This window comes from Panicum virgatum, chromosome 3K, assembly GCF_016808335.1.
Source record: "Panicum virgatum strain AP13 chromosome 3K, P.virgatum_v5, whole genome shotgun sequence".
Taxonomy (NCBI): Eukaryota; Viridiplantae; Streptophyta; class Magnoliopsida; order Poales; family Poaceae; genus Panicum; species Panicum virgatum.
In genome coordinates, this window is record NC_053138.1 from 42,557,426 (window position 1) to 42,689,011 (window position 131,586).

At 45.6% G+C, this 131,586-nt stretch overlaps 5 protein-coding genes and 1 long non-coding RNA gene across 25 annotated transcripts in view; 5 read left to right on the forward strand and 1 right to left on the reverse strand.

Annotated features, from left to right (window-relative positions):
- Nucleotides 1-919, forward strand: part of LOC120700927 (probable metal-nicotianamine transporter YSL3) — a 16,190-nt gene extending 15,271 nt beyond the window's left edge. Inside the window, exon 6 of the mRNA XM_039985124.1 lies at nt 1-919. This exon is cut by the window's left edge and continues 203 nt beyond it. Coding sequence (XP_039841058.1) covers nt 1-919 — 919 coding nt within the window.
- Nucleotides 920-8,681: 7,762 nt separating this feature from the next.
- LOC120699219 lies at nt 8,682-14,166 on the forward strand. Of its 13 annotated transcripts, none has more exons than XR_005685310.1 (5): nt 8,682-9,539; nt 9,751-9,828; nt 9,929-11,298; nt 11,404-11,559; nt 13,805-14,166. It is a non-coding gene; the product is annotated as an uncharacterized LOC120699219 (long non-coding RNA). The 13 variants fall into 13 exon arrangements; XR_005685309.1 differs by lacking the exon at nt 13,805-14,166 and adding an exon at nt 13,178-13,263; XR_005685311.1 differs by lacking the exon at nt 13,805-14,166 and adding an exon at nt 11,960-13,158.
- Nucleotides 14,167-19,182: 5,016 nt separating this feature from the next.
- Nucleotides 19,183-21,196, forward strand: LOC120700928 (zinc finger BED domain-containing protein RICESLEEPER 3-like). Its single transcript, XM_039985125.1, has 3 exons — nt 19,183-19,447; nt 19,688-20,076; nt 20,240-21,196. Exons 1-3 carry the CDS (start codon nt 19,183-19,185, stop codon nt 21,194-21,196), a joined length of 1,611 nt encoding a protein of 536 aa, XP_039841059.1.
- A 17,861-nt stretch (nt 21,197-39,057) lies between these two features.
- On the forward strand, nt 39,058-59,387 carry LOC120699223. Of its 6 annotated transcripts, none has more exons than XM_039983133.1 (8): nt 39,058-40,086; nt 41,459-41,600; nt 42,169-42,282; nt 42,407-42,500; nt 47,048-54,492; nt 55,557-55,657; nt 55,918-56,147; nt 56,227-56,797. In XM_039983133.1, the coding sequence occupies exon 1, from the start codon at nt 39,134-39,136 to the stop codon at nt 40,043-40,045; it is 912 nt and encodes a 303-aa protein (XP_039839067.1). In that variant the 5' UTR covers nt 39,058-39,133; the 3' UTR covers nt 40,046-40,086; nt 41,459-41,600; nt 42,169-42,282; nt 42,407-42,500; nt 47,048-54,492; nt 55,557-55,657; nt 55,918-56,147; nt 56,227-56,797. The 6 variants fall into 6 exon arrangements, with proteins under 6 accessions (XP_039839067.1, XP_039839066.1, XP_039839070.1 ...); XM_039983132.1 differs by lacking the exon at nt 41,459-41,600 and having other exon boundaries at nt 55,918-55,989; nt 56,128-56,147; XM_039983136.1 differs by lacking the exons at nt 41,459-41,600; nt 56,227-56,797 and adding an exon at nt 59,069-59,387 and having other exon boundaries at nt 55,918-55,989.
- LOC120699222 (laccase-25-like) lies at nt 47,278-65,121 on the forward strand. Its single transcript, XM_039983130.1, has 5 exons — nt 47,278-47,373; nt 62,748-62,902; nt 63,137-63,516; nt 63,610-64,575; nt 64,668-65,121. The coding sequence occupies exons 2-5, from the start codon at nt 62,787-62,789 to the stop codon at nt 64,796-64,798; spliced, it is 1,593 nt and encodes a 530-aa protein (XP_039839064.1). The 5' UTR covers nt 47,278-47,373; nt 62,748-62,786; the 3' UTR covers nt 64,799-65,121.
- Nucleotides 57,541-62,406, reverse strand: LOC120699221 (protein FAR1-RELATED SEQUENCE 5-like). Of its 3 annotated transcripts, none has more exons than XM_039983126.1 (13): nt 62,065-62,406; nt 61,561-61,780; nt 61,394-61,488; nt 60,788-61,299; nt 60,324-60,706; nt 60,092-60,209; nt 59,612-59,957; nt 59,235-59,502; nt 58,787-59,125; nt 58,639-58,698; nt 58,473-58,550; nt 58,311-58,370; nt 57,541-58,234 (listed from the first exon to the last, which is right to left on the reverse strand). In XM_039983126.1, the coding sequence occupies exons 2-10, from the start codon at nt 61,610-61,612 to the stop codon at nt 58,688-58,690; spliced, it is 2,124 nt and encodes a 707-aa protein (XP_039839060.1). In that variant the 5' UTR covers nt 61,613-61,780; nt 62,065-62,406; the 3' UTR covers nt 57,541-58,234; nt 58,311-58,370; nt 58,473-58,550; nt 58,639-58,687. The 3 variants fall into 3 exon arrangements, with proteins under 3 accessions (XP_039839060.1, XP_039839062.1, XP_039839061.1); XM_039983128.1 differs by having other exon boundaries at nt 61,561-61,783; XM_039983127.1 differs by having other exon boundaries at nt 61,561-61,825.
- Nucleotides 65,122-131,586: the final 66,465 nt, after the last annotated feature.

Consider the following 131,586-nt stretch of genomic DNA (forward strand, 5'->3'; position numbering starts at 1 on the left):
ACCAGTGGTCGGATATATTGGATGTGCCATAATTTGTTCAGTCGCTATCCCTTGGATCTTCCATCATGTTACGTTCTATCACATGGCCTTACTGTTTGTCATTCTTCCTATTTTTACCTTCTGCAATACATACGGAACGGGACTCACAGATTGGTCAGTTGCACAAACATATGCAAGGTTTCTGCTCTTCATCATAGCAGCACTGATTGCAAAACCGGGTGCGATTATCGCTAGCCTCGCAGTATGTGGCGTGGCTGTGGCAGCTCTTAATGTTTCCTCACAGGCCATGCAAGACCTCAAGACTGGTTATATGACTCTGACTAATCCAAGAGCTGTAGTTGCTGGCCATATCTATGGTGTGCTAATTGGTTCTATCATTAACCCATGCATCTTTCTTGCATTCGAGGCAAATGCTAAAAATTCTGCTCCCATTGGTTCGAAGGATTCAGAGTACCCATGTCCCTCCGCATCAATCTATCGTGCCATTGGACTACTTGGTAAAAGAGGATTGGACCAGCTCCCGGATCACTGCATCACCTTTTGTTTGTTTACATTCTTGATAACACTTGCTGTCGAAACACTTAGATTAGTGTCCCAGAAAAATGATTGGAAACTACAAAATTTTATCCCTTGCATCACAGCAATAGCACTACCATACCTGACCGGACCTTACTACAGCATAGATATGACCCTAGGTAGTGTCCTGTTAATCATTTGGGATAAAATGAACAGAAAAAGTGCAGAATTATTGTCGTCAGCAGTAGCAGCAGGCTTAATATGTGGGGATGGAATATGGGCTCTGCCATCATCAATACTCAGCATCTTCAATGTACATCCACCAGTTTGCATGAAGTTTCTTGCGAGTGGACAACAAGTGCATATTGTCGACTCATTTGTAAATACATTAGAAACGCATTGAAAGACATGCATGACAGCTATATACAAATGTAAATTAACAGAGACCCTTGGAATTAATTGTGAAAGATGCATGCAGTTAGACTTTCCAGGTGACAGAACTAGTGGGAATTTATTCTTTTTTCGTCATAAAACAGAATCAGTTCTACATTGAAAGCAATATCATCATCAATGGATTCAGTTCAGTGATGGATTTTTTTTTTGCGAAACATAGTTTATACGTAGACATTACAAACACACATGCACACTCACACTAAGGACGCAAAAAAAGAAACATATATGACACTTGGTAACAACGAAACCAATTTCATCATAAATTCATCACCAAAGTTAATTTCCTGTACACATTGGAAATTTAACTCATCCCTACCATCCAAATTAATTTATCCCTTCAATACTATCGATTCTTATATTTTCATCCCTTGCCTACAAGAACTATGATGCCATTAAAATTAAGGATGGAAGCGGATCGGATTCGCATGGAGTCGGATTTAGATAGCACATTTTACCGCATTTTAAATTGAATACGGATACAGTTTCGAATATTCTTGAATACAAATACAAAATGGATATCTCAGATTCAGATAATAAAATAACGTTTAGTATTTTCTTTATTGGTAGTTTTAGAATACAAGATTGTTATACAAGTACAAACTAAAGTACAACAACATAATAAAATAGCTTAGTCAAAATAGCTTATCTATCAATAAATATCTATCTATATACTATAAAGATCCAAAATAATTGAAAATTTTTCTCACCTGTATTGGGCCCGCCGTACCTCTTACACTGGACCCACTTGTCAAGATGGAGGGAGGTAGAAGAAGGGGTAGACCTATAAGGACAGTATTAGTGGGAGTTTGATGGGCACAGTTACATAGACTGAGAACTAGGTAACTGTGCTAGATGAGTTTCATGGTGATGAAACTCTCCTCATATCTCATGAAATTCTCCTCACATCCCATGAAACTCTATCCTTCTCTCTCTGTCATGTCAGCAAAAATGATAGTATTTAATGTCATAAAACTCTATGATACTCTCATTGAGACTGGCTAAAAAACTACGAGTTCAAGAGTGTTTGTGCCCAAAACTCGTGTTTTTTCTCGCCGCTCCGCACTTACCCACCCACGTACCCACCCATACTTCCACGCGCGCACCTATTGACCGACACTTCACCCAGATACATGCCCATTGACTGGACCGGCTCCCATCCTCCCACGCTCCACCTCACTGCTCCGCACTTCCCCACCATCGCCGTCGCCCGGTGTTTCGGCCGGAGCCGCTCACGCTGCCCCACCCTCGCCGTCGCCCAGTCTAGTGGCGTGGCTCCGCGGTATTGACCGCCCATGCCGCTCGCGCTGCAGGTCCTGGCCACCTGTGCCGCTCGCGCTACTCCCACCCCCGATGGCCCTACCCCAGATGGCGCTCGCTGCTGCCATGGCCTCCTCTCTCCCGCTCCCGCCGAGCCCCCTCCCGCCGCCCGTCCACCTCCCGCTCCCTGCCGAGCTCATGCCATGGCGCCGTTCTGCTCCCACCACCGCGGCTGCAAGATCAATCGCTGATGTCGCGGCAGATGGAGGTGTAGAGTAGAAGGAAGGCTGTGGTGAGTACGCCGCCGAGGAGCGATCTGTGCTGCCGTGGCGTGGGGGGCAGTATGGTTGTGCAGTGGCTCGGCTGCGTGGTGGCGACGCGGGGGGACGGGACGCAGACATGGCGCGTTGGGGCGTAGGGACGGTGGGGCTGCCGCGGCATGATGTGGGATGCCTGGGGTTGATGCGGTGAGAAGATAAAACATCGCAATGGTTAAAGTCTCCTCCTCTACGCTCCTCTCTCCGTGCTTCACGAGAGCAACAGGGACGCGTGTCCTTCATTGTGGCTTTGGACACTTTACAAAAAAGTCCTCCAATATTTTACAAATCGCAACTAAACCCAGCACGTATGGTTTGCACATTAACTACGTTCATATATTTTTTTACTTAGAACCTCCATCTAATACTTATTTCGATACAAAGAAGAGAAAATTCAATATTCTTATTGATTTTGAAAAAAGACCCGACACACTTTTTGTTTTCCCCCTCCCGCAGACGCAAACCCTAGGTCCCTCACCCCGGTTCTCCGCTGCTGCCCTCTCTCTCTCTCCCCCCCCCCCCTCTCTGCCTCCCCGCACAGGCTGCCACCTCCCCCTCTCCTTCTCCCTCTCCGTGTGCCTCCATCGCCCCTTTCCTCCGCCGCTCCTCCTGCTCTCTACCGCCGCCGCCCGCTCCCGCGGGATCCATGCCATCCCACTCCTGAACGCGCCGCCTCCTCTCTCTCTCTCTACACTGGCAGCGCCTCCTCTCTTCTTCTCTCTCAGCATCTTCTTCCTGGAGGCGCCCCTCACCCCTCGAGCCTGCTCGCAGCACTGCCGGCAACGGCTGCACGCGGGAGATAGAGGCACGGCCGCTAGCGGCGGCGGCGTCCATGCGAGGAGGAGGAGCAGCGCGGGCGCAGGAGCAGGCGCTGCGCGGTGTGGCCATCTCACCCCTCATCTTGATTTTGACATCTTAATTTTGAGAGTTCAATAGTGAAAAACTAGGTCCAAATCGAGCTCTCTCTGTCTCTTTTAATTTCTTCCCCTCGACTCCCACATGTAAAAGCTCCATCCGGCCATCCATCTGTGGCAGCAATGGCCGATGCTCCCAGGCATCCACGGAGTTGTCCAGCCAGCGCCTCGATGGAGATTATTGCCAGGTACGCTCTCCTTTCTACCGGCGGCCGTCCACCTGCTCGAGCTGCTGGTGCGCGCCATGCCTTCCTGCTCCGGCGATGTATGGCCGCTTCCCGATGCGGGCCCCAAAAGACCAACCGCAATGTCGCGTCCCCTCCCTCCCGAGCCACCTGCGCCGCCACCTGCCCCCGAGCTCCAAAAGACCAGCCGCGCTGTCGCGTCCCCTCCCTCCCCAACCAGCATGCGCTGCCCACCAAGAGATCGGTAGGAGCTGACAAAGGAATTAATTTTGCTACTGCGTTGGGCTGGTCCGCATAGGGAGATGGAACAGCGAGGGGAATCAATTTTGCTACTATGTGATCGATTTTGCTGCTATGTGCTCGATTTTGCGTGTGACAGGGAGATTGGTGGTGCGGTTTTGATGCTGCTGCTTTTGCTGCAGCGGTTCTTGCCGTTGGAATGGGAGCAAAGATCCGATATTGATCATTTACTTTACATTTCCTTATCAATGTGCCATTTATTTTCTTTAATATTATGTACTTTAATTTGTATGAACTTTAGTTTGACGCCTATCATGGGTTTATACTGCCTTATGCAGCATCTGCTACAATGCTGATAGATGGGCAGAACATGTATCATTGCTCATTCCCAGTGGCATGGTTTGATCCTGCGGAAGTTACCTTATCTTTATGATTCATCAAGGAGGGGTCACGATGTTGTCAAATCTATATATTTTTTTATATGAAATGGTCAGTTTTTTGGCAAATCATATAAATTGTTTTTTTGGAGTTTCACAAAGTGTGGTTTTGTGAGGCTTTCCTAATATATTTTGTTCTGCTTCTGCAAGTGACTCTCAATCTATTTGGAACATCAATAGTCTAAGAGGCAAGTCTGTCAAACACTACACTCTTGCAACAGGTTTTGCTTGTGCAAAGGTAATTATTCCTGGAATGGACATTATAACTCAATAAGCCAACTGTACTATTGCTTCTTCTTATGTTATTTGGTGTGATATCAACTAACGGTATGTGCTTTTAAGCGTGCCATGTTAAGCTGAAATAGTACATTTATCAGTATTTTTATTGTAGCTTATCAAGTAAGTCATGATCCATGGTATGTAGTTTGGCAATTTTACCCATTTGTAGAAAACTACATAGGTTTTGTTGGTAATTTGTTTAAGATTATGTCCTTTGCTTCAGGTTTTTGATTGCAGACTCGCTATGGTTATCTTGTTGCAGGGGTCTCCGCTTGATCAGAAGCCAGAAAAATGCTGTTGCCATGATTAAACTCCTTTACAAGTTTTGCTACAGGATTGCTGAAATACTGGAATAGACACCAGCAGTATATTCAAACTTGTTTCTGGATAAAATTTGGTTATTTCCTTACTCTGAACATCCTGCTGCATCTATGCTGGCTGTGTTGTTCCAGCTCATACTATTTTTGACATTTTGAATGTTAAAATGTGATCCAAAATATGCACTCATATTTTGTGCTACAAAAAATTCTGTAGCCAGTTTTTTACTTATAAAAACCTTGAAATGACATGTTAACCTGATGGAATATTTATGGTTGGATGTAGCATTTGCCTGATCAGAAGAAACCATTTGAGAAGGATGAACCCCGCTGCAGGGTGCTCATGTTTTTTGGGGCTTGCAACCATTTGTTAAGAAACCATTTATGGATTTAGTGTTTTTGAGTTTTTCTTTTGATTCTGTTGTTTACTCCATCCATGGTTTTTGGGGCTTACAATGTCATATGTGCCTTGTGGGGTCAATATGTCGTGGTCTGTTTATAAAGAAAAGATTATTTTGGTGCCAACCATATTATTTTGAGCACTTTTAGTGGTATGATTATTCCGTGATTGGTCTTAAGTTCAAAAATTGTGATTCTCTTTGATGGGTTGCCTTTTTCCTCAGATAGAAACAGGAGGCTTAGTAGTTTGGACAAAAGGAGACATACATTTTGTTTACAGAGGAAGCAATTATCAGCAAAACACAAAGCATAGTTACTATTTTTGTGAGTGATGTTCAAAATATGAAGCACAATGTTTTTACAACCCTACTTGAATATGGTAACTTCTTCAAAGTGCTAACCAATGCTAATGGCAAAGCAGATGATGCTTTATTACAAGAAAAGTATCAAAGCATTTGTGGTCAGAAGGATGAAGAACCTGTCAAGAGAACTCTCTACGAGAGAGAAGTCAACAGATTATTAGATAGACAAATTGGGTCCTCAATTTGTTGATTGGTGTTGAAACCCATAAGGAAAATTGTTTCGTGCCAGAAAAGGGTCTTATTGAATTCATCTTATACTATGTATATAGTTTATCATTTTTATTGCCTTATGGTTGCTTGCATTTGATTCTTCAAATAGTAGGGCGCGCATCGCGCGCCGAATGTTCTAGTCAGATGAATATCTGATCTCTTGTGATCCATAAGTTGAGGATAGACGGGGAATTGACTATTGCATCGTCTCATAACACATCAAGAGGCTATGTCGATTTTACTCATCGTTATCCGAACAAGCAACATGATTCATTCAAGGCAAGCCAAAATCTGAATCCTGGGTCAGCACCAGAGCTCAACCGAACTAGTCAGAGTGATCTCGAAAGAAAGAAAAAAATTCGTTTTCTATTGGCAAAGTGGCCATAAACCAGGTATCAGGGTTGAAAGATGACAGTGGCGCAATCTTGTATGCCAAACATACTTATTACTTATCATGACAAACAACCAAATCAACACGCTCCTGTTATCCGCAAAAAATTGTAAGATATGTCTAACCTCCACTTAGACTTTTTAGTGTGTATAGAAGTCACGTGAGTGTCATGTGCGTCTATGCTAGTTTTATTAAATAAATACATAAAAATAGAACTACAAATAAAAATGTATTTCAATAAATATATAAACATTTACAAATAAAAATTATAAAAGTAATTTCATAGATAAATAGATAAAATAAGAATATTTAATAGTAAATTTAATCTTCTTACATCTTTATTATAAAAAATTATAATATGGGTTATGGGAAATGAATAGAATTTTTTAAATAGTTCCAACAAAAATGGATTTGGACATCGTCGAATACAGTGTGGAATTGGGTAGAGAAAATTAATGAAAATTAGATTAAGATGTATTCACTTTGCTACAATATTAAATTCAAATACAGTTATGAATATCCATATTGATATTTAAATGAATACAAATATCGGACAATTCAGATACACGTTCCTTCGCTAGCTAAAATCGTATCTATCTTTCACTGTTTTCACCGATTTTACCCCTCCTATCTTTTAGCCAAATGTGACATTCCAAATTTTTAAAATGCTAAGCAAGAAATCTTAACACACCATTAACACGAAATACCAAGTAAAATTGAAATAAATGCATTTTTAAGCAAGCATGTGTATGTATGCGTGTATGCAAATGAAGACCCTCCCCAGTTTAGTATTTAGTAGTGGTACTACCAAATCTCCAGCCGTGGTAAGCCACGTATGTCCCGGCAGAAGGTCATCGAATAAATTTTCTCGAATCAATGCTTATGCCGCAGAATGTACGAATATCTCGAATGCCTGTAAACAAAATATAAATATGAATGAATGCTGGTAAAATTAAATATCGTCGTCTGCTCTTCATCTGTTTGAATAAAGCTAGAGAAGTATCCATCCAAGGAAGCGCACTCCAAGCCTGAAGCCGCATCCGTCCAAGGAAGTGCAAGCCAGGCATTTCCGCAACTCTGTGGCATGTGAGGCAATCAAGCCCATGCCTGCGGGGATTAGGACGACACTGCTGGAAGCACTCCCGGCCGTGTCTATAAAAGACGGTGCTCTACTGCAAGCATGAAGGCATCGGGAAAAAGAAGGATCGGAGGAAGAGAGCGAGAGTAGCTAGTAGGAGAGAGTTCCAGTTCCTGTTCTCCAATATAATACATAGCCCAGAGAGTGTGTCCACTATAACATAGCCGAGTTGAGATGAGCCTCCTCTGTTCTTCCCAGTCCTTGGGGCTTCCCGAAAAAGAAAGCCGTATGTAAACCCGCTCGTGTCTTAATGGAGTAGTTCCCTTCTGTTACCCCTATGTCTGCCGGCCATGTCTGTGCGTGGTGTGAGCGCTGCGCTAGGGACAGATAAAGAATTCATACGGATTCTTTATTCGGCTTGATTAAGGTGAGTATTGTATTTGGCGTGATTATGGGATATATAAAGTATTCGGCGGCAGATATAATATTCTGCGTATGAATTTAGCTCCATATGAATTCGTTCTTATATCAGGATCTTCTTCTCGGGCTGGCGAGGCCAACATGGCTGCCGGGCTGCTTGTGCTCTCTGTTTGTAAAAGTCATACTCGGTACTCACCGCACTTCTCGAACGCTCCTGGGCCATAAAGGCTCAGCGCCTCTACGCTCCCGGACATCTACGGACACGGCCGACACGGCGCGGGATCCTGCCGTCTCCCCACGCAGTTCCACCCGAAGGGAACACTTCTCCGCGGACACCGGCTCTCAAACTAGCCGCACACGGGCACACAAAAGAGCCATCAAATACGGAGGTTTCTCCTATAGAGTTCCTAGCGCAGGCGCTCACACCACGCACGGACATGGCCGGCAGACACATGAGTAACAGAAAGGGAGCTACTCCATTAAGACACGAGCGGACTTACATACAGTTTTCGCTTTCAGGAAGCCCCAAGAACTGGGAAGAATAGAGGAGGCTCACCTCAACTCAACTATGTTATAATGGACACACTCTATGGGTAATATCCACTGTGCCAGCGCCCCCCGGCCGTTCTGACTGCAGCCCCAAAACAGGGATCGTGATTGGAAAAGTCGAATTTTAATCGGAAAAGGTGCTGCCCTGGTTGAGAGTGAATATTTTTCTAACCGGAAAAGGTGAACAAACGATCGCTAGAAAGTAGGAACAAGTTCTAGCGACTAAAATTCAGGACCCTGGGTACTGGTACTGAATAAGTACGCGAGCCTCCAAACCCGACCCGAACTCCGCGCCTCCCCGCACCCCCATCTGGCCATCTGGTTTTTCTCCCCTCACCCTCCGTCCGTCTGGTTTTTTTACCTCGCCAGCTCCTGATAGATTTCCAATTTCTCGCGCTTTCCCGTGCCGCACGCCGCACCGGCCAGCTGCACTGCGCCGTCATATCCCCTGCTACCCCAGGGAGGCCCGGCCCTGCCCTGCCGGCTCCCGTGCCGCCCGGCGAGGCCCTGCGCCGCCGGCTCCCGCTCCTTCCCATCGAGGCCCTGCGCCGCCGGCTCCCGCGCCTTCCCATCGAGGCCCTGCGCCGCCGGCTCCCGCGCAAGCACGGCTAGGCCCTGCTCCGCCGGCTCCCGCGCCGACCCGGCAAGGACCTGCGCCGTCGGCTCCCATCCCGCTCCAGCAAGCTGCTGCCTGTAGACGTCCGCGCCGGCCGCCGTTTCAAAGGTACTCCCGCGTACTTCCCCTGCCGAGACCCTACGCCACCGGCGACCCTCCTGTCGACGCGGCTGACGAGCTGCAGTAGTCCACGCTTGGTGCCGTTGCCCCCCAACCCCCTCCCGCCGTCCCGGTGATAGTTTCCCACCGCTGCGCCGCGTCCTCGACTCACCCGCCTCCGGTCGTCCTGGAGAGACCCTGCGCGGATGGAGCCTTCTGGTCCGCCTGTCTCCCATTCACTGCTTTCTTTGATTCCTTATGTGCTTTGTGAAGATGTATTTCGATTTCCTACATTTCAATTTATGCAGTGATCTCATGTCTTTGCTAACTGATCTAGCCTTTAGGTTAGTTTTATGAATTCATGCTGTCAGTATCTATCGTCATATGTTTCGTATATTGAAATTCATTCCCAGGTTATAGTTCCGTGTATATGCAGATTCGCTGCCCTCACACACTGAAGATGTTCAGCGTGGTTCGCCGCAGGACTACTCAACTAGAAGGTCATATGCGCAACAAATTTTTTTTTTTTGAATTGTCAATGAAGTTCTTAAATATGTGCCCTCCATATGTTGGCCTGGCACATCAATTCCAAAACTTGATTGATTGAGTTTGTAAATAAACTACCAAAACCATAGTATCCTTACTGAGCTGTAGCCACTTTTACTACTCCTCTCACTCATGAATATGCTCTTTTTAATTTTTTTTCACTAGGGTGGACACTGGACAAAGGTTGGTGGATATGATGCCTATTAATCCCAAGATTGTTGTGTTTGAGAGCACACAAGAGAGGTCGGTGCATCTAATCAATTTGTCTGTCACTTGTTTGTTGCTCCTCAGTAATTGATCTGTGCCACAGACTTCTATTTGTATTTTCTTGTTATCATTTTAGGTTTGAGGTTCCTCTCCGACCCGATATGTGTGGTCCTCTCCGGTGGCCTTGGGTCGTCTGTCCAAGCTGCTTGTCGTAAGACCAACGAATCTGTCTATCCTGCTGTTGATGGTGTCCACTGGAAGAAGAAGCTGGGGTCCTCACATCGTTATTCAAAGGAAAAGAACAAGTCACCCGGCAATTCTAGGCAATTAACCGATTATTTCGATACCCGTGAAGGCACAGAGGTATTGATGCAACAATTAATTGAATTTTCATGTTACAAATATACACACACTATTTGTGCGCATAGATATTCACTTATTCCTTGGTGGGTGCACCAACTCATTGACTGTATGTAAATAGGTTTTATGAATTTTTTCCCTCATGTAATCTGATCCCATAGTCTCTGCCCAGAATAACGTGTATCATGTAGCAGCAATATATCTCCTGTTTCACTCTTTTACATAGTTCATAAAATCTCAAGTGTTTCGTGCATCTGTACTGCTTTCTTGGTGTAAAATCTCAATTTGGTATGGCAGTGAATTGTTAGATGAAGGTAGGAGTCTGATAACAATAGTTGTGGACCTATGTAGAAGGTTGTTAAATCTTAATGTGTTTCATGCAGCTGTACTGCTTTCTCATGGCTTAAAATATTCTCATGCCATTTTCAAACTATCTATTGAACTCAATGCATTTCTACCCTTGCTCGGTTCCTCCAATATCAAAACAGTGTGCAAAGCCATCTCAAAGTTTGAACATTAGGTGCAACCTTCGTGACGTCATTTTCACTATTCAACCGCTGAACCATGACCAGTATGCGGCCATCGAAGCTCTAGGCTTTGGTCACCTCCTCAGGATGCAGATTGATGCTGTGGAGAGCAGTGATTTGCTTACCTGGATCATGGATAGGGTCAGCCCAGTTGACATGATAATACGCATTGGTCCAGGCAAGGTGTTTCCAATTACACCTTCAATAATCCACATGGTTTTTGGTTTGCCAACAGGAGGTTCCACCTTCCAATCTTTTTCTCGAGCGGAAGTTGTTCAGTTTTGCAAGCAGCTGATTAGTGAACTAAATGAGGAGTGTATCTCTGATGACGATCTGATCCACATATCCAATTTGTAGGAGGAGATACTAAAGGGCCAGGTGGACTCGCTTTTCATGATATGCTTCTTTATGATTGTTTTTCAATGGACTGTTGTTCCCAACTAGCAGCTCTGACATTGATTTAAGCAACATCAGCAAGGCTATGCAACCTGAATTTCTCAGTGCAGTTGACCTGTCCCAGTCTGTATTCAATGATCTTTAGGCCTCAGTTTGTAGATGCCATGGGAGGAATAAGGAACAATTCACGCAGACAATATATGGCTGCGCTGTATTTTTAATTGTATGTTTCCTCTATCTTGTATCCTCTCATGTTTTCAGATTACTTCATTTGTCTCCTGTGTTAATAGAGTAATGGTGTTCCCTAGTTTGTTTGACTCCTTCACAGGTGCTATACTTGGACAACCTTCACCACTCCCTCTCCCCCTCTGACTGGGTATCCACCCCTCAAGTCAGGTTCTACAACAATGCCACGATACATGGTCTGACCATTGCAGACAGGGTTCAGGGAAGAGATGGATCCAAGACTTATGGTTCCATAATGGTTAGTTCATTTAGTGCACCCTCATCTTTTACCAAACTTTTTCCCTGTTTTGATATTAGCTCATTGTGGTCAGACCATGTCTGGAACTAGGCAATTTGAGTAAACTAGTTTGAGTCTTATCAATTGTGACATTGTGGATAATTATTACATGGTGTATTTGTGAATTATTGGTTGATCTGACTGAGAGACTCTTGTTCATATAAATATTCAGAAAGCTTGTGATAGCTGAATACTGTGCAATATTCATTTTTTTTTTGTTCCTAAGAAACTATTCCTTCCCTGCAAGGCTGCAAGTTACTTCTTTTAGGTGAAGAAAGTTTAGGGATGCAGGTGAAGGATCTATTTATGTGGTTGACTAGGGCCTTGTCATTGCAATATTCAATTTTTTTTTGCAATTTAGGCCCTGTTTGTTTCCGCTTTTCTGGAAGTCGCTTCTCGGAGAATCAAGATTCTGAGATAAGCTAGCTGTCTGGAGAATCGGCTGTCTGAATAAGCTGGGTGTTTGGCAATCCTGATATTTTGAGTCAATTCTCTGAGTTGAGTGGTAAAATGTCTGAAATACCCTTAAAGCTGATGATATCTCATTTTTTGCTGAATACAAGCAGAAGTCAATAGTACTTATATTTTTTATGTATCTTGACTAAATAATTATATTACAGTAATATCAAATATATTTGAAAGTTTTTTGAAACCAAAATATACTTTCAATTAAATATACATTTCCTTTTTTTCTACTAATCTTTATTGATTCTCTCCCTACTTTTTTCCTACTCTATCATCCTTATCTCTTCTCCAATCTTCCTCTCGTGGCTGGGTGGCCGCTGGCTCCACTACACTGCACCGAGTGCCAGGCTCAACGCCAGCTCCCGTGGCTAGGTGCGCGGGCCAAAGCGGCATCGGCCCGGCGCAGCAGCAGCAAGGGAGGGCGGCGGCACGGCAGCAGGGGCGGGCGGACGGCGGTGCAGCAGCAGGGAAGGGAGGGCGGCAGCGCTGCAGCAAGGGAGAGAGGGCGGCCGCACGGCAGCAGGGGCGGTCGGGGAGAGTGCTGCAGCAGGGAAGGGAGGGCGGCGGCGCTGCAGCAGGAGGAGCGGGGCGGCGGCGCAGGGGTCGGGGAGCTCCTGCGCCCGCTGGCCGCCTCCGCCCGCGGTCGGCGCGGCAGCAGGGGGTGGGCGGCGTCGGGGAGAGAGACGAAGGGCAGCAACGAAAAAAGCCCATCGCTTACCAGCGAAGCGAGCTCGGGGACGCGTTGGTGGGAATCGTGATTCACGTTGTCTCCATGATTTCCACGGAAGCGGCGTTCCAAACAATCGGATTTTAATCGAGGCGTTTGGGTGGGTTTCTTGCTTTTCTCCACCGAGAATCCGCTTATAAGCGGAAACAAACAGGGCCTTATTCTGCTGTCATGGAATTTAATTTCACATGGCAGAAACATGTCCCTTCATATTTATGTTTGCTGGGGTAATCACTTCCAGCTCCTACTTTCCCGCTTGCGATCGTAAGCCTAAGAAACATATCCCTTCATGTTTTTAGCATTGGTCAGCCAATATGTTCAAACGACGATTGAGTTTTGTTACTAAATTTGAGTTTGGTTCTATTTAATCTTTGTACTGACAAGCAGCAGTACTAAGGAGGTGATGAGAACAACACTTTAAGAGAAGGAACTGTTTACCTTTGGTTGATTGGGAGCACAATATCCTGACTCCGGCAAGCTCATCGTTCCCCATCCTTGCACCTTCACCTAAATAAATTGAATTCCATGACACCAGGATAAATTGAGAAGTATATTTTCTGTGAGGGATTACTAAACTTAATACTGCTAGTAACATGTAGTTCCTAGAAATATACTTCTGTAGTATTGTTCTTGGGTTATGGGCTCATATTTTTGTCATGTGCATGGTGCTGATATCAACACATTATAGATAATCAGAGGCAGATCAGCAGATGGGTATAAATAATTCATGGTTGCTGTAGTTATAGTGGATTTTGTAATCTTTCTCACATATGCTAGGTATGCTTTGAAAGTCTGAAGCTAGAAATTACTGGGTCCATATAGTACCGCGTGCGTTTAGAAAATTAAGTTGTGACAATACTTTTTATTCACTATCCCCATAAATTCTAATTTTTGACTCGTCATCCTATTTGAGGATCTTACTACTTAATGTCATGTTTTGAACTGTTGCAACACCAGCATATGATGTCTAGTCTAACTGTGTCACTGTGTTTCCTTGATCCCTCGTGAATTCAGCTTCTCAAGAGTTTGTCCACCTAGATGTTGATGCCTAGAGGAATTTGATAGCAAGACTTCTGACGACAACATCACAGTTCATCTTTTCATATATTGTATGTACCGCTGCTTCAGATACAATAAAAAGAGAACTGGCTGCGCACCTTTTGTTCAGATAGTTTCAGAAAACTCAGGAACTCCTGTTTTTGGTAGTAAGATTGGCGCTTGTGCTGATCCGAAGGAGTTTGAATTGTTCTTTTGATTCAGAACATACAAATTGGTGAAACCATTACGTGGAAGTAGTGTTGCAATGATTTTGCTCATCGGTAACATTAGTTGTAGTTACCACCATTCTGTTTGGTGATACATATTGGTGTTTACTCTGCACCTTGCCCCTGACCAGTGTCAACGTTTACTGTATCCAATACCAGAGTTCATTTTTTTCAGAAATCAAAAGTAATACTGCTTTGGCTACAAAGAGATGAGAATCGGCCGTACTTCTTTTCTATGATAGCTTCAGGAGACTCGGCAAGTCCTGTTTTTACTAGTAGGTTTGATGTGCTGTGTTGACCTGATGCGGTTTGAATTGCCCCTATGAGTTTCAGAGCTTGAAAAAAAAATCTAAAAGCATTATGTAGAAATAATGTTTGAGCCATTTTGCATAGCACCAGTGATTGTACTAACGATCTTCATTGGGTCATAACCGAAAGAAGGCATTAGTGCATACTACCTATTCTGCTAAAAAGTATGTAGAAATCTATCTTGATCAAGTAATTCGTCTCCATGGCGTAGCCAAGACAATCATATCTGATCGAGGAGCACAATTTGTTGCACGTTTCTAGGAACAGTTACAAGATTCTTTTGGAACTAAGTTGATTCGTAGCTATGCATATCATCCTCAAACGGATGGATAAACCGAAAGGGTAAACCAAATCTTTGAGGATATGCTCAGAGCATGTGTCATACAATATGATAAGAATTGGGATAAATGTCTGGCCTTAGCAGAGTTTTCTTACAACAACAATTATCAGTCTAGTTTGAAGATGGCACCATTCGAAGCATTATATGGTCGAAGATGTCGGACTCCATTGAGTCGGTCCCAAACTGGAGAACGCAAAATCTTTGGACCCGACTTAGTAAATGAGGCGGAGAACAAAGTGAAAACTATCCAAGCAAATCTCAAGGCAGCTCAATCTCGACAGAAGAGTTATGCAGATAAGAGGAGAAAGCCATTGCAATTTAAAGTTGGGGATCACGTATATCTATGAGTATCTCCAACAAAAGGTGTTCAACGATTCGGCTTAAAGGGAAAATTAGCACCTCGCTACATTGGACCCTTTGAGATCCTTGAAATTTGTGGACCAGTGGCTTACTGACTTCGCCTTCCTTCTCGGTTAGCAGCTGTCCATGATGTTTTTCACATCTCTCAGCTCAAGAAATGTGTTAGAGTTCCTGAGGAAGTTGTTGAACAACAAGACTTGGAAATAGAGTCAGATTTATCATATGTGGAGCATCCAATGAAAATTCTCGACACTAAGGAAAGAAGTACCAAAAGAGTAAAGGTTAAAATGTACAAGATCCAATGGAACAATCATACCGAGGAAGAAGCTACCTGGGAAACAGAACACTATCTTCAACAAAACTTTCCCGACTTCCTTAGAACGAATCCAGGTACCTAACACCCCAGTCCACTTCTACTCTGGAATCTCGGGACGAGATTCTTTTTAGGGGGAAGGCTGTGACACTTCAGGTATCTACTATGATAGAACATAGAATAATATGTGCATTTGTGTGTTTATCTTTGTTTGCTAGTTAAAAATTTTCAGTACAAATTAAGGGCATATGTGTAATTATACAAAATTACTAGCCCCTTTTTGCAAAAAGCTTTAACTTAGAAAGTATTTTCAAATTTGTGAAGGGCTTTCTTGCAAATATGATAGCAATCATGATTTTGGCAGCTTTATTGCATTTTAGTCCAAAATTGTGATGAAATTGCTACCAAAAAGTAAATTTTCCTTATTTAAATCAAGTTCATTGGAAGTTTGAAAATATTTCAAAATCCTTTGATCTAATGAAAATTTGCACAACATGAAAGTTGTAGATCTTAAAAAACTAAACAACTTTTATTTTGGGCACTTTTTCATTTGAGCCCTAGATCAGCTACCCTGCACTTTTCTGTATTTGCAAAATAGCCCCTGCAGCCTTCTTCCTCCTCCAGCTCCACCGGAGCTTTGCTCCACCGCTGGTTCCCCGCCGTTGTTTCCCTAGCCCACCGGCCACCGCACCACTGTTTTGGTCACCTCCTAGCCTCCCTGCCACCCCCTGGCCCCACCTAGTGCCACGCGACCCCTTTCTCCCGCTGCCACACCGCCCAGAGCCTCGCCACCGGGTGTAACAACTCCGGCGAGCTCGAAACCGCGGCGCCAACCCTAGTTTCGCCTCCCCGAGCTGCCTCACCGCCTCCACGCGTCGCACACAAGGTTCTGCCGCTACCCACACTGCCTTTGCTGGCCTACAGCATGCACGCCACGCCGCCGTAGCCCGCCACCTCGCCGACCGTCGCGGATTCCACCTCCCCGCCGCCGGATTCCACCCCAGGCTCCTGGCGAGCTCATCACCTCCTCCTTGCCCTCATCTTCTCCATCTCCTGGGCTATAAATAGCCCGGCCGAGCCTCACTTCGACATCCCTCACCCACCGCTCCCCGCCATCACCGCCGGTGACCTCGGCTCGTCGTCAATCCATCACCACAACATTTCCCCGACCACCATAACCCCCTGGTCCACTCCACCTTGACCCTATGAAGCTCATCCACCCACTCCGCCCGCCAATCCCTCACCTGAATGCCGTTCATCTCCGCCGCCGCCTCTGGTGCCTTGCCGTCGACCCTTTTTCGGTCAATTCCCATGGTCCCGAAACCACCTAGAGGTAGCTCTTGAACTCCTCTCGCTCCCTGGCACCTCGGCCCTCGCCGCCGGCGACCCTTGCACCGGAAATCGGCCAACCCTATTCCTCCCCTGCCGCCAGCCATGGCAGAGGGCCCAATTGCTTTGATTTAAATAATCCTAGGGTCCTTTCTGCAAAAGATCCTTCTCCTTTTAATTCTTTTTCAGTGAACTTTGAAAAATCCTAGGAAATTGTAGAAAAATCAGAAAAATACCAAACTAATTTTTTTTTCTCCTTGTAAATGGCTCTACAAGTTTGATGTTGTGAAGTTTTGCTGAAACTTTGTGTTTTTAATTCTAAAAATAGGATTAGTTAATAGCCTTTAATGCCCCTTTTTAATTTTATCCAATGTTCAAAATTTTAGTTGCTTGTGAGCCTTGAGCCATATGCTCCTCAAAGCATGTCTAATTTTACAAAAAAAATTCTCTACTCATTAGTAAACTATAACCTTACTTTCAAAATTTCCTACCTATGTTTTAATTTGTGTCTATAAGAAATTAGTTTTGTAATTTCTTGTGGATTATTTTAAACCCCTTTTTCATGTTATTTTGTGGAGTTTTACCATATTTCTTTTTACTCTATAAACAATTGTCCAATAAAGTAAAAATTATTAAGATTAATCTTAATATTTATTTTATTGGATTATCACTCTTTAGTGAAGGAAAACTATACTCAAGCACTTCACTAATTTCCATTTATCGCATTTCATATAGAAACGACATCATTAGCCGACGGAACGTACGAGCTCATCCAGGATCCAGACGGAGATTTCTCTGAAGCTCAAATCAATACTGTTGAAATAACTGATGTCCCGAACTCCGATTCGGAAGAACCCCAACATACTGACTCTATAGACACTTCTACAGGCAAGCCCCAGTGCATAATCCTATTATTTCCAATTATACAACTTTTGTTATTTTTTACCTGTGCATTTAAGTTGTTGGAGTTGATTGAAAACCCTAGTTGCATAATCTTAGGAACCTACTGATTGAACACTAGATCTGAGTCCGAGTTAGATGCTACGCTAATAGGACCGGTAAAAGTCGAGTAATTGCCTGTCACTCGCAAGCTTATAGGAATTGATTGTTTACCTTCTGCAATCACTATAAGGATCATGGGCAGATTTGTTGAAGTGCGTCTATGTTGATGAACTTGATAAGGCCGCAGTGTGTGGTAGCGGTGGTTAAGCATTTGAAAGTACTAGCCATATGCCGTAAATATGGTACGCGATAAGCCTAGTAACTGATCGGCCCGGCAAGTCGACTTTACCCCATTCTCTTGTAGAGATAAGAAGTTATATATTATATGTTGCAACAATCCACGGCTACAGAGAGGGTCGGGCTCGCTATAACCAGGGAGAGTGGCCCTGTCCATGAACCGGAATGAAAGGCAAACGGTTGCTTTGGAGTGACTTGTCAGTGCTCTAAGCGTGTGTGTTAGGTTTACCCTTGCAAGGTTGGAAATTCGATTCAGAATCGTCCGTTTCTCGCGGAAATTGAGACTGCTTGATCCCTTTGCCACATAGAGTAAGAAGTGAAACTTTGATGATACTTAATTTTGTTGTATGCAAATATCCTCTACCATGTTTGTGTATATAGGTGCTTGCCTAGAATGGTTAATACAACTAGAATCTGAAAGCTAAAATTTGACCTTAAGAATCTACTCTTTATTGCTTTTCAGGAAAAAAAACTTCAGAGCCTTCACAAACCTTTCATGTCTAGTTAAAGGGCTATGTTATACCCTTAGACGGGTCAGTCTTGCTGAGTATTAGTATACTCAGACTTGCTTTTGATAATGTTTTCAGGAATGCTTTCCGATGACCAAAACACTAGTTCAACTTGGCCTAGTGGTTTACCTGCTGGCTGGTCAATGGAATGGGAACCATCTACCAGCTATGGTTCGAATGAATGATGTCGTGTTCGGGCTTATCATGACATCACCCCTACAATGTTTGTATATAGTTGTGTTTTACTTTCCACTGCAGGACCTCTTCTCTATAGTTTGTTTCTGGGAAACCTCTTTCTTTGAAATAAAACTGTAAAAGCTCAAGCTTCGGCTTGCTAGCCTCAAAACTCTGATGTAATTTATGTTCCTTATCTATGTGATGTAAAATATTGTGGAATTGTTGTATCTCTGACTCGCCTTCGTGCGGGATGTATACTTCTGTTACGATCCGATATCAAGTGGTTTCTTCGGGATATTACCCGACAGACCAATGATTATACCGATTAAGGTGCGTTTAGGTGTTTAGTGCACTCAAACTGGTGTAATTCAAACTGGTTCCGCCACAGTGGTGCAGGCAACGGTGCTGGCGCCGGCCATGATGCCGCGGCTCAACCCAAGCCGGTCATCGATGTCGAACTCGAGCCCTGTCCGACCCAGAGCACGGCTGGCAACAAGAGGAGGAGGAAGTCCACTTCTCCGGTCTGGGAACACTTTGAAGAGATCTTAGAGATGAGGAGAGGTAAGGAGGTAAGAGTCGGTGCAAAGTGTAAGCACTGCAAGAAACTCTACTATGGTCTTAGCTCTGGTGGCACTGGACACTTGACTAGGCACATTCCTAAATGTCCAGTGTTGAAAGGGCGCCATTCTAGTGGTGCTCAATCTTTGCTTCAGTTCAATTCTGATGGATCTGTTGCTAATTGGGAGTACAGTCCTGAGGTTGCTAGAGTTCAATTGGTTAGGCTTATTGCTAGACTTGATCTGCCTTTAGGATTTGGTGAGTCAGAAGCATTCGATGACTACATTACCACTGCTCACAATCCTAGGTTTACTCCTTGCTCTAGGCAAACTACAACTAGGGATCTAATTAAATACTTCACTGAACGTCGTGATAAACTTGTGGACACTTTAAAAACTATTTCATCTGTTGCTCTCACATCTGATATCTAGTCTGGTAATGCCAAGGAAGATTATTTGTCTGTTGTTGCTCATTTCATTAATTCTGATTGGCAATTAGAGAAAAGGATACTTGGCATGAGGTTAATCGATTGCTCACACAATGCTGAAAGTATTGTTGAACGTGTTGCTTGTGTTGCATCTGATTATGGCATATCTGATAAGATATTTTCTATTACTCTTGATAATGCATCTGCAAACACTAAAGCCATGGGACAATTAACTCCTTTGCTATCTGGTTATGTTGGTTCTTTACTGTTGCATCAGAGATGTGCTTGCCATATTATTAATCTGATAGTTATGTCTGGACTTGATTCATTCAAGGATATGTTGACTAACTTTAGAACTGCTATATCATTCTTGAATGCATCTAATCAACGCATTGCTGCCTACAAGAGTTATTGCATTGCTATGGGTGTTAGGCCTAGAAAATTTGATTTGGATATGGATGTTAGATGGAACTCAACTTATCTCATGCTTAAGCATTTAATCCCACATAGAGAGACATTTTCTGTGTGGATCACCACTAATTACCCTTTGAAGGATGGTGAGTCTCTGCTAACTAATAAGCATTGTGATATTGCTGAAAAAAATACTTTCTTTCCTTGAACAGTTTCATGATTCCACAGTTGTTCTATCTGGTGTTTATTATCCAACCTCTCCATTAATCTTGCATCATGGTTTTGAGATTGCTAGTCATTTGAATGAGTACCAGTTTGATAATGATCTAAGGTTTGTTGTTAACCCCATGAAAGATAAGTTTCTAGCCTACTGGTCTGATATACCTATGTTGTACTCCTTTGCATTTATTTTGGATCCAAGGGCTAAGATAAAGGGTTTTACCAGTGTGCTTAGACTACTATCTAGATTCAATGATATTGATTACTCCTCTTATTTAACTGAGGTAAGAGCTGAACTGTCTGAGATTTACAAAAAATATGAAACTAAGTTTGGTTCAATGAGAGTGCAGAGGCCTACTCAACCAGTCACTACTGGTAAGAAGAAGTATTCATGGGGTAAGATATTTGCTTATGATGACGGTAGGTCTGGTAACTTGAGTTCTGAATCTTTGGTTCATTCTATGCTTGGGTTTGGTTCTGGTGCTACTGGTTCTTGTTCTAGTGCTAGTGCTGCCTCTTTGTCCAGGAGAGGTTCATCTGCTAGTGCTTTACTCCAGGCAGCACAAGCAGGTTCATCTCTTGCTGGCTCTGAGCTAACTAGCTACCTTGACAGTGACACAGTTAACTTTTTTGATGAGGACTGGAGTGTTTTATCTTGGTGGCGAGATCACAAACTAACTTATCCTGTTTTATCCATCTTGGCTAAAGACATCTTCACTGTTCCTATTTCTACTATTAGTTCAGAGTCTGCTTTTAGCACCACTGGCAGGATCGTTGAGGAGCGACGTAGAAGCTTGGGATCTGACATGGCGGAGATGCTAGCACTCCTGAAAGACTGGGAGCAAGGCGATGCAAGGATGCAACACACCGTGGAAGACAAGGAGCTGGAGGCGGCATTTCAGGATCTGTTCCTTGATGACGACAACAATTCGGCTGGAGCTGGAGCATGATGATGAAGACAAGGAGCTGGAGTTGTGCCTGAGTGGCAGTGTAACCCATTTATGTACCCCTTGGAGGCTGTTCCAAGTTGAACTTTGGCTTGTAATGGACACTTAAGAACTTGAACTTTGAGCTGGTTGTACTCTTTTTTCCTTTGTAGGGTTTTCTCTCGAGGTGAGAGTTTTTCCCTACAAAGGTTTTTAATGAGGCAGCACTTAAAACAGCTCCAATAAATTTAACTCTCCTTTGAATTTTGTCGTTGTTTGCTGAATTTGAGAATCTATTGTAGTGTTGAATTGTCTTTGAATTTCTTTGATGAACTTGATCATGTTTGAAGAAGGTTCTCTGGTAAGCCGTGCTTGGATGGCACGGCGTGCCAGGGGCACGACACGACACGCCTATGGCCTCCAGGAGCCGTGCCCGGGCCTGGAGGTCAGCACGTGGGCTAGCACGGCATGGCACGGAATGCTGCCCGTGCCAAATGTGCCCGTGCCAGCCGTGTCGTGCCGTGCCGTGCGGCCCGTTTGGCAAGCTATATTCAGTACCTAGGGTACCCGATAGCAGAGTCCTATATTTTTATGCTCATCTTGTCATAAAAAACTTAGTATAAAAACACATTTATATTTTTGCTCCATACAAGTTTTTTAAAAGAGCTTTTTCAAATTCAAAATTTAAACAAATTAAATAAATAGGAGTTCAAATTTTAGTGGTAAGAAATTTAAATTATCTTTTAAACCATAACTCAAATAAGTTTTGGCCTGAAAATAATCTTGTAGAACTTTTCATTTTGGGCACCTTTCATATTCACATATTTTTAAGTTGCTATAAAGAAATTTGAGAAAATTTTGTGTTTGCAATCAGACTCTTGACTTTCTTTCATTTTTCCCCTTAGCCACTCACCTCTCCTACTCCCCCGTCGCCCAACCATGCCTACAGGCCGGCGCCACTCACCCCAACAGCCCAAACTGCTGTGGGTGCTAGCCTGATCCTGCCCCCTCCAAATCCCCTCTCCCTCCCCCTAGCGCGGTTGAGGCCGGCCGGCCGAGCCATGCATCGAGCCCCTACCACGTCCTGTCCCGTCCACCCTCCGAGCGTCAGCTCTCCCTTAGCTCGCCCCCCTCATCTCGCTGCTCGCCAGGTTTGTGAGGGGACAAGCCAGGGGAGCCTCCACCTGGGGTCGCCCAAAACCTGGTATATGTGTCCACGTGCATTTCAAGATGGAGTAGCCACCAAGTCTCCTGATTACCTTTCATATATGCATTTGGCGGGAATCGGTCTCCACTAGTATAAATAAGCCTCTCCAAATCTCTCAACACACACACACCCCATTTCACCAATCTCTCTAAGGTGGCTCTCTCTTGCTCTTAGCTTAGGTAGTGGAGCTAGGCTAGTTCTTCTTTAGCGAATCAAGTCGTCCTCAGAGTCGGCGAGTAATCCTTGGCTCTCCGTATGGCTTTGTATTCTAATTGTCAGCTTTCTATTCATAATATAGAGCTTTGCCATGGTTCGATGTTTATCAATCCATGCTTCGTTTATTCATGAGTTATGCTAAGGATATGGTTAGGCTATAAGGAACATGACCCAATTTAGACCATTATTTGTGATTTTGGTGATTGAGTAACAACATAATCAATGAGACTAACAGGTTTGTGAGATCATATTTGTAGGAGTTTTTAGGTCCCATGGATATAATTCAAAATGTCCAAACTACCGTCAAGACGCAAATGTTCAATCCACCGTCGAGATGACTAGTCCAATCAGTCGTAGAGGTGCAAAAGCATAGTTACAATCCAGAGATGGAATATATTTCAAGGATCCAAATGATTGCCGTGACGAATTGGACGAAAGATGCAGAGTCAGCTGCACCGATTAAACCGATGCCCCACCATCGGTGCATCCGATGGTTGCCGGATAAACCAACGCTCAAGTATCGGTGCAAATTTTAGGGCTAGAAGGGATCAAATGAAGACAGCTTTTAGGCACCGGTTTAACCGACGGATCAGAGACAGGCATCGGTACATTCAACATACTATTGTCTAGAGACGATGTCAAGTGCGCAGCAGCCAAGCCTTCAGCACCGGAAGAACTAATGCCCCATCGGAGCAAGTGTCGGTGCAATGACATCACCAAGGAATTATCAAGTGCAACGGCTACGAGAAGATCCTGTATCACCGGAAGAACCAACGCCCAAGCATCGGTTTAACCGATGGTCCTAGAAGTTGCTGCAGCTGTGTCAGAGATGCCAACGGCTAGAATCAGTCTGTGTATGACTGGAAGAACCGATGCCCTAGCACCAGAAGTTCCGATGCCCACGCAGAAAAGTGCCCAACGGATCCAAATGGCTAGTTCAAGTTTGAGGCCTATATATATGTGTTCCCCTTACCATTTCAAGATTGCTGGAGTTTCAAGACACCACACATACACCCAAGAACACCTCCAAGCCATCCAAGAGCTTAGTGATCAAATTTTTAGTCCTTAGCACAAACTTTGTGAGTGTTAGTGCTAGGTTAGCTCCTAAGTGAGTGAGAGAGCAATGTGTTATTGCATTGTGTTTTGGTTCTAGAGTGAACCATACTTGTATCTTGGTGCGCCGGCACCTTGGAGCATTGGTGGCTCGCCGGCACGTCATCGACCCTCCGGCTTGGTGTGGAGCGGCAACGACAACCTTGTACGGGTGACGTGGAGACCCCCCTCCTTTGTGGACAAGCTTCTTAGTGGAAAGCGGGATCAAGGTGACCGCGATTGTGTTCACGGAAGAGACTTAATTGCCAGGAAGCAATACTCTTCGTGAGTGCTTCAACAACGTGGATGTAGGGGCGCCTTTGTGGCGATCCGAACCATGAGATATATCCTCGTGTTGAGAGTTTGCTTCCTCTCATCCCTCCTATTTAAGTTTCTGCATTTCATATTGTAATGTGTGTGCCTTTACTTTCATAGAGTAGTATCTTGATAGGATTGGCTGTAGGTTGCTAAACTCTTTTGGGGTGAGGGTTTCATACTAGATGAACTGTAGTTGCACATCTAGATAGCATGCAATAATTCAATTTTAATGTACAAACTAGTTGGAGCCATAGGCTAAGTTTTTGAGTACCTAATTCACCCTCTTCTCCTCTTAGGCTAGAGCATCCGATCATTTTCATAGGCCAAATGATCCGGGTTTGGATATCGGTTTGTTGTGTTTTTGGAATTGCTCTATTATTTTACTTGTCCATTCGAAGGATGATAGACCCGGGAACGCTAGGGTAGTGACTTCATACACGGGCGTGGTGCTCGGGTATGTGGGATTTTTCGAATATGACCGTGCTCTATGGTGTGATTGGGGTAGACGACATGTGGTGATAGTCCTGTCCGTCCGTCGTAATAGCGGTGTTGGGATTAGTGCACTCCCCGACGTTCGCATTCGGTGTAGGAGTTCATGTAAAGATGTAACGAGACTAGATGTTCTCCAGTGCGGGGCATTCTCTCCGGTATCTCATTTTCTTGGTACTTGCAGTCGTAACTATGTGCTAACATAACCTTCGCTTTGCCCTAACCATGTGCCATCTGGGCCATCACCCAGCACACTCTGCTCAAACGGGCTGGCGGGAACGTCTCCCAGAGTCCACTGGCCTTCCGCTGCCTAGCGAGCGGCGCCCGGCCCTCGCCACCGCCGTGAGTCGCTTCCTGTTGGGGATCGCCTCCTCCCGAAGGTGGCGTGACATGAAGGAGTACCGAAGGTTCCCGAAGGTCGCCAAAGGTTATGCCGAAGCTTTAGCGAATATGACGAAGCATCAACCCGAAGGTTCTTCGAAGATGATGAAGCATCGAAGAGTTCGTCAAAGTTCGGCACCAGAAGATGTAATCCTGAGTCGCCGGGATGCTTCGGGAAGCGTGGAGGCGAAAAATGATGAAGGTGAAGTCCCTCAAAGCTTGTCGAAGGTCGTCGCTAAAGGTCGTCGAACATCACAGAACCCGGAGGTCCACACTCTCGAAGGTTATGACAAGAACCTTCGGGTGCGGTGGGCGACTCAAGAATGGCGAGCGATGAAGGCGGCGCCACACGAAGCTTGTCAAGGACCGCTACCGAAGGTTCCCAAGGGGCAAAAAACACGTGATCCGGGTAGGAGTATCCAAGTCGGACTGTCCAACCTAGGGAAATTACAAAATACCCCTGTTGTAACCTCTTGACCTTCGTGGGGACCGCAGGGGCATTTCTGGAAAGATGTAATAAGGTTGGGGTATAAATACCCCCTCCCACCCAACATTGTACGGGTTGGAACATTTTGTACTGGCTATAGTGCAATTTCTATTGTGCAATTCGTGCTCTAGTGTTCTAACCTTTGTTCGAAGAGTATTCACTCTGTCTGGTGATCGGTCCAAAGATCCCAACACTTCCCTCTGGCGCGAGGGAAAGGAAGGAACCATACCGGTGCTGGCAACGCGCGTCCGGATGGAGTCCGGGGCGGTGCACCATGGGTAAGCAAGCAAGCAAAGGCGATGGATTCCATCCATCGAGACAGAGCACTCTTTGTTGCAGATGAATGAAGTAGTAAATTAACCTGGTCTGCTCAGTTTTCTTCCGGGGACTGAAGCCACCCGTGTTCTTAGCTCGAAAATCACCTTACGATGGCTCCACAAAGAAAAAAACCACCAACCAGGGCGTTCCTAACCTCGAAGGTTCAAACCTTCACGAAGTCCCCATCGGACAATCTACTCCAATCGAACCAACTCCTGCCCAGCTGGCTGAGAAAGAAAAGCGTGTCCAAGCAGAACGTGCTATTCAGGCAAAAAGGCCGCGGCAACAGGCAAAAAAGCAGCAACAGCAGCAACAACAACAACCGAAACTGAAACACTAAACAACCTCTCCCAGCTCGAAGATGACCAGCTCGAACAAAACGCGCACCATGAGCTCAACCTTCAGCTTCGCGCACTAGAAATGAAGAAAGCTCATCTGGCCAGTCAACTGGCAACCAAAAAGAGAGCAGCCGAGCAAGCTCAGAGGCTAGCTGAAGCAAAACGCAGAGTTGCAGAAATGCAAGCAGAAGTCCAGAAAATGCAGGAAGAAGTTGGGCAACCACAAGAACCCCCAAACACCCACGAAGTTGCTGAACATTCCAGACATCATGAAGGTCAACATCTTCGCCTGACAACTCAAACATATCAAGATCAACATTTCCAACCAAGCCCTCCATTCGACCCAACATCACCGCTGTCAATTTCCTTGCAGCGAACATCCTGGCCATACGGCTACAAGCCAGTTCAACTCCCAAAATATGATGGATCAGTCGACCCCGCACAATTCATAATGACTTACGAAGCTACAATCGCCTCAGCCGGCGGAGATGATCCCATCATGGCAAAATCCTTTGTCATGGCATGCGAAGGTCCAGTCGCAAATTGGTACTCCTACATTCAACCCCTCTCAATTCAAAGTTGGATGCAGCTCAAGAAAAAACTCAAGCAAGACTTTCAAGTCTTCAAAAAATTATCCATCAACACCTTGCAACAATTCAGCTGCATACAGATGGACAGAGAGCCACTACCCGAATACCTTAGAGATTTGTGCAGAAAAAAGTGCAAACTCCAAACTTCTCTGAGAAAGACAGAATAGCAATATTCATCTAAGGTCTCCTCCCAAGCCAATTGGCATCCCACCTCGACAGAGAGCCTCCAAGAAGTCTATCAGAATTGTATGCGGAGGTAGAGAAATACGCAAAGTCTGAAGCAGACCACAAGCGTAGGGTCGAACAAAGAAAGTTAATGAGGCAACAGTTGAGGTGGCAACAAAATAATCAAACAAACACCAACCAGCAGAATCAGTACATACTCCCTGTTGAACCTTCGCAAGATATGGATCAACCAGAAGAATTCGATCCTTACATAATCCCACCACCCACACAATCCCCGAAGGAACATGACAACAGCAACTCCAAAGAACATCATCAAAGGGGCAGGTCCAACAGGGGCCGAGGGAAAGGAAGAGGCCGAGGCCGCGGACTTTCACAGGGCCCGCAGAAATTGTTCTGTCACTTATATGGGGAAGATGCTGGCCATAGAACTAATCAGTGTCCTAAAAAGAAAAGGACACTCGAAAGAATGGAAGCTGAAAAGAATGCCAAGCTCGTAGCGCATACCAGCTGGCCTGCCTAGCAAACACTGCAATTCCAACCTCCGCAACCAACTTTTAACCCTCCTTTCCAAACAATGCCAACTTTCGGCTATAACTCATATCCCATCAACTGGCAACCTCCCCCGCCCACAGCTCAAGCAACTCAAGAAGAGCTGCCCCCACCACCGCCAGGCCCCCCACTCAAGCAAGAAAACCAAACTAACCAAAATGCCCAGCCTGCAGCACTACCAACCTTCGGCAGGATAATGCCAATATCCGGAGGATCATCTCTAGAATTCGAGAACAAAAAACAAAGAAGAAACTACTTTCGACAAGTTCATTCCATCATGGTGGATGGACCCATTCAGAAAACGCAATGGTCTCACATGCCCATAGTGTTTTCTGAAGAAGATGTAAACCTGCTCAGCTTCCCCCACACAGATGCACTAGTTATCGAAGCCAATATACAAGGCTGGACAATCGGTAAAATTCTGGTTGACACGAGAAGCTCCGCAGACATCATCTTTTCAAGTACCTTCGACCGCATGAACATCGACCGTAACCTTCTGCAGCCAGTGGACATCCCGCTCAATGGCTTCGGGGGCAAACGAGTGAACGCCCTTGGAAAGATAACCCTTCCGGTATCCTTCGGAGATCTCTCAAACCCAAAGACCGAATCCATCACGTTCGATGTTGTGGAAATGAATTACCCATACAATGCAATCTTTGGCCGTGGCCTCATCAACAAATTTGAGGCAATCGTCCATCAGCTGTATCTGTGCATGAAAATGCCTGCAAACAAAGGAGTAATCACAGTCCGAGGCAACCAACAATTGGCCAGAGATATTGAGCGGGGTGTCGCTCCCGGACAAAGAAACGTCCATTTGGTCGAAGCTGACAAAAAACCCCGCCACTAAAAGAGCCAAAAAGGGACAAAGAAGAAACATTCCAACAAGAGTACAAAGTAAAAAAAGTACCACTTGACAAGTTCTTGCCGGACCGGCAAGTAACAATCAGCGCGGCCTTCGAGCCAGAAGAAGAGCGCGAACTCTTGGAGTTCCTAAACAAAAACAAGGATGTCTTCGCTTGGTCAGCAAATGACCTTCGCGGCGTCAGCCGAGACATCATAGAACACAAACTGGACATTGACCCAAAGATAAAGCCCAAAAAGCAGAAGCTTCGCAAGATGTCTAACGACAAAGTCGCAGCAGTTAAAGCAGAAGTCCAAAGACTTCTTGATGCGAAGGTCATAAGAGAAGTAAAGTATCCCACTTGGCTGGCCAACACTGTGCCAGTAAAAAAGAAAAATGGTAAATGGAGAATGTGCATAGATTTCACTGATCTAAACAAAGCCTGTCGAAAGGACGACTTCCCCTTACCAAGGATCGACTAAGTTGTCGACGATGCATCAAATAGTCAATTGATGTCACTCTTAGACTGCTTCTCCGGATACCATCAAATCTGGATGAAAAGAGAAGATGAAGAAAAAACCAGTTTCACAACCCCTTTCGGAACATACTGTTTCGTCAGGATGCCCGAAGGTTTGAAAAACGCTGGACAGTCATTCTCACGAATGTCCTCAAAAGTTCTGGGCCCTCAACTCAAAAAAAATGTGTTGACCTATGTTGATGACATAGTGGTCACTAGTGCAGAAAGAAAAAAACATGTGGCAGATCTGGCCGAAACCTTCGCGAACCTTCGGAAGGCAAACCTAAGTTTGAATCCTGAAAAATGCGTCTTTGGAATAGACAAAGGCAAAGTCCTCGGATGCCTTGTTTCAACAAAAGGCATAGAGGCAAACCCAGACATAGTCAGAGCACTTCAAAATATGGAAGAGCCACAATCTGTAAGAGATGTGCAGAAACTGACAGGCAGAATAGCAGCGCTGAACAGATTCATCCCTCGATCAGCAGACCGAAGCTCTTCATTCTTCAAAACTCTCCGAAGCTCCAGTAAGTTTGAGTGGGGAGAAGAACAGAAGAAAGCATTCAGAGAACTAAAGGACTACTTAGAAAACTTGACCAAGATGACCTCACCCAATCCCCAGGAAACTCTTCTGCTATATACGTCTGCTTCACAAACAGCCGTTAGTGCAGCCCTGGTGGTGGAAAGAACAATCGAAGGTCGGAAAAAACAACTGCCTATATACTTCGCTTCAGAGGCACTCTCCGGTTCAAAGTTATTCTATTCTGAGCTAGAGAAAATTGCCTATGCTGTTGTCATGGCATCAAGAAAATTGAGACACTACTTCGAATGTCATAAAATAGTAGCAATTACTGACCAACCACTGCATGACCTCTTTCATAACAGAGAAGCTTCTGCAAGAATAAGCAAGTGGGCTTCAGAACTTTCGGAGCACTACATTGACATCGAGAAAAGAACAGTCATTAAATCCCAGGTCCTGGCAGACTTCGTGGTGGATTGGACCTCGCCAACCTTCGATACAGAAGCACCAATTGAACCTTGGACAGTACATTGTGATGGTGCATGGTGTAACGAAGGAGTTGGCGTCGCGGCAATCATTCAGTCACCTTCGGGTACGAAGCTAAGATACGCCGCGCGCCTCGAATTTAGTGATCCAGACCCCTGCACAAACAACACCACAGAGTACGAAGCACTGCTGCTAGGCCTCAGGAAAATAAAGGCCTTGGGTCATCCAAACTTTGTCATCAAATCAGATTCAAAGGTCATCACCGACCATGTGGAAAAAGAGTCAGAAGCGAAGAAGCCAGAAATGAAAATGTACTTGGATGCAGTAAGAGCTATGGAGAAATATTTCAAAGGCTTCACCGCCATTCACATACCAAGGAGCCAGAACGAAGAAGCTGACAAGTTAGCAAAAGCTGCTACTCGCAAAGAACCACTACCTCTGGACATTTTTACGAGAAAATCACAAAACCTTCCACAAAACAAGAAAAAGCGAAACAAGTCAACGTCATAGCAAGCGAAGATTGGCGATCACCAATCATGGCATACCTTTGGGGACACTTCGAGCCTTCGGATGAAAAGGTAGGAAAAAGAATGTTCCAAAGGGCAAGAAGCTACACCTTGTACGAAGGTGAACTATACAAGTCTGGAGTGGTTGCCCCCTGGCTCAAGTGCATAACGACGACCGAAGGTCAGGAACTACTGAAGGAAATACATTCCGGAATTTGCGGATCTCACATTGGCATAAGACCTCTGGTCGCCAAAGCCTTCAGGAAAGGATTCTTTTGGCCATCTGCATTGAAAGATGCTGAGAAAATAGTCAAAACTTGCGAAGGATGCCAAATGATGGCACCCAAATCAAACATACCTTCGCAACCAATACAACTCATACCTCCGCGCGTGGCCATTCCAAAGATGGGCATGGACTTGGTCGGTCCACTACCAACAGCTCAAGGCAACTACAAATATGCTGTGGTTGCAGTAGAGTACTTCACAAAATGGATAGAGGCAAAACCACTAGTGAACATCACTTCCGAAGCAGTCAGAAAATTCTTCTGGCTAAACATAATCTGCAGGTTCGGAGTGCCAAAAGAACTAATCGTTGATAACGGGAAGCAATTCGATTCTCAACTGTTCAGAGAATTCTGCCACTCGGTAGGAACAAAGGTCATGTTTGCATCAGTGTATCACCCTCAGTCCAATGGTGCCGTGGAAAGAGCCAATGGCATAATTTTCAACGCCATCAAAAAATGCATGTTCGGTCTGAAAAAAGGAAAATGGGTAGACGAACTGCCGAAGGTCATCTGGTCCCATAACACAACTGAATGCAGAGCAACAAAATTTACCCCATTCAGATTGCTGTATGGAGCCGAAGCTATGAGCCCTGAAGAACTCAAACACAAAAGTGCCAGAGTTCTAAACAACATCAAACCTTCGATAGAAGCAGATCTCACAGAACTCGACATCTTTCAAGCTTCGGAAAATTTAGAAGCATACCAAGAAGAAACAAGGAAGTGGAAAAACAAAAAAGTAGCCAACAGAGAAATTGCCGAAGGAGGCTGGGTTCTAAGAAGAAAGCCAAACGCAGAAACCATCGGCAAGCTTCAATCCAAGTGGGATGGACCATACATTGTGTTATACTCCAACAGGCCAGGATCTTACCACTTGGCGGACATCGAAGGAAACGAGCTGCAGCATTCCTGGAATGCTGACAGTCTCAAAAAGTATCAGGTCTAGGGTAAAAGTTGTAAAAGGATGAGCGACAAGAAAGCAAGCTCATACCTTTGCGTCATTTTTCCTTTCATTTGAGTCTAGGACCGTACTCTTTTCCTCACAGAAGGGAACTCCAATTCGGAGGTGAGGTTTTTAATGAGGCGGTTCCTATGTATATTCCCCAAATTATATGAACAATTCCCTTCAGAAAAATGTCTCATGTCGAAGCAACCACAGGGTCGCAAACATCGATCTTCGCATTTGCACCAAGGCTGAAAATAATTAAGTCAGTACAACTCGTAACCGTAACGAGCTATACATACTTATCTTAAAGTGTATTCTATACACTAAGAAAGCCAAGGGGCTGTCGACTCGAAACACGAGTTGAAGCCAAGAAACCTTCGGCTAAAAATCAAAGTGTATTCTATACACTAAGAAAGCCAAGGGGCAGTCGACTCGAAACACGAGTCGAAGCCAAGAAACCTTCGGCTACAAATCAAAGTGTACGCTACAAAAAATGCCAAGGGGCTGTCGACTCGAAACACGAGTCGAAGCCAAGAAACCTTCGGCCAAAAACTAAAGTGTATGCTTTACACTAAGAAAGCCAAGGGGCTGTCGACTCGAAACACGAGTCGAAGCCAAGAAACCTTTGGCTAAAAATCAAAGTGTATGCTACACAATAAGAAAGCCAAGGGGCTGTCGACTCGAAACACGAATCGAAGCCAAGAAACCTTCGGCTAAAAACTAAAGTGTATGCTTTACACCAAGAAAGCCAAGGGGCTGTCGACTCGAAACACGAGTCGAAGCCAAGAAACCTTCGGCTAAAAATCAAAGTGCATAATAAACAAGCCAAGAAGCCTTCGGCCAAAACGAAGTACAAACTACCAAAGTCTTTAGAGCAAGACTGCAAGGGAGGGGGGAGACGCTCCCGCACAATATTGCAGCCTTCCTCCCAAAGACTTCGTCACTTCAAAACAATGAAACCCCGCAGAAACAAGAGCTTGGGAGGGGGGAGATGCTTTTGAAATAAAAAGCTCTTAACCCTCCGGAGATCTACAAAAGCCATCTCGAAGGATGGAACAGTTCCAGAACAAGAGCCACCACGAAGGATGGAACACATATAAACTAAAGCCATCTCGAAGGATGGAACAGTTCCAGAACAAAAGCCACCACGAAGGATGAAACAGATATAAGCTAAAGCCATCTCAAAGGATGAATCAGATCCAAAACAAAGTCAGGCATCCACGAATCCAAGTACTAAACGAGGCTACCATCAAACCACCTCAAGAATTCAGCGACACTAGCACCTGAATTAGCAAAACTAAAACGTTCCCAATCCGTCCCGCTCACGATAACACCTCCGCCATGGATACGCAGTGGTCGAGCGTAAAGAGCATGGTTGGCAGGCACGATTGCCTAATCAAGAAACAACGAGTGAGTAGCTATACAAGTCTGGATCTCTCCCCACCACACAAAAACCCCTAACCAAAGTTGTCGCGGCTCTAAACCTGAGAAGCATCACTCTCGGTTAGAGCCCCGGAGCTTCCGCCAGCCACGGACCCTCCCGCGATATCTTCAAGACGCGCACCCTCCTCCACAACATCCTTCGCGGCTTCGCGAGCACGCCTTACCTGCGAAGAAGGATCAAAACAGTCAATAGCATAATCAAGTTTGTTCAACAAGGGAAGGCAGAGTGTAAAAGGAAAAACAAACCTCCTCTAGTCTCCGTCGCGCAGCTTCCTGAACCACTTGACGACCAGAAAGCTTCCAAAATTTACGAAGGAAAGCCTTTTTAACAGGCTGAACCTTCGTAATCTCTTCCTCAAGCTCTGCATAATCTGGAAAGGCATAGTCCCGCACGCCAATTGTTTCCAGCTCTCGGTAACCTTCGCGAGCCAAAACAGCCATGACACTCTCACAAGTCATCACCGCAGTGTTGTTCAACACGCTGGCCAAAATCCGACCCAAGTCCTCAAACTCACCCAACAGCCAATCGAACAGCCCTGACGCGCCACATTCGGAGTCCTCCGGGAAAGACGAGGGCTCAGCACCGAAAGATGCCAAAGCCTTGCTGTATTCTTCGCGGATGGCGGCACTCTTGTTCAAGATGTCTTGCGAGGCGGATTCCCACATCACGCGGTCCTCCTCAACCTCCTTCTCAAGCTCTGAGATCTTGACATTTTTTCTCTCAACATCGTCTTTGAGCTGGCTAACCTCCGTTTAAAGGTCAACAACCTTCGCGGCATCTCTCTCTACCACACCACAAAGGTTCTCAAGAACACTTTCATCTAGACTCATTTTCTCCTGCATCTTTGAAATGGTCTCTTCCTGTTCAGACACTCTCCCCTTCAGGAGTCCATTCTCCGATGTCAAAGAACCGCGAAGGTTCTCCAAAGCCTTGTTCTCCTTCTCCAAAGTGCTAATCCGCTCCAACAGGCGAGCCTTTTCAGCAGAGTGAGCAAGAAAATTACGCTCATCCTTCCTCGCACTACCCACAACCGCGCGGCTGGCAAGCAAAGCCTGAAAAGAAAACAAGGTTTAAAACCAACAGCGCCATTCATAGAAAAATTAACAACACTCGTCACAAACCTTCGCGCACAATGACGCTGTGATTCGGCCAAGACTTCCGGTCCCGTAAATCCCTAAACCCTTCATAAAACCTACACAAGCCAAAACACATGACAAACCTACACAAAATACAAGGCCTAAAAAAAGACAAGGCCAGAGCGCCATACCCTCAGCATCAAAATTCTCAACATCCCCGGGGAGAGCTAGCTGGTCCCTCGATGCGACCCCAGCAGCCTCATCCTCCGAAGGTTCCAGCTCCAGCAAATCCCCGAGCTCCTTCATCACGCTTGCAACATCTCCTTGAAGGGGGAACCGAAGATAAGGGTCAATGTCAGGCCCTTGGAAAGCAAGGCGCCCAGAGATTGAGAAGGTACCTAGTTCAGAAAAACGATCTTTCGCTTCAACCAAGTGGACACCAGCCCCCGCGGTCCCTTGGGCCTTGTCGTCTTCGCCAACCTAAAAAGCAATTGAATCCTTCGGGGCCTCCATGAGATCATTCTTCCCGTCAGCACCCTGGGATCCTCCAGTGGGAATATCCTTCCCCCCATCCCTGTCATCATCCTTCTCTGGGGATAACTTCTCTTCAAGCAAGAGCCGGGGGCGGTGCTCCACAACTCTCTTAGGCTGAACCTTCGCGAGAACCGAAGGTGCCTCCTCGTCACTTTCCTCGTCCAGAAGATTCACAACGCGAAGGGAAGATTTACCCCCCCCCTTTGCACTGCCGTCAAGACAGCACCTACAGTATCTGGCTCTGCACGGAACGAACCAAATTGATCAAGATAAAGGTGAACCCTTTCACTAGTGCGCGAGCGCCAGGGAACGCTACTCTTCGTAGCGCGAAGCTCCCGCATAAAAGCATCGCTACCCAAATCCTCCCTAGCAATATGAAAAGAGTAACCGCAAGGAAAGATACCTTTCTCCCTTGAATCTTTCGCCGCGCCCGCCGCAGGCCTGATCCTGGAGGTGCCCGAAGGTTTCTCAGCAACTACCTTCGGAGCCCTCGCAGACTGAGAAACAACGGGCTCAGCCTTCTTAGCCTTCTTGGCGGTCGGACCTTCGGATAACCTCGCAAAGGGCGCAGAAGTATTTGCCCCCCTTTTCCTCTCACGAGGAGCCTCGCGGGGGCCATACGAAACGCACATCTTCAGAAAACTCCAGTTCACTCTAACCTTCTCGAAGCAAATAGCCTCAAATGAGTCACGCTCCTTCGACAAAAAGGACCAGCAATAGCAACTGCCTCCTGCTCGATCTCTTCGACGATCATATCGTCAGAAACACCTTCGGGTTTCTGCAAGCCAAAATATGGGAAAGGAAGCTTATCTTTCAAGCCATTAACTTGAACCTTCGAAAAAGCCCCTGGTAACCAATCCCTCGTCAACGGCCAGACCTTCGCGGCCAGGTATTCTTCAATCAGATCCCGACCGTTCACGACATGCGTCGCAGAAACAAACACGGAGCAGCACTCCTTGTAGCCGGCTGCTGTCCTCCGGAAGTCTGCCTTGGGAGTATGTTTGAACTCCACAACCTTCGAGGCAAGGGGATAGGAGACTCCCCCCGAAGAATCAACACTAGGAAAACCAATCTTGGCATAAAACCAGTACTGCTCCCAATCATCTTCCCATTTGTTCTTCTGGCAATAAGATAGCTCTATTCTGTCGATCCCTTGGGTCTTGTTGGTCCTCCTTGGGTGGAATGAACAGCACCCACTCTGAGCAGAATATACTTGTGGATCTTCGCCAAAAGAAACCTTCCGCGTCTATGGATGCATCTCGTAGAGTCTACAGAAAGCATCCACGCTAACCGGCCCATCGAAGGTTTTGACCGCCCAAAAGAACTTCGACAGCTGCACGATGGCGTTGGGGGTAAGATGGTGCATCCGAAGACCAAATCGGGCCAGAATCTTCGGAAAAACGGGGTCCAGCGGGAAACGCAGACCGGCAGAAAAGAAGTCCCGGAACACAACACACTCTCTATCGCGAGGGTCCGGTGTAATCTCATCACCAGGGGCACGGCAAACTCCGGGGCCAAAATACCCTTTCTGCACATAACTCTCGACCAACTCTCGGGTCGCCCATGACTGACCAAAAATGAGAGTAGCAGGAGGCTTCTCCCGGGACCCCATCAGCTCCGAAGGATCAGCGTCCACGTTGGTCAAATCCTCCTCTCCCTCAGACAACTGCCTTCTCTCCTCTTCCGAAGGCTCGATGTCCTCGGATCCAATTGGCCTTGCAGTAACCTTCAACCGAGCCATCCCTAAACAAACCAAATGTTCAGAATCGAAATGAACAAACCTCGAAGATCCCAGCAAAAAGTCGAAGCGAAAACTCACAAAGACTTAGCAGAACAATCCTTCCCTTTCCACAACCGCCGCGAAGAATGGGACGGAACAGGTCGCTTTCACAACCCGAAGACTGGGATGAATCAGAAAGCGCCGCGTGTCAAAATTCGACAAGCGGGCGAAAGTTCGTAAGGAGTAAGAGCGTGAAAGCGACCTGTCATCCCCGCCCCCTTTTATAGGGGGTAACTTCACACTGTTCACACAACGGTAAAAACGAGGAGAAGTCAGAATGACGGCAAATCAGACCGCGACACGTGTAAACAACGCACCTTCAGGTCTCGCCCACCTCCGACCTTCGGGGGAGAAGCTTTTGCACAAATGTCTTGACCGATCTTTGTTTTTTCGAGAGTTCGACCGGCCGGAGTCGGACCTCGCCCGCGAGGGGCTACTGTTGGGGATTGCCTCCTCCCCAAGGTGGCGTGACATGAAGGAGTACCGAAGGTTCCCGAAGGTCCCCAAAGGTTATGCCGAAGCTTCAGCGAAGATGACGAAGCATCAACCCGAAGGTTCTTCGAAGATGACGAAGCATCGAACAGTTCGTCGAAGTTCGGCGCCAGAAGATGGAATCCTGAGTCGCCAGGATGCTTCGGGAAGCGCAGAGGCGAAAAATGATGAAGGTGAAGTCCCTCGAAGCTTGTCGAAGGTCGTCGCTAAAGGTTGTCGAACATCACAGAACCCGGAGGTCCACACTCTCGAAGGTTATGACAAAAACCTTCGGGTGCGGCGGGCGACTCAAGAATGGCTAGCGATGAAGGCGGCGCCACACGAAGCTTGTCAAGGACCGCTACCGAAGGTTCCCAAGGGGCAAAAAAACACATGATCCGGGTAGGAGTATCCAAGTCGGACTGTCCAACCTAGGGAAATTACAAAATACCCCTGTTGTAACCTCTTGACCTTCGTGGGGATCGCAGGGGCATTTCTGGAAAGATGTAATAAGGTTGGGGGTATAAATACCCCCTCCCACCCAACGTTGTACGGGTTGGAACATTTTGTACTGGCTATAGTGCAATTTCTATTGTACAATTCGTGCTCTAGTGTTCTAACCTTTGTTCGAAGAGTATTCACTCTGTCTGGTGATCGGTCCAAAGATCCCAACACTTCCCTCTGGCGCGAGGGAAAGGAAGGAACCATACCGGTGCTGGCAACGCGCGTCCGGATGGAGTCCGGGGCGGTGCACCATGGGTAAGCAAGCAAGCAAAGGCGATGGATTCCATCCATCGAGACAGAGCACTCTTTGTTGCAGATGAATGAAGTAGTAAATTAACCTGGTCTGCTCAGTTTTCTTCCGGGGACTGAAGCTGCGAGCATTACAGGCGCGGGTGCCGGGTCGTGGCGCCCTGCTGCGGCGAGGTCTTTGGTTGCCGCCATAGCTACAACAATGCCAAGGTGGATACTGGCTCGACCAGCGCGACCAGCACTGCACGAAGCGCAATGGACATGTTAAGCTCGTGGGCCACAACTTTTTATTTTTGAGGAGTAAAAATGAGGAACTCTTGGAGATAGATTTACTTTTGCTTCTCTGTACCTATTTGGAAAGTTAGCAAACAACAAGATTTGGAAAAAAATATAAAAAACTCTTGGAGATGATCTTAGAATAAAAAAGACTATGAATATGTTCTAACCTTTTCATCCGTCTGTATCCAAACCCACTGCAACCGCTACCAGCCTACTCCTACGAGTACCTCCAAACATCCACTACACTGTAAAGACAGGGTCGTCGGCGTCTAGCCGTCTAGTCTACGGCATGGAGTAGCTAGGATGTAAATGGTTCGAATATTTTCCGACCGTATTCGAATTTGATCCGGTCTGAAAGGATATTTATGTGTCTGTATCCGATACTAGGTATTCAATATCCGTAACCGATCCGTATCCGAATATTAAAAAGTTACATTTTATGATGTCCATGGTTTTTAAAGCGTTAAGGCGAGATGTGGCGACCCCCCCACCCACACACACATGACGCCTAGGTGACGCCTCGGTGTTATAAGGCGATGCCATATCAACATGTAAAACAACAAGAATAGTACCGGGAAGGAGGAAGAAAGAGAAATAAAGAAAGGGAAAGAGAGAAGGAGAAGTCTTAGTTTAGATAATAAGTCAACAGGTTCTGTTCCACTCTTGTCACATGCACGATGCAGCACCTCTCTTTCCCTCTAACAGAATGGCAGCACACACACTCATCTTATACACAGCATGGACAACCTGCCAACTCTCCTGTTGCTCCATGCCATGTCATGCTCACTTTTCTTGTTGGATGGAAATATGGTGACCTGTTGGCCTATTCTCAACTCCCTTTTTCTCATTTTTTCCACTCTCCCTTGCTCCTTCTCTCATTCTCACAGCCATTTGGCATGGCGTGTTGACGCCCAGCTCCCCAGAGTGCCTTGCCGCCTAAGCGACGACTAGGCGATGCCTTAAAAACCACGATGATGTCAATATACAACAATTTTATTCGGTAAAAACTAACACTATCTGAATCCGACTCCATATTGAAATCAAAATATAAAAACAAATATAATATCAATAATATCTATCCTATTCCATCCGTTTACCTGTCTAGGATGGAGTGGTGGCGAGCCGACCAGTAGAGGGGAAATTTTGGCTAGGGTTGAGGCGGACGAGGCAAATCGGAGCAGTTGGAGTGTGCATCGAGTGTGGCAGATTTCTGTAATTTGCTAGGAATCAATATAGGCAAAATGGTAATTGTAGGATATTGGAAATGCTTGAGCCGTCAACACCCGTAGCCAATCCACCATCCCGGCTACTGCGGGCCTGCGGAACGGCGCCCCCCTTCCCTGCCCCTCATCCGTCGCCATGGACTCGCCGCCCTCGCTCTCGCCTGCCATCCTCCCCTGCCCGGATCTCCTTGCGGGCGCGGCGTCCTCCACCCGCCGCCTCGTCGCCGCCCACTCCCGCCACTTCCTCGCGCTCTCCTCGCTCCTCCTGCTCCCGCTCGCCCTCCTCCTCCTCGCCATCCCCTGCCCCTTCCTCCCCGCCTCCGCCTCTTCCCCAGCCACGCACTCCGTCTCGCTCCGGGCCCTTCCGGATCCGCGGCGGGACCCACTTCCAGTCCCGCTCCCGGTCCTCGCCCTCGTCGCTTCGCTCCTCTACCTCGCCGCCTTCGCCGCCGCCGCCGCCAGCGCGCACGCGGGCTTTTTCGGCCGCCCTGTCCGGCTCCTCGCCTCGCTCCGCTCTGTGCCGGCCTCCCTCACCCGCCTCGTCGTCACCGCACTCCCGGCCTCCCTCACCCGCCTCGTCGTCACCGCGCTCCCCGTCCTCGGCGCCGTCCTCCTATCCCCATTCTGGTCCCTCGCAGGCGCAGCCGCCGTGGTCGAATCGACCGCCGGTTTCCGCCCGCTCCGTCGCAGCTGCTGGCTGCTCTGGGGGGCGCGCCTCGCCGCGCTCTTCGCTTTCCTGATCTTCGCCGCTGGAATCAGCGTCACGCTCTGGGGGTTCGGTGGGGTGGCCGCGGAGACGTACGATGCTGCTGCTGGGTGGGCTGCCATGGCGCCCGTGGTCGTCAAGGCAGTTGCTGGCACATCGCTGCTTGCCGTGATGCTGCTGTACAGGATGGTGGCCAACATTGTGCTGTACATGCACTGCCGCGCGCTGCACGGGGAGCTCGCTGGGGAGATCTATAACGAGTTCGCGGACATGTATGTCTTCCTGCCCTTTGATGATGGCAAGGATCGGCATGTCGTCTCGGTGGTAACTGTCTGGCCGTGATTGGTTTCACTGGGGGAGCAACCAATGAAGCTTTTCGTCGGGTCTGCATCTCTGTTCATATGTGCATGTGTTTGTTCGAATGTTCAGCTCCAGTACTGTACTATTAGTTAAGAGAAACTCGCCTTTGGTTTTATACTGCAAATAGAAAAAAGATTTGACAAATATATATATTTACCACTACCTTAATGTGAATTGAATGATAAACTGGCCATTTGTAATTCTGCATAAGTAGTTGTAGGTTCACTAGAACATTGCGGTATAAGAAAAATACTCTGTGGTTGCAAAATGGATGGTCTGCTATAATCGAAATTCTATAGTTAACAATCTTTAGTGCATTTAGCTGCTCCTGCAAATAGTACTGTTCAGATAGTAAAGTGTTCTGGGAAAACAGTGTCATCCATAGTGTTGGATGTACCAAGATGATCTATTTTTCTGTTAATTCTCTTATATGAACAATATTGGCAGCGACAAACTCACCTTCTGCCAGCGGATGTTGTCCCTCTATAATGCTATGCTTGCTGCCCTACTTTTGAATGGAGAAGGTAGGAGCACCCCACTTAGTTAAGATGTACCAAGATATGTGAAAAGATGGCATAAGCAGCCAAAAAAAAGGCCTAAGCAGCCAAAAAGAATATTAAAATGGCCTAAGCAGCCACCAAAATAAGCAGCTAAAACAAAATATAACTAAGAAGCAACTAAGGTGAGACTAGCATAGTACAGCGTAGTACTTGCGCGAGATTTTCTCACTTAGAAACGTCAGCCGCCACCCTTAGCACTTAACTAAAAGTTAGAACTGCATATCTAAATTTCTCCACAAGTCATCCTTATTCATGTTTTTTGTGGCTGTCTTGAAAATAAGTATGGGCTATTGATTTGTGTAGTTTTTCATCAACTGCCTGGTCAGTCAACTACAGTGTGCATATTTAGAATAAAACTATCCTTCTACGTTTGGTACCTTATTATACCTTAGAAATTAGAATAACATCTTGGTACTATTTTTGGTATACCAACTATGAGTTGGAGAATGCTTCATATTGGCATATTTATCATGTAGAGAAAGATAGAACAATCCGTTACCATATCTTCAGAAATTGAACATAAATGATCAAATACTTGTGTTAGTCATTTGAAGATTCACCCTGTAGAGGACAAGTTTATAACTTTATTCTTATGTGTATTTGATAACAATTCATTTGATGGATATTATAGTAGCACACTCAAAGGTAAAGATGAAAATCGGTGGCATATGGAATAAACTTTAATTGTTTATATTAGCATGATGTGTAGATTTTCTCCAGGAAACAAGGTAGTAAGAAGTTTTCATGGTATTTGCTATAATTGGAAATGCCATCGGAGTGCATTGCATCACTGACAATATAATTTGCATTAGTTTTTTTTTTCTCAAACACGCAGGAGAGCTGCGTATCAATATATTAAGAAGAATAAAGGGGAAAAGAGCCCCAAAGAGTTACAGAAAAAAGGCCTGTAACTACGCTAGTCAACTATTACAAGAAAAAGAAACAGGCTAGACCAAACGCTGGCTCCCTCTCTGAAAGTTAATGCTGCTCTACTATATTAATTAGTTGGTTGGCATTTTATTAGGTACCTTGCATGCTCAGTGGTGGAATAAGTTAAATTTGAATTGGAATTTTTTTTTGTCCTGCTTGACAAAAACACTTTTGAAGTTTTCATCCCTGACATAATCTTCAGAATGCTTTTGTTTTTCAAAATTGTTCTGTTCGGACAGTACATCATTGGAAAGAAACATCACTGATAGTTACTCCCTCTGTCCTTGCATTTCCAGCTTTGTTCTAAGTCATACTATTTTAAGTTTGACAGAGTTTACAGATAAGAGTATTAACATTTACATCGCCAAATAAGTATCTCTAGATTCATGACCATCATAGTAGTATACCTATTTGATGTTATGAGTGTTGATACTATTCTTTATAAACTTGGTCAACCATAACATGGTAACCTAGGAATAAAAACTAGAATTGCATTCATTTTAGGATGGATGGAGCACAGACCTTCCTAAAGGACCAATTTACTGCTTGTTCTTCATGTTTTGTTGTGCTATCTGTTGGCACTCCCTCACACACACAACACCCTCTTACTTGCAGGTGGAGGAAGAAGATGAGAGGAAAAAGAAGGACTCAGGAAGAGCACACGAAGTGGAGTTGTTTTTTTTTTGTGAGCTGCAGCTGCTCTCTTTTTTATAGACACTCTTGGTCAAGGTGAGAATTTACAAGACATGGCTCTATAGTACATTGCAGCCCCTACCTCCTACTGCTAAAACTATCTACTATTACAAGTCACTGTTGCCATATAGTAATATGCAGCTACTACTATATGCTACAGCCATCTGCCGCCCAAGTCAAAGGACCAGGCATGACAAAACATAGTAGCAGGAGCTCCCACTACTGCTCAAACATGATGACAAGCATGAGCATGGGTAATTATCTATAAATTCTTCCCCTAATTGCACTGCTCTTGCTTGATCTTCTCAACTCCAATCTTGGTCCTCAACTCTGTGAGTCGAATGTGCCCAAGTGGTTTGGTGATGATGTCCTCGAGCTGTCGAGCTGTCTCGACATACTCGAGCCTGATGACACCATCGACGCAATCACGGATGAAGTGATACTTGGTGTCGATGTGCTTGCTTCGGTCGTGGTGGACGAGGTTCTTTGCTAAGGCGATGGCGGACTGGTTGTCCACCATCAGGACGGGTGCCCGAGCTTCTTCTCCGGTGAGCTCTGCCAGCAGCCGCCCCAGCCAAACTCCCTGGCAACATGTCGTCGCCGCCGCAATGTACTCTGCCTCGCAAGTGCTCAGCGCGACGACCTTCTGTTTCATCGATTGCCAGGAGATCGGGCATGCTCCAAGGAAGAAGAGCACACCAGTCGTGCTCCTTCGTCCATCAACGTCGCCCGCCATGTCGCTGTCGCTGAACCCAATCAGCTCCAGCTATCCTCTGCTCCTCCTTGGGTAGACGAGCCTGTAGTCGCGCGTCCCTGCCACATAGCGGAGCAGATGCTTGACCGCGGCGAGATGATCCTCCCGCGGCTCCGCCATGAACCGGCTCACGTACCCCAAGGCGAACCCAATGTCCGGCCGCGTGTGCGTGAGGTAACGCAGTGCGCCGACGATGCTCCGGTAGCTCGTGGCGTCCACCAAGGGGGTAGTGCTGTCCTTTGACAGCTTCACCTTTTCCTCCATGGGCGTCTGGCACGCCCTGCACTTGCCCAATCCGCTCCGCTCCAGCAGCTTCCTCGCGTAGGCGCTCTGGCGGAGCGTGATGGCATTCCCGGTCTGCTCCACCTCAATGCTGAGGTAGTAGGTGAGCAGACTGAGGTCTGACATGCGGAACATCGACTTCATCTTCTCCTTGAACGCGTCGATGTCCCGCTGCTCAGCTCCGGTGACGATGAGGTCGTCGGCGTACACGCCGACGATCACCAGATCTCCCTTCGACCGCCGTGTGTAGAGGGCGTGCTCGGTGGCTCACTTGGTGAAGCCGAGCGACGTGAGGCTGGCGTCGAGCTTGATGTTCCACGCGCGCGGTGCCTGACGCAGCTTGTACAAGGCCTTGCGCAGGCAGAGCACCCTGTGCTCCTCGCCGGCAATGACAAATCCCCGCAGGCAGAGCTCTCCATTGAGGAATGCCGATTTCACGTCCAGGTGATGGACCTTCCAGCACCTCACCGCCACCAGCGCCAACAACAACTGCACGGACTCCATGGGCGCCACTGGCGCAAAGACTTCCTCGAAGTCGATGCCCTCGCGCTGCACGAATCCCTTGGCGACGAGCCGCGCCTTGTGCCGCACCACCTCGCCGCGCTCGTTCCGCTTCATCTTGAACACCCACTTGAGCCCAATTGGCTGGCAACCGGCCGGCGGATCCACCAGCTCCCACGTGCGGTTCTCCTCCATCGCCGCCATCTCCCGCATCGCCGCCCGCCAGCTTGCCTCCTGTTCTGCTGCGGCGAAGTTTGGTGGCTCCTCTGCGCTGCCCAGATGCAGCTCGAGGTCGTCCAACACATGGGCCGCCTGCCCAGGCGGACTCCCTATGCCAACGATGTCATCCACCAGACGGAATCGGAGTGGCTCGCCGGAGTAATCGGCGTCGATGTTCGGGGAGGCGCTCGGCGGAGGCGTGACGAAGCGAATCGACGAAACGGTGCTCATTGCGGCGGAGATCGGAGTCCCCTGCCCCGCGGTTGAGGGTGTCCCCTGCGCCTCCCTCGAGGGTGCCCCTTGCGCCTTGCTCGAGGGTGCTCCCTGCGCCTCGCTCGAGGGTGTCCCTTCCGCCTCGCTCGAGGGTGTCCCTTCCACCTCGCTCGAGGGTGTCCCTTCCGCCTCGCTCGAGGGTGTCACCTATGCCGCTCTCGAGGGTGCCCCCTGCGACTCGCTCGAGGGTGCCCCCTGTGTCGCACTCGAGGGTGTCCCCTGCGACTCGCTGGAGGGTGTTGCTTCCCTTTCGTCGTGAGCCAGCTCCCCTGCACCAGAGTACACCATGTACTCGACGGTGAAAGAGCTGCTCAGTCCACCTGGCGTCGCTTCCCCATCGCCGGACTCCCAGCTCCAGCACGCCGCCTCGTCGAAGACGACGTCGCGGGACATGACCACCTTGCTACTGGCCGGGTCGTAGAGCCGATAAGCCTTGCTCCCGCACTCGTACCCTAGGAACACCATGGGAGTGCTCCTGTCTTCCAGTTTGGCGAGGTTGGGCATCGTCTTATTCACGTGCCCGATGCAGCCGAATGTCCCGAGGAAGGACATGTCCGGCTTCCTCCCATACCAAGCCTCGAATGGCGTCGTGCCCTTCAGGCTCTTGGTGGGCGCGCGGTTCAGGATGAACACCGTCGTTCTCACCGCCTCGCCCTAGAACGCCGTCGGCATCTTCTTGGCCTTCAGCATGCTCCTAGCCATGCCAACCACCGTCTGATTCCTCCTCTCCACGACGCCGTTCAGCTGCGGTGAGTACGGCGCCGTGAGGTAGCGTTCAACGCCCTGTCCCGTGCAGTAGAGGCCGAACTCGACCGAGGTGAACTCGGCGCTGCGATCCGTCCGCAGCACGCGTAGCTTCTTCCCCGTCTCCATCTCTACCTGCGCCTGGAACTCCTTGATCGCCGCCGGCGTCTCATCCTTGCTCGACAGGAGGTGCAGCCACATGAAGCGGCTGCAATCGTCCACCAGGAGCAGGAAGTAGCGTCGCACGCTGTGCGTTGCCGGCGTGATTGGCCCGCAGAGGTCGCTGTGGACGAGCTCGAGGGTGTCGCTAGCGCGGTAGCTCGCCTTCTTGGGGAACGACAGCCTCCTCTGCTTCCCGGCAAGGCAGCTGTCGCACAGCTCGCCGGCATGCTCGATCAATGGCAGCCCTCGCACCATGCCTTGCCGCGCCATCCTGGTCAGGGCATCGAAGCTCAAATGGCCGAAGCGCGCGTGCCAGCGCCACGCCGCATCGCCGCACCTTGCCGCCAAGCACACCGGGCGCGCAATGCGCTACGCCAAGGTGTAGAGCCGATTCCTGCCGCGCTTGACCTTGGCGAGTAGCTTCCGCTCGCGGTCCCTGATCCGGAGCACGCCGCCGTCGATCAACACCTGGCAGCCTCGCTCGTCGAGCTGGCCAATGCTGACGATGTTGCTCCAGAACTTGGGGATGTAGTACACATCCGTCAGCGCCTTGTGCTCGCCATGCTTGCACTGGAACACAACCGTGCCGCGCCCCTGGATGACGACGCCGTAGTTGTCCCTGAACTTCACGGTGCCGACGACTCCGGTCTCAAGCTCGGAGAAGGCCGCGCGGTTTCCGGTCATGTGGTTGCTCGCGCCGGTGTCGAGGTACCACTGCTCCTTTGCCTCCTCCTCTGCTCGCCCGAGATTGACCCGCGCGCGCAGCTCGTCGAGCTCGACGCGCCCGCCGCGGTCCTCTGCCTCGGTGTTGATGGCGCAGACCTGCGCCATGAGCAGCACAGGCTCTTCCTCGTCATCCTGGGCGAGGTGTGCCCGCTCCTGGCGCCGCGGCTCCTTGCAGTCGCGGGCCCAGTGCCCGATCTTGCCACAATTGCGGCAACGATCCTTGTCGGCGGCACGATCTCCACCGTCCTTACCGGCGCCCTCCGCCTTCCGCCGTGGCTTGCCGCGCCGCCTGCCGCGTGCGCCGCCTCCGCCGCCGCTGCGCGAAATAGAGGAGCCCTCCCCCTGCTTCCTCTCGCGCAGGCGCGCTGCCCACTGCTCCTCCGTGAGCAGTAGCTGGCCGCCGGCGGTCGTGCGGGAGGGGGCCTCCGCGCGGTCCTCGACCGCCTTGAGCCGCCCGGTGTATTCCTCGATCGAGAGCGTGCTCATGTCGAGCAGCGTCTCGATCGAGAGCGCAATCTGCGCGAATCGCGGCGGCACGACGCGGAGATACTTCGCCATAGCTTCCTCTTCGCCGATGTCGATGCCGACTTGCGCTAGCTGGCTCACCAGAGATGTGAGCCGCAACGCGAAGTCCTCGATGGCCTCGCCATCGCGGAACGCGATAGCCTCGTGCTCTCGTCGGGGCTGCTGCGCCTTCGCCTTGCGCACGCGGTCGCCGCCGAGCCGCATCGTCTCCAGGCTCTCCCACGCCTCCTTGGCGGAGTCCTTGGGCCAAGCGGGACGACGTCCTCGGTCGGCACCGACTTGAGAATGGCCTCCAAGGCCGACTGGTCGTCTTCTTCGTCAGCGGTGCCCACGGTCACCGCCGCCCACAAGCGCCTCGCCTTGAGCATCACCTTCATCAGCACTACCCACTCGGCGTAGTTCGTGCGAGTGAGCATGGGGTACTGCGCGCCGCCGACGTCCCGCACCGTCTTCTTCACGATGTACGTCGTCTGACGCCCACGGCCACGCTTCTGAGAACGCCCGTGCCCATGCTCACGATCCAGGGAAGTCATGGCCATCAAGCTCGAACACTCAAGCTCTGAATACCACTTGTTGGCACTCCCTCACACACACACAACACCCTCTTGCTTGAAGGTGGAGGAAGAAGATGAGAGGAAGGACTCAGGAAGAGCACACGAAGTGGAGCTGTTTTTTTTTGAGCTGCAGTTGCTCTCCTTTTTTTTATAGACACTCTTGGTCAAGGTGAGAATTTACAAGGCATGGCTCTATAGTACATTGCAGCCCCTACCTCTAACTACTACAGCTATCTACTGTTACAAGTCACTGCTGTCATATAGTAATATGCAGCTACTACTATATGCTACAGCCATCTGCCGCCCAAGTCAAAGGACCAGGCATGACAAAGCACAGTAGCAGGAGCTCCCACTACTGCTCAAACATGATGACAAACATGAGCATGGGTAATTATCTATCACTATCCACTTATCCAGTGACGGACCCATTTTCCAGAGGATATTTTTCCTTTTATTGTGCCTACTGCCTTATTCTTCATTGCAAGGTTTCTTCCCTTTGAGATATGCCTGCTGTTAGCACTAGACTTACCAAGGAATTACAAAATGGGCATCACAAACTGTCTCTAATGCCTGTAAAACAGGTCTACTGTATTTTTGCATTGCGATTGCTATAAGATATATATGGGTTCAAATTATTTATGTAGGCTCAAATTCTAAAACTCATGTCTCAGTGTGGTTTTCTTGAAAATGTCTCGGAGTGGTCATCTAGAAGTTATGATGATTAGGAAGGAATAATGGTCTTTTCGTCTTTGAGCTTCTGTGATCCCTTTGCTTGAAAGCATAGAATTGGCTTTGTGCTAGTTTTGTTATGTCTCTTATCAGTTGTTCATATCTGGAAAAGGCAACTACAATTTGCATAGGCAGAGTTGCCCATAGAAATAGAAATAAGTTGCCCATAGAAATAGAAATAAGTACAACGGCTCCGAGTTGGAGCCTTGGTGGATGCTTCTTGGAAACATAAGTTGGCCTATAGAAAACAGATAACAAACAGCAGAAGAGGATCCATTGGTTTTAGTTTCAACATCTTTGGAGTCCAGACAACGTACTCAGGTAAGGACCATGACCCAACATATCAATTGTTTTGTACTGGAAACAGGAAATTATTTGCCCAATGTATACTGTTACCTGCTTGTCCATTGAATAATAAAGAGTAAATTAGTAACTCCAGATTTCTCTAGTGTTGGAAACTGCACTGTTTGAATCAACTGTCGGGATAGTAAGGGGGGCACCAAATGGATCTAGTTTCTACAATTTATCATACATACTGACTACCGAGCGACCAAATAGATATCTACAGTCTATCATGCATATTTGCTACGATTTCAGATTCTGCTGTACGTGCTAATTTTTCATATGTAATGTGACCATAACCTTAAAATTCAGTGACGGACTGGGTTTTTTTTTCTTTCCATAGAAAATGTTCTATCTAATCTGCCTACTGCCTTATTTTTCATTTGAGTCTTTCTTTTCTCATAGACTTCCACAAACTCTAGCTTTGGGAAAAAAGAGGATCTAGGGGGCAGCTCCATGAATTTTGTGGAGCTCTTCAAAAGGTGCTCAAAAACCCTATTTACATTCCTCGTGGAGTTCTTGAGTAATTACTCATCTTTACCACTCGGTACAACATACCATTTTGCGAAAAACAAACTCGCCCGGACCTTCCTTCTTCCCAACCGTTGCTTCCTGTTCCTCGCCGCCAGCTCCACCTAGGGCGTTGCTGGCCGGAGGTTGCCGGCAAAATGAGCCGCTGACCTTTCCAGACATCAGGCCCTCCGTCCCTAGCGGCCAGGACCTCGGCGCGCTAGGGCACGGGACCATGGCTGACGCCCTCTAGGCAGCTGACGCCCAGGTCGAAGATGTGGAGAGCATGCTTTTGGAGTTTTTCAATTCAGTATTAATATCCAGCACGACTGTTGAAATGGAAGAGTACTGGAAGAATAATGAAGATGAGCAGATGGTCGTATTTACTATTGACTTGAATGAGCATGGGAGTCATCAATTGCTCTATCTCATCGGAATGGTTAAAAGCTACTCCCTCCTTTCACATTTGTAGGGCAAATGAGCAAAATCAGCTTTTCTAGATATATAAAGGGTGCAGCCTTGGAACAATCCCGTCCCTCGCCTCGGTAACCATGTAATTAAGCCCCTCGTCTACAAGGGGCGCTCGCGCGCTGCATGCTTTCATGCAAATCTCCTGCAACAGGGCTGCATGTCTTCATGCAAATCTGAAACGTGGCATAGGGACGGGAGTAAGGGGTGTTTGGGAGCATTTCACTCCATGTTTTTTAGTTCCACTCCACAAAAGAATATTCAAACACATCTAGCTGCTTCACTCCACTCTATAAAAAATTAGCTCCACTCTACCTTTTTTGTAGAGCTCCTCAAGAGGTACTTCACCAAAAACTGGAGTTAGTGAAGTTGGGTAAAATTACCCATCGTGCCATTGGTTATACATCTCCTGTACCCCTTCGTGAAGGAATAAAGAAAAATTCGTTGCCTCGATAGGCCGGTCATCTCTTCCACGCCGCACCGTTGTGGGTTGCCCCTCTCATCCCCTCCGTGCGTGGCGCCCCCCTCTCCTCCGCACCGTGGGCAGCACCTCCGCTGGCCTGCCCTCCCCTCCGCGCGGGGCACCGCCGGCCGGCCATACCCTCTGCGCAATTCCTCAACTCCGCGAGGCCGTCGCCGGCCAGCCCTCCCCTCTGCACGGCGCCGCCCCTCACCCGCCGGCCCTCCCCTCCACGAGATTCCTCACCTCCACAAGGCCATCGCTGGCCGGTCCTCTTCTCGGCACAGTGCCGCCCCTCCCCTGCGAACGGGGCACCCCTTGCCGGCCCTTCGCTTTGCGTGTGGCGCTGCCGGTCAGCCCTCCCCTCCGCGCGCGTCGCCACCCCTCTTCTCTGCGCGGAGTGCCGCCCCTCGCCTGCCCTCCGCCACGTCGCGCCCTTTGGCCGGCCCGTCCTCCACCACTCGTCAAGGTCACAACGGGTAGGAGCGGAAGCACAACAGTAGCAGAGCCCTAGGCACTGACGTGTGGGGGCCACCAGGCAGAGTTGTTCTTTTTTTGGAGTAGAGCTCTCCCAAACAAAATTCAATAGAATTGGTGGAGTGGAGCCATACTATGGAGTGGAGCTGTTGTTTTTGGAGTGGAGTGCTCCCAAATAGGCCCTAAATGCTAGCGCACGACCCAGTCCTGCCTTGGTCTCTGGAGTAGGAGCTCATCCGCCCTACAAATGTGGAAGGAGTACATGCCTTTGCCTTCCTCCCGCATTGCATGCATAAAGATGGACACATGTTGATCTCCACAAGCCCCGGCTATTTTGCAAAAACCCCTCATTATGCGTAATAATCATAACTAAACCCAGCTCTGCTGGCCCGTACAGCTCCCGCATTCATATATTTCCCGTGTAGACCCTCGTACTAATGTTTATCTCGACAAAGAAAAGAAAATTCGATAATACTATTGTGTTTACAAAAAGACTCCTGCTATACAATTTTACAGTTACCCCCTCCCGCAGCCACCAAACCCTAACCCCATCTCCCCGCACCGTCTTCTCCCTTTCTCTCCTGTTCCCAGCGTCCGCCCTCTCTCTCCCTCCCGCCGCTGCCTCCCCTCACCTTCTCCCTCTCTGCCTACCTTTGTTGCCTTCCCCGCTGGCGCTCATCCTACTCGCCGTTGCAGCTGCCAACTCCCGCAGGATCTGGATCCGGTGCGGGGCATGGCTCGGAGGGAGGAGGGCGTGATCCGGCTGGCCACGGTGATGGTGATCGGACGGTGATGCCGGGCGGCCACGGTGATGCCGGCCCGGCAATGGAGGAGACGCTGCAAGGAGATCGTCTACCCAGGACAATCAATGGAAATTACTTGAAGAAGTACTACCGCAACGTATGACAAGATGCATGAAGATAGAGATGGCCAATATATTAATATCGCCCTTAGCATTTTTTTTGGGCAGGTGCATTCTGTTCAATACGTGTAGAATAGACTAGATTTTGATACTTGCTTTTTGGCTTGTAAATAAAACTCACCAAAAAACAGGTGGGGGCATATGTTGACAGCCACAATTGGCATGCACTAAGGCCGACCGGTCTGAGCCTGTAATCTGAGTAGATTTAGATTTAGAGATAAGATTCCTTTCGTAATCGACTCGTGAAGGAGTACGTCTTCCCCAGCCTATATATATGAAGGATAAAGCCGATTGAGGTTATTCTCAATCGAATCAATGCAAAATGCATTACTTTTTATCTCTCAAATCCTAGCCCCTTTACAAACCTAATTGTTGTTCTTCTTGCGTCTCGACGGTGTTTGAAGGCGTTTTAAGTGGTCTGACCGATCTTATAACAACCCTATTTCTTCGAGTTCCAATGGGGTCCCTCCCAAGCTTGAGGTGGTAGGTTTACGCGAGGTTCTGCTGGTAACCAGTTTGACTGGTTCATCCCACCGATCTGACCGGTCAACGCAAGATTTCGTTGCTGTAGATTATTTTGACGTTCACCGCGCGTTCTAGTGCATCCGAGTGTGTTTGACGTGATTTTGTGTCAATAGGTATACTGATTAGTGATAGGAATAAAAAGATATCAATACATTATATACAAAAGCTTCAAGTTTTGGAGCAATCCTAGCGGCCTTGCATTGTTATTATTCACGGGTCCCATACTCAACTATTCAAGGAACTCGTTGATATGTTGGCTCCACGAGGATCCACTAATAGATGTGGGTCCCTTTAATATTTGTTTAAAATACTGTGACTGACAATGTTCCGGTCCCATGGATCTACATAATTATTTATGTTACTCTTTTTACAGAAAACAATATCAGCTTAGAGCCCTAATATGAAAAAAGTTTTAGGGGCAGGTAAAAATGTATTTTCTAGGGGTGGCTGCAGTAGGCACCTTGTTTCTCACAGGTACAAAATGTTGTTTGCAAGGGTGGGTAACGCGACCGCCCCTAAAAACCCATTTTCAGGAAAATCCATTTGTAGAAGCGGGTCAGTTGTTACGCCCGCTCCTTTTGTAGGAGCGGGTTACCTTTTGACCCTCCCCTAAAAAAGGATCGGGATGTTCCTATAAATTATTTTTATAGTACCGGAGTTAATAGTCGATCGGTTTAACATGTTTTTGTATGAAGTCACATATATTGGACCCATTAACAAGCGGGTCCACATAATATGTATGGTTTATTTTTTTTTGAAATAAACAACAGCTTAGAGAAAAAAATTGGTTTACCTACTTACTACAATTTATATAGCATGCTAATATGACTAGTTCAACTAATCATTTATAACGGCCAAACCATCGTACAACCCGAAGAGGACATACTACTTCGTTATTAAGTAAAAAACAAAGACATGGACGTTGTCCTTAAATTAGATGCAAATTTGACAATGAATACTCATATGCCAATTACCGAAGAAAATTGGAGCACTTCAAATAATTGTTTCGTACACATTTTTCGACACATTTAGTCACTTTATCTAGATATGGAATTATATAAATTTTACATGCAGCTGGGAAGCATTAGAGAACCACAACCAAACGCTTCAACAGGCCTATCGATCAGCCATAGGAGTTTGGCCTAGTAACAAGACTTGTGACATGCCAGAAGGGATCCAAGTTCCCCAATCTTGAGAGAAGTCCAATACCTCCAGTAAGTTATCAAATTCTTTTATATAACCACCAACCATACTGTATTCCATTCCTTAAAAAAAAGTAAGAAAACATACAGTATTCCATTGACGACTCGTGAGAGATTGCAAATTGGATGCCATTCAGATAAACTGTGATCATTTCAACTGAGATAGTATATATTAAACATGATGGTAGTTTATGCAAACATCGTGTCATTCTAATAGAAAGCGTCGTGTCACTATCAGCGCAAATGATCTAAAAATCCTGTTACTAGTGTTAGACACGCAAACAACATTGAAGAAACCATGAGGCAATAAGCATGGACCGGAGATATATGTAGGGTTTGTAGCTATTTGATCAGTTTGAATATTCTATTGACTAGTATCATTTAGTAACAATATATGAGTAGATCGATATAATTTGTCAACTTTGCCCCATGGAAAATATGGCTCACCTTGAGAAAAATGAAATCTACGAGCAGCACGCAATTCCCTCGTGTTCATGGATAGCTTTGATGTTCCTTGTCGTACCACAACACTGCGACCTCTGAATATAAGCCGCACATGTCAACAACACTCATAGGCATGGCTACCTTACGTGTTCCATTCCAACTAACTGACTAATGTACCAGACAGCTCTAGCATCCTCTGTCCCTATATATAGAACCTCTTGCTCATTAACTCTCTCACACACATCTGACCAAATCACAACCATAACAGTTTTTCTTCTGAGAGATATCATCAACCACATCTTTTCCATCATCAGCTACTACTCTCTGGTCATACACGCACAAGGCTAGGGCATGGCTCGATATTGGTCGCTGGTTCCACCTTTTGGTCTCATTGCGGCCTTCCTTCTCGCCTATGTTGCTCAAGCCGCTGTCGTGGAGCACACCTTCAATGTAATCGAGTTAAACACATGCACCAATATGCTCATGCATCCATGTAGTTCTTTTTCCATGTGATGTTTGGCAGATGTTTAGATAGGTTTGCATACATCAAGTGAAGGGCTTATATTTGCAGTAATCTTTCTCTTCATTTGTTTACATGCATGTTAAGTTATCAGGGACTACATGTAGCATGTCTCATTATATATATAAAAATATATATATATGTACTTGTTGTGTGTGTGTCTATATATATATATATATATAGTATTGCTATATGGTACCCAAGGTCCAAATAGCTATTCGGTCCCCAGCTTCCTTTTACCGAGGAGCCGAACAAGCTGGTTCCGAGCCGATGGCTTCCCCTCCGCTCCCACCTCGCTCCCACAGCCGGCGCCCGGCGGTTTTACGCTCGCCGTTCTTTCCACTCCCCTCCCCCACCTCCCAGCGGTTCCCAGCTCCCCGGGTGTCATGCCGCTCCGAAGCTCCCCCACCGACACACGCAGCGCCATTTGCTTTCTGAGGCCGGGAGCAGAAGGTCGAGTCGCCGCTCCCGTGTTCAGCGCCAGTGTCGCTGCAGGCTCTTCACCCGCCGGCGTCGCCCCAAGCTCTTCACCCGGCGCCGCACTAGATTCTGGACCCGCCGACACCGCCCCTTTCGGAGTTCTCCGTCGGCGTGCCTTATCTCCCCTCCCGCACTCAGGTACGGAGGCGTGGGTGCGGCGTACGTAGGCGCTGCCGCTTCCTTCACCTGCACCAGCGGCGGATCCGGCCTCGCCTGAGCCAGACGCCGCGCCGCCGAGGGCCGTCCCCACCACCGACGCTAGCGGCATCCATCCACTAGCGGTGTCTCGCATGGTAGGAGGAGGCTCCCCAACCGGTGTCTCGCGGAGGCTCCTCCTTCCCCGACCGGCGGCGGCGCTATCTCCTTCCCCGAGCAGCGGCAGCTCGTCTTCGGTTTGATCCAACGGCAGCTCGTCTTCAGTTTACTGGTATGGCCTCAACATTCGTGGTGCTTTTTTGTATGTACTATGATACAAATTATCTTCCTTGTCCTTTCCTGTATTGTCAATTTCTTTTTTGAACTGTGAATCTGTATGCCGAGAAGGTTGGTTTCGGTCTGAACTACGGAAACATAAAAACATATTCATATATAATTCGGTGCCCTCATCTGGCTTGATAAATGTTGCATGATGTTCATATAAACATGAAATTAATCTGTAGTATCATATACAGGATTAATCTGTAGTATCATATACATGATGCCCATTTTTCTCTCAATATACTTTGATCCCACTCATAATCTGGCATGTTTAAATTCAACAATAGGAGTTGTTTTTGTTGGCAATTTCTCTGCTTCACATCAGATCAGATCACATCACATGGTGCGAGGCACAGCTCTTCCCCAACCTCCACGTCATCCAGCTGACGAGATGGACTAATGCTCCAATGATACCAAATTTATGCATTGTGTTAACAAAAAAAGTATTCAGAGAGTTACCTAATTCTCTCCTCTAGAGGATTGCAAGATGTGTGTGGTTGTTGAAACAAAAATCATCCATGCATCTAGACTTAATCCTCAATATGTTCAGGTTAAAAAACTAGCAATTCAAAATCAGCTTAAAAAAGCCAAAAGGCATGCTCCGTCGGTAATTACCCAGCCTTCGGCAAGGTATTTCAACGAAGAAGCACTCTGCAAATTCTGAGATTACGTATGAAATTACTACTACCTAATTTGCTTCTAAGATTACGTATGAAATCTAGGCAGTAGGATCGGCATCTGGTTATATTTGTTCTTTTGTTGTGATCTTGATTTTTACATTAGTGTTTCTTAACGTGCCTAGATAATGACAGCTGTAAGTATGATACTTTTGAAATTTGTGAAGCAAGATGTGCATTATTTTTGGGATGGAGGGATTACTATTTTTACTAGTTAGGTCACCCACTTGATATGTAATGCACCTCATCTCTGAAAGAAGAATTACATTTTCGTGCCACTTGTATATTTGTATACTTGCTGCTGTTGTGTGTATGGACTTACCATATATTTTTGCAGGAAGTGCTTCTATGGATTATTAAATCTGCAATTGAAGAAACTGGGAGTGATGTTAGAACAGATCAACTCAGACTGTCTGGAAGACACTAAAGAGTGGAAAGGTATATCAGTTCACTGAGGTCTAGTGTTTGTGATCATGCTTGAACACAGTTCTGTTTCCCATAGGAAAGGCTATATCAATTCACTGAGTTTTGAATTATGTGCAGTAGGTCTGATAGAGTTGACTGTTTATGAAAGTGACATCTCTCTCATGGTCTGTGCACTGTTGCTGGGCAAGGCAATGTTGTACCAGATTGTGCTCCCACTCCTTTAGTTTCAGCTTACTGGTTATGAACACCATTCTTTGCCCATGTTTTCTCAGGTCAAGAACCCCTGGCCGAATGCTGATGTTCACAGGACTTTTGCTGAACCACTTTGGACTATTTGAAGCACGGTATGTTTATGTTTGTCATTTAGATACCAGTTTAGTCTCTCTTTTCGTTTACTCAGCAAACCTAGTTCTGAGTGAGCTCTCATGTCTGGAACACTATCTGTGCATGTATCACACTGTCTTGTTTGGTGTTTCGAGAAGCATGGGCATAGGATTCTCAGGTCTGCCTTGTACCTTCTCTTTATTGGTTTTCTTCTAGTAATTCTGCCGGCTAATTTTCTTTGATTATCAATGATGCAGCTCATCTGGGACCCTGCCCTTGGCCTGCCACTTGAGAGGCCGAAGAGTGTTACCATGGAGTGGCTGGAGAACTACTGCAAGAACAAGGCTACTTGAAGCTTGTCACAAATGCTGGCTTTTCCCAACCTTATGGTGTTAATAATTAAACATGGGTTATAGAAGTAGTCATTTCCGGATTTCCCCCTTGGCTGTTGAATAACGCAAGAGCACGATGCCCTCAGGCGGTAGAATTTTCTAATCTTCCTTCACTCGTGGACATCGAGATATTTGATTTGCGGCAACACTGGCATAAGAGATTAGGACATGCTAATTAATCTTTACATGTCAGCATTGCAGAAGTGATTGGGTTGACTAGCATGAGGACGAGAGGTACGACTTGACAAAATCTATATAAGGGAGGAGATTTATTTACATAGCTAGCAATACCACTACTGCCGTACACTGTACCCTCCAGATGCACAGGAGCTTAATTGCATCTTTAGCAGATCTGTAGGGAAAATATTTTCACAATAAACTTTGTAAAGGAAGCGTATCGAGATTCAAGAGGAATGAATCAGAAGGTGTTTTCCTAGCTAGCAGGATACCCTACAGATTGCCGTTTGGTAGAGGTGTCCCTGAAATCCACTAGCTCTACCAAGCTACTTAACTCCCTTCACACTTCAACTCTGGAAAGCAACGCAATTATATGAACCAAACAACATGCAACTCATACATCTGATCACTAAACAAGCCTACCATGCCATGGAGCCATTGATTTTCAGTTTTCCCAGGTCTACCATGCACCCATTCATTTTTCAGTTTGGCCTGATCTACCAGCGCCTCTAGAAGCTCGTCTCTGTACACTACGCCAAAAAATCACCAACAAGTCTACCATGCAGCCATACATTTTTTGGTTGCACTTGACCGACATCCTGCATCCATGCAACTGCTCATAGCATTCAACAGCATTCGTGTTCAACAGATGGCTCAGAGGCGCCCAACCATGGCCGGTGCCGATTTCATTGTGCAAGGGTTGCAAGAACACCACCAGGCATATGGTGTCACCTCGGTCATGTGTTTCAACCATAATTAGCCACACTAACAAAATCAGTACCTTTGCGAGCAACCATGCACAGCAGATGGGTGACTATGCTTTCATGACAAGCGTTTGTGATCTGCAAAAAAAACATATCGAGAGAAGAGGATATACAACATTGATGAAAGGGAACTATTAACTTGATACAGGAAGAACAACTTATAAATATTCAGATCAAAGTAAAGCGGTGACTCTGAGAATGGGATTGAGATCTCTGGGATCTGTAAAACATCACAGGCAAATATAAAATTATCCTCTTTGTTGAACCAAACTAATGCTGATTGCAAATGCACAAATATTGTCCTAAAATATTAGCACTTCAATGTACATGGAATCCTAGGGAAGGCTGACACTGATTGAAGACTTTAGTTCTAACATTCAACTAATACTTTCCAAGCATACAGGAGTACACTACTGATTAGGAGTTTTAAGACTGCATTCAATACAATATTTAGCTTTTATAGTGATGCAACACTAAATCCTGCATCACTTCTATTACTCACTCCCGCCACTGATGGCTTGTTCCTCCTGCCGGTCATCATCTACATATTCATCATCATCCTCGGAATTACTAGGGATTCCTATGTAAGAGTTGTCTTCCAAAAGCCTCCTCCTTTGCAGCGGCCTTTCCTCCAGTTCCTTCCTATTGTTTCCATGATCATACATGTTCTGCTTGTTCTTTGCTCCCGCAGGTCTGCCCCTCCTTTTATTCTTCATCGCTTCAAGGCGCTCTTTATTCTTTTGCAACGTTGGGCATGTCGCTGAGTTATGGGTTGACTTCAATTTACACACGCTGCATCTTCTGGTTCCCTTCTTTTCTCCTTGTGCTCCAAGAGTGACTTCATTCATTTCGGCTAATGTCTTGCTACGTCCCTTTGTCTTTGCACAAGGTGGTCGTTCCATTGAAATCCCGCTTTCCTGGGTTACGCCAACCTGTACATGTTTGTTCCATTTAAATTTGCTCAACCATAAATTGTTAATTCTATATACACTGCAAAGATTATCTCACATTGAGTGCTACTGTAGTGTCCTGATCGCTGGACTCCCCTTTATTTCCCTCACCCACTGCCTGCAGTTGGATGCTCATTTATCCATTTTCATATAAGAATTCACACCTACAGCTATCATATGCACTTCAATTTCATTCAATGTTCATGCAATTTCAATTTACCTCTCCTGATGCCATGTTCAAGTGGTCATGACATGGATTATTTTCCGTGACAACTGCATTACTTGTTTGCCCAATTTCCTGCATTAGAAGAAGAAAATATCCTATTATCACCATCGATATGGTCACATTGCCAGCTTGTTGAATTTCACAAATTGAAATCAATTACCTGTGTACCTTCATTGTGCCCGCACATGTCTTCGTCACTGTCTCCTTGCCTATATGTTTCCTGTGTTTCAGCAACAAAATCACTGTTTTAGTATAAACTTTTCTACTTTTAACCATTTCCATCCATTCTCGATTCATCATTCAAATACCTGTCCTGTTGTATTTCTTCCTGTCGTGTTTTTTTTTTGGCCCAATATCATGCGGGATGTCCTTTATTTCGTTGAACACGCTATCCATCCCTTCAATTGCTCTTTCAAACGCAGCCTTCGACATGCTACCTGCTTGGACAACTTTTGTGCTCTTTTTCAGTAGCAATTTTGTTCTATAGTTTTTTGTGTTTCCATCGTCTCCTGTTAAAATCTTGTCTTCCCTGCTAAATGCCACATCTCTCCTTGCTGACTTGGTGTACCTCTTGAAAATGTATTTCGCAGGTATTTTATCAATTTGTATGTGAATGAAGGTCCGCAGCAAATGAACGCAGAATAGGCCTGCATGTTTGGATTTGAGCATGCTTATGACTCAGCAGAGAACATCAGTACGAAATTATGATATGACAAATTATATTTTACACTTTTATAGCTTCTAACTTTTTTGTACCTGTGTGCTCCCACTCCCTGCACTCGCAGCTGAAATCATCCTTCTCTTTGTCTGCTCGTACTTTAAATTTGTGTTGCCCCCAACATATCTTCGTAGTCTTGTGTGTATGACATATTAGATAGTAATTCCTACCTGCATCTGTATCGTCCTCAATCTTATATGCAGTGCATTCAAACAGTTTTGTCTCGAAGTCTTTAAACACATTTCTACTGTAAATTCTTCCCATTTGTATCTCGAATTCCCATTTGGTCTTTGTAAGGGTCTTGCTCTGAATCATAAAACAACACACCCTGATTATATTTCACTTCGAACAGTAATGCAATATTTACATGAAAGCAATAATGATTTCATATATCATGGGAACATATTTTCTATACCGTTCCATGGTAAGTCTCCGCACCTTCCTTCATCCTCCTTGTATGCAAAAAATTAAGTACTTGCTTCGCAAACCTGTGCAATGCTGTTTTCTTTCCCACAAAACACTTCTTCATAATAAAATTAGTGCTCTCGCTGCGTTGTGTGGATGCCATTCTTCCACAGTAATCACCTTTGAAATAGACTGGGATATACCTTTTGCGCTGATCATAAAGGCTTTGAAGTGCAGTATTTTCTTCTAGTTTAAATTCTGCTATTAGATTATTCCATGCTGCCTCAAACTCCCAAGGTGTTAGTGGATGGTTTAGCACCGAATTAAATTTTTGCTTGAAGTCTCGTTTCTTGTACCTGCCACGCAAAACGATCAGTTCCGGACATAGCTTGCTGAATACATGCCACCTAAATAATTTTTTTCCTTATATAGTCTTTGTGGAGGGTTTACCAACTAAGTATATTTCTACTTGCAGTTTGGTTTCTTGTACCTTTCATACAATTTGTTCAGCTCCGAAGATAGCCTGTTTACTACATGCCACCTGCATATTTTGTGAGTTATCCCTGGAAACTCCTTCTTGATTGCTGCTTCCATAGCTGTATCTTCATCTGCAAATTATTTTTTTGTCACAAGCATCCATTAATCCCTTGCAAACTATTAGTATAGCACGAAATCTCAATATCCTTGTGCAAAATAAACTCAAGAAAGAAATTACTGCATACCTGTCAGAATACATTTTGTTCGGTTCTTGACCATGCATTTTTTAAATGCTTTGAAAACCCACTCGAATGTTTCCTGTTTTTCATCTCCGAGCAGTGCACACCCGAAAACGGTGTTATGTAGGTGATGGTCAGAGCCAACAAACATAGCTAGTGGTTTATCATAAATATTTGTTTTATATGTTGTATCAAATGTCATTGCATCACCAAAATCTATATAGTCCCCTTGCATGCTTGCATGGCTCCAAAATATGCTGTGTATGCATCCATTCGTGTCAAGCTTTGCCTCCCACCGGAATTGGGGGTTCTCTGCCTCACAGTCTTTGAAGAATTCCATCAGCTTGTTCACGTCATTAGCATGCTCCGCCCTCATATTCGCTGCCCTTCTGCAGATTAGCGATACGTAAGCTCATTATATTTCGACAATAAATGCAAAAAAAATGTATATATTCAGCTTTGCCACACACCTATTTTCCAGATCTTTGTCGGTCATTGCTATGTTCTCCTCACCCCCATGCATACCTCTTATTATGTTTCTAACGCAATGGTTAGGAACGTCATTTGCTTGTAGGTCATCAACATAGTCTAGAAGCAGAGGATCTTTGTTCTTGTGCGCCCTCATCTGTTTTGTCTCTGTAGGCTTTGGGAGCAACACATGGTTATGATCTAGTCTGACCTGCTCTATCTCCGCTACTTTTTCATTACTTTCTTCATCACGTCTAAACTTTAGCTTTATCATCGCCAGGCACGATGTCTTCTTTGATGTCTTGCCCGTTTTTCGTTCTGCCTCGTCTTTCTTGTAGTACTCTCCTTTTCCAAAACGATTGCACCTAAAGTACCTAGTATTCCCTGACTTGTTAGCCTTTTTTGGCTCGAAACCTGCCTTTTCAGCATATGTACAGTAGAATTCATGTGCTTCTTCCTCTGATTTGAAGCACCTACCCACTCTTGGAATCCAAGCTTCGTCCATGTCGTCTCTCTATTACCAAAAAAAAATCAGAATCTTTTACATCTTACCTATGTTTTAATGATCTACTCAACTTTAATTACAGGCAAGGACATTAAACACTTACATGTGTGTATATATGTCCAGGATTCGGTGTCTGAATATCAGATGGGTCAACAGTTGCAGGCGGTGTGATTATATTTCTGCTACATCCTTCTTCACCTGAACTTTTGCGAATTAGATTTCTGATGTATTAAGCTATACAATGGTACACATGAATAATCAATCACTAACCCTCGGTCATGCTCGATGCATGTGGTGTGTGTATTCCTTCGTCTATGTTCATCCTCCTTTCATTTGAAACCCCCCCTGTATTCCTTGATTCTCTGATACATCCTGCTGCATCCCTAGATTGCACCTTGTTGCCTCTTCGACAATGACTTCCTGTTCTTTTCTCACCGGAACATCTCCCTGCTCTCCTACTTCACCAAACTGGAGCCTTCTCGTTGCCATGCTGCTTCACAAAGTAAATGCCAAAACCATCAGCACATTATCCAGTCTGCATCCAGAGATGACAACTTAATTGATTAGCGTGGCATAGGATAGAATATCAGATGAGCAAATGGATAGTGGGGGGAAATCCCTTACTAGCTTCGCTAAATCATTAAGCTACATCATGAAAGCATTAAGCTATTGAATCCTCTCAGTGACATTTAATCGAACACGTGACCTCCATCGTTGGAAAGGGAGCAGATCACGCCATTACGAGCGGACAAACACAATCAAACACTCCAATACCTTGTGGGGCTGCACGCTGGTTTGGAGGCAGAGTAGTCCCCGTTGAGCGCGAGGCAGAGTAGACCACGGCGAGCGTGTGGCAGAGCAGTCCAAGGTGCTTCCTGCGACACCACGCCGTGCGCGCGAGGTCAGCTCCCACGGCCTCCGCCTCCTCGACCAGACACTGGTGCTGGCGAGGACCGCCGCGGCGCGAAGTCCGGAGAGGTCCGTCGCGGCCCGAATTCTGGAGCAGTCCGCCGCGGCGCGCGCTCCGATGTTCTCCGCCTCGAGCGAGAAACGGCTTCCTGCTGTGCGTCTCGATTTCTTGCACGAGCGTGGCGCCATTGGGAACCGCCGGGACGTGGGGGTGGTGGGGGGGGGGGGGGGGGGGGGGGGCGGCGGGGCGTGGCCGGGTCGGCGGACTGCGAAGGACGAACTGCCGCCGCGAATCGTGGCCGGAGGGAGCGCGGACTGAGGATCCTTTTCGGCTCGGGGCGGGGGAGAGGGGGTCGGGACCGGCGGCTCGGGGGCTCGTTCTCCTCGGTGGAGATTGGACGCTAGGGACCAAATGCCAATTTGGAACCCGGGGACTAAATAGTGCTGCCCTATATATATATATATATATATATATATATATATATATATATATATATATATATATATAATATATTTACTTGTTGCCCGTTGTGTATGTTGTTCGTCAGGTCGGGAACCTTTCTTTAAGCCAGCTATGCCAGCCGGCGATGATCATCACGGCGGTGAACGGCCAGCTCCCCGGGCCGACCATCGAGGCCCGCGAGGGCGACACGGTGGTTGTCCACCTCGTGAACGAATCACCCTACGACATGACCATTCACTGGTAAGGAACACGATCACATTGTCAAGGCTGCCAACTTCTCTTGCATCGATCAACTTGCACAAGGATCCGTCTCGAATTTCGACTCTTTATTTGACAACACAGTGCAAGAAAACCATTTATAGGAAGATAGCAAGCCGTTGAAAGCACTGCGACCACCGTACCATACAGAGCCAAAGCTCTAGCCTCTACCGACAATTCAAGCCAATCTTTTGTGTTGGTGCTGGACTCATGCAGGCACGGGATCTTCCAGCGCGGCACGCCGTGGGCGGACGGGCCGGCGATGGTGACGCAGTGCCCCGTCAAGCCGGGCGGCAACTACACCTACCGCTTCAACGTGACGGACCAGGAGGGCTCGCTGTGGTGGCACGCCCACATCTCCTTGCTCCGCGCCACCGTCTACGGAGCACTGGTCATCCGCCCCCGCGGCGGCGCCGAGGCCTACCCGTTCCCCAAGCCACACGGGGAGGAGACCGTCCTCCTCGGCGAGTGGTGGAACGCCAACGTCGAAGACCTGGATCGGATGGCGTTCCTCACCGGCAACACGCCGCCGAACGCCGACGCTTACACCATCAACGGCAAGCCGGGGGACTTCTACAACTGCTCCAACGCAAACCGTACGCACCGATTAATGAATATGAATCCTTCTTTTTATCATGTAGGAATTTCTTGAGCTCAAGCTCGTGCCACTCGCTGTCGTTGGTGCGCAGAGACGTACAGATTTCAGGTGCAGCGCAACGAGACGTACCTGCTCCGGATCATCAACGCTGCGCTCAACACGCCCATGTTTTTCAAGGTGGCGAACCACAGCTTCACCGTCGTCGGCGCCGACGCCGTCTACACCACGCCGTACGAGACTGACGTCGTGGTGGTCGCCCCGGGACAGACCGTGGACGCGCTCATGGTCACGGGCGCCCCCGTCGGCCGCTACTACATGGCGGCGTCCCCGTACGACAGCGCCATCCCGCAGGGGCCACCGTTCAGCATGACCACCGGCACGGCCATCGTCGAGTACGTTGGCTCGGCCGGGGAGGAGACGCCGCAGCTGCCGTCGCGGCCGGAGTACAACGACACCAACACGGCCTTCAGGTTCTTCTCCAACCTGACAGCGCTGGTGCTCCCCGGCAAACCGACGGTGCCGCTATCCGTGGACACCCGCATGTTCGTCACCGTTGGGCTCGGCAACTCCGATTGCCAGCCGGCGCAGCTGTTGTGCAACACGACCGGGACCAGACCGCCCATCTTCTCGTCGAGCATGAACAACGCGTCCTTCGTGCTCCCCGATTCCGTCTCCATGCTCCAGGCGCACTACGCGAACGCCTCTGCCGGCGTCTACACCAGCGACTTCCCCGACCAGCCGCCGGTTATCTTCGACTACACCGCCGACGCCAGCGACACGGCGAGGCTGAAATACACGACCAAGTCTACCAAGGTGAAGACGCTGAGATACAACGAGACGGTGGAGATGGTGCTGCAGAACACGCGGCTGATCGCCAAGGAGAGCCACCCCATGCACCTCCACGGCTTCAACTTCTTCGTGCTCGCGCAGGGCTTCGGCAACTATGACCAGGCCACGGCAACGCCGCAGTTCAACCTCGTGAACCCGCAGGAGCGCAACACCGTCGCTGTCCCCACCGGCGGCTGGGCAGTCATCCGCTTCGTGGCAAACAACCCTGGTATCATTTCATTGTCAACCTGTACTAGGTAGCTTTTGACATTGACGATATATATGGAAGATAAATATAAAATTGTATCTATCTATTTGCAGGGATGTGGTTCATGCACTGCCACTTCGATGCTCATCTTGATCTGGGGCTGGGAATGGTGTTTGAGGTTCAGGACGGGCCAACGGTGGAAACATCGGTGCCGCAACCTCCATTCGACCTACCACAGTGCTAATCATCCTTGTCAAATGTGATTTCTTTGAATTGGGATAGATGGACATGTCAACAGAAGAATTTTGCAACCTTGGCTTACTAAAAGATTGTGGTAGTTTGAAGATTATTTGTAATTATTATTGGAGTCTACAAGTTTGATAGCTAGACTGCTTGCATAGGGAACACACGTTTTCCAATATGTAACTCGAGTCAGAGATTGTTTAATTTGGCATTTGGTGAATAAGGGTTTTAGTCGTTTGGCAATAACAATGAAGAAGAGCGCTATGAGATTGCTTGTATTTGGTGAATAAATAAATGATATGTCAACGGTTGAAGAGGCATCAATTATTAATTTATTATACATATTTTGGCTGTGACATTTGAATATTATTTTCTTGCTCATATCTTTCATATAGTCGGCTATACAGTATGACAACTCCTAGTCAGTTCAAGTTTGGCTCCATGGCTAACATGTCTGAATTTATTTTTCACTTTGTGAGGCAACTAGGTTCTAAATAGCCCGCTATAACTGCTAAGTAAAAGGCAGGTGCTATAGCATTTAGTCCACTAAAACCAGCTATAACCTGCTAAATGCCGGCTATATCCCACTAACGGTAACTTATGCTACTACAAAAATGATTTGTAAGAACGCCCTCATGCCATGACCCGCCCCTGTAAATGTTCTCACTCAACAATGTCATACTTTTCATATGATCTTGGATGAAGACAAACTTTATACCAAAATTGTAGGGCTTGATTAGATCTAATATTTTGTAGTTGACAACTTTTTCATTTAAGGTCATTTAATAGTCCAAAAATCTATTATAAGTTCTCTAGTTTTAATCTACAAGTTACAACCTCGGATGTAGAATGTAGAGTAGTTCTGATGGAGGTAGGGACCTGGGGTCCCCCAACAAAGGTGTTCTTCCACCCGCCAAAGCCCAACAACTGGCCCAAAACGGCCCAGGCAGACTGCAGCAGTCTTACGGAGCATCCGGCACTCGACCGATCAAGAGGAAGAGGGGACAAGCGGCGACCTCCCGACCGTGGGCATGTGCGAAGGCGATCCGTACCGGGCCACCCGGGTCTTTCTCGCCAAGGAGACGACCCGGGCCGAGGACGTGGCGACCACGCCTACTCCCCATGCCGCCGTATGCGCAGCCCACTCCCGCAGAGCATGTCCGAGCACCCGAACAGGTCCTCCTGATGGGGTCACAGTGCGAACTGTGCCACCTACTTGTACCTGCGACAGAAAATGGGAGAGAGGGCATTAACTCTTCCGCCTCGCACGCCATCGCACATTGCTGCTTGACGACAGAAAACTGCGACCGGACGAGGCCGCCTGACAAGCTGAGCCCGTCAGCAGGCGTGCCACAAGTCAGTCAGAGTCTACTTAGGGAAAGACGTGCGGAGGACGTACGGACATACAGACGACAGGACGACCGCCGAGCCCCGATTGAGCAGAGAGACCGTCCCGACCGACCGAAGATGTGACGGGAGCATGAAGACCCATTGCCCAAGAACACCGACCAAGGGGGTTGCCACCACTTCCGACCGATGAAGCCGGGCCCACCGACTGACAAGGATGAAGAGTCAACCACGGCAAACAAGCAACACACGTGCTAGCAGTAGAACTGTGTAAACAGGTGGTCCTACCTTGAGGTATAAAAGGGGGATCCCACTTATGTAGGCAAGATATAGAACCATTCCTCAACTACTTGAAGGCTTGTAAGCTCCCCGGCAACTTTGAGCTCCTGACACATGTTGGTATTTTGTAACGTCACGAATAAAATCTGCAAGCGCACGGATACCACTGTAGTTTTCACCCAAGTGTATTCCAGGGTATCGTATCCACTGAGAAACGTGAGTACACTATCTATGGGTTCAGGCTGTCCAAGGACACACACACTAGTGTAGGAGAATAGGAAGAGAGGACTTTCTAAGATCTAGAATCTATGTTTAGAAGAAGAGATCACGTCGCCGTTATACTTCGAGCTACTGGTTTCGACCGGCTTATACAAGCTGATAGCTCCAGTAATAGTGCCCTATCCAATATCCGAACGTGGAGGATTACTAGGGCTCAAACAGGGCTGTCACCACCTGCCAGCTACCTCTACAAACTGTGGGACTATCGGACAACTGAGTTGTATAGTCCAGCGACTATCGGACAACTGAGTTGTATAGTCCAGCCTAGACACCACGTCTACGCCTTTCCCTACTAACTCTAGAGGCGATCAGGGTTATCCTTTTCTATCCGAAGCCCAACTCTAGAGTCAAATGCTACTCGCTAAGCATACACATCAACTAATATAAGGCAGAGATAATAACTTGCAATCTAAACTCTAATTCTAAATAAATAAAGAAAGTCTCGAACACTTACAACTGAATAAGCATTCGTCGAGGTACAAGCGGAGAAGAGCGCTGACAAGCCCGGCACATCCCCCGACTCCTCCTCACTCTCGTGTAGAGGTACAAATTGGAGAAGAGCGCTGTTGCTGGCACCCCCTCCTGAGTACCTCTACTCCTAACTCCCTAAGACAACTCTACACCTCAAGTGAGGACTCAAGAGAAGAGTGAAATGTGTTGTGTGTGTATCTTCATTTGGAGCCTCTCCCTTGTATTTATAGGTGGGAGCCACCCTCATCTTGCCCGGGAATCGACCCAAACCGCCATGGAGCACCAACCATGCCTCGCCACGTGTCCTCTGTAAGTCGATGGGGCCCGTGGGCCACCAGCACTTGGTCGGCCGACCTAAGGGATCGGCCGACCGTGGGCTGGGCCCGTTTGGCCCGGTCTTCGGTCAGATGGCTGCTAGGTGGGCCCCCATGTCATGTATATGGGTAAGGACCTGTCTTAAGTCAGTTTGGTAGCTCTGGTGGGCCCGTAGATCCTCGTGAACGCGCCTGATTTGTCAAGAAGTTGTTGTCTCGGATCAACAACATGTCACCTTGCTTTTGGGCTACATTCTCCTCTCATTTCCAAGCATAAGCAACCTGCATATGAATGTACACCAACACTTTGTGGAATTTATTAGTCATAACTCCTACCACTAGTGTTGACGCTCGTCTTTCATACGCTCATGCAGGAGCTGATGGCTTGCTCTGATGGTCGGGTTTGTATCTTGATGCTTGGAGCCTGTTTTACCTGCATTTCTACCCGAATTCCGATATAGCAATATTTCTAAGAGGAAACATGGAATTGGCTTTTTTTGGATAACATCAGCAGGTATGAGACTTTATTCTCATGATTTTAGGCTTAAGATGATGCCTAAAATGAGTCGTTACCGAGCATCAACAACATAGAGAGAGAACCACCCCTCATACTGGACGTAAGGCATTTCCGGCCCGAACCAGTCTAAATTTCTCGAGCCATTGTGTGCTAGACCATTCCGATCCAACGCGCGAGACACGAGCAATCAAAATCAAGTAGTTTGGTATCCAAGTTTTGGCTGCGATAAGTTCCATATCCAAGTTTTAGTGGTAAGATCTAAAATTTTATAGCTTATACATTAGTCATATAAGAACATTTAGTATCACAAGATCATTTTCTAGTTGTGCCATACATATGACTGTGACTATACAGTATCTCATACAACTCAAGTCATATTATCAAGTTTCCAAAATCTTAATCTTCATACACACTGACTTATATCTGTCATATTTTTTTCTGTATCTATAGTTCACCATAACCATAGTGTAGAAATTTCACCTTTCTATAGGTGGACGATGGCGCGTCATCCGCCCCTAGAAATAATTTTTAAGGGTGGTTCATGGTCTCAACTTCCCCTTCAAATCGATTTCACAGTTAATACAAAAGAACATAGCATATCCCATAGAGTCACATGTGACTATGAATTGTGGTGGAGAGAAGTGTACGCGTGAGGCTTGAGGTAAGTGGTTTGAATTCCGGTTTACGCAAGTGTGCATATTTCATTACAAAAATAGTGCCTCAATAGTAGAGGGGCTTGGGGTGGTGGCTGGTTACTTGGGATCTTTTAATTTTCTTTTACTGTTTTTTAGATTTTATAATTTTTTATTTTCTAGAAAATGATTTGTAGGAGCGGGTTATGTCCTCACCCTCTCCTAGGCCATGACCCGCCTCTACAAATCAATTTTTAGCTATGTGAACTAGGGACAGATATCGCAACCGCTCCTAAAATATGTTTTTAGCCACCCCTAAAAATCCTTTCTCTAATAGTCTCATTCTGTTTACTAGTAGGCGAGGCCCCATAAAAATAGTAAACGTAGGAGACCTGTTTGAACCGTGAGGATTTGAAAACTCACTGGCTTGAATTGGATAAGTTAAAATTTCTTAAGCAGCAGGTTGCGCAGGGGCGGAGCCAGGAATTTGTTTTTTTCATTATTAGGGGGGCCAACCATATTAATTTATATAAAAATTTAATCAAATTTCAAATTTATAATGAAAAATTGAGAACCATGAGGGTGCCAGGCCCTGCCCCCCCACCCCCCCCCCCCCCCCCCAGCTACGCCCCTGAGGTTGCGTGAGACTCTAGGTTGACAGCAAGTTGTACTGAAAACCTTATGAGCTCTGTCTTCCTTGATGTTGTGAACTGTTGTTGTTTTTAAGTGGATGTATATATGTGCTGAGCAAAAATCGTTGCTGCAATATTAACTCTCTTCTTCATCACTATTGACAAACCTCTAAAATAATTACCACGTCCGTCCCAATCTCTCCCGCACGATTGGTTGAGGATTCTATGAGGGTGAAAGGCAGGTGGGTGCATTGCATTGAGCTCATGATAAACTTCACAGGTTTGTTCCTCCTCAATCTATTGAAGTCTTGCCTAAATTTAATGGTGATCATAAGTCAAGGTAGTCTCATGCGAAAGTAAATTGTACCATAACATAAACGTATAATCAACAGGGAGCCATGCACGTGAAGAGGACCAAAGGTAAGTATATATTGTTATATATACAAGAGGAGAGACAAAATTAGATCAATAGATGCAAGCATTGATTTGCAATTCTGTTGTCTATATATTTTCACAGAAAAAGTCTAAATTACTCCACTCAACTATAGCCAAAGTCTGAATAACCCCCTAAACTATCGTTTGGTACATTTTACCCCCTAAACTATACCATTTGGTTCAAATTACCCCCTAATATAATTCATCTTTTTCATTTTTCCATATATAGATGGAGTTTTAAGTTGAAATTTTACAGCATAATAGTACACACCATATCGCATGTTAGAAAAAACAAACAATTATTTTATTAATATTTTAATAGGTTGGAATATTTAATAATAAAGTAATTATTGGAGTTCAAAATTATATGAAAACTAATGGGAAATTATAAAAACTTTTGCTAAATATGCATTGTGATGTCCACTAATACCCGCAAAATTTGAAATTAAAATTCAACTTGTGTATGTAGAAACAAAAAAGACAAATTGTATTATGGGGTAAAGTAAACTAAATAGCATAGTTTAGGGGGTAAACTGAACCAAGTTATAGTTTAGAAGATTATCCAGACTTTAGTTATAGTTTTGCGGAGTAAATTAAACTTTTTTTCTATTTTCACTAACTCTAGTGACTTTCTTGTCAGATCGAAGCAAATTCAATTTGAAATGTCATCGTAGCAAGCGGTTGAATTGTCAAATATAGGACAAAAGTCGATTGTCTGATGTCACGGAAGTAGACAAATAATTGACTTGTGCTGCTTCAATGATGCCTTATATATCGATGCTTTCAACCACCACGTATCAGAAAAAGAGATCTTTAAGCAGATATGCATCTTCATTCCTCGGTTGCAAGTTATATATGCTACTAGAAAACTGGGTATTTGTCGGTGGATATTAGTACGGGTCACATTTTAAACTGGCACTAGATGGGCTCGTGAGCCATTTTAGTACTGGGTTTAAGTTTGAAAGCCCCGGAGCCATTTTAGTACTGGACCAAAATACTAACCGGTACTAAATGTCATATTTTAGTACCGACTAGTGTTTGGCCTGGTACTAAAATAGCATGGCCATTTACAACTAGTCAATGATACTACCCGGTACTAAAGGGTGACAATTAGTACTGGTTAGTGCCTTAGCTCCGTACTAAATGGTCATCCATGGGTTATTTCAAAAGGAACATTTCCTATCTAGTCAAAGTGCTGTATAGGCGAGGCCAGAGGACATCCCACGGACCGCGCACACGCTTATTAAGCACTAAATTCGTGTGAATGGTGACAATGCAGGGGCATCGTCATCGACCATGACCGGCCCTAGCATCATCATGCAACCCTCTCCACCATATCGGCCAAGATCGACCACACCCTTGCTCTACTCGACACCATGAGCAAGCAGGCTGGAGTCCCTTGAGGCGCGCATTGCGCCTAGAGAAATTCCTTCAAGAGAAGAAAGTAGGGACAACAACAACATCCGCCGCTGCCTCAGTTGCCTTAAGCCTCCCCATCGTCTCCGTAAAGACCTTGGAGGGTGACATGGATGCCGCCGGCCAGGCCAATGCGAACGACGCCCCAGTAGTCGTTCTGATGAGCAGTGCTTTCCAACTCTACATACCACCACAAAAGAGTGTTCTGTCATCCCTATTTGCTGTGCCACCATTGTCGACGACGTCGCCAGCAACACCATCGGCAGCCGCATCAGTGCAACCGCAATTCCAAGCAGCTTCACTACCTACTGCATTGGTACCATCATTACCACCAATAGACTTCCAGGTGGAGGACAGCGTGATGGAGCAGGAGGCCATCATGGTCACCATTGAGGAACTTCGATGCTAGACCCTCAAGCACACCTTGCACATGGAGGAGCTCATTCAAATCGCAGACCAACATTAGTCTAGTTTGCTGATATGATCCATGCATGGGATCAATTCTGCCATGGCTGCTGCCCATCTCGGTCCTTTTGTGAACTGTCAGGCTAGCTCATCCCCGATCATTCTCTGCCTTGCGTCTACATGGAGACATTCATGTCTACAACCATGGCCACCACAACAGCTCGAGGATGAGCTGTCTTGTAGGGGTGGAGTAATCACTATGTAAGAAAGTGTTATAGGAGACGCGGGTTATCTCGCATAGGAGATGTAGTTTATTTGCATCTCCGATGTGAAGTCATAGGACACACAGTTCATCCGCGTCTCCTATAAATGACCAAATACGAGATGCTGTTGAACTGCATCTCCAAAATGAGTTAACAAGTGTCTCTCATACTTTATATTAGAGACGCGGATAACCACGTCTCCTATGCTGTTTATACAACGTCTCCACTAAAATGTGCCACAGAAGTGGAACACTAACCTGCCTCGCCTATAACAGTTCATATCGGTGACGCTTCTTTTTAACCCGCGTCTCCTATAATCACAGGTATTGGAGAACTTGTTATATCACGTCTCCTAACTTTGTCATTCTCCATCTCAAGTAATAAACACCGGAGATGCGGGTCCTATGTATGTTGTCACACTCGGTTTAACAAAGAAACCCAATGTGACAAAAGTGGTATTAGAGCAGTGTGACTGTAGGACATAAGCCTGGTTAGAAATGGTCAAAAATTATGGTCTATCTTGCTTAGAAACCATGCTCTTTGTGGCTTATTTTGAAAATTGCTTAATCCTTATTTATATCGACATATTTTATTCCATCCTTGGTTGCATACTTGTTTTTCTTCATTCAAGTATGTATTTCTAAACAAAGTCTATCTCTATCTTGTCATTTGCTACAAATGGCTAGGACTTACCAGACCGCTTGCAAGCGCACTAGAGGTCGCTTTCTTCGCCGTGCACCTGCTGAGCCAGCTCTAGTTTTAGCTCCTGCACCTATTGAGCCAGCGCCAGTCCCAGCTCCTGTACCTGTTGAGCCAACCCCAGGTTCAGCTCTTGCACCCGCCTCAGCTCAGCTAGTGGAGGAGGTTGAGGAAGAACCGGAGATGGACTACTACTTCGCTGAGGATGAGGATGGCCGCATCATGACTGTCGATGCAGAAGGAAACATGACAACTCTGCAACCGTCGCAAACACTAGCCGCCCTAGCTCTACCACCAGCAGCTTCCGTTCTAGTGGCTCCAACACCTGCCGCTGCTGGAGGAGACCCGGGTAACCCCGTGGATGAGGGCGATGAAGATGAGGAGGATGATAACAACTAGGATGATGGTGCCGTAGCAAGAAGGGAGCCGTGCTGTGAGTGCACCTCGGTGACTGAGACCATCTACTTCCCCATGCTGATGCGGGACTTGCTTGACTAGTTGGACAACACTGTGGCTCCCCTCTACCACACGAAGAACTACACCGACCCCGCGCTCGGCAATTACTACATCACCCGTGTCCACATCAGGGTTGAAGATGGGTTCCACGGCAGGAGGACCATCTATGCGCATGACTCCTCTATGCCCTTATGCACCTTCTATGATGCCATCAATAGTGCAATCAGGAGGCTTCTTTGGTCCTCTGTCACACTAATCATCAGGACCTGCAAGCCACAGAGTACCGCCACCTTCCTTGCCGTGCCCGTGGGACTGAGGACACAGAGGTGACACTTGGAGGTCAAGGGGAGAACATCATCAACATCCTTGTCCGAGTTGTCGCCGCGCTCAACACGGATTTGGAGCACATCACCACCCAGTTGGACTAGACTCAGGACCGGCTAAGGGAGGCGCATCAGAGGAGTCATTAGCTCGAGGCCCAACTTGTAGGAGAGGCGCCACCACCTGTTCAGGAGGATGAGCCTCCTCTCCCCGCCTTGTCACCCCCGTGCAAGAAGCTCCGCTTTGGCGACCCTGGATACTAGAACCGTTTCTACTAGATATTTGGCTTAAGAGTCTTAGAAAGAGTCTTGTCAGAGTCTATTTGTAATCATTAGTTCGGGAATGTTCATTAAAGTGTGTTAGTTTAAAACAATGTGTTTTAATGCTTGGTCTTGTGAAACTTGGTGATTTGCATCTTTGTAATTGTGATGTGATTATGGGGTGATGACCATAATTCTATCAAGTTTTTAATAAAGTTAGATAGTTAGTAAAGCTTGGGGTTTTCTATTTTATTTATTGTCTCTATCTCCTCCTTGATTCCTATACTTTACCATGATTTAATTCCTGAGTCTCACTTTTCTAACCAATCAGGCGGTGAAAACCAGGTCTGGATGAGGAATCGATTAGCCACCACTGCGACGTCAAGGAAGAGGCAGCAACACCCAGCCCAACAACATGAGCGTTCCAAGAAACTACCACAACTAGGGGTAGCCACCACCACCACCAGCAGGGATGGAGCAGTTCTTCGCTGCACAGACTCAGTTGTTGACCAACATGGCCAACACCATGGTAAACATGCAGGCTCAATTGAACCAAGCTCCACCACCACAGCCGCAACAAAGATATCGCCACCGGGACTTTACGAGTCACAAGACTCCTACCTTCTCCCATTCACCAGATCCTCTTCAAGCTGATGACTGGATCAAGACCGTTGAGAAGATGCTGAACATAGCTCAGTGTACTGACAGGGAGAAAGTCTTGTATGCTTCAGGAAGACTGGAGGGAACCGCCGCAGATTGGTGGGATGCTTACACTGTGGCTCATGCTGACCCCAACACCATCACATGGCAAGAGTTCAGAACCCAGTTCAGGGGGAGCACCATATACCCAAGGGTTTGATGAAACTCAAGAGGCAAGAGTTCTTTGCTCTAAAGCAAGGGGGATGTCTGTGATCGCGTACCGGGATAAATTCATCTAGTTGCCCCGCTACGCCCCCACAAATGTGGCCGAAGATGAGCAAAAGCAAGATCAGTTCTGGCTGGGATTGAATGCACCCATCAAGTATCATCTGTTGGTGCATACATTTGATAGCTTCCAAAAGTTGGTGGACAATGCCATCACGGTGGAGAATGCTCACAAGGAGATGGGCGAGCAAAAGAGGAAGTTTGAGTCGCATGGCCTGTCTAGCAACTCACTCCCCCACTTTGGACCCCCGCAAGGAAACCAGTTCTGCTCTGGAGGACAGAACGTCAACTTCGGGCAAAATCAGTACCAGTGCCCCGCTCAACAGCGTCAGCAAAACCAACAGAATCAGCAATCACCTCAATGCCCCAACCCTTAGCAGAACCGCCAGAACACTCCCGCTAGTACCCCTTGAGGAACAACAATCCTGCCCCTACAGGGGGCACTATTTGTTTCAAGTGTGGTGAACTTAGTCACTATGTGAGCCGTTGCCCCAAGAATCTTCATAATACTCCAGTCCAGTCCAACACCAGCGGGCAAACGTAGACTCCGCAACAGCAACCCAGGAGCAACAACTAGACCCCATAGAGCAACAAGGGACAGCAGAACTACATTCATGGGAGGGTGAACCATGTGGCCGCAGAGACGGCTTAGGAGGCCCAGGAAGTCATATTCCGTATGTTTTTAGTCAACTCTGCCCCTGCATAGTTTTATTTGATTCCGGAGCATCACATTCTTTTATTTCTGCTCAGTTCGTAGCAAAGTATGGTATTCCTGTGCATTCTATGCCTAGAACTATGCTAGTAAATTCACCTAGGGGAAACATGAGGGCTATGTACTAGTGCCTTGGGGTTGAAATACAGATTATGGGCAGAGAGTTTGATGCAAATCCTATAGTTTTGGAGTCTAATGGTATAGACATCATCCGTGGAATAGGATGGTTGACCATGTATGATGCTGTCATTCAATGCGCCAGGGGGTCAATGCTACTTACTAGTACAGCAGGAGAATGGTTTGAGTTCATGGCAACACTTCCAGCCGCAGCAGACTGTACAATGAATCAGCTACAAGGGAATTCCATTGAAGATATCAGAGTAGTGTGTTATTATTCATATGCTTTCCACCTGAATGCGACATTGAATTCATCATAGATCTTTTATCCGGTACTGCACCTATTGCTAAGAGGCCATATAGAATTTCTATTGGTGAGCTAGAAGAACTTAAGGTACAGTTAAAAGAATTATTAGATAAGAAATTCATCCATCCTAACTCTTCACCCTTAGGAGCTCTAGTGATTTTTGTTGAGAAGAAGGATGGTACACAAAGGATGTGTGTAGACTACAGGCCGTTGAATGAAGTCACTATCAATAACAATTATCCTTTGCCCCGTATTGAAGATTTATTTGATCAATTGAGAGTAGCCAAGGTATTCTCCAAGATTAACTTAAGGTCAGGGTGTCATCAGTTGAGGATATGATCATCAGATATTCCCAAGACTGCCTTCACTACCAGATATGGGCTTTATGAGTATATGGTGATGTCATTCGGATTGACAAATGCTCCAGCTTACTTGATATATCTGATGAACAAGGTGTTTATGGAGTATCTCGACCAGTTCGTAGTAGTATTCATTGATGATATTTTGGTGTACTCCAAGAATGAGGATGAACATGAGGAACATCTGAGGCTGGTTCTGGAGAAGCTCAAGGAGGATCAGTTGTATGCCAAGTTTAGCAAGTGTGAATTCTGGTTGGATGAGGTGTCATTTCTTGGGCATGTCATCACCGATGGAGGAATTGCAGTTGATCCAAGGAAGGTCATAGATATGTTGAGTGGGAACCACCTCAGATAGTGTCAGAAATCCAGAGTTTCTTAGGACTCGCAGGCTACTACAGAAGGTTTATTGAAGGCTTTTCTAAGATAGTGAAACCCCTTACTTCACTACTAGAGAAAGGAAAAGAATTTGTATGGTCAAAGGAATGTCAGGCGAGTTTTGAGGAGTTGAGGAAATGGTTGACTACCGCACCGATATTGGCTATGTCGGACATACACAAGAGTTTTGATATACATTGTGATGCGTCCCGACAAGGACTTGGTTGTGTGTTGATGCAAGAGGGACATGTGATTGTTTATGCGTCCTGTCAGTTAAGGAAGCATGAGTAGAATTACCCTACACACAATCGGGAATTAGCCACCGTGGTACATGCTTTGAAGATATGGAGACACTACTTGTTGAGACACAGATGTCAGATATATAATGATCATAAGAGTTTGAAGTATATCTTTACTCAGAATAACCTCAATCTAAGATAGAGAAGATGGTTAGTGCTCATAAAGGATTATGACCTAGAGACACATTACCATCTGGGGAAAGCCAACGTGGTTGCTGATGCTTTGAGTCACAAGAGTCGTGCAATTATGATTATAACAAGTCAAATGCCATAGGAATTGTGTCAGAAATTTGAAAGGCTCAATCTTGGCTTCATTGCTCATATCGAAGGGATTACCATATAAGTAGAGCCGACTCTCGATCAGGAGATACGAAAAGGTCAGCTTGATAATGACAAGATCAAGGAGATCAAGGAGTTGATAGAAGCAGGCAAGGCATCGGATTTCGTCGAGGATGAACTTGGACAGTTTGGTTCCAAAAAATGATATGTATGTCAGCTATGGATCATTTGCAAGAGAAGATCCTAAAGGAAGCCCATGATTCAGCTTACTCGATTCATCTAGGCAGTACCAAGATGTACCAGGACTTAAAAGAAAGGTATTGATGGTATGGCATGAAGCGTGATGTTGTAGCTCATGTGGCCATATGCGATGTATGTAAGAGAGTCAAAGCAGATCATCAGAGGCCAGCCGGTTTGTTACAACCATTGAAAGTGCCAGAATTGAAGTGGCATACAACCATTGGCATGGATTTTTTTTTGTAGGGTTACCGCGTAAAAAGGATGGTTATGATTCCATATCGGTCATTGTGGATCGGTTGACACCTGTGAAGACTACTTATATAGGAGCCAAATTAGCAGAATTGTATATATCCAGAATTGTATGTCTACATGGGGTGCCTAAAAAGATTGTGTCTGATAGAGGTACTCAGTTCACATCTCGATTTTGGCAGAAGTTGCATGGGTCAATGGATACAAAGTTGAACTTTAGCACAGCGTATCATCCGCAGACAGACGGTCAGACAGAAAGGACTAATCAGGTGTTAGAAGATATGCTTAGAGCTTGTGCTCTGAAGCACAGAGAAAGTTGGGATAAGAGTTTGCCGCCGTACGTAGAGTTCTCTCACAATAGAAGCTATCAAGCCAGTTTGAAGATGGCACTGTTCGAGGCACTGTATGGTAAGAAGTGCAGAACTCCTTTGTATTGGAGTGAGACAGGAGAAAGCTAGCTATTCGGCCTGAGATCATTAAAGAGGCCGAATGACAAGTGCAAGTTGTCAGAGAGACCATAATTTTCAATCTAGGAACCTAAATAAATTTAATTAGATTTGTTATAGGTTCGACAAAGTTTTATTAATTTATTTTGAACTTAGAGCATTTATCGTGAATTAAATAAATACTTAGCAATAAAAGAAATATAAGAAAAATAGGTTTGTGTATTTCATGCTGCTATTGCATCTTTTATTGCTTGTTCTTTAGTTTGAATGTGAATTCTTAAATTTGAATTTTAATTGCATGTGTTTGTCTCTTTTTAAGAAAATGCAAAATATTTTCTTTTTACCCTTTCTCCTTTCTTTTTCTTTTCCCGCAGCCCACTACTGGCCCAGTTTCCTCTCTACCAGCCAAGCCTGCTCCACTCCCCCTCTCCCTTCTCTTTGCCGCTGACAAGCGGCCCCACCTGTCGGGGCCTTCCTCCTCCCCGTGCTCGAACCAGACTTGAGCGGAGTCCAGGAGTCACCCACGCCGCCGCAGCCTTCCTTGGCCCGCTCGACAAGGCGTCCCCCTCACCCCTATAAATAGCGCCGCCACCATTAGAGCTCAGGAGCTCGGAGTTCATCGCCGAGCCCTCGATACACCATTGTTCCGTCGAGTTCGGCCATCTTAGGAGCTTCGTGTTGAGGTGAGGAAGCTTGCTGACACCTTTTCCCTCTCTTCCTCGCTCCTCTTCGCTCGTGATTGCTCGCCGGAGTATCCCGGCTGCCCCTTTCCATGGGGTTCTCTGCTATGCTCTCTCTAGCTCAAACCGAGGCCATAGATGCATTCATCGCATCGCGCTCTCGCTTTCCACCCCAAAAAACCGAACCGAACCATGCCAGAATTGCGTATACGCTATACGCCGACAAGCCGCCGCCGCTCGCTTCGCCCGAGCTGATCCAAGCCGCTGGATCTTGATCTGCCGGTCCAAAACGGATCTAACCCAAGTCAAACCAGCCCATACCAGTTGAAATGACCCGGGTTTACGAACGGAGAACCCGAATCCCTGTATTGTCATGATATTCCCTGGATCAGTAGCTATCACATACAGAACTCATTCCAAGCAATAAATCAGTTCATACTCACTTAAAGAGATTCACACATGGGTTTAATTAACACAAAATCCAGAGGATTTGCAGTACAATTCTTTATTACAAGCCCATTGGGCTAAACTAGAACAAACAGAAAACGATAGTGGTAGCTAGTCTTCAGGCCTTCCTTCATCTTGAACTCCATCTCCACAGGCAGAACTTGAGCGTAGAACGGGCTTCTAAGCTTCAGTCGTACCATCCATCGATGTTGGCGTCGAACTCCTGATCGGATTCTGCATCTTGCCAAGCTATCCCCAAGGACAGAATAGGTTCACGTCACCATCCGTATGCAAGCTTTAAGTGGATGCAAGGTATAATAGTAGCCAATAGATAGGCTGGGGTTTCCTATGCAAGCATAAACATATATCTCCATATACATCTCTCACCCATCCCAGGTCGGTGTAGGAACTCCCTCTCCCTGCACCTCAGCTGACTCCACAACGGGAAGTGGACTAGAGGGAGGTAGAAATCGGGGTTAACTACTCTAGATGAGGTAACAGAAGAGTAGAAATGTACATGACCGAGTACGCGGCTATACGTATAGATTTCACCCTGCAGGGGTTGTACACTTGTACCCCCTCCGGCTGCAAAGACGGTCGTCGCCGTCTTGAGACACAAACCACAACCATGACTCTCTAGCTATGACAGTACCATCTTGCATTCTCGGGGTGGGATACATTCGCCGCAACGAATGTCCCGAGGCTGTGGATCTCTAACTTGGCCACTAGCTTCGAGAATCTCGGAGACTAGGGTCGAAGAACTCAACCGGGCCTGACGCACCCTGAATTGGGCGTGCACGGTCTACCCTCTCCTGGAGACAAGGGTCAGAACACCTGACCGGGCCCGACACACCCCGAATTGGGCGTGCGTGGCCTACCCTCTCCTTAAACATAGCTACAGTCATAGTACCGCACAACTAGAAATGGCTGGAACCCCTGCCCATTCGGGGGTAAGTGGTGCGTACGATAACATAGTCCCACAAATCATAGTTACCGCATATGTCCATAAGAGCTGGGGCAAGCATCCTCTCTCACGCAGTCCTCCACAAAGGTCCGCTAAAGGCACCCATAATAGGTATTGCCTCTCCTTGGGCAACCACAAAGGTACACCCCTCCTCATCCCACACCCACCATAGGTGCTCCTTGGGATGTGCCCACTCACATCCCCGGCAAATCGCTCGCCCCCGCTAAAAAGCCCTATCTCTGGCTCCTCACAAAGTGGGTCTCATGCATGCCAAGACTATCATATCATGGAATTCCCATACCCATTCTCTCTCATAGTAGCCAAAGCATCCAAGAATCAATAAAGGTATAATAGGGATGCAAGGGATACGGTACACAATAGGCCATGTAGGCTTATCTCACACACACAAGTAAAGCAATAGCAATTCTAGCAAGCAGTGCCTAATAGGAACTCAAGCCATAGATGGGCATGAACCAGAGTGCTCCTTGTAGAACTCCTGGGTCTCCTGGTAGTCCTTGTCGTCGGTCTTCTCTTTAGCAACAGGACCTATTCGTAAATTACAAATTACTACAGGGGAAAAGTGCAAGAATGCACAAAACTACTCAAATAAGATCCAACTCACAGCAAAACCTACTCTAATGCGTAGATCATGATTTTAGAAGAATTATGAAACTGGTTTCATAATTTTCGAAGCTCCGGTTAATTCATTATGAATTTTTGAAGCTTAAAACAATTTCTAGAATTAAATAAAGGTTTTTGGAAAAAGAAAATCACACAGTCAGCCATGTGGCAGCCCTTGGGCGTGCCACGTGTCATGCTGACGTCAGCATAGGGTCTGCCAAAAGATGACATCATCATGGGCTTTGATGACATCATCATTGACTCGGTCAACATTGACCAAGTCAACGGGTCAACTGGTCCACGTCCAGGTGGGGTCCACATGTCAGCGGCACTGAGTCACTGACCAGTGGGTCCCATGTGTTAGTGCCGGGTTTAAAGAAAAAGAAAAAGGGAATGGGGGGGGGGGGTAAACGGGCTCAAAGGAAAAGCTTCCCGGCTTGTCTTGGCCCAACACTGGCCGGCTCGGGAGATCGGCTCAGCAGGACGGCTCGGCTCGTTGGACTGGGCTGGCAGTGAAGGCAGCCCTTCTTCTTCTTCTTCTTCTTCTTCTTCTTCTTCTTCTTCTCCTTCTCCTTCTCTTCACGGGTGGTCTTGGGCCGGCGCGGCACTGGCGGCTCACTTTCTTCCTTCTCTTCTTTTCTTCTTCATTTTCCTCCACGGTTGACGGCTTGGCCCCACAAGAAGGTTTCTTCTCCTCACACTGGTTCGTGGCCTTATTGATCTCGTGTGGTTGTGCGTATGCGGTCGTGTGTGTGCGCCTAGCGAAGCAGAGCATGTGTCTGGGTGTCGGAGCCTGTGCGCGGCGGCGGTGGCGCGGGGCGGAGCGGCGACGGCCAACGGGTACTAGCAGAGCGAGTCCAAAGCAGACTCGGCGAGGCTCAAAGCTCGGTTCTACAGTGGCAAAGGTTTGGCTAGCGGGCTGGGTGCTCGCGGCGTGGCTTGGCTCGGATCTGAGTCGCGCGCGTGCAGGTGCTGGCGTGCCAGACCTCGACGGTGGCGAGGTCAAGAAGGAACATGTCTGTGACTAGGCAGGAGCTCGGTGCTTGGCGAGGATAGGGCGCGGCCAGGGGTCATGCGCGCATGAGGCACTTGCATTCCAGGCTCGCAACAGCGGTGGGGAAGTCCGGTGGCGTGGGTGCGGCGCACGGGCGGACGACGAAAGGGTGAGTGCGAGCCAAAGGGCTTGACCTTGGCTGGCGGGTGTGCGCGAGAGCACGTCGGGCACGGCCATGGCGAGGCTCATGCGTGCTGACGGCGGTCTGTGTGCGCGTGCGGGATCTCAGGTGCGTGCGCGTGCAGAACGCGGTGTGTGCGCGCACCAAGTACGACGCGGCCACGGCGACGCGCGGCGCAGGCGAGGCTACGGGTTACGGCGGCACTGGCGAATGTTGACGGCTCTTAAGTCCCAAATTTAGGCCATCAACTCCTGCATGAATACATAAAATGTGAGCATCGACCTAGTGGTAGGGGTTTATTACTGACCATTTCCACAAGTGTTGGTAAATATTTGTATGCATGTGAATTAAGGGAGAAAACACACTTCATGAGCAGGAAAACACACTCCACAGATCAAGGCAAAATGCGCAACCAACTAGAGCATGAGAATCAGGCTGAAATGGATCAAAATAAGCCCAAATACCCAAGCAAACAAGCGTAGGACAGGCCATGCCCCATGGGATTAGGACAAGGGACATTAGGATAGCCCAATTACCAAATTTGGGGGCGGTTGGAGCCCCGGGCAGGAAGGCTGACCAGCTAGGTCGGCCGACCCAGCGCATGGGCCCCACTAATTTAGCTTTGACACGTGGTAGCTCCTCATAGGCTCCCTAGGTCGGTTCAAAGGGGTAGAGCTGCAATCCTCGGCTGAAGAGGCCATGGCACCCCCCTGTATATATGAGAGGAGGGGTAAGAATCAAGACATCCACCAAGTGCTCATCCAAGCCTCCTCTTTGGTTTAGAGTTGTCTTAGAGTAGGGAGAGGGTAGAGGTACTCAGGAGAGGCGCCGATCTTCGGCGCTCTTCTCCATTTTGTACCTCTACGAGAGTGAGAGTGTAGTTTGGGAGAAGTGCCTGGGTGTCGGCACTCTGCTCCCAGCTCGTACCTCTACAGATGCTGCTACATTCTTTGGTATTTAGTAAGTATTCGTGGTTCCTATCTCTAGTATTTTACATGGTATAGTAGATGCTAGTAGTGCTTGTAGTTGAGTGAGATCAGTTCTCTTACTCACGGTTCGTCGCTCAATATTTGTACAGAGTGCTGTAGTTTGCTACGGGATACCATACATAGTTAGACTACTGTAGTAATCAGTAGTGTTTGCGTGGTGTCTAGGCTAAGGGTTATCCTTCGTTTGCTTTATATCCCACGGTTTATTAGAGGTAGGCCGTAGGTGGTGACAACCCTATTGGTCCTTCATAATCCTCCACGTTCGGATATAGCGTAGAGCTGTTAGCCAGAGTCGACTGGCAGACCAGTTGTAAGCCGGTGGCCGAAGTGAGTATTGGCCCAAGAGATCGACCTTTAACTCAGCAGTAGCGCTATCTTAGGAATCCTCTCTACCCTTCTACCTATCTTGGTGTGTCCTTGGACCGATTAGAATAGAAGAGAGTGCACACACGTTCCCTGTGGATTCGATAACCCCTGGAATACTCTGAGGTGAAAGCTACAACGGTATCCGTGCGCTTGCGGATTTATTCGTGACGCTAAAATACCCAACAAGCTTTCTGATGTCGTTGCCGGGGAACAGTTGCTATATCTTTCTTCGATCCTAGTCGTCCTTGTATCCTTTGCTTTTCTTTCCTTCTACCTTGGCCCCCCGCTATTCATAGAGAAGCTATCCTTTTTTCAATTTTCTTTTTGCTATCTTTACCCCTGCTATCATGGAGCAACCTTCTATTCAAGACCTTTTTGCTCCTAGGGCCGAGTTCCTCAAGCCACCGCCATCTGAGCATCCAATTCTTTCATCCGGCTATGAACTCTGTCCTAATCTTATCGCTATGTTTCAGGAGTTTTCCTTCTCTGGGTTAGATGGAGAGAACCCATACCATCATCTGCGAGAGTTTGAGCAGATGTGTTCATGCTACGCCTTCGTGGGCTACACATGATACCCTTCGGTGGAAGTTGTGTTCCTTTTCTCTCGTAGAGGAGGCTAGACAATGGTACACCAAAGACATAGAGAGTGTGAATGGAAGCTGGAGTAAACTCAGAGACAAGTTCTGTCTTAGATTTTTTCCTGAGTCCCGTATCATCGCTCTACGAAAGGATATCCTCTGCTTTCAGCAGAATGAGGAGGAAACCATAGGTGAGGCTTGGGCTAGATTTTCACTCTTAGTAAAATTCGGCCCTGTCCTATCGATACCCGATCATGTGTTGCTTCAACACTTTTACTCGGGACTCGACAAGGAATCCACCAATCATCTTGATGCAAGTGCTGGAGGGTCTTTTTCCCATACGACTCCGATCGAAGGCATGGAAATCTTAGATCGTATCACTGAAAACAATTCCTTTGTATCAAAGTCTATACCCTCCCAAGAAGAGCATATTTCAAGCCATGAGGATAATCTAGTAGCCGAATCCGATCTTCCACATCCCACAACCTCAGATTCAGCTCTAGAATCCTCTCCCAAATCAGGAGTTTCAGAGAATGAAGAAATTCAACCTCTGGAGCCCCCTTTCAAATTTGAGGATGATCTTTTTGAAGACTTCGGAAACACCTCGAATTATTTCTACAAGAGGAAATCGCCGGTTCCCGTTGCTTCCACAGACCCTATAGAAGCTGCCCTCCATAGAGAAAATGTTAAGAAGCTGACGACCATTATGAGCAATGAGTGGTCAAGAGAGCTTGAGCTATCCCCAGAAATCCTTCGGATTAGCTCTCCTCCTTAAACTATTCCTTGCACCATAAGAGGAACCCCGGTAAACACCCTCTATAGTCCCACTGTCGGAGCCAACATAATCTCTGGTGAATGTGCATTCTAACTTTTAAAAGATGTACCATTGGTTCGTACAGACAAAACCTTTCAGACTCCTTCTGGAGAAATCCTAAAAGGATATGGGATTCTGCAGAATGTGTCAATTAGGCACGAGGACATTGACGTAATCCTTGACTTTCACATCTTCGATGTCTGAGACTTCGATATCTTGATCGGGCACCCCATCGAGAAATTGCTCATGGATGCTCCGACTCAGGGTAAGATCGATGTCCGTTTAGGGAAGGATACCTTTTCTGTCCGAATCACTAGGGCCGCGAATTCCATGGCAGATTCATCCCTAGACAGTGAACCGGTTGAAGAACTAAAGGGAGTTTTCCCAGTTGACTCATCGGAATCCTTCCTCGAAAAAGACACTGAAAAATTCGTCGATGAGGAGGATGATTCCGTCAAACCCGTAGATTTATCCGAGTACGAGACTCCCCATAAACCTCCGATCGAGTTAAAGCCCTTACCCACAGGCCTCCATTATGCCTTCCTCCACGGTGATACCGAGTCTCCCTTAATCATTAGTGACAAACTCTCGGAAGAAGATTCCGCGAGACTCATCACCGTCCTAGAGAAACACCGAACTGTTTTGGGATATTCCCTTCAAGATCTCAAGGGAATTAGCCCAGCTCTTTGTACCCATCGCATTCCCTTGGATTCCACCATCACACCTTCGAGGGAACCTCAGAGGAGGTTGAATAATGCGATGAGGGAGGTTGTCAAGAAGGAGGTCCTGAAACTCCTAGACGCAGGGATTATCTACCCCATGCCACATAGTGAGTGGGTGTTGGCGCCTACCAATGTCACCACCGGGAAACAGCGATGATGCCCGCAGATGCCAATTGGGGTGGCATGTATTTCATGAACCACGAATAAATCCGCAAGCGCACGGAATAGCGCTGTAGCATTTTACCCGGGAGTATACCGGGGTGTCATTTATATTTCTTCAGGGAAGGCGGTGAGTGAAGAGATATATAGACCAGTTGATGAACTTTATCTAGATTGGATATTCTCATGCATAAATAGGGGTAAGACATATAACATGGTAGGAGATAGTGTGATACACACACAAAGTACCCTCTGTGTGACACTTCAGGTGTCTAGCTATTAGAACCTAAGTTTTGTGTGCAATTTGTGTATTTACCCTTGTGTGATAGTCAAAAATTTTCAATGCAAATTAAGGGCATATATGTAATTATACAAAATTACTAGCCCCTATTTGCAAAAGTTTTAACATAGGAAGTATTTTCAAATTTATGAAGGGCTTTCTTGCAAAATACAAGTAATCATGATTTTGGCAGCTTTATTGCATTTAAGTCCAAAATTTTGATGAATTTACTACCAAAAAGCTATTTTTCCTTATTTAATTCAAACTCTTCCAAAAGTTTCAAAATAATTCAAAATTTCTTGATCTGATGGAAATTTGCACAACACGAAAGTTGTAGATCTTGAAAAGTTGAACAACTTTCATTTTGGGTACTTTTTCATTTGAGCCCTAGAATAGTGGGAAATCTTTGTTTATAGTCAAGTCCCTGAACTTTTCTGATTTTACAAACTAGTCCCCCAATCACCTTCTTCCTCGTCCAGCTTCACCGGTGCTCTGCTCCTGCCACCGCCGCTGAATCCCCCGCCCACCGGCCGCCCGCGCCGCCTTTGAAGCGCCACCTGGCATCCCCAAGCTCCTCCTGGTCCTACTCCCCTCCGCCGCTGGCCCTCCCTTCTCTTGCCACGCTGCGCCGCCAAATCTCGTCGCTGGTTCCTCTGCTCCGGCGAGTGCGCTGACGCAGTTTCTCTTCGCCACTAACCCCAGCTGCCCCACGTGTCGCGCCTGGAGCACCGCCGCCACACGAACCGCCTCTGCCTGGCCTCTTCACCTCACGCCACACTGCACCGAGCCCTCTGCTCGTGCCACGACCACCACCACCACCGCGGATTGCCCTGTCCACCGCCGAATTCACAATCCAAGCGAAATCATCCCCTTGCAGTACCTATCCTCGCACTCACCCCTTCTCACGTTGCCTATAAAAGGCAATGCGACCCTGCTCGCGCGCCAGAACCTCGCCGCCCACCTTCTTTATCTCCGGGGAACTACTGTCATAGTGGACTCGCCATTCCAGACCCTCCCCGAACCTCACGACCCCCTAGAAAGCTTCACCATGCCTCTGTGAAGCTCATCCACCTTTCTTCGACGCCAATCCTCCATCGGAGCACCATCGTCGTCGACCAGTCCCGCTGCCGCGCTCGGTTCATCGCCGACGAGTCGCTTCCGGCCACCCCCAGGCCACCTCGACCCCACCCCTAGGTTCGCCTCATTCCACTCTACCTCCCTGGCCACTCACTCTTCGCCGCCGGCGATCGCCATCGCCAGAATCAGCCAGTCAACGATCGCCCCTCCCCTCTGACCACGTTAAAGGACATGATTGCTTTTCTTTAAAAACCATCCAGGGTCCTTTCTACAAAAGTAACAAAACTCTTTTATTCTTTTTCCAGTGAACTTTGAAAAATCCTAGGAATTTGTAAAAAAATCATAAAAATACCAAACTAATTTTGTTTTGCTCCTTGTAAATAGCTCTACAAGTTTGATGTTGTAAAGTTTTCTTCCTATGTTTTAAAAAGAATCTATAAGAAATTATGGATTGTCCTTTTGAAATAAAAGTTCCTTTTTTCATGTTATTTTATGGAGTTTTACCACATTTTCTTCTACTCTATAAACAATTGCCCAGTAAAGTAAAGTAATTAAGAATTGTCTTAATATTTACTTTATTGGATTTCTTTTCTTTAGTGAAGGAAAGGTACACTCAAGCACTTCACTAATTTTCAAATATTGCATCTCATTTAGAAATCACCCCGCTAGTTGACGGAACATACGAGCTCACCCAGGAGCCAGAAGGGGACTTTTCTGAAGCTCAGGCCAACGTGGTCGATTTAATTGAAGCCCCGAACTTTTGTTTGGAAGAGCCAGAATTTACTGACCCTACAAACACATCTGCAAGCAAGCCCTGGTGCATAATCCTATTATTTCAAATTATGCCACTTACAATTTTTATGCATTTAAGTTATTGGAGTTGAGTGAAAACACTAGATGCATAATTCTAGGTTCCTACTGATTGAACACTAGATTTGAGTCCGAGTTAGATGCTATGCTAATAGGACCGGTAAAAGTCGAGTGATTGCCTGTCACTCGCGAGCTTATAGGAGTTGATTGTTTACTTCCTACAATCACTATAAGGATCATGGGCGGATTTGTTGAAGTCCGTCTGTGTTGATGAACTTGATAAGGCCGCAGTGTGTGGTTGCAGTGGTTAAGCATTTGAAAGTACTAGCCACATGCCGTAAATATGGTACGCGGCAAGCCTAGTTACTGATCGGCCCAGAAAGTGGACATACCTTCCACTCTCTCTTAGAGATAGGAAGTTAAATTACATTGAAAGTTTATTTTATGTTGCAAAACAAACCACGGGTACAGAGAAGAGCGGTTCTCTGTAGTCGGGGAGAGTGGCACTGATCCACGACCCGGAATGAGAAGCAAACGGTTGCTTGAGAGTGACTCGTCAGTACTCCAAGCGTGTGTGTTAGGTTTACCCTTGCAAGGTTGGAAATTCGATTCAGAATCGCCCGTTTCTCGTGGAAATTGAGACTGCTTGATCCCTTTGCCACATAGAGTAAGAATTGGAATATTTATGATTTATAATATGGTTGAATGCAAATATATCTTCTACCTTGTTTGTATAGATAGGTGCATACCTAGACTGGTTAAACTACCTAGAATCTGAAAGCTAAAACATGAAATTAAGGATCTACTCTTTGTTGCTTTTCAGCAAAACAAACTCCAAAGCATTCGCAAACCTTTCATGTCTAGTTAAAGGGCTATGTTATACCCTTAGATGGGTCAGTCTTGCTGAGTATTAGTATACTCAGACTTTCTTTTGATAATGTTTTCATGAGTGCTTTCCAATGACCAAGACATTAGTTCCACTTGGCCTAGTGGTTTACCTGCTGGCTGGACGATGGAATGGGAACCATCTACCAGCTATGGTTCGGATGAATGATGTCATGTTCGGGCTTACCATGACATCACCCCTACGATGTCTGTACATAGTCGTGTTTTACTTTCTGCTGCAGGATCTCTTTCTTATAGTTTGTTTCTATGAAACCTTTCCTTTCGGAATAAAACTGTAAGAGCTAAAGCTTCGGCTTGCTAACTTCAAAACTTTGATGTAAAATATACTCCTTATCTATGTGATGTAAAATATTGTGGAAATTGTTGTATCTCTGACTCGCCTTCGTGCAGGGTGTATACTTGTATTACGATCCGATATCGAGTGGCTATATCGGGATTCTATCCGAAGGACCATTGGTTATACTAGTTGAAGTGTTTAAAACACTGAAACTGGGGTAGCTCAAAGTGGTTCTGCCACAGCTGGTATCAGAGCATGCAAGTATACTCCGGATGGTACAACAAACCTTAGAAAGATTTTGTATAAAAGTTGTGCTCAACAAAAGTGTTACAAAAGTGCGTCGGACTCGTTAAGGATTATGCTTAGCTCGTAAAGCCCTAGGGTGATGATTTATGGGTATTACAAGGTGGCTTTTAACTATGTGTTTTCTGCAGGTACACTAACTATGTTTCGATAGGTTAAGAGCGATTAGGACCTTTCGGCTAGATAATATAGAAAGAGATCCGTATCTGTGCCACCGAAATTAACCATGTAAGACCAAAGGTATTTGGCGGTTATTTTTGGTTGTGAGGACGATAACACGTTCATAAATTGTTAAAACCCTAAATGTTTGCTTCTTGAGTATCTTTTAAGGACTCTTAGAGTGCTTGTGTTAATAGAATGGTGAGTGTTGGGTATTTTAACAATGCGAATTAGATCCGCTAGCGCATGGATACCATCGTAGCTTTCACCCGTGAGTATTCAAGGGTATCGTATCCACAGGGAACGTGTGCACACTAACTCCTAACTCAGTCGGCCCAAGGACACACCAAGATTAAGTGGCAAGGCTGGAGAGGATTCCTGTGGTAGCACTAAAGATGAGTTAAAGGTCGATCTCTCGGGTAAGACTCGCTTCGGGCACTGGCTTACCCCTGAAATGGTCAGGAGACTCCGGCCAACGGCTCTACACTATATCCGAACGTGGAGGGCTACTAGGGACCAACAGGGCTGTCACCACCTGCGGCCTACCCCACAGACCGTGGGATATAAGGCAAACGAAGGTAACCCTTAGCCTAGACACCACATCTATGCTACTAATTACTACTGCAGTTTAACTACATTTGATATCCCGTAGCAAACTACAGCACTCCGTATAAATACGAAGCGACGAACCCACGAGTAAGAGAACAGATCTCACCCATATGAAAGTACTATGCAATACAAGAATCATAAATACTAACTTACTCATACCAGAGGAAGCCAGCATCTGTAGAGGTACAAGTTGGAGAAGAGCGCCGACAGGCCGGCGCCCCTCCGAACTACTCCTCACGCTCCTGCTACTCTAAGCACTAGCCTAGGCAGTGCCTCGCCTTTGCACTGGAGCACAAGATCTACATGATGGTGGTGTGTATTGAATGGGGGGCTCTTCTCCTCCTTATGTAGCCTCTCCAAAGGTGGATTCGCGGTTAGAATCGCGAGGTGGTACTATGCACACCCGGGATAGATGTAGGGGAGCCGTGGGAGACTGCTGGAGAAAGATGGGCCTGATTTGGCCCACTAGGGTGTCGGGCGACCCAGGGGGTCGGCCGAGCCCAAATGGCGCTCCCCTGGGCCTGCCTTCCTCTGGTCAACTGATAGGTGGGCCTTGGTCTTGATCCTTGGGTGCATCTTGCTTGGCATGCCCATTTCGTCTGGTTTGTGGGCCCTTCTTGTAGGTGAAACACAGGTGCAAGATATTCTGTGCATTTCTTCTGTGTTCACTTATGTTTTTCTCGTTTTACAGATGTGGGTGCCTGCAAATGATAATTCACCAAAACTCGTGGAACATGATTAGATATAAGCCCTACAATTAAGTTTGTTGATGAAATGTTATGAAAAGCTACAGGAGTTGATGGCTGATTTTGGGACTTAACAGCCGTCAACAACACCCCCACACTTAGCCTTTGCTCGTCCTCGAGTGAAGGAGAAAGAACTAAGTTGGATGCCACTCCTTGGATGTAACCTGCATACAAGTTATTCCAAGCTTCCTCTAGTCCTGTGAACTTTGAAGTGGCTACCATGCTTTCTTGGGTAATTGAAGAATGGAACAATGCAGACTTCAGGTTCCTAGCTCTTCCTGTTTAGAAACTCGAGTTTTACATTTTGAAACAAAAGAATAGTTTTGCTCCTCAAACTAACCTCTCAAATCACTCGTTTTGTTTCAGATCCTCACCAAGGCAAAGCTGCTGCCTTCTTTTCTCCTATCATCTAATCAGGCCTATGTGGAGCTCAGGGTAGGAGTAAAGAGGCATGTTTACTTTGCTTATATTGTTAAGTCAAAAACAAGATCCAAGATGAAAAAAGTCATACAATTTGATCAAGATGTGCAAGTGTGTGGGAATATTTATTTTTTTTGTGTGGAGGATGGATGAACTCCTTTGCATGATCCATCTCTCTTCTTTATTTTCCATGGATGTGGACTATCTTTCTCTTTTTTTTGACATGCTTTGTTGGCATGTGGCATACCTTCTTTGGGTATGCATCTTTTTTTCCCTTTTTTTTGACATGCCCTTTGAGCATGTGGCATACCTTCTTTGGGTATGCATCTTTTATTTCTTTTTGCATAGCCCACATCCTTGATGGTCACTTTAGGGAGAAAGAGTCATGGTATGTCATGGAGTTTTATTTTGTGGGTGGATGAATATGTTTGCTATGTGAGTGGACGTGTACGTGATCTTGATTATAAGAGTATGACGAGTCTCTAACAAGGGTCAAAGAATTTGACAAAACTCAAAGCAAAGTCAAACTGCATATGAAGGTTTGAGCATGAACATCTGACTTTGGCTTTGGTAGAAACTTTCATAAATTCGAGTAGACAAGCTATTGATTTTTTTTTTTGAAAAGAAATCCCAAATACTTTGCAAGGAAGAGCATGGTTCCATTCACCCAATCATATCACATTAGTCAATTACTTAGATAGCATGGGGTCCCTATGAGGATATATGTTCACAAGAACTTGAAAGAATGCAAGGAATAAAGAGTATGCAAGTTTATTCATGGAAGCGCATGGAGTGCACATAGCAAATTGGCATGATTCATTGAGTTTAAATTTAGTGACCAACAAAGAAAATCATTAAACTCAAGAAGTTAGGGAGGAGTTTGAGGGTAGGGTTGTGCAAACCATCATTTGAAGAGGAAGAAGAGGGAATTGAGGGAAATCAGAGGATGTTTGGTCAAACCAGAGGTTTGGCCATCATTCTCTGGATTCCATCTGTCCTGATCTTCAGCATGTTGGACCGTCGATGATGTGCAACATGTTGGGGGAGAGATCACGAAAGAGTTTGCAATTGGTGATTTTGAGAGATCTCCCCCACACTTATTCTTGAACCTATTTTTATTTAAAAGAAAAACAAAGGTGGAAGCAAAAAGGACTCTACTGGTTTTGAACACCGGGAAGTCTAAACATTATTCAAATAAAAAGTGAGAAGTGCTTGAAGCACTAGATTTTTTCTTTATTTTATTTTTTTCTGTAAAGATAATCTGGGCTACCTCCTGGCAGTGCTTTGTTTATGGTCACAAGCTCGACCATGGGGATTCATCCTGCAGCTGCCAAGGTGATGTAGTTCCCGGCTTCATCACCATTTTTTTTATTTATCGCCATACAAGCTGCAAGGTTAGTGCACAAATACAACTACGAGCCCTGCAAAGATATTATGATAAGCAAAACCAAATACAATCATCCTAAAGGGTGTTAATCCTCAGATGATCGTAAGACTCACAGCGACTTGGCACAAAAGACCTCGGAGATGTCAAGGAGGAGCATGATCTTTGTGATGAAATTTCATGCTCATGAAGAGAGTGGCCTGATCACTGGAAAGAAAAACTCGAGAATGTTCATGGCCGCATAAAGAAAGAGGATGTGTAACTTTGTGGGCCAAATGAACGATTCTGAGTTCGGTCGTGAGGGAAATGAGTTTCTTTCAACTCATCCCCTCCTTAGGTAGGAAGCTTCGCATTTCATCAAACTTGAACGTGGAGGCAAAGCAATCCATCCTAAGCTTCCAATAGAAGTTCATTTGATAGGAATGGTGAACATAACTTCTATTGGGTTCAATCAAAATCAAGGATTTAGAAATGATCTTTGCTTCACTTGATCTGATTGGCATCGATCGATAATTGAGGATATGAATGTGAATTTATTTCACTCGATTCGATCGGTAAGGCGTGAGGGTGAATCTTGTAGCCGGATGAGGAACTAAGTCTAGAGATGATGGCTCTAAAGACTCACCCCACATGGACGGAAGGTGTGTACGAGGATAACCTTCCAAGGGTAGCGGGGGTAGAGGTTGAGATAAGAAAATCAAAAAGATACGAGAGTAGAATGGGTAGCAGGGGCGAAGGTAGAGCTAAAGAAAAAGAAAACAGATTTTTTTTTTGTTTTTGAAAATATACGAGGACCAACTAGGTTCGAAGTCAGAACAGGAACCGTTCCCCGGCAACGGCACCAGAAAGCTTGTTGGGTATTTTAACTATGCGAATTAGATCCGCAAGCGCACGGATACCGTCGTAGCTTTCACCCGTGAGTATTCAAGGGTATCGTATCCACAGGGAACATGCATGCACTAACTCCTAACTCAGTCGGCCCAAGGACACACCAAGATTAAGTGGCAAGGCTGGAGAGGATTCCTGTGGTAGCACTAAAGATGAGTTAAAGGTCGATCTCTCGGGTAAGACTCGCTTTGGGCACTGGCTTACCCCTGAAATGGTCAGGAGACTCCGGCCAACAGCTCCACGCTATATCCGAATGTGAAGGGCTACTAGGGACCAACAGGGCTGTCACCACCTGCGGCCTACCTCACAGACCGTGGGATATAAGGCAAATGAAGGTAACCCTTAGCCTAGACACCATGTCTATGCTACTAATTACTAATGCAGTCTAACTATGTCTGATATCCCGTAGCAAACTACAGCACTCCGTATAAATACGGAGCGACGAACCCGCGAGTAAGAAAACTGATCTCACCCATACGAAAGTACTATGCAATACAAGAATCATAAATACTAACTTACTCATACCAGAGGAAGCCAGCATCCATAGAGGTACAAGTTGGAGAAGAGCGCTGACAGGCCGGCGCCCCTCCGAACTACTGCTCACACTCCTGCTACTCTAAGCACTAGCCTAGGCAGCGCCTCGCCTTTGCACTGGAGCACAAGATCTACATGATGGTGGTGTGTATTGAATGGGGGGCTCTTCTCCTCCTTATGTAGCCTCTCCAAAGGTGGATCCATGGTTAGACTCGCGAGGTGGTACTATGCACGTCCGGGATAGATGTAGGGGAGCCGTGGGAGACTGCTAGAGAAAGACGGGCCTGATTTGGCCCACTAGGCGGTCAGGCGACCCAGGGGGTCGGCCGAGCCCAAATGGCACTCCCCTGGGCCTGCCTTCCTCTGGTCAAGTGATAGGTGGGCCCTGGTCTTGATCCTTGGGTGCATCTTGCTTGGCACGCCCATTTCGTCTGGTTTGTGGGCCCTTCTTGTAGGTGAAACATAGGTGCAAGATATTCTGTGCATTTCTTCTGTGTTCACTTGTGTTTTCCTCGTTTTACAGATGTGGGTGCCTGCAAATGATAATTCACCAAAACTCGTGGAATATGATTAGATATAAGCCCTACAACTAAGTTTGGTGATGAAATGTTATGAAAAGCTGCAGGAGTTGACGGCTGATTTTGGGACTTAACAGCCGTCAACAGTGAGCACCTTGTTCTAAAACCTAGTTAACCCTAGGAGAGGTAAATTCTTTGAGTTTAGAATGTGTTTACCCTTGATCTATTGTTCAAGGAATTCTTATGTGATCAACTAGCCTTGTTTATAGTTTGATCATTCTTGATTATTTTGAAACTTTACATTTCAATGAATCGTTTCTACAGCTTTTGTGTCCCTTTTTGGCGACATCTTACCATTTGAATTGTTAGTTCAGATGGCTGATGTTCCGGGCATTACTTTGGATGGTGCGGGTCATGGCCACACCAATGGAGTCCACTGGGAGGGTTTTCCTCATCTTCTGTGGGAATTTCTCCAGCTCTTTTGTTACACGGAGCCGCGACAGTACAACTGCTATACTTACACAACAGAAGGAGTTACCCGATGCACCATAAAGATGACCATACCACAACATCCTTTCCAAGCTCATTGGCAACCTATAGAGATCGAAGCATTTGGGTACCGCTTTGCCGACACTATTGAAGCCGCCGCTCTAGAAGCCATCACTACCTTCTGTGAGTAGCATCCCAATGAAGTGGCAGAGTATCCTATCGGCCTCTTTCCTACTGCAGACTACCATGATCCCGAGTGGACATTTAGAGTGGAGCACTGCACACACTTACTTGGAGATTCAGCGGGAGATACAATGTGTATGATGGTCAGGTTTATGAATGCCCAACTTCACCTTCAAGAGCTACAGCGCCACAGCATTATCCACTTGGCTAGTGAGGCACAAGTCACTCATGGCAAGTTGGATAGGCACATTGCTTAGGTAGAAGAGCTTCAAGCAGCAGTTACTGCCCGAGACGAGGCGATAGCCCAAAACGAGGAGACAATAGGCCACCGGGAAGATCAAATTACCAAGAACGATGCTCTTCTCAGTCAGCGCAATATAGTAATAGAGTATCTTCAGGAACAGGTCCAAGACCTCACCTTGGAGCTTAATGATGCTAACGCTTACATTGAGTTTCATCAAGTGCCGCCAGTACCACCTGAAATTCCGGAACCACCTGCGGGAAATGAAGAAGAAGATCCCGAGGAGATTGAAGGAGTATCTGAACTTGATTCTGAGCATGAAGGTTTAGAGACCAAAGCTCAGAACAGTGACCCTTCCCTCGGCAGCGAGTCTTCAGTCGGCAATCTTGACGATTTCTAGATCGTCAATACTTTTGGGCTTAACTCTCTTAGGACTAGAACCATGTACATAGAGAGTGATGTAAGATAGTCTGGAAGGAAGCCAACTTGTTGTAGCATACCCATCGCCATGATTGTAACCTGAAGTTTGGAATAAATGGCTATGTTTTTATGAAATTCTTGCCATTTCTTACATTTTGAGCTAAATTAGTTAGATAGAATGTGAGATGTGTATCATTCTATTTGCAACTATCCTTGTATTCCTTTGATATGCTTTGTGTTGTGCCATTTGATAATGGAAGTAAGAGTAAATTGTAATCTAACGAATATCTTCCATGATTCAAATGGTGGGCTCAACGCGTGGTACCCCGGAGGGATTTAGTCATGGGTAGGCTAGCGCATCTCAGCAACCGCCACCACCACTTCCTAGTTTGGCGGAAGTCATGGCCCTGCAAACCGAGCTGATACAACAACTAGTACAGGGCAACACAATCAGCCACGCTCTCAGCAGCGAGGCCGTGAAGATCATATTCCCCAAGCAGCTGGATACCAGGAATTCTTTGGTACTCAGCCCCCACTGTTCCACAAGACGGATGAGCCCCTAGACGCGGATGGTTGGCTTTGGACCATTGAGTCGAAATTTGCTCTACTGCCAGTTCCATGCTCCGAAGCTAATAAGACCCTCTTTGCCGCCCAGCAGTTACGTGGCATCGCCCGTATCTGGTGGGACAATTATCGAGCCACACTACCAGCAGACCATGTAGTCCTCTGGGATGAATTCAGGACCGCCTTCAGGGCGCATCATATTCCCGAATGACTCATGGACAGGAAGATGAATGAGTTCTTGGCGTTGACACAAGGAACCCGCATGGTGCTGCAATACGCACAGGTCTTCAACCACCTGTGCCATACGCGGGCTATCATGTCGATAGTGATGCCAAGAAGCAGGATCGTTTCCGCCGCGGTCTCAACACCAAGCTCAGGGAGCGCCTCAATCTTGTCTGCCCTGACAGCTTCAATGAGCTAGTAAATCTAGCTATCACTCAGGATGATTGCATAGCAGCGCATCGTGCTGAGAAGAAGAGGAAGGCACCAACTGGACCCTCGGGTGCGCAGTCACCGAGATATCGTTTGGTGCATAACACAGTTCCCCGGGCCCCACAGAGGAATTCGCCATCAGGCAGGTGGGTTTTCAGGCCACCCCAGCAGCTTGGAGCCATTAGACCTCCTATGCCGCAACAACAATCTGGGCCACGTCCAAATAACCAACAACAATAGTTTGGGCCAAGGCCAAATAATCAACAATTCAACCGTGCAAATGGCGACAACCATTGCATCATTTGTGGAAGTTTTTCGCACTTTGCCAGGGCTTTATGGTCAAAATTCTAAGTAGAACAACCAGGGCAAGGGCAAGAAGCAGGTCATGCAAGTGCGACAAGGAAAGATTAACTTTACTACTCTTGCAGAGCTTCCAGAGGGCGCACCAATTCTGATAGGTACCTTTTCTATCAATCATAAGCCTACAGTTATACTGTTTGATTCTGGTGCAACCCATAGTTTTATTAGTGATAAGTGTGGGGCAAGAGTAGGGTTGGAATTTAGTCATGCCAAGGCACCATACATGATTACCACATCTAGTGGTAAAATAGCTTCCAATCAGATTCTTAGATGTGTGCCAATTCAGTTGGGTAGCAAGTTGATTAAGACCGACTTGATTTCTCTGAGTCTAGAAAGTATGGATGTTATCCTGGGTATGGACTGGATGACCCAACATAAGGTAATACTAGACATCTCTTCCCGAGCTGTTGAGATTAATTCCCCTTCTCAAGGAGTTACTACTCTTTTTCTTCCACCACAAGAGTATATTACTCCTCGTACCTTTGCAATGGAAGGTGTCAAACTAGAAGACATTCTGGTAGTCTGCGAGTATGCGGACGTCTTTCCGGATGACTTGCCTGGACTAACTCCTGACAGAGATATTGAGTTTGTGATTGAGTTATAGCCAGGCACAGCTCCTATCTCTAAAAGACCCTACCGGATGCCACCAAATGAGTTAGCAGAATTAAAGATTCAACTTCAAGACCTTCTGGACAAAGGTTACATTCGACCAAGTGCTTCACCTTGGGGTTGCCCAGTTCTATTCGTGAAGAAAAAGGATGATAGTTTGAGGCTATGTGTGGATTATAGACCTCTCAATGCGGTAACAATAAAAAACAAGTATCCTCTTCCCCATATTGACATCCTGTTTGATCAGTTAACCGGAGCCAAAGTTTTCTCCAAGATTGATCTCCGTTCTGGTTATCCTCAAATCAAAATTTGGCCATGTGATATTCTGAAGACGGCCTTTTCTACCAGATATGAACTCTATGAATATCTGGTGATGTCTTTTGGCCTTACTAATGCACCGGCATACTTCATGTACTTGATGAATTCGGTGTTCATGCTAGAGCTAGACAGGTTTGTCGTTGTCTTTATTGACGACATTCTAGTCTATTCCAAGAATGAAGAGGATCATGCTAAGCATATGCATGTGGTTATTCAAAGGCTACGAGATCATTGCCTATATGCTAAATTCTCGAAATGCGAATTCTGGTTGGATAGTGTGAAATTCTTGGGTCATACTGTCTCCAGAAAAGGCATATCCATTGATCCAAGTAAAGTGCAAGAAGTAATGGATTGGAAGCCTCCTACTTCAGTTTATCAAATTAGAAGTTTCCTTGGCTTAGCCAGATACTATTGTTGTTTCATCCCAGATTTCTCCAGAATAGCCAAACCTATGATGGAATTATTGAAGAAAGGAGTTAAGTTTGTTTGGGATGACAAGTGTACTGAAGAAGCATTCCACACTCTTAGAGCGCAATTAACCAGTGCCCCAGTACTGGCTCAACCAGATAATACTAAGCCATTTGATGTGTATTGTGATGCTTCTGGCACTGGACTCGGATGTGTTCTTATGCAAAACAATCGGGAAATTGCTTATGCATCACGAGCACTTCGGGATCATGAGAAGAATTACCCCACTTATGATCTTAAGTTAGCAGCAGTTGTCCATGCTCTCAAAATATGGAGACATCATGTTATGGGAACTCATTGCAATATCTACACTGATCATAAGAGTCTCAAGTATATCTTTACTCAAGCTGATCTGAATATGAGGCAAAGACTATGATATTGAGGTACATTACCATCCTGGCAAAGCAAATGTGGTTGCGGATGCACTCAGCCGTAAGTCACATTGTCATTGCTTAGAAGCGGAATTATACAACGAGACTCTATGCAATGAAATTTAGAGATGGTTCCACAAGGGAGCTTGAATCACATAGCTATCGAGCCTACGATTCAAGATAGTATTATTTTGACACAACTTTGCGATAAAAGTGTCAAGATCATCAAACAAGAGTTAGCTCGAGGCAAAGAAAAGTACAAGTGCTTTCACCTGGATCATAAGGGAGATAGCCAAGTATGTTTCTGAGTGTGATGTCTGCCAGAGAATTAAAGCCAGTCATCTCAAGGTAGCAGGTACACTTCAACCCATGTCAATTCCATCCTGGAAATGGGAGGACATTAGTTTGGACTTCATTATTGGCTTACCCAACACATCCCAGAAGCATGATTCAATATGGGTGATCGTTGATAGATTGACAAAGACTGCCCATTTTCTCCCCGTGCATACTACTTATTCCGCCAAAAGGTATGAAGAAATCTACCTTGATCAAATAGTCCATCTCCATGGTGTACCCAAGACGATCATATCTGATCATGGAGCACAATTTGTCGCATGTTTCTGGGAGCAATTACAAGACTCTCTTGGAACTAAGTTGATTCGTAGCTCTGCATATCATCCTCAAACGGATGGACAAACCGAAAGGGTAAACCAAATCCTTGAGGATATGCTCAGAGCGTGTGTCATCCAATATGATAAGAACTGGGATAAATGTCTGGCTCTAGCAGAATTTTCCTACAATAACAGCTATCAGTCCAGTTTGAAGATGGCACCATTCGAAGCATTATATGGCTGAAGATGTCGAACTCCATTGAGTTGGTCACAAACCGGAGAACGCAAAATCTTTGGACCTGACTTAGTAACTGAAGCGGAGAACAAGGTGAAGGTTATCCAAGCAAATCTCAAGGCAGCTCAATCTCGACAGAAGAGTTATGCAGATAAGAGGAGAAAGCCATTGCAATTTGAAGTTGGAGATCATGTATATCTGCGAGTATCTCCAACAAAAGGTGTTCAATGATTCGGTTTAAAAGGAAAGTTAGCACCTTGCTACATTGGACCCTTTGAGATCCTTGAAGTTTGTGGACTAGTGGCTTACCGAATTCGACTTCCTTCTCGGTTAGCAGCTATCCATGATGTCTTCCACATCTCTCAGCTCAAGAAATGTGTTAAGAGTCCCCAAGGAAATTGTTGAACAACAAGAATTGGAAATAGAGTCAGATCTATCATATGTGGAACATCCAATGAAAATCCTCGACACTAAGGAAAGAAGCACCAGAAGAGCAAAGGTTAAAATGTACAAAATCCAATGGAACAATCACACCGAGGAAGAAGCCACCTGGGAAACAACGCACTATCTCCAACAAACTTTTCCCGACTTCCTTAGAACGAATTCAGGTACCTATCCTTCCAATCAATTCCTCTGGAATCTCGGGACGAGATTCTTTTTAGGGGGAAAGGCAGTGACACTTCAGGTGTCTAGCTATTAGAACCTAAGTTTTGTGTGCAATTTGTGTATTTACCCTTGTGTGATAGTCAAAAATTTTCAATGGAAATTAAGGGCATATATGTAATTATACAAAATTACTAGCCCCTGTTTGCAAAAGTTTTAACATAGGAAGTATTTTCAAATTTATGAAGGGCTTTCTTGCAAAATACAAGTAATCATGATTTTGCCAAAAAGGTATTTTTCCTTATTTAATTCAAACTCTTCCAAAATTTTCAAAATAATTCAAAATTTCTTGATCTAATGGAAATTTGCACAACACGAAAGTTGCAGATCTTGAAAAGCTGAACAACTTTCATTTTGGGCACTTTTTCATTTGAGCCCTAGAATAGTGGGAACTATTTCCTTACAGTCAAGTCCCTGAACTTTTCTGATTTTACAAACTAGTCCCCCCAATCCCCTTCTTCCTCCTCCAGCTTCACCAAAGCTATACTCCCGCCACCGCCGCTGAATCCCCCGCCCATCGGCCGCCCGCGCCGCCTTTGAAGCGCCACCTGGCCTCCCCAAGCTCCTCCTGGCCCTACCCCCCTCCGCCGCTGGCCCTCCCTTCTCTTGCCATGCCGCGCCGCCAAATCTCGCCGCTGGTTCCTTTGCTCCGGCTAGTGCGCTACCGCAGTTTCGCTTCGCCACTAACCCCAGCTGCCCCACGCATCGCGCTTGGAGCACCGCCGCCACCCGAACCGCCTCTGCCTGGCCTCTTCACGTCACGCCACGCTGCATCGAGCCCTCTGCTCACGCCACGACCACCACCGCCACCGCGGATTGCCCTCTCCGCCGCCGAATACATAGTCCAAGCGAACTCATCCCCTTGCAGTACCTATCCTCGCACTCACCCCTTCTCATGTTGCCTATAAAAGGCAATGCGACCCTGCTCGCATGCCAGAACCTTGCCGCCCACCTTCTTCATCTCCAGCGAACTACTGTCACCGTGGACTCGCCATTCTAGACCCTCCGCGAACCTCACGACCCCCTAGAAAGCTTCACCGTGCCTCCGTGAAGCTCATCCACCTTTCTTCGCCGCCAATCCGCCACCGGAGCTCCATCGCCGTCGACCAGTCCCGCCGCCACGCTCAGTGCATCGCCGACGAGTTGCTTCCGGCCAGCCCCAGGCCACCTCGACCCCACCCCTAGGTTCGCCTTGGTCCACTCTACCTCCCTGGCCACTCACTCCTCGCCGCCGGCGATCGCCATCGCCAGAATCGGCCAGTCAATCATCCCCCTCCCCTCTGACCACGTTAAAGGACTTTATTGCTTTTCTTTAAAAACCATCCAGGGTCATTTCTGCAAAAGTAACAAAACCCTTTTATTCTTTTTCTAGTGAACTTTGAAAAATACTAGGAATTTGTAAAAAAAATCAGAAAAATACCAAACTAATTTTGTTTTTCTCCTTGTAAATAGCTCTACAAGTTTGATGTTGTAAAGTTTTGCTGAAATTTTGTGTATTTAAATCTAAAAATAGGATTAGTTTATGGCCTTTTTAATTTGTATCTCTTGTTCTAGACTAATGCTAGTGGTGAACCTTGAACCCTATGTTTCCTTGAGTATGTAAAGCTCTACAAAAATTTTCTATATCCATTAGTATACTATAACATCTACTTTCAAAATTTTCCTCCTATGTTTTAAAAAGAATCTATAAGAAATTATTTATATAATTTCTTATGGATTATCCTTTCGAAATAAATGGTCCTTTTTCATGTTATTTTATGGAGTTTTACCACATTTACTTCTACTCTATAAACAATTGCCCAGTAAAGTAAAGTAATTAAGAATTGTCTTAATATTTACTTTATTGGATTTCTTTTCTTTAGTGAAGGAAAGCTATACTCAAGCACTTCACTAATTTTCAAATATTACAACTCATTTAGAAATCACCCTGCTAGTTGACGGCACATACGAGCTCACCCAGGAGCCAGAAGGGGACTTTTCTGAAGCTCATGCCAACATGGTCGATTTAACTGAAGCCTCGAACTTTGGTTCGGAAGAGCTAGAATTTACTAACCCTACAGACACCTCTACAGGCAAGCCCCGGTGCATAATCCTATTATTTCAAATTATGCCACTTACTATTTTTATGCATTTAAGTTATTGGAGTTGAGTGAAAACACTAGATGCATAATTCTAGGTTCCTACTGATTGAACACTAGATTTGAGTCCGAGTTAGATGCTATGCTAATAGGACCGGTAAAAGTCGAGTGATTGCCTATCACTCGCAAGCTTATAGGAGTTGATTGTTTACTTCCTGCAATCACTATAAGGATCATGGGCGGATTTGTTGAAGTCCGTCTGTGTTGATGAACTTGATAAGGCCGCAGTGTGTGGTAGCGGTGGTTAAGCGTTTGAAAGTACTAGCCACATACCGTAAATATGGTATGCGGCAATCCTAGTAACTAATCGGCCCGTCAAGTGGACATACTTTCCACTCTCTCTTAGAGATAGGAAGTTAAATTACATTGAAAGTTTATTTTATGTTGAAAAACAAACCAACGGGTACAGAGAAGAGCGGTTCTCTATAGTCGGGGAGAGTGGCGGTGATCCACGACCCGGAATGAGAAGCAAACGGTTGCTTGAGAGTGACTCGTCAGTACTCCAAGCGTGTGTGTTAGGTTTACCCTTGCAAGGTTGGAAATTCGATTCAGAATCGTCCGTTTCTCGTGGAAATTGAGACTGCTTGATCCCTTTGCCACGTAGAGTAAGAATTGGAATATTTATGATTTATAGTATGGTTGAATGCAAATATATCTTCTACCTTGTTTGTATAGATAGGTGCATACCTAGACTGGTTAAACTACCTAGAATCTGAAAGCTAAAACGTGAAATTAAGGATCTACTCTTTGTTGCTTTTCAGCAAAACAAACTACAAAGCCTTCGCAAACCATTCATGTCAAGTTAAAGGGCTATGTTATACCCTTAGACAGGTCAGTCTTGCTGAGTATTAGTATATTCAGACTTGCTTTTGATAATGTTTTCAGGAGTGCTTTCCAATGACGAAGACATTAGTTCCACTTGGCCGAGTGGTTTACCTGCTGGCTGGACGATGGAATGGGAACCATCTACCAGCTATGGTTCGGATGAATGATGTCATGTTCGGGCTTACCATGACATCACCCCTACGATGTCTGTACATAGTCGTGTTTTACTTTCCGCTGCAGGATCTCTTTCTTATAGTTTGTTTCTATGAAACCTTTCCTTTCTTAATAAAACTGTAAGAGCTAAAGCTTCGGCTTGCTAACTTCGAAACTTTGATGTAAAATATACTCCTTATCTATGTGATGTAAAATATTGTGGAAATTGTTGTATCTCTGACTTGCCTTCGTGCGGAGTGTATACTTGTATTACGATCCGATATCTAGTGGCTATATCGGAATTCTATCCGAAGGACCATTGGTTATACTAGTTGAAGTGTTTAAAACACTAAAACTGGGGTAGCTCAAAGTGGTTCTGCCACACTCTGGATAAATAAAAGGAAAAGATAGAAGGTGCTCTAGGCCAGGAGCAAGGCAGAAGTTAGAGCTCGAGTCAATTGTGCTAGGCTAGCTATATCTATACTATCTCATTGGTTAGATCATCAGAGATTAAACTACATAATTGGGAGATCGCAATCGAAGCAATGGGAGGAGCCCGTACACCCCGACGACTTTATGTACCTCCTACCCCCCCATACCGAACATGGAGGATTACTCGGGCTCGGACAGGGCTGTCACCACCTGCCGGCTAGCTCTACAAACTGTGGGTATAGTTGACATCCAGCAACTCTTAGCTAATCTAGACACCATGTCTACACTAGTAAGGGATACTCTAGTGTCCTGCGCGGAGCCCCCACCCTCTGGATGGACAGACATCACACTAGAGCAAACATACGAATACTGGAGCAGTTGATAGAGTTCTAAGAACAAATTACTAACCATCTCAAGCACAGGGCGATCATGCAATGCAAGCATTGAATAATAACGCAACCATGACAAGAAGCATATACCCGATAACTCAGAACACACTTTGAGCAGATATCGGTAACCATGGTCTAATTCTATTACAAACAACCGAATATTACAAGAGAGCTAGAGATGAACCCATACCATACTCTCGAGCAGATCTGGCGACTCGAAGACTCCTAGACTTCTCCTAAACTCCACTAAGCCTAAAGACTATGCAAGATGAGCAAGAGAGGAGAGGAAGTGTGGTGTGTGTGTGTGTCCTCATTCTCTACCCCCCTTGTATTTATAGCAAGGAGCCACCGGTGAGAAGCTACCATTCCTCAGCAAACCGACGTTGTGAGCCAATGAGACGTCACCACGTAGCAAGCTTAAGGCGGTGGGGCCCACGGGCCGTTCGGCCGACCAGGCTGGTCGGCCGGCCTGCCAGTGGCGCCAACCGCCCCAAACTTCCTCTGCTGGGCTGTCCTGGGCTGTCTTGTCTGATCCACGCTGGTGCTGGCCTGTCTTGAGTGGATTTGGTGTAGTTCTTGGGCTACACTTGGTCCAATTGAGCCTGAATTGTCGCTCTGATAATTTCTGTGATTTTATGTCGGGCCAAAGTGTACTTGCAACCTGCATATTAGCTCAAAAATACATCTTGCATTTTCTAGAAGGTAAAGTGTGGTTTAGGGACTTTATTGGATAAAGATGCGTGTAAGAAATGCAAACTCTCATGATTTTCTGATCAAGTTGACACCTAGAAATGATCGTTAGTGAGCGTTAACAGTGGGTTAGAGCATCTCCAAGAGTTTGGCAAATCGAGTTGCCATCTTTGATTTTTGGCAAAAACGTTAAAAATACTCCTCCAACAGTTTGGCAAAAGACTTGGCAATTTTTGGCAACTTGGGAAAAACCAGCCTCCAGCGCGTAAATATACGCGCGCGGCGCTCGGTTGGCATCGTGGTTTCTAGTCAGGTGGGAGGGTGAAAAAAGAAATAAATAACAGAGAAGGGTTCCTGATTTAAGTTTTCAAGAGGTGGAAGGGCATAAATATAATTTTGTTTATCTCTCAGGGTTCCTATGTAAGTTAGATCTGAATTTGGTAAGTGAATTATGCCAAACTGTTGGAGATAAACTCTTTTTTTACTTGGCATATCTTTTTAGAAGTTGGCAAAACACAAGATATGCCAAGTAAAATATGGCAAACTCTTGGAGATGCTCTTAGTCCTGTTCAGGTAGTTCCTAAAAAGGGAGGGATGACAGTTGTTCCTAATGACAAGAATGAGCTGATCGCTCAATGTCTCCCTTCTGGATGGAGGATGTGTATTGACTATAGGAAACTCAACAAGGCTACGAAGAAGGATCATTTCCCGCTGCCCTTCATTGATGAAATGTTGGAACAGCATGCAAACCATTCTTTCTTTTGTTTCCTTGATGGGTATTCCGGTTATCACCAAATCCCCATCCATCCCAATGATCAAGACAAGACCACTTTCACATGCCCCTATAGAACCTATGCTTATCATAGGATGTCATTCGGGTTATGCAATGCACTAGCCTCATTATAAAGGTGCATGATGACTATTTTCTCAGACATGATTGAGGAAATCATGGAGGTTTTCATGGATGACTTCTCCGTCTATGGGAAAACTTTTGATCACTATCTTGAGAATCTAGACAAGGTCTTGCAATGATGCCGCGAAAAAGACTTGGTGCTTAATTGGGAAAAGTGCCACTTTATGGTTCACGAAGGGATCATCTTAGGGCACCTTGTTTCTGAACAAAGGATAGAGGTGGACCGAGCCAAGATTGAAGTTATAGAAAAGCTTCCACCTCCTGTCAATGTCAAGAGAATCCGTAGCTTCCTAGGCCATGCTGGGTTCTATCGTCATTTCATCAAGGACTTTTCCCAAATTGCTAGACCCCTCACGAGCCTCTTAGCTAGGGATGCACCCTTTGACTTCAACGATGAGTGCCTTGCTGCCTTTCACACCCTCAAAAAGGCACTCATCTCAGCACCAATCATCCAACCCCCAGATTGGACGTTGCCATTTGAGATCATGTGTGATGCTAGTGATTATGCCGTAGGGGCCGTCCTCGGCCAAACTAAGGACAAGAAGCATCACCCGATCGCTTATGTTAGCAAGACTCTAAAAGGAGCTCCACTAAACTATGCTACCACTGAAAAAGAGCTCCTTGCTGTCGTCTTTGCTATAGACAAGTTTAGATCTTACTTAGTAGGAGCTAAGATCGTTGTTTACACCGATCATGCTGCTTTGAAATATCTGCTCACTAAGAAAGATGTTAAACCCCGCTTGATATGATGGATCCTTCTGCTCCAAGAATTTGACCTTGAAATAAAAGATAAAAAAGGAGTAGAAAACTCTGTTGCAGATCATTTGTCGCGTATGCATTGTACTAACACGCAGGAACTACCGATAAATGATTTCCTTCGGGATGACATGCTGATGAAGGTAACGGACTCCACCCCCTAGTATGCAAATATTGTGAACTTTATGGTTTCAGGATATGTACCACCAGGAGAAAACAAGAAAAAGTTGATCTATGAAAGTAGACTACACTTGTGGGATGATCTGTATCTCTACAGAGTTTGTTCTGATGGCTTGCTGAGAATGTGCGTACTAGCAGCTGAAGGAACAAGGATCATTGAGAAATGCCATGCAGCACCTTATGGGGGTCACTATGGTGTATTTCGTACTCAAGTGAAGATCTGGTAGAGCGGATTCTTTTGGCCAACCATGTATGAAGATACAAAAGATTTCGTTCGAAGATGCCGGAGATGCCAACTACATGGAGGAATCACCGCACGAGATGCAATGCCCTTACAGAACAATCTCCAGATAGAAATATTTGATGTATGGGCCATCGACTTCATGGGACCCTTCCCAAAGTCCTATGATAGTGAATACATCCTCGTGGCAGTTGACTATGTGTCCAAGTGGGTAGAAGCAATGCCATGCCATGCTGCTAACTCCAAGCATGCTCGAAAGATGTTTCACGAAATCATCTTTCCTTGTTTTGGGACACCAAGAATGGTGAAAAGTGAAGGAGGGTCACACTTCATTGACAAGACCTTCCGAAACTTCCTAAAAGAGCTTGGGGCACAGCACAATATTGTAACTCCATATCATCCCCAGACGAGTGGCCAAGCAGAAACGTCGACCAAGCAAATCAAGAACATTCTGCAAAAGACGGTTCACGAAATGGGAAAATCATGGAAGATGAAGCTACCAGATGCACTTTGGGCATATCGTACGGCCGACAAAACACTGGTAGGCATGTCACCCTATCAGCTAGTGTACGGGAAAACTTGCCACTTACCCGTCGAACTAGAGCATAGGGCGCACTGGTGTAAGGATCACCGGGGTGTCTAACCCTAGAGGGGGAGGGGGTGAATAGGGTCGCTAATCGCTTTCTATCCTAAGGCTCAATCTATTTGCATAAGATAAACCTAACACGTCCTACACATGCTAGTTATGACTAAAGTTTATCTATGCTACTCTCTACTTACCCCTAAAAGACTTGCAATCTATAGCCAATCCTAATCAAACTAACTAGGAAAGTAAAGGCACGCAAGATAGAGTAAATGCGGAAACATAATACGGTAAGTAAAGAGGTAAGGGAGAGAATATGCAAACTCCCGTGAAGACACCAAGAAACACAATTTAACATGGTTCGGTTAGGACACCAAGTCCCTCCCTACGTCCACGGCCACTTGTCCAACACGAACAAGTGTGATGCCGAGTCTCTCCGCTTGATCAACGTCTTGCATTCGCCACCAAGGCTCCCGACAAGCAAAGGCTAAGTGACCCCAAGTCACCAAGACAAGGCCACCGCCACCATCTCTCTCGAAGCGTCACCCACGACACCGTCTTCACTATCGGAGCTTCTCACCAAGAGGGGTCTCCTTCCCCGCACAAAGTGTCGTTGCCACTCCACACCAAGTCGAAGGGTCACACGACGAGTACACAAGATGCTTGCCGCAGCAAGACTTTCACTCAATCTAGTTCTCTCAAGAACTAAGCCTAAACAAGCACTAAGCACTCTCACAAGTGTGCTTAAGCCTATATGATGTACAATGAAGCTCTATGGTGGTTGGAGGTGTTCTTCAAGTGTAGTATACTTTAGCAACTCCAGCACATTCCAGCCACATCAAATGACCCGGCCTTGGGGGTATATATAGCCAACACACCCCAAAAGAGCCGTTGGGAAAGGCTGACAAAATTCCTTAACGCCGGTTATACCGACGCTCTAGTTTTGTCAACACCGGTTCAACCGGTGAGTGTACTTTCCCTTCTTCTAGCCGTTACAGTCTTCCAACGGCTACTTGATCAATCGACCGACGCTCTTGAAATCACCGTCAGTTTAACCGGTGAGTGGAAGCTCAGAAACCCCCGAAAAATGAAGTCTCTGGACAACTGCACTGACGCTCAATTTTGAGCATCGTCGGTTTAACCGGTGCTAAACCCTAGCCTCAGCTTCTGGGTCCATTGCACCGATGCCTTCATTTTTCCTGTCGTCGGTTAATCCAGTGCCAAGTTCATTGCACCGATGAGTGCAATTTGCTCATCATCGGTTTAACCGGTGATAGCAAATTGTCTTCGTCTTGATCTTTCGACTTGGATTTCTTCACGGTCTCTTCAATTCTTGTCCCTTGGACTGAAGAGGCGGAACCACCGTAGGGGCGGCCCTTCGGGCCTTGCTACGCCTATCTTCTCTTTGTCATCACTTGAACCTAAAAGCCTGAGAATGGTCATCTTAATAATCATATTAGTCCAAGTGTTGTGTTGTCTATATCAATCACCAAATCATTATATTAAAATATGGCATGAGAGGCCATTTTCGCTACAACTGGGCAATCTGGAAATTCAACATGAACTTTCAAAAAGCTGGAATGCACCGGAAGCAACAGCTATCAGAGCTGGAAGAATGGAGGGACAAAGCATACCATAGAGCCAAGATCTACAAGGAGAAGACCAAAAAGTGGCTCGACAAAAGGATCAATCAGAAAGAATTCAAACCAGGAGATAAGGTATTACTCTTTAATTCCAGGATCGAATTGTTCGGACACGGGAAGCTTCGGAGCAAATGGAAGGACCGTATTGTCATTGAAGCCACGCCACATGGAGCAATCACACTCCAAGATGACAATGGTAAGATCTTCAAGGTAAATGGTCATCGTTTAAAAATCTTCATAGAACCTGATAATAAAGAGTATGATGTGATTATTTTCATTGAAGAAACCTAGCCTTGAACTCAATCTTCCTAATAGATAGACTAGGTAACCTTCATCATCCTAGGGTCCTTGATGTTTTGTTTTGTCCCCCAATAAAATGTAGGCAAATAAATAAGTGTGGGGGAGTCGCCCGACTCCCAGATCATCACACGCAGAAACGCCAGGGTAAGTACTCTCAATGTCCTGCTTTTGACATTAAACAAAGCCCTGCTGGGAGGTCGCTCGAGGATCGTCAGAGTAAGTCTCATGGTGAGAGTAAAGTTTAGTTTGAATAAATTCTAGATCTCCCTGGTTCTTAAAACCAGCAAGAGCCATTATTTTGTTTCCACTATCTTGTTGAATACAGCACCAGGTACAAGTACAAGTGTGGAGGAGATCTCTCAAAGATCATCATTGTCATACACATTCGAGATCTTCCACAGATGCATCACACAACATCGTCTACACCAACATGACAAGAGACAAGGCAAGGACAGCAAATTCAGCCAGCCCCCTAGTGGTTTGGCTAAATCACCATTGCCTTGATCCCCACCTTCTTAAAGAGCGATAGTATGTGCATCCTCTACTTCTCAACTCTCTTTGATTCATGAGTTTGAATGGTTTTTAAATCTTACACACTAAAATCAAACTAAAAATGAATTAGTGTATCCACCTGCTCTACATGTTTCCTATAGTTGGCTTGCATATGTTTTATTCCATGCTTATCACCTTGCTGCTTGTGAACAAAAATCCTTAGGAAACCATTCTTATCTAAGTAGTTGATGTTTGAGATATGGTTTGGACGATATGATCTTCACTCTGTTTTGTTTAAGTGCTTGGGAAATTTATTTGAAAATTTGGAAAACCCTTTGTGAAGCTCCTCTTTGATATGCCAAAGCCCTACCAAAGCCATATGATGATGTATCTTGAAAGCCATATACACATATGCTGCTTGACTTTGCATTGAGCTTTGTCAAATTGTTGTGACTCTTGAGAGAATTCTTTTCATGCTTTCATGATCAAGATTCACGTGCACACCATATAACCCCTTTCTATGCATCTTTGAGAAGTTAGCATTGTACCATCTACTCATTCCACAAAATAAATGCTCCACTATTTGTGTTGGTCTCTCTCTCCAGTTTTGTTTAAAAAAGAAGAAGAGAGGCATGGGCTATCGATAAAAAAAATATGGACACATGAAGGTCCAAGAATTGAAAAAAAAAAGAAAAAAATGTGGGCACATGAAGGTCCATAAAAAAAGAAGAAAAAAAAGATAGCCATGCTCTCAAAATAATTTATATAGGGAGAGAGACCATACAAAAAGGAGTTTCCATTCCATCCACCACAATCCATACACGTGCACATCTTAATCTAATTGTATGACTTGTTTTTCTCTTTGGATCCGGTCTTTGACTTTGCAATATATGTAATACAAGTATGCCTTATCCTTCATACCCTATCTTGAGCTCCACATACAGCCATCACTAGAAGTAGGATGAAGAAAAGGCAAGTTAAATGCCTTGGTAAGGACACATACACATTGAGCGATATGAGAGAGTCAAATGAGGAGCTAAGCAAGGTTTATTTTGAAAAATTATTGAAAAACCCCAAGCTACTTGACATGAGGAGTAGAAGTGATTTGATTCGCGACCATTCCATTCCTCAACTACCCAAGATGGCATGGTAGACACTTCAAAGTTCACAAGTGCAAGGTATAGTTTGGAATATCTCTTATGCTCACTTCATACCTTTGGAATTCATGTTTCACCTTAGTCCTTTCTACTTTACTCGAGGACGAGCAAAGGCTAAGTGTGGGGGAGTTGTTGACGGCTCTTAAGCACCAAAATTAGGCCATCAACTCCTGCATAAATACATAAAATGTGAGCATCAACCTAGTTGTAGGGGTTTATTACTGACCTTTTCCACGAGTGTTGGTAAATATTTGTATGCAGGTGAATTAAGGGAGAAAACACACTTCATGAGCAGAAAAACACACTCCACAGATCAAGGCAAAATGCGCAACCAACCAGAGCATGAGAATCAGGCTGAAACGGATCAAAACAAGCCCAAATACCCAAGCAAACAAGCATAGAACAGGCCATGCCCCATGGGATTAGGACAAGGGACCATAGGACAGCCCAATTACCAAATTTGGGGGCGGTTGGAGCCTCGGGCAAGCCGGCCGACCTGCTAGACCTGCTAGGTCGGCCGACCCAGCCCCATGGGCCCCACCACCTCAGCTTTGACGCGTGGCAGCTCCTCACTAGCTCCCAAGGTCGGTTCCAAGGGGTAGAGCTGCAATCCTCGGCTGAAGAGGCCATGGCACCCCCCTATATATATGAAAGAAGGGGGTAAGAATCAAGACATCCACCAAGTGCTCATCCAAGCCTCCTCTTTGGTTTAGAGTTGTCTTAGAGTAGGGAAAGGGTAGAGGTACTCAGGAGGGGCACCGGTCTTCGGCGCTCTTCTCCATTTTGTACCTCTATGAGAGTGAGAGTGTAGTTCGGGAGAAGTGCCGGGGTGTCGGCACTCTGCTCCCAGCTTGTACCTCTACGGATGCTGCTACATTTTTCGGTATTTAGTAAGTATTCGTGGTTCCTATCTCTAGTATTTTACTTGGTATAGTAGTTGCTAGTAGTGCTTGTAGTTGAGTGAGATTAGTTCTCTTACTCACGGGTTCGTTGCTCTGTATTCGTACAGAGTGTTGTAGTTTGCTACGGGGTACCATACGTAGTTAGACTACAGTAGTAATCAGTAGCGTAGGCGTGGTGACAGCCCTATTGATCCTTCGTAATTCTCCACATTCGGATATAGTGTAGAGCTGTTGGCCGGAGTCGACTGGTAGACCAGTTGTAAGCCGGTGCTCGAAGCGAGTATTGTGCCCGAGAGATCGACCTTTAACTCAGTAGTAGCGCTATCTTAGGAATCCTCTCTACCCTTCTACCTATCTTGGTGTGTCCTTGGACCGATTAGAATAGAAGAGAGTGCACACATATTCCCAGTGGATTCGATAACCCTTGGAATACTCTGAGGTGAAAGCTACAATAGTATCCGTGTGCTTGTGGATTTATTCGCGACGCTAAAATACCCAACAACGACGCGCTCCTACAGACGAGGCAAACAAAGGACGGGGTCCTAGGGTCTGCTACGGTGAGTTCATCGGCCGGCGGCCGATAGCAGGGAGGTCAAAGGCAGTGGGACGGCGGCCTACTTCTCGCATTGGGGAAGAAAAAGGGGCAGCGCCGTGACGAGTCGAGGCCACGGTGAGTCGGAGCAGAGCAGGCCGCACAAGTGCGTCGATGTAGCCGATCGGGCGTAGGCTCGGCGGAGCTCCGGTGGGCGGCGGCGTCCTCCTCCTCCCGGCGGCGATGGCTTCCTCGACCTCGACTCCTCCTCCTCTCCTTCTTCTTCTCCTCTCCTTGCCCTTCCTTTACTTCTCTTCTTCTTGGCGGCGGCAGCTGGGAGGGGGAAAAATCCCCGAGGTGGCCAGGGTTTAGGGCTAGGACGCCAAGGATTGCCGATCCGGCACGGGACACGAGGCAGGGACATGCGGCAGGCATTGCACGGTTCGGGGCACGCGGGGCTAGGGTTCCTGGAGCGCTCAGGCGGACATTTTCGCTCCCATGTCGTGGAGTAGGGACAGGCGGCCGTGGGCGCAGGCGGAGCAGGTGATGACGCCAGCGGGGCAGGTGAGCGGCGTGGCGGCGTCATTTGCGTGAAGGGGAAAAGCAGAGGAGGCAGCGTCGCGCGGCTGGAGAGGGGAAAGATGGAGCTGACAGGCAGGTCCGGGATGTCTGCCGCACAGGGTGAGAGAGGGAGCGGTGCTGGCAGGTGGGGCTGGGCTGTAAGTGACAGCGGCGGCGGTGAGGTTGAGTGCTGGTGGTTTGGGCCGGTAGGCGTGCTAGCGCTCTGCGCGCAAGGAAGTGAGGGCGGTTTGGGCTGGGCTCAGAGCAGGCCGAAAACGATGGTTTGGGCCCCAGTTTGGTTAGGGAAGTTAGCAGGCCTGAGGTTAGGTGGGCTAGGTGGGTTTGGGTTAGAGGGGTTGAGCTGGTTAGGTTTGAGGCCTGTTAGAGTTGTTAGCTTTTGGAATTAATTTGAATGGCCAAATTCAAATTAATTCCACCCAATTTCAAACAAAAACTGAATAAACCAATTAGGGCTTGAAACAAGGTAGATCCAATAACTCCAAATAAAATCCAAATATTTCACACTATTAATATAGTCCTTATGTTAATTAGGCTTTAAATTCAAGGGATTTTGAGAGTGATAGCATTAAATCTTATATTTTTCTAGCTATTTTCACAACAACACAAAAAGTTTTTGAAAACTCACATTTTCGGAGAATTTAACATTACGTTAAAATTACGGGATGTTACACCAGTCAACCCTGGTCTTTTTGCAAATTAGACCCTCTATTTTTCAAAATTAACCCGAAGTAACCCTCGGTTCAAAAAAATTATAAAATAGTCCTTTTCTTTTCTATTTTAGCCCCTAAAACTCTATTTTAGCCATAACTTTCTCGTTTTAATTCTATTTTCAACGATTCTTGCACTCACACGATCCTTGTAACGTGTACAATAGTTCTATACCTTCGTTTTGTACTATTTCTATTGAATGGTGGACTGTTCATTATCTTTTGTACTTGGTTTCTTGTATGTGCTTGTGTGTTGCGATAGACGATCCGCAGTTCGAGGGGCAGCAGCAAGACCCAGGCTCCAAAGGACTGGAGCAGCAGCATTTTGAAGAAGGCAAGTGGCCCTAGATCATACTTGTTGTCCCCGAAAATTTACTAAATTCACTTTACATTATACGCATGCATGAATCTATAATATGATGGGCCCCGATTAAGGATATGCCTAGTTTTGTTTACCCTTCCTTGATCACATTTGGGTTATTTAATTTATGTTTGGATACCATTGCTAGTTGTTTTTACATTGGGATATGGTTGGTTTGAACTAAGAAAATGGCTACACTTGTTACTTCATGTTCTCAATGGTATAATGTTGTTAAGCAAGATCATATGTTTTAACCAAAACATGGAGAACCACCCAGGAAAACCGTACAACCACAATACCATATGGCTCTGGTCTTGACTGATTAATTAGAAACTCTAGCTTGTGATGATCTTACCAAAAGGATAAGAGGGGATGCATTGTTGGGTATAGCTCTGTCCTCTTGAGTGGTGTAGACCTGGATGGAAGGCGTCACCCTTATTAGGAAGTGTTATGGCCGCTTTGGCTTGAAACCTTAGCGAATTGTTACAGGTTAGGGAATCTTTGTAAAGGTCTCGTATCGTCCCTATGTAATCAAACCTCAGAAGTTGTGCTTGGCCCGCACAATGTGGTTGCGTTTAAAGTTCTTTGGGACTTTTACGCGAACTGTGGTGAAAGTGTACAACCTCTCACGACAAGAAATCCTTTAATCCATGACGAATTTTCGGTGACATTTACAAAAACCATCATAAATAGACATCATCTATGACGATTTATGAATTTTTGTCACAGAGTTGCAAATAGCCCATATGGGCTCTAATTTGGGCCCAGTTTCTGTGACAATTCTCTGAAAATGTCATGGAATGAAAATAGAATGCGGCAGAACTACCAAAATTAATCCAGTTAAAGTGCCCTAACTATCATCTATACGCACTTCAATGGAGTAATCTGACAGTCTGTCGGGTAAAATCCCGATAACACCACTAAATATCGGATCGTAACAACATACCTCACTCGAAGGCGGGCCCAGAGATTACAATAACCAAAATTTTACAAACTTTGAAAGTAAATGTTATTATAAATTGAGTTTGAGAATTCAGAGGAGTACCTCAGAAGTTTGAAAGTAGATAAGTTCTTCAGAGTTTATAAATAGCGGAAAAGAAAATGATAACTAGCATCGATATATGACATCATAATGAAGCCCGTACATGATGTCAATCTCACCAAGTATTCCAAAGGTTACCTGAAAACAAAGTTAAAAGCAAGACTGAGTATACTAATACTCAGCAAGGCTTACCCGACTAAGGGTATATAACATCCCTTTAACTAGACATGCTGGGCTTGTGGAGGCTCTGGGGTTTCTTTTGCTGAAAAGCAACAAAGAGTAGGTCCTTATTTTCAAGTTTTAGCTTTCAGATTCTAGTTGGATTAACCATTCTAGGTTTGCACCTATCTATACAAACATGATAGAGAAATTATTTGCATCCAACAAGATTGAGTATCATCTTTGTTTCACTTCTTACTCTATGTGGCAAAGAGATTAAGCAGGCTCAATATCCGTGAGCGGCGGAACAGTTCGAACCGAATTTCAATCCTTGCAAGGTAAACCTAAACCACACACTTGGAGCACCGTTGGGTCACTCCCAAGCAACCGTTTGCCTTTCATTCCGGTTCGTGGATCAGTGCCACTCTCCCCGACTATAGGGCATCACACCTTGTCCCTCATAGTCGTAGTTATAGCGCTACTTAACATAATTTCCATCTCATTCATTTTATCCATCCTATCCCTAAGAGAGAGTGGGGGGTATGTCCACTTGCCGGGCCGATTGGTTACTAGGCTTGCCGCGTACCATATTTACGGCATGTGACTAGTACTTTCAAACGCTTAATCAACATTACCACACACTGCGGCCTTAACAAAATTTTATCAACACAGACAAATTTCCACCATGAAATTAGTTGAAACTAGTAACCCAATCCGTCCATGGTCCTTATAGTGATTGCAGAAAGTAAACAATCAATTCCTATAAAGCTCGCGAGTGACAGGCAATCACTCGACTTTTACCGGTCCTATTAGCATAGCATCTATTCGAACTCTGTTTCTAGTATTCAAACAATAGGTACCTAAGATTATGCATCTAAGGTTTTCATTCAACTCCAATAACTTAAATGTACAAGTAATAGTAACCATAAGTTGCATAATTTAAAATAATGGGATTATGCACCAGGGCTTGCCTTTAGTAGAATCTATAGAGTCAGTAAGCGTTAACTCTTCCGAATCGGAGTTCGGGACTTCAGTTAATTCCACGATGTTGGTTGGACTTCATGTAGTTCACTTTTGGATTCCGGGTTCACGTTCAGGTCTTCGTCTTCCGTAACGATGATTTGGGCTTCGGAAATATCCCGTCTGGTTCCTGGATAAGTTCGTACGTTCCATCGACTAACGATATCATTTCTATATGCAATGCAATACTCGAAATTAGTGAAGTGCTTAAGTATAGCTTTCCTTCACTAAAAGTTGTTATCCAATAAAGTAAACATTTAAGACCAAGCTTAAAAGTATTACTTTACTGGGCAATCGTTTATAGAGTAAAAGTAAACACAAGGAATTTGTTGGCGCTCCTTAAGTACCCATTTTATCCCTTGTTGATTCGAAGAAAGGACCAAAGCCCATGTTGATTCGAAGCCCATTCATGCACATCCATCCTCTAAGAGAGCCCAAAGGACCAAGCCCACGAAGATGAGATCAAGATACTTCGGGATTAAGCAAAGCAAATGAAGATTTAAGGAAGGATTCCCTATCCTTTCCTTTCCTCGAAGATATCTCCAAGATAACCACGTCCAAAGGGGTGCAATCATGAAGGACATAAACTCTAGAAGATGCGAGGAGTCTACACGCGAAAGATGAGACCGAGGTGGGCCCGAAAGAGGGTAGTCCGGCCGGCCTAGTCCCATGAGCCGGCCGGCCTAGCCTGTTTCCGAGGCGGTTCGGCATCCATCCACCCAGAACTCGACGAAAACATTGGGCCAAGACTAGAGGGAGACGATGGCCGCCGCAAGTCTTCGAAGTTGTCTAGGAGATGGCTTAGGCTGCCCCTAGCCGCCATGGCCTCCCAACGTGGTTGTGCCATGGCGGAGTTCATGAGCTAGTTGGATTCATCGATGGTGTGCACACGGCGGTGATGATCCAAACACATCTATTATGTGAGTAATGATAATCATGTCTTCCGAATCTATTAGCGATCATGTCTCTCCTTTTTTATTTCATTCTTCCCTTGGGTGCGCTTATTCCTAGATCTATTCTCGAGATAGATTGCATGGGGTGTTCTTCTAGCTATGGTGGTTAGGAGTTCATACCGGATCTACCCAAGGGGGTTCGACACGTCTAGCGTGCTTCGGGGTGCTTTTGTCCAAAGGGAGCGTCGTGATAGGGCATGGCCTGAGTAGATGGGTTCCCGAGGGGTTGGATTGGAGGTTTTGATTTAAGGATGCTATTGATTGAGATACATGATTTATTTGCTCGTTAGCTTGAACTACAACTAGATGACGATAGGCCTAGTCATATCTTTGGTTTTGCTATGGTTATGCCTATGTTCATGGATGAGATCAACCTTTACACAACACTCATATCTATTAAAGGTTTACTCTATATGTGCAATTCATGCTTCATGTTATAATAGATCTGTTAGATTAGATAGAAAACCTTAGATAGTTCTTTGTTGATCCACGGATTGATAAACCTTGGGGGAGTATTCTAAGGGAAAAGCTATCACGATCCGTGCGCTTGCGGTACATAAATTGGGGTGCTAAGGAGCGTCAACAAGCTTTTCTAGCACCGTTGCCGGGGATCGGCAACTCGAACCCTAGGGCAATCTATCTAGTTTTTTTGGACTAACCCTAATTTTTATTATTGCATATACCCTTATTTTCTTGTTGTGTCCTTGAAAGCAGGTGGAAAAAGCTAGACACCAGACTTGGACTTCGAGAAGTCCATAATCCACTTCAACAAATTTCAACAATCGGCAATAAGATGATCAAGGAGCATCAACAAGCGGGTATGGCCAAAACATTGAAGGTTGTGCACTCTGAAAATTTCTGGACAGCACGCAGCGCCAAAAGTGAAACGGGCATATCTCCCTTGTTTGGACTCGGTTAAAGATGAGTGACCACTCGTTGGAAAGGTAATTTTATAAACATTTCAATAGGTCTATATTTTGGTATATGTTCTGTTGAGTATACAGGAAAGATTCCATGAAGAAGAGGCAGGAGCAACGCGATGAGAACAAGATAGAGAAGATAATGATGACAATAATGAAGGGGAGCTTGGGCGATGCTTTCATCAAGCGTACATGATAAAACTCACAGGCTTGGAGTAGAGGAAGAACCCCAATGACATTGGTAAATGAAGGCACAAGCGGTCGACCTTTGACAAACGAAGATGTTGCAAACAAACCACGACGGATTACAAGAACACAACATTCAGCACATGTAGACGTGAGAAGAAAACCACGATGGACCACGAAGAGTGCATCAAGATGACATCTCGCACAAAGCACCACGACTCCAATGAGTATGAAAAAGCTCCGAGGCTAAGGTATACATTGAATTCTCAAGCTTCTATTGGTTTCGTTGATAATCTTTAAAAAATCTCATGCTCGAACCGATAGTCGGAATGAAAGCTTAAATTCTATGCCTTGTTCTTTTCATGATGATAGGCTAGAGTTTCTTGAGAATGTTGATCTCATGCTTAAAGTACCTCTGCCTAATAATGAGCTCCGCGCTATGCAAGAAACACATGCTGCATTTAATTACACCATGCCTTGTTGATGAAATTTAATTGAGGATGTGATTATGTTGCATATGTTTACAAATAATTGCAAATCTCGATCTTACTTTGCGCTTGGTCAAGCTCATGACCCTAAAAGAGCACATATCGGGAGAAGCCCCGAATTTCACTAACCATGGAGGACATGAAACTCAAATGATGAGGAGGGAAATCGTGCCCAAAATTTTGATCACCATCATCAACATCTTCAAGTTTCAAGAACGGACGTCGCTAAACCTCATCAATTTTGTGCACAAGTCCAGAGATCTACAATGCAAGAAAGTTGAATATTCAAGATCTCCATCAAGTCCTTGGTTCAATGCATCCATGATCAATACAATTGAAGACCCACGGGAGGAGCTATGTCTCAAACATCGGAGATGCACGTGCTGAAATCTGCACAGGGCAGATTGCAGTGATGGGGAAAAAGGGGCATAACTCCCTCAATTGGAATGTGTTTTGGGCAAATGAAGACTTGTTGGAAAGAAGATTTTGTGCACCTTGCATTGGATCAATTTGTTGGAGCAACTCCCAATCTGGAAAGAGAGGAAAATCCATGAAAACAAAGGTAGCGACGAAGGACAACAAAGAAGGAGGTGACGATGATGTGAGAGACGATTGGGCAAATTTTCCATTAAGCGTGATTGATCATGTCTAACATGGGAAGTGGAATAAGATCTGCATGGAACACCTTCACCTCTTGCATGAAGGACCATGGCTTCACATCAATTTGAAGGTAAGAAAGTCGAGCTCTATGACTTTAAATGAAGCACTTTGCGGGAGGCAACCCCATCTTTTATTTTATATATATTAATATGACCGTCTACATTGCACTCTTTAATCAGAATATCAAGTAACATTGTACCATTGCTCTAACAAAAACCACAACTTCATGTTGTTCATTCTAAATGTTATTGAGAGATCACTTTGTTATTTGATCTTAGAAAACTTGTAGACCTTTTTGTGTGCCTATTAGTGTTTTGAGTCTTTTTCTTTGTGTCTTTTTAGAGAGATTTATGAAGCATTGCACCACCCTTTGATTCTAAACTTGTGGCTAGTTAACTTAGGCTAACTTTTTGTTTTGTTTTAGACCACCTCATCATGTCATATCATTTTGTTCACCAACCCCGTATTGCATTGCATACCATGTTGTTCGTCTCACCCTTGCATTGCATTGCATGTTGCATTTAAAAAAACTTTTTCTAAAAACATTGACTAGCTTCGCTTTTGAGATCCTAAAACCCTTAGGAAAACCACGCATAGAGCAATCATAAAACCATAGGTTATGTTTTTCATTCAAAAAAAATCTAACTTTTGTTTCTCTCTAGTTTTTTTAAAAAAAACCACCTTAGATAGAATTTCTATACCCAACACTCTCTCTTCAAAATTTTTGTTTTAAGCCAAAAATATAGGAAACCCATAAACCTACTTCTAAAACCTTGTTAGCTCGGTTGCTTGGTCCTTTTCGATAAATAACCTTTTCATTGACAACAGCCTCACTTCTTATGAAGTGTCGCGGAGGCTTTTTGTCACTCTTAGCAATTTTTTTTGAATAAGCTAGTTGCGGAACAACATCGAAAGGTCCTTTCAACTTTGCATTTGCACTTTGCATCCATTCCATTGTTCATGCCCTCATTTTGCTAGCTTGGTCTCAATCTTATTGATGTATGCTTTCCTATCCATGTAATGCTTATCATGATAGCATTTACCTTTTGCAATCCTGTGTAAACGTAGTGTTTAAACTTGTTTGCGGACCACCATCTTTAAGCTCTTTTGACCAAGATAGCAATCCATTTTGTTCTCATGTTGCTTTAGGTTGATTTATAAGCTTTGGAATGCGCTTTACCTTTCTTGCGTCGTGAAGAATTTTTAACCTTGAAATAAACATGGTGTTTTGACCTCGGTTATATCTTTATGGCTATATAGAAAATTAAGCAACCTAGTTGTAAACATGGTGTTTAGAACTTGGTGCAAACATTGTCATTGTTTATATATCTTCCTTTCATCTGCATTTACACTTGCACACACGTACACTGGGGGTTGGTTGGTTTGTTGGCATTTGTCTCTACTCCCGACCGTCACCCTGGGGGTAGTGTGTGCACTTGATTGTTTTGTAGGCATGACAAAGCGTTCCCATGAATTCATGATCAAAGAAGAAATCAAATTCGTCAACATCTCCAAAGTTCAAGAGCAAGCCCCATTGTTTTCATCAAATTTTCACATGGACAGAGATGTACAAGGAAGAAAAAGTTGATATTCAAAAGATCCATGAAATTCCCGTTTCAACTCATCCAAGATCAATGAATTTGAAGACTCGTATAAGGAGATATGGCAAGAACATTGGACGTTGCACGTTCTGAAATTCGTCAGGACAGATTGCATCGCTGGGATGAAATGGACATAACTCTCTTGTTCGGAATCAATTTTGGGCGAATGAGGACTCGTTGGAAAGAAAACTTCGTGCACTTCGCAATTGAGCAATGTTCCAGTACAAGTTCTGTTCTGGAAATTGAAAGAAAAATTTGTGAAGATGAGGCAGCAATGGGACAACGAGGAATTGAAGGAGGCGACGACGATGTGAAGCAATGATTGGGACCATGACTTAGTACAAGAAGAAGTTGAAGGAAATTGAGGCAACAAAGGTGAAGACACATTGAAGATGATATTCATACACATGAGGGAAGGACTTCAAGAATTGCAAGATGGTCCATCTTCTCCTTCCACGCCTAGCATCATGCTAAGCATGGGGGAGGATTTCGTGGACAAGGAAGAAAGATCTCATAGAGTAAGATAATCACGGTTGCCAAAAGATGCTCATGATTCTTCTTCCATGCTTAGCACAATGCTTAAGTATGGGGCAGGCCGCACTACTCTTCATTACGAGCATCGAGAATGACGGTAATTCTTCCTCAACTATCGCTTTTTCTAAATGCTTGTACATATATGCCTTCAACCATAGATGCAACCTTTGTATATATCTCTCAACCTATCACATGGCTTCTAGGAGGACAACCTAGTTTTGTTTTTGTTTTCAATAAGTGTAGGATCACCATAATTTGTGCTCATATTTTGGCAATGCCTTTTTGCTTATGGAAAAATGATAAAAGTTGCTGCTTTGTTTTACCTATGCTATGTTGTATATGACTTGACCATTTGCTCTCAATTAAATGGAATTAAAATGATTAAATACCGGCTCTTTTATTTGTGGAGGTTAAATGACTAAATTCTAGACCCACATATTCTATGTTGCTTTTTGATTTAAGTCTACCGATGACCTTACACCTTGTGTTGTTTAATTTGAAAACTTAATTCCTATGCTATCTACATTTGTGAATCTCTTGCAAAGTTCTAACTACCAAAGCCTATACATACATATTCTTTCATGATGAAACCTTTAAATTGCAAACTTATATTTTGATGAGTTGGATTAAGATTGATTTCTTTGGTATGAAACTAAGAAGCTGGTCATTCCGTTTTTTTATGTAACCTTCTTTTTGCTAACCTATTTATCCATGCATTGTGAGTTTCTACTTCGGAAATTTTGCAAACCTCACTGGATATCCACCCTAAACCAAAAATATCTTTTTGTGATTACCTCCTTGACCACAACCCAATTTGAGTATGAATCATCATTTCGACCGAATCAAAAGAATCAAGGGCACCATATAAAGAAAAGTTTTGGGAGACAAGGCTCTCCGGAGATTCAAGAGGTTCTACGAAGAAGAAGGTGAATTTGAGATACTTACCCTAACTAGTTGGTTCTTCCACTATTCATACTTGAGGACGAGCATTCGTTCAAGCATGGGGGGATGGCTTGGTAAGTATTCTATGTTATCAAAAGTTCTAAGGAGCAAAAAGAAAAAAGAAAGAAAGAAAAATAGAAAAATGAAAAAAAGGGAGAAAAGAAAAGAAAAATGAAAGAAAAAAAGAGAAGAATAAAATGCTCCTTAGCTCTTTTTGGCTTCATTAATTTTCCAAGTTACTTTGAATAATTATTCCATACTCAAATCCTCCAACCATGTGCAATCCGATAACGAGAACTTCATTTGTGTCTCGGGATCATCCATTTGCCACTTGCACATGTCCACCTATCTAAATGTGTGTGTTTCATCTTTCTCCCTCTCCAACATTATTTTCCAATGGCCTTTTTGACGAGTCTCGGTAATTCCATTAGATCACTCTCTTAGTTTGATAATATTTCAAGTATAATGTTTTGCTAGGATTGTTTTTACCTACCAAGCTCCACATAAGCCTTCCACTTTTATATATGAGTAGAATAGGCTGAAGACAATCTAATGTAGGCTTGAGCAACTTGAGATGAGTGTTTCCATGATCTTTTGCAAGAGAACCTCACTTATGTTTGATATGCATTCTTTTGAAAACTCTTCATGATGAAACAAGGTAAAGGTTTGAAGTTCGCTTAAGTTTGAGAGCATTGCATTTATTTATTATTGTGGCCTGTTCTTTAATTGCTAGTCTATCTTCCATAATGAAAAAGTAGCCGGTCACAACATGAACTTAAATGCAAAATACTTGAGAGAGCAATATGTCTTGTCATGTATGACTAAGTACCCATTTTATCCCTTGTTTATCCTTGATAATGGCATGAATTTAATATCAAAATCACTAACCGTCCTAACCCCGCCCTAATTATTGGTCATTTTCACATTTGCACATATATTTTGGAGGAACTTCGTTTATGCAGGTTTTTGGCCTATTTTGGAGCATGAAATGACGAGGCCCGTGATCGAGCGCTAACACGGAAAAAGACGAAGGCCAAAGCCCAATGGAAGGACCAAAGCCCATGTTGATTCGAAGCCCATTCATGCACATCCATCCTCCAAGAGAGCCCAAAGGACCAAGCCCATGAAGATGAGATTAAGATACTTCGGGATTAAAAAAAGCAAATGAAGATTTAAGGAAGGATTCCCTATTCTATCATTTCCTCAAAGATATCTCCAAGATAACGACGTCCAAAGGGATGCAATCGTGAAGGACATAAACTCTAGAAGATGCGAGGAGTCTACACGCGAAAGATGAGACCAAGGCGGGCCCGAAGGAGGGTAGGCCGGCTGGCCTAGGCCCATGAGCCGGCCGGCCTAGCCAGTTTCCGAGGCGGTTCGGCCTCCCCTTCGACCGGTGGCTTCCTCGGCTGATAAATAGCTCGCACCTTATTCAACTCGCGGCATCCATCCACCCAGAACTCGACGAAAACCTAGGGCCAAGACCGGAGGGAGACGACGGCCGCCGCAAGTCTTCGAAGTTGTCTAGGAGATGACTTAGGCCGCCCCTAGCCACCATGTTCTCCCTGCGTGGTTGTGCCATGGCGGAGTTCATGAGCTAGTTGGATTCATCGATGGTGTGCACACGGCGGTGATGATCAAAACACATCTATTATGTGAGTAATGATAATCATGTCTTCCGAATCTATTAGCGATCATATCTCTCCTTTTTTATTTCATTCTTGCCTTGTGTGCGCTTATTCCTAGATATATTCTCGAGATAGATTGCATGGGGTGTTCTTGTAGCTATGGTGGCTAGGAGTTCATACCGAATCTACCCCTAGGGGGTTCGACACGTCTAGTGTGCTTCGGGGTGCTTTTGTCCAAAGGGAGTGTCGTGACAGGGCATGGCCTGAGTAGAGGGGTTCCCGAGGGGTTGGATTGGAGGTTATGATTTAAGGATGTTATTGATTGAGATGCATGATTTATTTGCTCGTTAGCTTGAACTACAACTAGATGACGATAGGCCTAGTCATGTCTTTGATTTTTCTATGGTTATGCCTATGTTCATGGATGAGATCAACCTTTACACAACATTCATATCAATTAAAGGTTTACTCTATATGTGCAATTCATGCTTCATGTTAGGATAGATCCGTTAGATTAGATGGAAAACCTTAGGTAGTTCTTTGTCGATCCACGGATTGATAAACCTTGGGGGAGTACTCTAAGGGAAAAGCTACCACGATCCATGCACTTGTGGTACATAAATTGGGGTGCTAAGGAGCGTCAACAGAATTACATAAAATAACAAGACTAGCTACATAAGTAGCATGGTTTGAAAAGCAAGAGATAGAAAGGGTAAATCTATTCAGGAACGTTAACATGGGATGGGTTGAATTCAAATTTAGAATTTGAATTCAAAAGAAATTCAACAACTAGGGTTCAAACATCAAACATTAACTCAAAGTTAAAAAGAAAAGATCATGTATATGAATTAAGCCTAAACATGGAGCTTATAAAGATAAAGAACAGTACTAGCATGTATGAATTAATCCTAAAACTCAAGAATAAATCAAAAACTCAAGTTAAACAAAGCAAAAATTCTCCCAAAAATTATAATAATCTAATTATGGTTAATAGAGCTCATGGTAAAAAAATGACTCTAATAAATTAACAAAAACATGCTTTAATAAATTAAACAAGTGTATATGCTAGAAATAAACAAAACACATGAAATAACGAGCAAAAGTCTAGCATTTGGACCAAAAATTTTATGAAACACTAAACATGGCAAGAGGATGCTAGGTTCCAAAAATCAAGTATAACATTGCTATGGTTAAAAAGATATAAATAAATTACTCATTTGCTAATAATTAAACTAGAGCACAAAATATAAAGTTTCATATGAACTTTAGTAAACAAATTTATAGATCTAGTAAAAAGGAACCCAACAAAATTAATTTGGCATTTTTCTGATTTTCTACTAATTTTTAGGATTTTTGAAAGTTCACTAAAAAGGGATTTGAAAACTTTGCAGAAAAGACCCTAGGAAGAATTTAATCCTTGCAATTGGGTCCCAATGGCCATGGCTGGCGTGGAAAGCTCGGTTTGGCCAGATTCCGGCGAGCTCTCTCACCGGAGGTGGGGGCCCTATAGGGGAAAAGCAAGAGGAGCTCAAGGGCTACCTCTGGGGGTGCTCAGCTCGTTGGGATATGGGCGGATTTGAGCTCACCGCGGAGAGGGGCAGCCAGCGATGGTCTGATCTGCGGTGGCGGCATCTCGGCGGCAAAGGGAGTGGTGCGGCTTAGCCTGGGAGCTTTAGGGTGAAGAGAGGTTGCGTTCAAGGGCTCGGTGGGGACCTTAGGAGCTAGAGGCAATGATCCACAACGAGCAGGTTCTCGCCGGAGTTTGAGGGGAGGGACGGCGGTTGTGTATGTCAGGGAAGAAGGGCGAGGCCGGCTATTTATAGCCAGAGAGGAAGGATAGGTGGGAGAGAGGGCTCAGGGGATGGGCTCGTTAAAGCTGGGGGCAAGACTCGATGGCGGCGGCACTTTTCCATGGGCGGGCCGACATCGTGGCACGAGCGGCGGCGTGGCGTGGGGAGGAAGAGCTAGCAGAGGAAAAGAGGCAGCGGCAGGGGCTTCGGCGACGCGTGGTGTCGGTGAGGCGGCGTTCCATGGCGGCGCAGCCATCCTAGGGGCAGGAAGCTACGGAGGCGACCAACGGCGGCGTGCCCCTGTTTCAAGCAAAGGAGAAAGAAGGAACTGTGGGTAGGGAGGTTTTTGTAATTTTCCAAATTTTCAAGGGCTAAATTGAAAAGTAAAATTTCCCATTGATCTGGGGCTTAAATAAAAAAGTGTTCAACATGTAAGTTGTGTAACTTTTTAAGATCTACAACTTTCATTTTGTACAAATTTTCACTAGATCAAAGGATTTTGAAATATTTTGAAATCCGTTAAATCTTTTAAATGCAAAAGAACACAACTTATTTTTAAAAATTGCAAGGGCATAAATACATTTTTTATGAGGGTAAAAAAATGAAAAACAAAATATACATTTTAACCCCTCATAAAATTTGAAGTTTTTCCTTTTGCAAATCTATTTTGTAAAAAGGACTTTGCATTTTTGCAAAATAACAAAAATACCCTTGCTCTGGAAATCATGGTTTAAATTTTCAAATTAACACAAAAAATTTATTTTTGACCCCTAAAACCTGGATTGTCACATAGAAATCGTCATGAATTTGGTATATGATCAAACCAAAATAAAAAATGCATTATAGTTAACATGAGGCCACATATCAGCGTAAGATATCGAGTTCACATATTGTCTACTTGCAATTTTTAGGGAGAGAAGTACAAAGATCAAGAACCAAGGGCATCAAATTTGTTTCAGTTCCTCTATAGTAAAAAAATAAATGATACACCTTATGTACATATTGCCATTGCATGTTAGCTTTGAAATACAACTCGTTTCAATTCTGGATGAATTGTTTTTATGTGATTTGATGTTGTATGTGAGGAGGTGATAGATCAAACTTTATTTATGTGATGAGATGTTAATTTCTTGTTGGTATATTTTGGGTTGGGCTGAAATGATCATGGTGCTTATATGGGCTGTGTATAAATGAGGCCCAAATTGGCTCGCGCACCTGCTGCCACATCGCTATCCATGTCAGCATCCATGTGGCGCCATGTCATCACCACTTTGCACATCATTGCCATGTCAGCAACCATGTCATCATTGCCATCCACATCATTGCCATGTCATCAGTCACATCATGCTTCATGTTATTAATGTGTGATGTGGCAATTGAATCCGTGACAAATATTCCACTGTTTGTGATGTTTACTTTCATCATAAATAATGGGCTTGGGTTGGGCTTTGGGGGCCCGGGGACATTCTATGACGGTTTCAAAATGTCATGGATCAATCAATCTATGACAAAATTTTAAGGAACGTCACGAGGTGTGATCTGTGACGGTCAATACATGACGCAATTTGAGATCGTCATGGATACTATTTTACGACAGTTTTATAGTGATCTGTGACAAAATTTAATCGTCATAGATCAACAGATTTTTTGTAGTGTTTGCAGAGTGTAAAACTGATATATCAGCCGTGCTCATGGTCAAGAGCGGCTTGGACCCTCACATGATAATTGAAGAAGATGATCTAAATCGATGCTTTTGTTTATGGTTACTGTTATTTATCTACATATTCTTATTTTGTGGATTAATGGTATAACCTTATACTTAGTTAATGCTTGCTAATAAAACTTGACCAACTAAAAGTGCTTAATGCAATTAAACCGTGTCAGCTATTCCTTGTTTTGGCCTTGCATGTAATATAGTTTTCCCCGACCACTTATTGAGTACCAACCATAAATGTACTCACTCTTGCATAATTGCTGCTCAGACCAAGATAATAAGCCGGTCCAAACCGGTAGCTCGAAGTATAACAGCGACGTGGTCTCTTCTTCTAGGCATAGATTCTAGATCTAGGAAGTCCTCTCATCTATCTTCTCCACACTGGCATGTGTGTCCTTGGATGAGCCTGAACTCGTAGATAGCGTACTCACATTTCTCGGTGGATACGATACCCTGGAATACTCTTGGGTGAAAGGTACAGTGGTATCCATGCGCTTGCATATTTTATTCGTGACGTTGCAAAGTACCAACAATCTTTCTGGCGCCGTTGCCGGGGAACGGTAGCTACATTATCTTCGGACTCAGTCGTCCTCGTATCTTCTTTTTTCTTTTTCCTTGATTCTATCTCAACCCCCACTAGCCATTGAGCAGCTATCCCTTTTACAGCTCTCTTCACCCAAGAGCGAGTTCTATGAGCCAGCACCCTCTGCTGACCCAATTCTTTCCACTAGCTATGAACTCGACTCAGGCTATATAGCCTTTGTTCAGGGAAATTCCTTTTCAGGAAGGGATTGTGAAAATACCTACCATCATCTGCGTGAATTCGAGCAAGTGTGTTCAAGCAAGAAAATCTCGGGCATGACACACAAAACTCTTAAATGGAAGTTGTTTCCTTTTTACCTTTCAGGGGAGGCAAAGCAATAGTACATTCGTGTCGTAGGCTGTGTGAATGGAAGTTGGATTGAACTTCGGGACAGATTCTGTTCTGCGTTCTTCCTGCTTTCACGAATATGTGCCTTACGAACGGAAATTTTGACTTTCCGTCAGTATGATAAGGAATCAATCGGTGTAGCTTGGGCCAAATTTACCTTATTGGTAAAATCAGGCCCAGACTTGTCATTACCCGAGCATTTATTGCTCCAGCATTTTTATGCTGGTCTTGACAAGGAATCTGCACACAATCTCGATCTTACCTCTGGAGGATCTTTCGCTAATCTTACCCCAGCTGAGAGCAAGGAAGTCCTTGACAAAATCTTGGACAGAACCTCTTTCGTTTGTATCCACAAGCCAGTTCCCACAGAGCCCGAGATGCGTCATGAGGAACCTTCAGAAGTCGAATCAGAACCCTCTAAAAGCCAATCAGTAGATTCGATCTATGAGACCGCCCCTGAACATAAGTCCGAAACATCAGAGGAGGAAGACCCTCTACCTCCAGAATTTCTCTGAAGTATCGAGCCGGATATCTTTGAAGATTTCGGCAACACCTCAAGATAATTCTGTCAAAAGCGATCACCGAGTCCTGTCACTCCTACGGATCCCATAGGGAAGGATTTTCTTCGGGAGACGATTCAAGAGCTGACGACGTTGATAAGCAACGAATGGCTGTAGGAAGAAGAATCATTTTTAATCCCAATCCATCTAAACTCTCCATCCTCATCATTCCGTTGCCGTATCCAAGATCAAAATGTGGATGCTCTCTATAGTCCCACTGTCGGAGCTAATCTCATGTCAGATGAGTTTGCCTTAGCTTTTCTAGGCAATTACAAGCTCACTCCGATTGACAGACAGCTCAAGAGACCTTCAGGTTCTCTTACGAGCAGTTACGGGATAATCACCGATGTGCCATTTTGGTACAATGATGTTAAAGTCCGTCTAAACTTTCATGTCTTCGAAGATCTCAACTTTGATTTCTTTATAGGACACCCCCTTAAGGCTCTCTTTAAGGATGTTCCTAAAGACGGATGTTTAAACATCAAGTTAGGGAAGGACACTCTCCACGTTCCCATTGATCGAGCATTAAAATGCTCAGTGGAAGATCTCCCTATTCCAGAGCCAATCGAGGAGATAATGGCCACTTCCACCTTCGAGTCTCTTGACTCAGACCTCGAAGAGGACATCGAAGAAATGCCGGAAGAAGTCAGCGATGCAGAAGAAGATCCCGATGAGACTTCTGAATTGCCCGCGACTGAAAAGCTATCACGACCTCTGATTGAGCTAAAGCGTTTACCTTCCGAGCTTAGAGATGCCTTTCTAAATAATGATGTAGAGTCTCCAGCAATCATTAGCGACAAACTCTCAGAAGAGGAGACAAACAAGCTCATCGCCGTTTTAGAGAAGCATTGATTGGTCTTAGGCTATACCCTACAAGACCTCAAGGGCATCAATCCTGCCCTTTGTACCCACCGAATCCCTTTGGATCCCGCAATAGCACCTTCTAGGGACCCCAAAGAAGGTTGAACAATACTATGAGGGAGGTGGTGAAGAAAGAGGTTCTCAAACTTCTAGATGCCGAAATTATCTATCCTGTTCCACATAGTGAGTGGGTAAGACCAGTTCAAGTCGTGCCCAAGAAAGGAGGCATGACGGTGGTGGAAAATAGCAAGAACAAGCTAATTCCACAATGAACCATCACGGGATTGAGGATGTGTATAGATTACAGAAAACTCAACAAGGCCACAAAGAAGGATCACTTCCCACTACCCTTCATCGATGAGATGCTAGAGCGGTTGGCGAAGCACTCCTGCTTCTGTTTTCTTGATGGTTATTCTGGTTACCATCAAATACCCATCCATCCTGATGATCAAAGCAAGACTATGTTCACATGCCCCTATGGAACATATGCCTACCGACGAATGTCGTTTGGCTTATGTAACGCACCCGCGTCATTCCAAAGGTGCATGATGTCCATTTTCTCTGACATGATCGAAGAAATTATGGAAACTTTCATGGACGACTTCTCGATCTATGGAACAACCTTCGATCATTGTCTAGAAAACTTGGGTAGGGTCTTGTAGAGATGCCAAGAAAAGGACCTGATCCTCAACTGGGAGAAATGTCAGTTCATGGTCCATGAAGGCAATGTTCTAGGACACTTAGTGTTCGAGAGAGGGATAGAGGTGGACAAGGCAAAGATTGAAGTCATTGAACAACTTCCGCCTCCCATCAATGTGAAAGGAATCAGAAGCTTCCTTGGCCATACAGGATTTTATCGAAGGTTCATCGCGAATTTCTCCCAGATCGCTAGACCCCTCACAAGTCTCCTAGCCAAGGATATTCCTTTCCAATTCACAGATGAGTCCCATAAAGCCTTTGACACTCTTAAAAAGGCACTCATCTCAGCTCCGATCATTCAACCCCCAGATTGGAAGCTCCCGTTCGAGATCATGTGTGATGCTAGTGACTGCGGTGGGGGCCGTACTTGGTTAAGCCAAGGATAAGAAGCATCACACGATCGCGTACGCCAGCAAGACACTCACTAGAGCTCAGCTCAATTACTCCACAATAGAAAAAGAGCTCCTAGTAGTCGTCTTTGCTATCGACAAGTTTAGATACTATCTAGTGGGGACAAAGGTCATCGTCTATATAGACCATGCCGCACTCAAGTACCTCTTCACTAAGAAGGATGCTAAACCAAGGTTGATCAGATGGATTCTCCTGCTCCAAGAGTTTGATCTAGAAATTTAAGATAAGAAAGGAGTAGAGAATTCAGTGACGGATCATTTATCGCGCATGACCAACACTAATACCCAAGAC

Coding starts and splice junctions, on each gene's coding strand:
- LOC120699222 (XM_039983130.1), top strand. CDS start 62,787: ATGATCATCACGGCGGTGAACGGCCAGCTCCCCGGGCCGACCATCGAG. Junction 62,903..63,136: donor TACGACATGACCATTCACTG/GTAAGGAACACG, acceptor GGACTCATGCAG/GCACGGGATCTTCCAGCGCG. Junction 64,576..64,667: donor CTTCGTGGCAAACAACCCTG/GTATCATTTCAT, acceptor ATCTATTTGCAG/GGATGTGGTTCATGCACTGC.
- LOC120699221 (XM_039983126.1), bottom strand. CDS start 61,612: ATGAACATAGACGAAGGAATACACACACCACATGCATCGAGCATGACC. Junction 60,210..60,323: donor AACAAAATGTATTCTGACAG/GTATGCAGTAAT, acceptor AATAATTTGCAG/ATGAAGATACAGCTATGGAA. Junction 59,958..60,091: donor CTGAACAAATTGTATGAAAG/GTACAAGAAACC, acceptor TTTGCGTGGCAG/GTACAAGAAACGAGACTTCA.
- LOC120700928 (XM_039985125.1), top strand. CDS start 19,183: ATGAGGAGAGGTAAGGAGGTAAGAGTCGGTGCAAAGTGTAAGCACTGC. Junction 19,448..19,687: donor TGATCTGCCTTTAGGATTTG/GTGAGTCAGAAG, acceptor ATTGGCAATTAG/AGAAAAGGATACTTGGCATG. Junction 20,077..20,239: donor AATTTGATTTGGATATGGAT/GTTAGATGGAAC, acceptor TTCCTTGAACAG/TTTCATGATTCCACAGTTGT.
- LOC120699223 (XM_039983136.1), top strand. CDS start 39,134: ATGGACTCGCCGCCCTCGCTCTCGCCTGCCATCCTCCCCTGCCCGGAT.